This window comes from Lissotriton helveticus, chromosome 6 (genome assembly GCF_964261635.1).
Source record: "Lissotriton helveticus chromosome 6, aLisHel1.1, whole genome shotgun sequence".
Classification (NCBI taxonomy): Eukaryota; Metazoa; Chordata; class Amphibia; order Caudata; family Salamandridae; genus Lissotriton; species Lissotriton helveticus.
In genome coordinates, this window is record NC_136067.1 from 1,921,716,345 (window position 1) to 1,921,860,523 (window position 144,179).

Below are 144,179 nucleotides of genomic sequence, written 5' to 3' on the forward strand. Positions count from 1 at the left end.
GATTTCTTATGTACGATAGCGATTCCTCCTCCTGTGTGGCCAGTACGGTCCTTGCGTATGATCTTATAATCTTCTGGGATGGCAATGGTGATGTCTGGGGCGGAGGAGGCGTTCATCCATGTTTCTGTAAGGAAGGCGACGTCCGGGGAGATGGTGTCTAGTAGATTCCATAGGTCAATGGCGTGCCTGTGGACCGATCGGGTGTTGAGCAAGATGCATTGTAGGTGGTTGGGGTCGGGAATCTGAGGTGTGAGCGTAGCGGAGTTGTTGACGGTGCCGATGAATTTGCAGGAGTAGCATGAGAAAGGTCCATGGGTGTGTCCAGGAGCGGCTTGGACGCAGTTGGTGGAACGGCCGGGGTTAAGGGCTAGGAGGGTGGTGGCATCGTAGGTAATGCGGGAGGGCTGGGCAATGCGAGGGCCAGGGGGTCTGGCGCTGGGCGCGGTCCAGGCGCGGACGGGCGTAGACGGGCTTACCTTTGGCGCACCTTCGGCGCGACTGGGGCGCGAACGCTGCGCGTGGACGCTGCGCGCAAAAGTAACGGTCATATAGGGATGGTGAAGGGGGGGAGGGCGGCTCAGCTGGGAGGCGGGGCGGGCTCAAGGGAACGGAGCACAACAACAACAATACAAAATGGAGGGGAGGTCAGAGCAGGGCGCCGGGGGATATCGTACAAACAATATGCAGGTCACAATCAAAGCAAGCCAGCAAAGCAGCGACCAAGCAATGTAAGCGCTGGTATATTCCTCAATGCAGCTTCGCAATACGATACCACGTCTCAACGAGGAGACAGGGGAGCGACCACTCGAGGCAGGAGCGAGGAGTGGATCACAGCGCTGCGAGGTCAGGGGGCGCTGTATATTGGTAGTGGGAGGGCGGCTCAGCTGGGAGGCGGGGCGGGCTCAAGGGAACGGAGCACAACAACAACAATACAAAATGGAGGGGAGGTCAGAGCAGGGCGCCGGGGGATATCGTACAAACAATATGCAGGTCACAATCAAAGCAAGCCAGCAAAGCAGCGACCAAGCAATGTAAGCGCTGGTATATTCCTGGCGTAATTAGAACAAACTATGTCACAATCAATGCAGCTTCGCAATACGATACCACGTCTCAACGAGGAGACAGGGGAGCGACCACTCGAGGCAGGAGCGAGGAGTGGATCACAGCGCTGCGAGGTCAGGGGGCGCTGTATATTGGTAGTGGGAGGGCGGCTCAGCTGGGAGGCGGGGCGGGCTCAAGGGAACGGAGCACAACAACAACAATACAAAATGGAGGGGAGGTCAGAGCAGGGCGCCGGGGGATATCGTACAAACAATATGCAGGTCACAATCAAAGCAAGCCAGCAAAGCAGCGACCAAGCAATGTAAGCGCTGGTATATTCCTGGCGTAATTAGAACAAACTATGTCACAATCAATGCAGCTTCGCAATACGATACCACGTCTCAACGAGGAGACAGGGGAGCGACCACTCGAGGCAGGAGCGAGGAGTGGATCAATCTAAGGAGACTTCCAGAGTGACTCATGATGGGCTCTGTGTTGATTTGTGTAATGGTGACCCTGGTGTATTGGAGGACTATTACCTGCCAGACATCACCACTCTTACAGAGAAGAATCAGATTAGGGAGGCTAACTTATTTTATTTTATTGGAAAGCTTTTTATACTTAAAATCACTTATTGACCCAGACTTTGTTTTGAGCCCGCCTCTGGACTGTGTACCTAGCTGTCCATCATTACCGGCTTTGTATAGCAGTACGCCATCTTCAAGGGTTTCTTTAATGGGCTCAATGAACTCTTTGAATTGTGATTTCTGTGTGTCCACAGGGACTCAAGTACCTGCGCAGTCATGTAATCTTGAAGGGGAGGGAGCAGGTGGGGGAAGGGCCCACCCTGATATCTTATTATGTGTTGAGATGGTCCTATCCTCGATTTTGGCTTTGCTGGATAGATCAGTAGCAAATTTTGATCATGTGCTGGATGTGTTGTCCCTAATTGTAATGGGTGTACTGCACCCCACCGACTTTGGCTTGTGTTCAAGGAAGGAAGAAAGGGTTATTGAAATGAAATCTCAAGCCTCCAAGAATAACATAGTGGCAGAAAATGGGGTGGCACAAATTGGAATTCAAGCGGGTGATCATGTTAAACTTGGGGCCACTCTTTATTGGCAGTCTAATGGTGATCCAGAGGCCACTAAGGAGATTGATAATATTGCCCTGTTCTTCCTTTTTAAATAATATTGCCCTGTTCTTCCTTTTTAAATAAGTTATCAGAAGGACAATGTTTATGTAGCCCAAAGTGCAAATGTATCTGTAATTGAGAATCCTCTTTCTATTTTTCCAATATTTCAAAAAAGGCCCTTCCCTTATCTCTGGGGATGTAGTTTAGCAAGATGATCCTTCTAGTGCTAATTTGCCACAGGCTCACCAAGATGGTGTTTCTCCTGTCAAGGCCACCCCACCCCCAACCCCCCAGTCGTAATAGGACAAAACACCAGAAGGGGGAGAAGTAAAGAATTCTGGACACATCATGAAATATAAGTCTAAAAAATGTAGGTTTTCCAATGTTTTAGAAGAGTCCGCTCGAACGCGGATAGCGCGAAGGATGATGCTGGGGATGGGAATGTCAAATTAGTGAGAACAGACAAGGAAGGTCGTGGAGTCTCCTAGGAGGCCGAGTGAGTCCCTAAAAGATCTTCCTCAGCTCCCCCTTGTGAGGAATCTTTTTTACGCATCGCTCACAAAGGACTATTAATGAAGAGGCTCCCCCTTTTTTTCCATCAACACAACCACTTAATATAGGGGCTGGGCCACGGCATAATAATACTCCTGTTGATGGACTTGGTTTTGGCCATCTCTCTAATACCTTGAAATTAGTTTCTTTGTTTGTTTGATAGTGAATTGGGACCTCTGAATAGACATTTTATCTAGCAGCTTGTATTAGAAATTGAGGCCCTGTTCCTGGTGTCAAGTAAAGATATTGATCGGGTGAATTTTGGCCCCCTTGCTCCACTTCCGAGTTCTATGGTTACATTTAGCTCTAGTATTGTTGTAAGGCTAAGCCTGGCCAATGTGGACCATTTCTGGAAAAATGATTATTATTGTTGTTTTTCCATAGCCCCTAAGCCTGATAGTGTTAGATTGGGCATTGAGGAGTTCACTCAGGATTTATGTAGTAGTAGGGGGTATGCAAACATGAAGGATATCACAGTTTCAATTGGTAGAGTCACTGGGAGGAGAGTGATAAACATTGTGGGTAATGAGGACCAGTGGGCCAGGGAATCTGGGAAGGGAGATGAGTTAGCCCCCTGGACTTGGGTAGCAGGTGAATTGAATGCTTCAAAAACAAACATAAAACTTCCAATGTTGCAGAGGTAGCCCCTTGAGTGAAACTATTTCTTGGAATATGGCGGACCTGTGATAGTCTAATTCCAAGTTAAACTTTTTAATGTGTTTTTTGTCCACTGATAATTTGCTTACAGGAAACCTGAATATATTCTGATTTTAAATATGATAATTATTTAGTATTTTCTTGTGCAGCAAAACCCATGGAAAAAAGTTATGCCAGTGGAGGTATTGCTATCTTACTCAGTGGTAATATACATTGGAATCCTAAGGTGTTTATCCATTCCTCAAAACTTTGCATCTGCTTAAAGTTAGCCCTGTGCAATGTAATAGGAGTACCATATACATCCTTTCTTTTGGTAAATGTTTGTATCCCCCCTGTGAGGACGTCTGACTCTTTAGTTGAGTCTATGTTCTCTTTTGTAAATAATATTGTTTTGTATGAATGCACATTGATAATCATTGTGGGAGATTTCAATGCCAAAATCTCAAATTTTTCTTGTTTGACCATTGGAAACTCAGAGCTGGCTGAGGTATGGAGTATTCGCGAGGCTATTTACCTGGTAATATTAGATCAGATAGGTGGGGTCTATGCTTACTGGACTGCCTGAGATCCAATTACCTCATCATTGCTTTAAATGGCAGATTCCCAGAGGATTCTCCAGCCTCTTTCACTTTTCATTCTTGTCAAGGGCAATCATTAATTGATTATATGGTGGTCTCTTACCAAATGTTTGGTACTTGTTTTCAATTTGAGGTACTGAGGGCGTGATCACAGTATTCTCGCGGTGGCGATTGATTTGGAGCTCAAAGCACTCGAGTCCTAAAATTACAGAAATAAGAAGATTGTTTGCAATAAAACAAACTGACATGCTTTTTGGTCAAATAATAACAAGATGAATTTGGTCGCTCATGTTAAAACAGCAAGTTTAGGCCCTTCTGCCACTTCACTAAAGAACTCTATTGCCTCCTTTAAAAAGCAGCTGTCCCTGTTTCAATCACGTGGGAGTTAAAATAGAAATACTGGTGTTAAACCGTTGGTGGTTATCCCTTGGGAGGTATAAAATATTGGTCTTTAATAGCTGAATACTGTGATTCCAGAATTAAGGCTGAGGCCATTCCTATATCTGAAGCAGAGTGGACCCACTATATCTCGCAATTATATGCCACCAATTCCAGTTGTAGGATTCTGTTGGAGTCGAATGTTGAGCCTCACTCATTGAACACACGGTTTTATTAAGGGTGCAAGGTACTCCGGGGCGATAGGCCAGGATGATTGTCCGATATCTCTCATCAAGCAAGATGTTTCTGCATGGGCTCTTTTTCTGTGTCCGGTGTTTCAATATTGTTATCTGTATGGGGTTATACTATCATCCTGGTAAGGAAGTGTTGGTGTGCCTTTATGTAAAAAGGGCCCTAAAACCTCTCCTGCTGGTTTCGGGCAGATTGCCTTATTGGACGCAATTGGGGAAATTGTTCGCGAAGAGTATTCTTCTTCATCTTCATGATTGGGCATTTTGTAATAACTTTGTTCCTATTGAGCAGGCTGGTTTTAGTAAGAACTGTGGAACCTTAGAAAATATCATAGTCTTTTAAACACAGATTGAAAAGTATCCTGTTGGTAAGGGCATGGCTTTATATTCTGCCTTTATCGATATCTATACAGCGTTCAATTGGGCTGACCGTGGGATGCTATGGAGAAAATTGGTTGCACTGGGATTGTTGCTCTGCACTCTTCAACTTGGACTCAGGTTTTGATAGGAGGGACCCAGACTCTGTCCCGCAAAGTGAAGACACATAATGGTTTGAAGCGGGGTGCTTACTTGCGCCCCTCCTTTTCTTCCTATACACCCATGACTTACCTCGCAGAGTCTTTCTTAGCTGTGATAATATGCTAATTAACTTTTTTTCAAAGTAAACATCTCTAAGAGTAAAGGTATGGTTTTTCAGGTTCCGGGAGTACAGATTTAGGAAGGATTTGCACTGGTTCCTGGGGGATGATAGGTTGGAATTGGTGAAGTTGTACCCATATCTTGGTAGAATCTTTTCTAGTAATTGCTTAGTTAAGGATCATATCAGTCAGTGTAGAAGTGAGGCATTATCTAAAGCTGCAGCCATTTGCAGAATATGTAAGTGTTGCGGACAAAGGCATTTTGCCCATGTTTTGCCGATTTATACGATTAAAATTATGCTCTCACTGAGCTACACCTGTAATGTAATGGTAGAGTGGTATTGGTCCTTTTTCAAGAAGGTTGAAGGGCATATTCGGTGCCAAATCTGTAAATTGAATTTTGTAGCTGTACCTTCAGTCTTCCTGCTTGAATTTGGGCTCCTCTCTATGAATGTGTTTGACGTGGCAGCTGTTCTAAGGAGGGGGAATAACATACTGAATAGTGACTTTGGTTCTGTTTGGACTGCATTAAAATATGAAATGTTTTATAGCTTGAAGGGAAGAAGTGCCATTTTTTTAAATTATATGGAAGCTCTCGATATGTTCAAAATTGGTCAGAGTGAGGTGGTACCACTTCCAAAGCTTATCTTGAAAAGCTGATTAAAAAATCAATCTAAGAAGTGAGTCTGAAAAGGGACATTATGCTTTGTACTCAGTATGCCCGAAATGAATTAGTAGTGGAGAGTAGCATCTGTAAAAAACCATAACCGTTTGTTCTATGGAACCTTCCCCATGGTGTGCGTAGAACTATTTTGTTATTAAGGTGGAACTTGCTTCTGTTACGAATTATCACTGAATCCTGGGAAGGATTAACTAGAGAGGAGAGGCTTTGTGATCTTTGTTGGAATTATGTCAAAAATTTAAATCATGTGATATTTGTGTGTTCTCTCCTACACTCATTGCATCGTCAATTGTTAGGCCCAATGTTCATAAAGTACAATAGAATTTCAGTAGCGGAGGCCTGGAAATGTCTCTGCTCCTCCATCAGAAATAGTTTGTTAAAAAATGTTTACATTTTAAAAAAATTCTTAAATATTTTTTAGATATGTTTGTACGTTGTAATTCTATATTTACTGTATTATGCTTTGCACTTGTGAAATTGGGCATTTTAGGCCTTAAAGATTTTGCACAGTACAAAGAGAAGTTCCATATATGTATCGTTCTGTAAATCTGAATGTATTGCTCAAATAGAAATACTGTACTCGTTTTACACTGTAAAAAAAAATCACATCATACTTGCTGCATTGTACTAAGCTTATATAGTTTCCTGCATTCCCCAAGAAGTGTATTATAATGCTTAACTGATTCAATTGCCAATTTGCTCTTTTTCTGTTCGTAGGGCCTTTCATCTAAAGTAGAGCATGGTTGTCCGCCGAATGGCGTCTTCTGGTATTTTATGATTCTGTATATTTTATACTGTATGAATTGCCTTTTAGAAAACCTTTTTTGTATTTATGTGGATCTCTTTGAGCTCCAAATTATAAAAAAAAATACTTGAATACTTGCAGGAGGAGGCGGCACAATAGCAAAAAAACACATTATGGTAAATGTCAGCAACTGCCAAGAGGAAGTGCAAAGAACAGTATGTTCAGTGGTACTAAAAAGACTAAAGACATGATTTAAAGGTATTCATCTCTGCTATTGCTGGTATGCAAATGATCACAGATGAAAGCAATCTTGGCAACCTTATTTTTGACAATGTTGACCAACACATATATTTCTCTGTCTAATTTAATAGCTAAACTTTGGGACCTGGATTCCCCCTTCCTTTCAGACTGATGATGCAGCCTTGAGACATTTCAAAGAGATCCTAACATTTCCCCCAATGAAAGTCAATTAAGGGTTACAAGGAGACAGAGAGGCTACCACTTTGGTACTTCTCGCACATCCCTCACCACTCCTAACTTACACGTTCATGAAGGTAGTGGGGGAATAGAAAGTAAGCAAATCTTTGACAGTCTATTTGCTTCTTGTAATTTCCACCCCTTGTCCTGGCACAGCCCCCTTACCATCAAACTGGACACTCTTGAGGGCTAATGGTGCGGCAAGAGTGTTGTTTATTCTACCACCCTGGAATTTTTGTCAATTGACATCCATGACCTGTTAGTGTTCTGACCACTGCTGGCTCTGGGTTTGGGAGGTGCACAGTGGGACTCATTTTGAGGTCATATCCGGCCCGTGTTCTCTTGGGATCCTGGGGTCTCGCTCCACCATTTGTGCATCTTGCACCTAGGAACAACTGCCCATCTGGACACTTGCTTCTTCCCCATTCTCCTTGCATTTCTGGGCCCAGCCATCCCTTCTCAGAGGAACCATGGTCTTTCCATCAACCAACTTTTTAAATTCCGTGGATATCGCAGGCTGTCACAAGTCTTTGCAAGACCTTGGCTGGTACATAAGCCTCAACAGACATTTTGAGGGCATCAGTATACATACTTCACCTTCAACATGAGGCTTTGCTTGACTTCTTGTTTAGTGATCTGGGAACTGTCTTGCCTCTTTGGAAGCCCAGCACCCGCTCTGAGAACTCTCACCAGAAGAAACAGTCAAGATACCTTGAATCAACTCCTCATCCAAGGATTCCAGTGTCATCGTCCTGAGCCTCAGCCCTGAAAAAAAAGAACAAAGTACAAGTAAGATAAAAAACCTTCAACGAGCAAAGTGCTGTGTAGGATCTATCTGCCTACAGCGTAGTGCACTACACCTAGCCAAGATCTTTTAGTGCTTTGTTTAAAGAACATTGAACATTGTTAAAGACTACTGAAATCTGAGTTTCAATACTCAGTTCTAACCAGGAGTTCATGAGCTGATTGAATTATTTGGAATAAAAGCTAGAATGTCCAAGACTGATCAAATCTTTGTCGTAAAAACAATCAACGAGAAAGCTATTTGATTTGTTAAAGACTAAGAGACTGATTACGAGTTTGGTGGTGCGGGGCAGGGTCCGCCCCACCGCCGCACCCACAAATACATGGCTGGGCAGCCCACCAGATAAGGAGTTTCCTCCTTTCTGGATGTTTTTCTTTTAGTGTTCCCACATCTGTGCCTCAATAAATGGGCAACACAATGGGGACGCCAAAACAGTTCCTGCACGGCATGGACTGTTATGTCCATGGCGTGCAAGAACTGGTGTTCATGCACACAGGGGGCACATATTATAGCCCCCTGTGTGCATCCACATCACATGAGGCAACAGAGGGCCCTATTTCCTCTCTACCACGGTTTTCATGGAGGAGGAACCGCCATGAAAACGGTGGCAGGGAGGAAACTTGTAATATGCTTGGCAGGACCGCAGTGATCCCACCAAGCATATTACTGCCCCTACACAGTGACACCACTGGCAGGGAACATGGGTGATGGTGGTCCAACCGCCCTAATTGTAATTGGGCAGTTGGGAGACCGCCACTTCCATGCCCCTGTGAGTCTCGCGGTCCATGGACCACCAGACTCGTAATCAAGCCCTAAGAGAGTATGAAAATAACTGTAATAGATTACCTGAGGTGTCTTTTGAAATTCTGAAATCACTGTGAAAAAACAGTTTGGAGAATAGCCCAGAATGCACAGTAAAGTATATTAGAAAGGATTGCTTGAACAGAAGAGACTAAAAGCTTGCACAGGGCCAAAAGAAGAGGATCAGAAGAACCAGTTCACTTGATTTCTCATCTCTCATCCCAACAACCTTCCCCCTTGCCTTCAGGAACACCTGCCGGCTCACAATGAGTATTCTCTTTGTAGAGAGGTGTTCTTGGGGGAGTGGGCAGAGCCACATTGCCCCATTCAAACCCTTCTGGATTTCAGGTGAGTGGCAAGACTCACAGTTAAGAGTTGTCCGTATTGTCCTAAATGCAACCAGGAATACCTGCTAGGGTTTTCTTTTTTTTCCTCGTGGATGAAATCCCTAGAGATCGGATACCACAATGGATACTTTACCTGCTGGCCGGTCATCAGGCAAATAGGTAATGGTTTCGGAATGGCAGAATTTTCACCAAATACATCGGGCGATGCTAGCAACATGTTGCTGCTCACCACTACATAGTTTTGTTAATATCTCAATGCTGTGTTGGTACACGCAGCAGATGTGGTAGTGAGTATGGATGGAGTAGGGGGACAGACACTTTGACTTCTTATTGGTACTCCATAGAGATTCGCTTCCTCCCCCAACTAAACACAAGGTCACTAAACTTCCCTAGAGGAGGCGGATGGAACTCTCCTCTAAATGGGACAGGGATAATCTCTGTTACAATGGGTATGCTAAAAAAGCCTAGTTCATACCCAGCCTGTAGACATTAGAGGAAGGCATCTAATAGAGTGGAAAACACTACATAATTCCTATATGAGGCCTCCTATTCTCCTGGGCAGTGGGAGAGTAGTCCTTACAGTGATGTGGAATTACTGAAACCATTTTTCCTCTTTCCACAAGACCCCAAACCCTCGTTCTAAATACCTCATAGAAATCTTGATTTAAAAGTAGTAAAGCTTTAGAGAGTACAGTACTCTACGGATATTGATACCACAAGGAGCTCTGACCTGCATCATAACCTTATCTTCCACCCTGATATACACACAAACTCATCTTCAAGATTTAACTCACTGCCTTAACTCTCTGATGCACTAGTTTGGACTCAAGAAACAGCCCACCTAGACAATACTCAGATCATAATGAGGACAGACAGATATCCAGATTTTAGCGCCAGTCATTTTCGTCTGTGAATGGCATCAATCCATCATAGAATGCACTGCAACTGACCTCCCTTAACCCTCACCCTGAGATGAAGGCCTTGGACTCAACCGATATGCTGACTTTCCATCACCTCTTCAAATAACTCTGTAGTCAGTATGAGTTTGATTCAACTCTCCACCTTCAAAAAGATCCTTCCCCACAGAGAGGGACTTTAGTAAATGCACTGATTTTATGAAGACTCACTGTTCCTCAGCAGGGATATCTGGACGTTGATGCTGCTTCTTCTGGCCCAACTTGTACTCTTAGGAGGCTAACAAGCCACTCTTGAGAACACAGGGCCATCCTTCCTGAGCATTGGAGAGTGGTGTCCCCAGCTCTTGACCATAATTCCTCAGTGCAGTACTATCTATATCACCAATAGCACTATTCACCTTCTTATCCCACCGGCTAACAGAGGTCACGTCCCTGCTTGAAAAGATTTTGCAGAGAACGTCCCTACTGTGACTGGAAGGTGCAGACGGTCCTGTAGCAGAGGAATCTGTTGCTTGCCTGGAAGAAAGCTAGTGGTCCAAAAACAATTGAATATTTTCCTTGCTTGCTTCTGTGCAGCTTTCTGCCAGTGGCTCAACGGTGTAGAACAACCCGTGTAATGCTGTTGGGAGTCTGTGCAACAGAAACTGTGGACTAGTGGATGCAGATTTGGAAACTTTTACATCAAAGTAGAAGTGCTACACGACAATTTCAGAAATGCTGAGCCAGAGTTTTCATTTCTGGAAGACTGGATCATAGTGCCAAGCTCACCCAAAAAAGATGCAATTTTGGTCGCTTTCTCTAAGTATAAATAAATAAAAGGGAATCTCTTGAGAGTCCAATCCAATTCTTGATTTACCAATCATATATTATACAAAACAAGCTTTCAAATGTCCATGATGTTGAGGTGAAATTGTCCAACTTTTGATGCTGTGCAACTGGAAACTGGGGACAAGTGGATGAAGATTTGGAGACTTTTTCATCTAGGTAGGAGTGCTACACAAAAATTCCAGGAATGCTGAGGCTGAATTTTCATCTCTGGAATACTGCCCGAGGTGCCAAGCTTACGCAAAAAAGATGCAACTTTGTTAGCTTCATTTGAGTCCAATTCAATTCTTGATTTATCAATCACGTATTCTACAAAACAAGCTCTCAAATGTCCATGATGTTGAGGTGAAATTGTCCTACTTGTGATGCTGAGGGTGTTGCATTAGCAGGGAAATGATGATTGGAATGATATGTATAAATTCCAGGAAACATTAAAAAAATGTATGATAATATTTTGTTATACATGTCATATACAGCCCTGATGAAGTACCTTGTAGGGACGAAACGCATTGGCTGGGCTGCTACTGTCTGTATTAAAAAAGAACTGAACAATAAAGATTGACTAATGTTAATAAATGACATGTGAGTCTCCTTATTGGATGGTAGATGTGTTCTAGCTGCGCCTCAACATTATGGACATTCGAAAGCTTGATTGGTAGATTACCTGATTGATAAATGAAGAACTGGATTGGACTCGCAAGTGCTTCCCCTTTATGTATTTATATTTATGTGAGGATTAGGGAGTTTTAGAGCGGTTTGACCATGAGTTAAGAATTGAATAGAATGAAGTTCCTTATTTTACACTTGTGCCGTGGAGTCTAACCATTTCTGTCAAGGGCTTCAGGTTTCAAGCTTCATCTAAGTAGCTTTACCTGCTCTAAGTTTTTGGTGCAAAGTTTGAGACTACAGTAGGAAGACGGGTCTCATGCAGCCCTTCTTGGATGGATCTTCCAGCCTTGCCCATTGAATACCTAGGATCTCCAGCAAGTTTCTAAGTCCAAAGGCACAGCGTTTGATTGTGAAAAACTATAAACTTTAATCCAGCAATGGTCACTATCACGTCAGCTGCAAAGGGCATCTAGGTTTCAGTCTACTGCACGCTAGTGAACAGCAGTGGTTTTTGATTTCCTATGGTTTTGAAGGATTTTGTTGTATGTTTGCTGTGTTGGTTCATTTTCCTTGTGCATTTATCTCAACAATTGTCTTTCAGGCGAAGGGCCTCATTCAAAGCTGAGTGATAAATTGGTGGTAATTACCATGCTTCATAAATTCTATTACTCCGAAGTGGGTGATTTACCAGGGTGCAGTAAATATGGCGTACTCTGAGTTCTGAAGGTTGGAAAAAGGCATAACTTGGGGTATCAGTATTTGGCATACCAATTACTGCATGATAAGCATATTTTCTGAACAGTTTCACCGAGACAATTTCACCAGGCTTTTTCAGGAAAAATGGTGCCAGGGAAAATTGTGTTTGAGGGGTGTGTACCCTTATGTGTAAATTCTCCTGCGAGGTATTAACTCCATGTGATATGTTCAAGACATGGTACCCACCACAAGCAGATTTTGCCTACAACTTGGAAACTCCTACTTGCACACAAGTTGGACTTTACCTTGCTCCTTGGAATGAAATCCTAATTTGCCCTGGACCTTTTTAGATATAGATATATATATATATATATATATATATATATATATATATATATATATATATATATATATATATATATATATATATATATATATATATATATATATCTTTTTTTTTTTTTTTGGTACTTGGAAATGTACCATGTTCATTTTCCTGAGGAAAGCCTGCTTTCTATGCAAAGGTACCAAAAGTGAGCAGCGAATTTTCCACAGTTTGCCTTTCAGTAACAAAATGGTTGGGCCTTGTGGAAGCTCGCCACGACCAACTTATAGACAGTGGCCTCTCTCCATAACAGTTTCACAATCTTATTCCCTGCATGAAGAAACCAGGGTGACAAAAGAACAAGAAGGGTGCCAAAGTCCATAGGAATACCAAAGCGTGCATCACACAGGAATCTTCAAGACCCTTCCTATTCCTGCAGCAGGGTCAGCACTGGAAATATGGAGAAGTGTGGCTCAGTGGTTAGAAGTGGCAGACCCGGAAGTTGAGATCGGCTGTGGACCAGGGTTCGATTCCCCGCCTCGGCGGGTCTCGGGCTCTAAAATTCCACGGACTCGATAATTCTCACTCCGGTGCCTACTCGACTCACGGGGTCACACCCTGCGACTCTGGGCAATAGCTTGCTTAATCTCCACTACGGCCCCTTGCGGCGGGATGCCTGGCTTTCACCTTGTGGATACCCTGCCGGGGTATCTCACAGGGGAATACCAGGACGGGTTCCCTAAGCAAGCGCTTAGATACCGTGTCGGTGATTTGCGCTATATAAATACATGTACATTTACATAATGGAGATATCATACATTAAAGAAGAGAACTTGGGAAGAATATGAAACAAGAACTACCCCCAACAAAGAGATAACAATAGATGGAACCACATCATAAACCACATCATAAATAAATAGTGCAGGATGGAGTGTTGCATTAGGAGGCCCATTTGCAAATGTTGTAAGTGTTGATAGTGTACTACAACATTTAGTTTAGCGCCCAGAAATCCAGAGCCGTATTTCACGGAGTTGTACATGAGTACCTCAAAATTAGAGGAACAAGGGAAAAAGTCAGTTGAGATAATGCAATCTGTGTATTTTATTCACTGAATAACTATCATTAGTAATAATTGCAAAAGGGGAACTCATTGAAATGCTATTGGTTAATCTGAATCAGTCAACAAAACAGTATAATTTCCAAGGGCAGTAAGCTACATAGATGACTAAGCAAGAGGGTGGCAGGAGGAGGAGTGTACGTCAGTGACGGAAATCTTGTAATCTAAGGAGACTTCCAGAGTGACTCATGATGGACTCTGTGTTGATTCGTGTAATGGTGACCCTGGTGTATCGGAGGACTATTCCCTGCCGGACATCGCCGCTCTTACAGAGAAGAATCAGATTAGGGAGGCTAGCTAATTTTACTTTATTTGAAAGCTTTTTTACTTAAAATCACTTATTGACCCGGACTTGGTTTTAAGCACGCCTCTGGACCGTGTACCTAGCTGTCCATCATCACTGGCTTTGTATAGCAGTACGCCATCTTCAAGGGTTTCTCTAATGGGCTCAATGAACTCCTCGAATTGTGACTTCTGTGTGTCCACAGGGACTCAAGTACCTGGGCAGTCATGTAATCTTGAAGGGGAGGGAGCAGGTGGGGGAAGGGCCCACCCTGATATCTTATTATGTGTTGAGATGGTCCTATCCTCGATTTTGGCTTTGCTGGATAGATCAGTTGCAAATTTTGATCATGTGCTGGATGAGTTGTCTCTAATTGTAATGGGTGTACTGCACCCCACTGACTTTGGCTTATGTTCAAGGAAGGAAGAAAGGGTTATTGAAATGAAATCTCAAGCCTCCAAGAATAACATAGTGGCAGGAAATGGGGTGGCATAAACTGGAATTCAAGCAGGTGATCATGTTAAACTTAGGACCACTCTTTATTGGCAGCCTAATGGTGATCCCGAGGCCACTTAGGAGATTGATAATATTGCCCTGTTCTTCCTTTTTAAATAATTTATCTGAAGGACAATTTTTAAAGACCCTTCCCTTATCTCTGGGGATGTAGGTTTGCAAGATGATCCTTCTAGTGCTAATTTACCACAGGCTCACCAAGATGGTGTTTCTCTTGTGAAGGACGACCCCCCCACCCCCCGGTCGTAATAGAGCAAAACGCCAAAAGAGGGAAAAGAAAAAAAATCGGGACATATCTTGAAATATAAGTCTAAAAAACATAGGTATTCTAATGTTTTAGAAGAGTCCACTCCCATTATTCAGCCTCAAAAATTAGAAGGGGCGAAGAACGCCGTCCTTCATTTAGGTCGGGAGCTCAAGTTCCCAGAAGTAACTAGTATGCCCTGCTTTCCTAATATACTAGAAGTACCAATCCTAGACTGTCATCGGTTGGACAAGGGACTCACGCAAATAGGGGTAACAGTCCATAATAACTGGGGTGGCACAAACGCGGGTATAGCGAAGGATGATGCTGGGGATGGGAATGATGAATTGGTGAGAACCGATGAGAAAGTTCACGGAGTCTCCCAAGAGGCTGAGTGGGTCCCTAAAAGATCTTCCTCTGCTCCCCCTTGTGGGGAATCTTTTGTACGCATTGCTCTCAAATTCGTGAGGACTATTAATGAAGAGGCTCCCCCTTTTTTACATCAGCACAGCCACTTAATATTGGGGCTGGGCCAAGGCATAATAATACTCCTCTTGATGGACTTGGTTTTTGTCATCTCTCTAATACCTTGAATTATGTTTCTTTGTTTGATAGTGAATTGGGCCCTCTGAATAGAAGTTTTATCTAGCAGCTTCTATTAGAAATTGAGGCCCTGTTCCTGGTGTCAAGTAAAGATATTGATCGGGTGTATTTGGGCCCCTTGCTCCACTTCCGAGTTCTATGGTTACATTTAGCTCTAGTATTGTTGTAAGGCTAATCCTGGCCAATGTGGACCATTTCTGGAAAAATGATTATTATTGTTATTTTTCCATTTAAAGAGACCATAGCCCCTAGGCCTGATAACGTTAGATTGGGCATCCAGGATTCCACCCAGGATTTATGTAGTAGTAGGGGGTATGCAAACATGAAGGATATCACAATTTCAATTGGTAGAGTCACTGGGAGGAGAGTGGTAATCATTGTGGGTAATGAGGACCAGTGGGCCAGGGAATCTGGGAAGGGAGATGAGTTAGCCCCCTGGACTTGGGTAGCAGGTGCATTGAATGCTTCAAAGACAAACATAAAACTTCCAATGTTGCAGGTGTAGCTCCTTGAGTAAAATTCTTTCTTGGAATATGGTGGACCTGTGACAGTCTAATTCCAAGTTAAACTTTTTAATGCGTTTTTTGTCCACTGATAATTTGCTTACAGGAAACCTGAATATGTTCTGATTTTAAATATGATAATTATTTAATATTTTCTTGTGCAGCAAAACCCATGGAAAAAGGTTATGGCAGTGGGGATATTGCTATCTTACTCAGTGGTAGTATACATTGGAATCCTAAGGTGTTTATCCATTCCTCAAAACTTTGCATCTGCTTAAAGTTAGCCCTGTGCAATGTAATAGGAGTACCATATACATCCTTTCTTTTGGTAAATGTTTGTATCCCCCCTGTGAGGACATCTGACTCTTTAGTCGAGTCTATGTTCTCTTTTGTAAATAATATTGTCTCGTATGAATGCACATTGATAATCATTGAGGGAGATTTCAATGCCAACATCTCACATTTTTCTTGTTTGACCATTGGAAACTCAGAGCTGGCGGAGGTATGGAGTATTTGCGAGGCTATTTACCTGGTAATATTAGATCAGATAGGTGGGGTCTATGCTTACTGGACTGCCTGAGATCCAATGACCTCATTGCTTTAAATGGCAGATTCCCAGAGGATTCTCCATCCTCTTTCACTTTTCATTCTTGTCAAGGTCAATCATTAATTGATTATATGGTGGTCTCTTACCAAATGTTTGGTACTTGTTTTCAATTTGAGGTACTGAGGGCGTGATCACAGTATTCTCTCGGTGGCGATTGATTTAGAGCTCAATGCACTCGAGTCCTAGAATTCCAGAAATGACAAGATTTTTTGCAATAAAACAAACTGATGTACTTTTTGCTCAAATAATAACAAGATGAATTTGGTCGCTCATGTTAAAACAGCAAATTTAGGCCCTTCTTCCACTTCACTAAAGAACTCTATTCCCTGGTTTAAAAAGCAGCTGTCCCTGTTTCAATCACGTGGGAGTTAAAATAGAAATACTGGTGTTAAACCGTTGGTGGTTATCCCTTGGGAGGTATAAAATATTGGTCTTTAATAGCTGAATACTGTGATTCCAGAATTAAGGCTGAGGCCATTCCTATATCTGAAGCAGAGTGGACCCACTATATCTCGCAATTACATGCCACCAATTCCAGTTGTAGGATTCTGTTGGAGTCGAATGTTGAGCCTCACTCATTGAACATACTGTTTTATTAAGGGGGCAAGGTACTCCAGGGCGATAGGCCAGGATGAATATCCGATATCTCTCATCAAGCAAGATGTTTCTGCATGGGCTCTTTTCTGTGTCCGGTGTTTCAATATTGTTATCTATATGGGGTTATACTATCATCCTGGAAAGGAAGTGTTGGTGTGCCTTTATATAAAAATGGTCCTAAAACCTCTCCCGCTAGTTTCAGGCAGATTGCCTTATTGGATGCAATTGGGAAATTGTTCGCCAAGAGTATTCTTCTTCATCTTCAGGATTGGGCATTTTGTAATAATTTTGTTCCTGTTGAGCAGGCTGGTATTAGTAAGAACTGTGGAACCTTAGAAAATATCACAGCCTTTTAAACACTGATTGAAAAGTATCTGTGGGTAAGGGCATGGCTTTAAATTCTGCCTTTATCGATATCTATACAGCGTTCAATAGGGCTGACCATGGGATGCTATGGAGAAAAGTGGTTGCACTGGGATTGTTGCTCTGCACTCTTCAACTTGGACTCAGGTTTTGATAGGAGGGAACCAGACTCTGTCCAGCAAAGTGAAGACACATAATGGTTTGAAGCAGGGGTGCATTCTTGCGCCCCTCCTTTTCTTCCTTTACACCCATGACTTACCTCACAGAGTCTTTCTGAGCTGTAATAATATGCTAATTAACTTTTTTCAAAGTAAACATCTCTAAGAGTAAAGGTATGGTTTTTCAGGTTCCGGGAGTGCAGATTTAGGAAGGATTTGCACTGGTTCCTGGGGGATGATAGGTCGGAATTGGTGAAGTTGTACCCATATCTTGGTAGAATCTTTTCTAGTAATTGCTTAGTTAAGCATCATATCAGTCAGTGTAGACGTGAGGTATTATCTCAAGCTGCAGCCATTTGCAGAATATATAAGTGATGCGGGCAAAGGCATTTTGCCCATGTTTTGCCAATTTATACGATTAAAATTAAGCTTTCACTGAGCTATACCTGTAATGTAATCGTAGAGTGGTATTGGTCCTTTTTCGAGAAGGTTGAAGGGCATATTTGGAGCCAAATCTGTAAATTGGATTTTTCAGCTGTACCTTCAGTCTTCCAGCTTGAATTTGGGCTCTTCTCTATGAATGTGTTTGACATGGCAGCTGTTCTAAGGAGGGGGAATAACATACTGAATAGTGACTCTGGTTCTATTTGGACTGCATTAAAATATGAAATGTTTTATAGCTTGAAGGGAAGAAGCGGCATTTTTTAAAATTATATGAAAGCTCTGGATATGTTCAAAATTGGTCAGAGTGAGGTGGCAGCACTTCCAAAGTTTATCTTGAAAAGCTGATACAAAATCAATCTAAGAAGTGAGTCCGAAAAGGGACATTATGCTTTATACACAGTATGCCCGGAATTAAATAGTAGTGGAGAGTAGCATCTGTAAAAAACCATAACCGTTTGTTCTATGGAACCTTCCCCATGGTGTGCGTAGAACTATTTTGTTATTAAGGTGGAACTTGCTTCTGTTACGAATTATCACTGAATCCAGGGAAGGATTAACTAGGGAGGAGAGGCTTTGTGATCTTTGTTGGAATTATGTCCAAAATTTAAATCATGTGATATTTGTGTGTTCTCTCCTACACTCATTGCGTCGTCAATTGTTAAGACCAATGTTCATAAAGTACAACAGAATTTCAGTAGCGGAGGCCTGGAAATGTCTCTGCTCCTCCATCAGAAATAGTTTGTTAAAAAATGTTTACATTTTTATAAAATTCTTAAATATTTTTTAGATATGTTTGTACGTTGTAATTCTATATTTACTGTATCGGGCTTTGCACTTGTGACATTGGGCATTTTAGGCTTTAAAGATTTTGTACAGTACAAATAGAAGTTCCATATATGTATTGTTCTGTAAATCTGAATGTATTGCTCAAATAGAAATACTGTATTCGTTTTACACTGTAAAACATTTTTCACATCATACTTGTTGCATTGTATTAAGCTTATATAGTTTCCTGCATTCCCCAAGAAGTGTATTATAATGCTTAACTGATTCAATTGCTAATTTGCTCTTTTTCTGTTCGTAGGGCCTTTCATCTAAAGTAGAGCATGGTTGTCCGCCGAATGGCATCTTCTGGTATTTTATAATTCTGTATATTTTATACTGTATGAATTGCCTTTTTAGAAAACCTTTTTTGTATTTATGTGGATCTCTTTGAGCTCCAAATTATAAAAAAAAAATACATGAATACTTGCAGGAGGATGCGGCACAATAGCAAAAAAAACACATTATGGTAAATGTCAGCAACTGCCAAGAGGAAGTGCAAAGAACAGTATGTTCAGTGGTACTAAAAAGACTAAAGACATGATTTAAAGGTATTCATCTCTGCTATTGCTGGTATGCAAATTATCACAGATGAAAGCAATCTTGGCAATCTTATTTTTGACACTGTTGACCAACACATATATTTCTATGTCTAATTTAATAGCTACATTTTGGGACTTGGATTCCCCCTTCCTTTCAGACTGATGATGCAGCTTTGAGACATTTCAAAGAGATCTTAACATTTCCCCCAATGAAAGTCAATTAAGGGTTACAAGGAGACAGAGAGGCTACCACTTTGGTACTTCTCGCACATCCCTCACCACTCCTAACTTACACGTTCATGAAGGTAGTGGGGGAATAGAAAGTAAGCAAATCTTTGACAGTCTACTTGCTTCTTGTAATTTCCACCCCTTGTCCTGGCACAGGCCCCTCACCATCAAACTGGACACTCTTGAGGGCTAATGGTGCGACAAGAGTGTTGTTTATTCTACCACCATGAAATTTTTGTCAATTGACATCCATGCCCTGTTAGTGTTCTGACCACTGCTGGCTCCGGGTTTGGGAGGTGCACAGTGGGACTCATTTTGAGGTCATATCCGGCCCGTGTTCTCTTGGGATCCAGGGGTCTCGCTCCACCATTTGTGCATCTTGCACCTAGGAACAACTGCCCATCTGGACACTTGCTTCTTCCCCATTCTCCTTGCATTTCTGGCCCAGCCATCCCTTCTCAGAGGAACCATGGTCTTTCCATCGACCAACTTTTTAAATTCCGTGGATATCGCATGCTGTCACAAGTCTTTGCAAGACATTGACTGGTACATAAGCCTCAACAGACATTTTGAGGGCATCAGTATGCATACTTCACCTTCAACATGAGACTTTGCTTGACTTTTTGTTTAGTGATCTGGGAACTGTCTTGCCTTTTTGGAAGCCCAGCACCCGCTGTGAGAACTCCCACCAGAAGAAACAGTCAAGTTACCTTGAATAAACTCCTCATCCAAGGATTCCAGTGTCATCGTCCTGAGCCTCAGCCCTGAAAAAAAAGAACAAAGTACAAGTAAGATAAAAAACCTTCAACGAGCAAAGTGCTGTGTAGGATCTATCTGCCTACAGCGTAGTGCACTACACCTAGCCAAGATCTTTTAGTGGTTTGTTTAAAGAACATTTGAACATTGTTAAAGACTACTGAAATCATCTGAGTTTCAAAACTCAGTTCTAACCAGGAGTTCATGAGTTGATTGAATTATTTGGAATAAAAGCTAGAATGTCCAAGACTGATCAAATCCTTGTCGAAAAAACAATCAACGAGAAAGCTATTTGATTTGTTAAAGACTAAGAGACAGATTACGAGTTTGGTGGTGTGGCGCAGGGTCCGCCCCGCCGCCGCACCCACAAATCCATGGTTGGGCCGCTCACCAGATAAGGAGTTTCCTCCTTTCTGGCTGTTTTTCTTTTGGTTTTCCCACATCGGTGCCTCAATAAATGGGCACCACAATGGGGACGCCAAAAACAGTTCCTGCACGGCATGGACTGTTATGTCCATGGCGTGCAAGAAGTGGTGTTCATGCACACAGGGGGGCACGTATTATAGCCCCCTGTGAGCATCCACATGACGTGAGGCAACACCTTTGTTTCCTCTCTACCACGGTTTTCATGGAGGAGGAACCGCCATGAAAACGGTGGCAGAGAGGAAACTTGTAATATGCTTGGCAGGACCGCAGTGATCCCACCAAGCATATTACTGCCTCTACACAGTGACACCACTGGCAGGGAACGGCAGTGATGGGGGTCCAACCGCCCTAATTGTAATTGGGCAGTTGGGAGACCGCCACTTCCACGCCCCTGTGAGTCTCGCGGTCCATGGACCACCAGACTCGTAATCAAGCCCTAAGAGAGTATGAAGATAACATTAATAGATTACCTGAGGTGTCTTTTGAAATTCTGAAATAACTGTGAAAATATATTTTGGAGAATAGCCCAGAATGCACAGTAAAGTATATTAGAAAGGATTGCTTGAACAGAAGAGGAGACTAAAAGCTTGCATGGGGCCAAAAGAAGAGGATCAGAAGAACCAGTTCACTTGATTTCTCATCTCTCATCCCAACACCCTTCCCCCTTCCCTTCAGGAACACCTGCCGGCTCACAATGAGTATTCTCTTTGTAGAGAGGTGTTCTTGGGGGAGTGGGCAGAGCCACATTGCCCCATTCGAACCCTTCTGGATTTCAGGTGAGTGGCAAGACTCACAGTTAAGAGTTGTCCATATTGTCCTAAATGCAACCAGGAATACCTGCTAGGGTTTTCTTTTTTTTCCTCGTGGATGAAATCCCTACAGATCGGATACCACAATGGATACTTTACCTGCTGGCCTGTCACCAGGCAAATAGATAATGGTTTCGGAATGGCAGAATTTTCACCAAATACATCGGGAGATGCTAGCAACCTGTTGCTGCTCACCACTACATAGTTTTGTTAATATCTCAATGCTGTGTTGGTACTCGCAGCTGATGTGGTAGTGAGTATGAATGGAGTAGGGGGACAGACACTTTGACTGCTTATTGGTACTCCATAGAGATTCGTTTCCTCAGCCAACTAAACACAATGTCACTAAACTTCCCTAGAGAAGGCGGATGGAACTCTCCTTTAAATGGGACAGGGGTACTCTCTGTTACAATGATATTGCTAAAAAAGGCCTAGTTCATACCCAGCCTGTAGATATTAGAGGAAGGTATCTTATACAGTGGAAAACACTACATAATTCCAATATGAGGCCTCCTATTCTCCTGGGCAGTGGGAGAGTAGTCCTTACAGTGATGTGGAATTACTGAAGCCATTTTTCCTCTTTCCACAAGACCCCGAACCCTCGTTCTAAATACCTCATAGAAATCTTGGTTTACAAGTAGTAAAGCTTTAGAGAGGACAGTACTCTACGGACATTGATACCACAAGGAGCTTTGATCTTCATCATAACCTTATCTTCCACCCTGATATACACACAAACTCATCTTCAAGATTTAACTCACTGCCTTAACTCTCTGATGCACTAGTTTGGACATCCATATTTTAGCGCCAATAATTTTCTTCTGTGAATGGCATCAATCCATCATAGAATGCACCGCAACTGACCTCCCTTAACCCTCACCCTGAGACGAAGGTCTTGGACTCAACCGATATGCTGACTTTCCATTACCTCCTCAAATAACTCTGTAGTCAGTATGAGTTTGATTCAACTCTCCACCTTCAAAAAGATCCTTCCCCACAGAGAGGGACTTTAGTAAATGCACTGATCTCATGAAGACTCACAGTTCCTCAACAGGGATATCTGGACTTTGATGCTGCTTTGTCTGGCTCAACTTGTACTCTTAGGAGGCTAACAAGGCACTCTTGAGAACACATGGGAAAGGGGAATTAAGAAAGACATATGTCACTACTTGGCACCCTGTCCTGGACCTGGTATTGATTAGTCTCATGTATTCAAGTGCTCAAGAGAATAAACAAACAGCATTTACTATATAGTCTTCTGAACTTAACTATCTTCCATCTTAGAAGTATAGAGTGTTACTTAAATCTGTGTGCAAAGGCATCCTTGTTTGCTCCACTGAGAAAATTCACACCGTCCTTCCTGAGCATTGGAGAGTGGTGTCTCCAGCTCTTGACCAGAATTCCGCAGTACAGTACTATCTATATCACCAATGACACTATTCACCTTCTTATCCCACTGGCTAACGGAGGTCATGTCCCTGCTTGAAAAGATTTTGCAGAGAACGTCCCTACTGTGACTGGAAGGTGCAGACGGTCCTGTAGCAGAGGAATCTGTTGTGTGCCTGGAAGAAAGCTAGTGGTTCAAAAACAATTGAACATATTTCTTGTTTGCTTCTGCGCAGCTTTCTGCCTGTGGCTCAATGGTGTAGAACAACCCGTGTAAAGCTGTGGGGAGTCTTTGCAACAGAAACTGTGGACTAGTGGATGCAGATTTGGAGACTTTTATATCAAGATAGGAGTGCTACATGACAATTTCAGAAATGCTGAGACAGGGTTTTCATTTCTGGAAGAATGGATCATAGTGCCAAGCTTACCCAAAAAAGATGCAATTTTGGTGACTTTCTCTAAGTATAAATACATAAAGGGGAAGCTCTTGAGAATCCAATCCAATTCTTGATTTACCAGTCACGTATTATACAAAACACGCTTTCAAATGTCCATGATGTTAAGGTACAATTGTTCAATTTTTGATGATGTGCAACTGGAAACTGTGGACAAGAGGATGAAGTTTTGGAGACTTTTTCATCAAGATAGGAGTGTTACACAACAATTCCAGAAATGCTGAGACATAGTTTTCATCTCTAGAATACTGCCCATGGTGCCAAGCGTACCCCAAAAAGATGCAACTTTGGTGGCTTCATCAGTCTTCCAGAAATGGAACAAAAAAATAAAGGGAAGCACTTGAGAGTCCCATTTAATTTTTAATTTATCAGTCATGTATACTACAAAACAAGCTCTCAAATGTCCACGATGTTTAGGTGAAATTGTCCTTTTGTTGATGCTGAGGGTGTTGCATTAGCAGTGAAATGATGATTGGAATGATATGTATAAATACCAGGAAACATTAAAAAAGTATGATAATATTTTGTTATACATGTCATATACAGCCCTGATGAAGTACCTTGTTGGGACGAAACATATTGGCTGGGCTGCTACTGTCTGTATTAAAAAAAGAACTGAACTATAAAGATTGACTAATGTTAATAAATGACATCTGAGTCTCCTTATTGGATGGTAGATATTTCCTAGCTGCGCCTCGAAATTATGGACATTTGAAAGCTTGCTTGGTAGAATATCTGATTGGTAAATGAAGAACTGGATTGGACTCTCAAGTGCTTCCCCTTTATGTATTTGTTTTTATTTGAGGATTAGGGAGTTTTAGCGCTGTTTGACCATGAGTTAAGAATTGAATAGAATGAAGTTCCTTATTTTACACTTGTGCCGTGGAGTCTAACCACTTCTGCCAAGGGCTTCAGGTTTCAAACTTCTTCTAAGTAGCTTTACCTGCTCTAAGGTTTGGTGCAAAGTTTGAGACTACAATAGGAAGAAGGGTCTCATGCAGCCCTTCTAGGATAGATCCTCCAGCCTTGCCCATTGAATACCTAGGATCTCCAGCAAGTTTCTAAGTCCAAAGGTAAAATGTTTGATTGTGAAAAACTATAAACTTTAAACCAGCAATGGTCACTATCACGTCAGCTGCAAAGGGCATCTAGGTTTCAGTCTACTGCATGCAAGTGAACAGCAGTGGGTTTTTGACTTTCTATGGTTTTGATGGATTTTGTTGTATGTTTGCTGTGTTGGTTCATTTTCCTTGTGCAATTTTCTCAATTATTGTCTTTCAGGCGAAGGGCCTCATTCAAAGCTGAGTGATAAATTGGTGGTAATTGCCATGCTTTGTAAATACTATTACTGAAGTGGGCGATTTACCCAGTGCAGTAAACATGGCGTATTCTGAGTTTCTGAAGGTTGGAAAAAGGCATAACTTGGGGTATCAGTATTTGGCATACCAATTACTGCATGTTTAGCATATTTTCTGAACAGTTTCACCCAGACAATTTCACCAGGCGTTTTCAGGGAAAATGGTGCAAGGGAAAATTGTGTTTGAGGGGTAATTACCCTTATGTGTAAATTTCATTACAAGGCCGGAGGATACATTATGCATGCTTTATCTTTTAATGCAGTTACAAGCAGCCGCACTACATCACAAAGTAAAACAGTTGTAGAATGGAATAGTCAGACAGTATAAGAGGCATGAGCACCAAACAGACAGCCTCTTTTAAATACGGCTCACAAGCAGATAAGTTCCTTATTTTACTTCATTGTGATTCTCTCTTAATAACTGTTGCCTCGACTTTGCCTTGCTAGTGCCTTGAAAGGGATTCCCCCTCCACCCCCTACCCTGCCACCTTCTCAATGCCTTGATTCCAATTTACGGTCTCTTTTGGCATTCTCCCGCCCTCATTTCCACTTCTCCTCAACGGAGTTCACGTATACTTGTACTTTGGGCGAGCGCACGTGCTTTGAGCGCTTCGATCTCTCCTTTCCCCCAATCTTTTGTTGTTCATGGCGGTGCTTGTTTTCTGAGGAATCCGCCGCCTACTCTGCTCATGGAACGTGCAGGCAACACGCTTTCTTGCCGCCTGGTAATGCGCTTCCTTCTCGTCTTGTTTTCTGCCTTCATTTGGACCGTGTTGCCTCTCTCAAAACCCGGCTTTCTCAGCCTCTCGCTCGAGAGCGACCCTCCTTCAAGGAGCGGACCTTGGCAGTGGGAGTGCTGCATGCTCCTGCTGCCAAGGTCCTTTCCTCTGCACCTTCCAGCAGCAGCTGAGCTCAAGCAACCTCTGACAGTTGCTCTCTTCAATCAGCTGCTGCCGGTCACTCGTTGCCTCTACATTAGCGTTTTTTTCTTGCCTTTTGGACAGCCTTTACCCCGTTTTTTAAAATAGACCTAAAAAAAATTATTAGGTTAGTCCCTTATTAATTTATATAATTTTATATATATATAAAAAAAAGAGGGGAGCATTTACCTTTTCCCTTCTAGATTCCCTTGTAGATTAGGATATTCCTCCTTCTGAGCCTAAATGTCGGACATAGATTCTGATGATGCTCTAGCCATCTCCCCCAATTTTACTGATGATTCCTTTAAAAAATGTATTCAAAGTGAAATGAAGTCCTGTATGCTGGACACTCTTAAGGAGTTCATGTTCACTAAAAGACTGTTTCCTTCTGGACAGGACTACTGTAATGAAGGATCTACTATCATTCATAATGAAAATATGCCCACTAATAAGGGGAAAAGAGCCAGAAAATCTAAGAATATTGAGCCTAACCAGAGCACTGTGGGAGGACTTAGCACCTCAATTAATTTGGGAGGTCCCAGACCCTCAAACCTTATGGGAGGTCCTCGCACCTCGAATATTTTGGATATCCATAGTGGCACAAACTATTCAGGTGTCCCTTGCGGCACAACTAACATGGCCTACCGACTAATTAAGGAGATAATGTAACGCCACAAGCAAGCAATCCAGCCTGGATGGGTCGTCCGAAAAGGAGACAAGGCGGTAACAAAGTAGCCTCATTTTCAATCGGAAGCCAGCTTTTGGCATAAATGATGATGCCAGCCAATCAAAATGATGGGCAGGGCTTCAACTCCACTTCTGAAATCTCATCGATTACAATAAGCCCCGCAGAGCGAGCAGCGCAGGCGCGCTGCAACGCAGGTCTGCGAGACCTAAATAGGGCCACAATACAGGTAGTTCTCTATTTTGAAAGCCTAATCTGAATCCATCTGCACAAAAACTGGTGATATCAGCAAAAAGTCTTATTTCAACTCGTCTCTATGCACAGACAACATAGTGAATGTCAGCATAGTGGGTCTGGGCACCTTTTTATCATTGCATGGCATATGCAAGCCACAGGCTAACAAAACCTGAATCTGCCTCCTCAGAAGCTGTAAAGGAAAGTGTGGAGTTGTATGGGGCTAAGAGAATTTTTTTATCTGTTTTTGCAAAAGGCGTGAAATTCACTGTTTGGTCCACATTTTTCCAACATCCTGCCTGGGCACGTATGTTAATTGAAAGAAGCTTACTTATTGACAGAGTACAAACTTTAAAAAAGTGCTTTGATTTGTTTGTCCTTCCTTATCGAGAAATAAGTCTGTCTTTCACATCACCTACAGCTATTACATACCATGGGGGTATTTCTGACAACAGGTTTTATATCTGAGGCCAGTCTTCCAATGTTCTTACCAGTGCAATGTGAAGCTTAAAACTTCTCTTTCATTGGCAGAATAACTCTGGTTGGAATTTGGTGCTACTGAGGAGCTGTAACTCATTGTCATACACTGCTTCTGCATGGTGATCATCCTCTCCAGTTCCTCCCTCTTCCGTCTTCCTCAGGCCATCCCTTCTTCTTGCCCCTCCTTGCTCAGTCTTTCTCCCCTCCCTCAATCCTTCCCTCCTCTCCGGTCCCCCCCTCTATTTTCTTCCGGTACATCCGCTGCTCATGATGCTGCGTGCCTCTCAGTCCGGTGTCAGACACCCGCCCCCCCTACATTGCTTCCTGCCCTAGGTTCCCTTCCTCCAATACACCTGCAGCTCTGTCTTGGCATGTCCTCTCCAGTCTGCTCACACAGCTTAGAGCACAGCCTGCCCCTGTGATTAGGGCTCGCCTAGGCAGAGGTTGCGCTGTCTCTGCTAGACATGCTGTATTTAGGATATGGACTTTAAAAGCTCCGCACATTTTCAAGGATTGCCACTGTCACATGTGTTGTTACGCAGAGCTTGTGAGCACTATTTCTTTCTTTAAGCTAGAGCAGTTGAGACCAGTGCTCGTGGTTTACAGAGATCTGTTGTAAACAGGGCAGTAAATCTTGATTTTATCTTGCTACATTTGCTATGCATTCAAAGACTGAGGTCTGTTTTGGCTGCAGCTGCCTCATTCTCCCTCCTGCTTTTGAAACACATGGCCTGGCATCATGGTCCCTGCCTTCCTATGGTTGAGGCCACCTCAGTCTCAGAGCTCAACAAGCATTTGCAATGCAATAGGTCTCGCATTTGCGAGAGTTTGAGCTATTGGCATTGCAAATGACAATGCCTTTTATTTGTGTGTTTTGAAAACCTGCAAGCGGTGCATAAACATGCACATTGTACTTCAGTTCATTGCTTACAAGAAGCAAGGCTGGCAGTAACAGAGCCTCTTTTACTGCCAGCCTTTCTTCTCGTTGCATGGGCTATAAGTACTGTGTGTGTCTCGTTTATTGCCTCTGTGAGTACAACAAATGTTTGCCACTACTCTTTGATAAGCCTAACTGCTCGCCGACACTGCCACAAAAGAGAGCATTAGTATTATCTACTTCAGCCTCTGTAAAGCCTCTGGGGATCCACTGGACTCTCGGGACACCTCTTTTTGAAATAGTGTATAGAGAGCCAGCTTCCTACATACAGGAACACAATTGGGCAAGCACAGGTATATAAAGAGGCAACTGCTATACAAATGCTACAATACAGTTGAACACACCCAAACATAGACACCTAGTAAAGTAAAGTAAAGTCCACATTTGTAAAGCGCACAATCACCCGTAAGGGTCTCTAGGCGCTGGGGGGCCGTCGGGAAGATTAAGCGAGCTATTGCCCAGAGTCACATGGTGCTGGGCTAACCTGCCGCCGGAGCCGGGGATCGAACCCTGATCCCCAGATTCCAGCGTCAGTCGCCCTGGCCGCGGCGCCACACCTCTTCCACCTACACACTGATTAATACATAGAGGCCAATGCACAGTCATAAAGACACATACACTCACACTTAAACACATGCACAATCTGGGTATCACTAAAATCTATATTTTGGAAGCACCATTTTACCTTAAACATGTCTGTGCATTTTGTAACAGTCTATATTATACAGTGTGTGATACAAATTTTAAATAATAACTTACATATTCACACAGGCTCTGACCTCATAACACTAGAAATACACAAGTCACTATTCTCTACTGCACCGCCCAAGAGTTAATTCTGTTTCCTAAGGCGAACATGTAGTCCTGAATCAGACTGCATGATCCCGTGTGTAGTAATTGTATAGCTCTTCGTTCCCTAACAGCACAGCATCCATGGTAATATGCATCATGGCTGCAAACTTATACGCAGGGTACTATGCTGCATGGCTAAACACTTATATGCAGGGTAATATGCTGCATGGCTAAACACTTATATGCAGGGTAATATGCTGCATGGCTAAACATGGATATGCATGGTAATATGCTGCATGGCTAAACATGTATACACATTGTAATATGCTGCATGGCTAAACATGTTTACGCAGGGTAATATGCTTCATGGCTAAACATGCATACACATGGTAATATGCTGCATGGCTAAACATGAATACGCATGGTAATATGCTGCATGGCTAAACATGTATATGCATGGTAATATGCTGCATGGCTAAACATGTATATGCATGGTAATATGCTGCATGGCTAAACATGTATACGCATGGTAATATGCTGCATGGCTAAACATGTATATGCATGGTAATATGCTGCATGGCTAAACATGTATACGCATGGTAATATGCTGCATGGCTAAACATGTATACGCATGGTAATATGCTGCATGGCTAAACATGTATATGCATGGTAATATGCTGCATGGCTAAACATGTATAAGCAGGGTTATATGCTGCATGGCTAAACATGTATACGCATGGTAATATGCTGCATGGCTAAACATGTATATGCATGGTAATATGCTGCATGGCTAAACATGTATACGCATGGTAATATGCTGCACGGCTAAACATGTATACGCATGGTAATATGCTGCATGGCTAAACATGTATATGCATGGTAATATGCTGCATGGCTAAACATGTATAAGCAGGGTTATATGCTGCATGGCTAAACATGTATACGCATGGTAATATGCTGCATGGCTAAACATCTATACGCAGGGTAATATGCTTCATGGCTAAACATGTATATGCATGGTAATATGCTGCATGGCTAAACACGTATACGCAGGGTAATATGCTGCATGGCTAAACACGTATACGCAGGGTAATATGCTGCACGGCTAAACATGTATATGCATGGTAATATGCTGCATGTCTAAACATGTATATGCAGGGTAATATACTGGATGGCTAAACACGTATACGCAGGGTAATCTGCTGCATGGCTAAACATGTATATACAGGGTAATATGCTGCATGGCTAAACACTTATATGCAGGGTAATATGCTGCATGGCTAAACACTTATATGCAGGGTAATATGCTGCATGGCTAAACACTTATATGCAGGGTACTATGCTGCATGGCTAAACACTTATATGCAGGGTAATATGCTGCATGACTAAACATGTATACGCATGGTAATATGCTGCATGGCTAAACAAGTATACACATTGTAATATGCTGCATGGCTAAACATGTTTACGTAGGGTAAAATGCTACATGGCTAAACATGCATACACATGGTAATATGCTGCATGGCTAAACATGTATATGCATGGTAATATGCTGCATGGCTAAACATGTATATGCATGGTAATATGCTGCATGGGTAAACATGTATAAGCAGGGTAATATGCTGCATGGCTAAACATGTATACACATGGTAATATGCTGCATGGCTAACCATCTATACGCCGAGTAATATGCTTCATGGCTAAACATGTATATGCATGGGAATATGCTGCATGGCTAAACATGTATACGCAGGGTAATATGCTGCATGGCTAAACATGTATATGCATGGTAATATGCTGCATGTCTAAACATGTATAAGCAGGGTAATATGCTGCATGGCTAAACACGTATACGCATGGTAATATGCTGCATGGATAAACATGTATATACAGGGTAATATGCTGCATGGCTAAACACTTATATGTAGGGTAATATGCTGCATGGCTAAACACATATATACGCATGGTAATATGCTGCATGGCTAAACATGTATATGTATGGTAATATGCTGAATGGCTAAATACATATACGCTGGGTAATATGCTTCATGGGTAAACACTTATTAGATCCCAAAAGCAAGACCTTTTGGCTATGCCAATGATTGTAATGCCCTGAGGGTCAGAGCTCTCCTCTGATGTGTCACACATGATTCACAGGGGCGCGTGCCTGAAGTTTACGAACTAAGAGACACATATGAAAGTGTCTGGTATTTTTGTTACCTGAAAAGTGGAATTTTAAGAAATGAGACGTGCATGTGTTTTTAGAGAATCAGCATTGCACTGAAAATAACATGTAAGCTAAATTGTGTACTTTCATAGTTGTATCCATTGATACAGCCAAGTCAGACATACTTTCATTAATGATACAAGACTTACACCGGGGCCTCTGTGTCCTCTCAGTCTGGTGTAGCTGGTATACGTGGTACCTCGTGAAGGGTTTGCTCGATGAGAACATTGCTTTCTGTTGTTGAAATCAAGCATTGTTATGCTTACATTCAGCACCACTCCTCATTGACCTTGGCGATTCAGCCTTGCTAGGTCAGATCAATAATGTTCAGCAAGGATCATAATGTGTGATCGACATAAGCATCTTAAAATTCAACCATTGTTCTCTGAAGGCCAACATAATGTATATCTAGTTTGTGCTACATCTTCTGTACTTGAACTGCTGTTGCATAGCTCAACAGTGGTGTTTGGTTTATACATTTATTCTTATAGTCAGTCAAATACTTTATTGCGATAACTTAATATCATACAAAGACAATGGCAAATATATGAAACAAAAACAACACATACGTTAAAAACAGTTAAAAACTGTTTAAGAATAGCAGGTTAAAAAGACCAACAACGAATTAAAAAGACCAACATACACAGTATTACATTTTAACATCAGCCTATCTAGTACAAAGTGCAAGGTGCTAAAGTGCAAAAGGGCTAAAGTGCAGTCAAAACTTAAGAAATATTAAAAAATATGCTAAGGGGGTCCCCGGAAAAATAATTAGGACTGGCAACTACTAACCCTGTTACGTTGCTTCAAAGAATGCTGACCCAAAAGGTCAACATTCTAGCTAGGATGTTAATCTATACTACAAAGGCAAGTAGACGCATTTTTAAGTCTGATATTCCTGCTTCTAATAGCTCTCACCAGGAAACTAGCCACGTAAAACATAATCCTGGGAGTTTGTAGCATTTGGAGATAAATAAGAGCAGGTCTAACTAAAATAAATCCTGCTTCCTTGAGTATAGGTACAAGAAACAATTTCCGGGATTCATTATAATGGCTACAAAACATTATAAAGTGCATGGTACTTTGCTCAGAAAAATGATCGCAAGAACAGGGTGGTGCCTTTTCTGGACTACTCCAGGCGGGATAAAACCCCAAGCTAAAATGTATCAAATTAAATCGAAAACGAGTTAAAATGAACCTGTGGTAGGGATGGGTCACCATGTTAAGATAACTGTCAGGACCGTTGGGTATAGCCAGCAGTATACTGGCCCTGACACAGGGTTTCTTCAACTCAATTTCTTCCCTCTCCAAGGTTAGGAGCTCCTTCATTCCAGCTTTGATGTAAACTATATCTTTTGGCGTTAGAGAATCAGTAGCAGTATAAAGTTCAGGCCTCCCCAGCTTCAAGAAATTTTCCTTAATGTACATCAACCACCTAATCCTATGTACATTATCTAGGTTCAAACAGTCCCTCATTATGGTGTGATTAAGAGGAATTTCTGTGTTTAGCCACATCCTCAGCCAAGCAACTAAAGGTGCTATTCTAATCAGGTCTGAGATGTAGCCTTCCCCCAATTCCATGTGAACTGTATAGGCCGGGGTTGACTGGGGGACGCCCAAGACAGATCTAAAAAATTTGTTTTCCATTGTCTGTATGGGTTCCACTCCCCTATATCCCCACAATGAGCCACCATATGATGCAACTGAAATACATTTAGCCTTGTATATTTTACTGATAGCTGCAAATGGCCTACCCCCCAGTTTTTTAGAAAACCCATGGAGGGCAGCAGATGTCCTGGCCAACATGGATGCTCTGCTTGTAACATGAGGACACCAGCTACCTTTGTCATCAAAGGTGAGCCCAAGGTAGGGAAAGGAGGAGACACGTGCGAGCTTTTCCTGCCCACAAAGAAAAGTTTTATGGAAGGGTCTCCTAGAGGCCCTGCCCATGAGCATAACCTGCGATTTTTTTGCATTTATTTTCAGGTCAAGTGAGCCCATAAAAGCTTCAAAGGCATCCAGGAGTCGTTGAAGCCCCACCCCAGTGCGCGCAAGAAGAACAGCGTCATCCGCATAAAGGAGAACTGGTATCCCCTGCTCTCCTGCACGTGGAATGTCGCTAGTAACGCCCCTAAGGGCTGGCTCCAGCGCGTTCACATAAAGTGAAAATAACAGTGGTGCCAGAATACATCCCTGTCTTACTCCCTTTTCAGACGCAAAAACATCTGTACACCTTCCATTCGTAGATACTCTAATTTTAGTAGTAAGGCCAGAGTGTAGGTCAGCTAGTAAATTAACTATGGATCTATCCAGACCCATATCGAGTAACTTTAACCAGAGCTTGGATCTATTGACCATATCAAACGCCGAGGAGAGGTCCATGAACCCAAGGTACATGGACCCGTCCTTGGCCCTGGTATATTTCTCGATCAAGAGGTGGAGATTAAGGCACTGATCCAGGGTACTTCTTTTGGATCTGAACCCATATTGCACATTACTTAAGATGTTGTTCTCGATGGCCCATTCATTCAATTTCACTAATATGACTCTCCCGAAGATCTTAACTGAAGAATCAATCAGTGAAATTGGTCTGTAACATGCAGGATCCTGCCTATTTCCTTTTTTAAAAACAGGAATAATTATTGATGTTTTCCATGACTTGGGAATATTATCACGGTTTAAGGCATTAAAGACCCTGCAGAGCAATCTTGACCAGAAGTTAGGGAAGCATTTAAAGGCATCAGCGGGGACGCCATCTGGTCCTGGTGCCTTTTTTTTTAAAGTACTATCTATTGCAGATAATACTTCACCGACTTCAAAGTGCAAATGGTTCCCTAATGGAATAGTATTAACTTCCTGTTCCCTGGTATCAGCGTTATTATGAGCTGAATAGATGTCTCTAAAGTGCTTAATCCAACCCTCATCAGGGATATTAGTTTCTAAAGGGGAGTTGTCCTCCCCTGTGAGTAAGGGTTGGTTGACAATCCTCCAGAATTCTCCACTATTTTTTTAAATGGCTGGATCAGTAAGTTGTGTCCAGGCTTCATCTTTAAGCTGTTTTTTCCTTATTGCAATGGCCTTTTTGTACAGTGCTCTACTATTGCTGATGAGGTCACGATCTTTTGGGACAGTTTTCAAAGCTTTAAGCAATGCAGAGTGTGCTTTTGAGCAACTGTGATCAAACCATCTTTTAAGAGGTTTCGGCTTAGGATTACTAGTCACAGAAAGCCTGCCATTTATCTTATTACAAATACTGCTAAATGCAAAGATCACTTCCCCATCATTAGAGTCGCTAGATAAACACACTCCTACCTCCTCCTCAGCCTCTAAAAGAACTTCTTGAATGAAGGGTTCTGGGATTATACTATCCCATTTTAGTTTCCTTCCCTGATCCTTAACTTTAAGCTTTTTTTCTCCATAACAAGGACCATGGTTTCGCCCTAAAAAATCAGACACTACGAGGTCCATGGAGACTGGGTTATGGTCACTAAAAGTGGAAACCACAGTTCTATACATTAAAACCTTGGATAAAAAACATGCTGAAATAAAAATATAATCAATAACAGAGTCATTGTCTGAGCCCTTAAAGGTAGGGGCTCTAATCCCCCCCTCCCCACAGCTGGATTCATATAGGTTCCATCTTGCGAGGAAGTTCTCTAAACAGCCCCCCTGTCTGTTGTGTTCAAGATGGACCAGTGCACAATTTGGAGGGGATTCTGAGTCATCGCAAACACACGTAAGTGAGCAAGGGTGTATATTAAAATCCCCCAAAAAAATTATTTCAAATGCATTAACATCTTCACTATAGACTGACAAAAAGTAATCCAATCTACCTAGACTATATATTGTACAGTCGGCAGCGTTGGAATTATAAAAATTAATAAACAAAATATTAGGAGATTCCACACGAGACAATTCAACAATTAGACATTGCTCAGATCCTGAGTCACATTTCTTAAGGCTACCTTTAATGTCTAGTTTGAAGAGGCTTAACAGTCCTCCCCTCGCTCTTCCTGCTGTGCTAGCCACAGCAGGGATACAAAAGTAACTGTAGCCATCAGGAGAGAAACGAGAATTTGTGTCCCAAGTTTCCTGCAGAGCAATGATATCATACCTAGTTATAAAAGCCAACCAGGTTGCATTACCTACTTTGGACTTTATACCGGCTATATTCCAAGTAAGCATACTGAATACTGACACACTATTCTCTATCTGACTAGAATGTTCTGACAAGAGTCAGTCATTATGATCCAAAAAGGATAAGGGTGCAAATCGATTAGACAATAAGAGGGGTTGAGCAAAAGGATTCTGATGTGCTAGGGGAGCGGATTGATTTACAGTATTCCGCTGTTGTTCCCAGCCCCTTCTGTAGTTTGAATCAGAATTAATATCCCATCCGAAGGCTGGTGTTTTAGGGTAGGTGACATTCTGTTGCTCACCATAAAAGAACTTCAATGTTAATGGTACAACAGAGCCCTGCCTGCGTTGGGGTGGGAGTAAGTTGATAAGGATGTTAGGCAACACGCCTGGGTGTAAGAAGCTTACTGCTACGCAATCCCCCTTAAATTTTTTGGGGCGATTACCTAGCCATGAGACCCTTTTAGCAGTTTTAATCTCTTGAGCCAGCAGTTGACCCCCCCCTGGAGCTAACCTCATATTAGTAGTAAGCCACTGCAAGGCTTTGTTAGACAGAGAGGATGGGGATTCTTCAGCACCGGCTTCTAAGGGTGGAACATTTGCCAATACTAAAACGACTGGGGAAGCTTCAACTATAAATTGAAGAGGGTCAGTTAACTGAGCATGAGCAGGGGGTATCTCGACCGTTAGCAGACCATCCCCTCTATTAGTATTGGGAGCAATAGGTTTTGGATCAGGGGGCTGAGATGGTGGATTATTTAATACATCATCTGTGTTCTCCCCCTCCTGATCATCAACTTCTCTACTATTTTTGTCCAGGTTTGATACCAACATCGTAACGTTAACAACTCCCTCTGTTAATTTATTCAACTGCCCTCCCAACTTTTTGACTTCAGATTGTAATTTATCAATTTTAGAGAGTAACGGTTTAACAATGGATTTGATTTTACTATCTATTAAGTCAGCGATTCTTACAAACAAGTCCTCATCATGGCTGACATTGATCTCAACACTTCCCCCTTCAACTTCCTTTGGGTTTGCCTTTGGGATGTTTACCCTCTTCCTCCTAGCCCCAGATCTTAGTCCCCCCCGTCTCGGCGGGTTTTTGTTTTTCACAGAGGCTAATCGTGAAGTTTGTTCAGTGGTAGAGATATCTTCATCTGTGAGGTCAACACGATTTTCCTGGTCCACATCACTATCAGAATTATTTCCATGCTCCACGATAAAGACCACGGGACCAGAAAACATATTGTCATTTAGGGGGCCGGATTCCTGTATAGTAGGACAGTTTGAAGAGGCTTCAGAAAAAGTCTGGAGGGACACTAAGTCCTCAGGTGAGGGGGATGAAGATGGGGACAAACAATGTAAGTCAGGTGACAGACTCAAACCCAGCGATTCTCTCCTCTGTAGATTGATTTTTTTCACTGTTTGCACCAAATAGTTTTCCATTGTGTTGGCAAGTGGTGCAGGTGGTGCTGGTCCCTTTTTAGGCATACTGATGGTAAATAACAAGGAGCCAGTACCCCTCAAACCACAAGAAAATATGTATTACAAACAATACAGTCTTACTTGGACAGTAGAATGCCTCGCGAACCTTGCGCAGGGTTTCTGGCCCTGCCCTGCCTCCTCGTGCCGATGAGGGCCGTAGAGGGCCCGCCCTTTGCCCGGGCTTCGCCCCGGGCGTCCCGCTCGCGTCCCGCGACGCGGGGGCTCCCGAGCTTTATGGTCCTCCTTTCGCGCTCTGGGCGCGAGCCGCGTCACTCAGACGCGCCGCCGCGATGCCTGCCGGGATTTGTGGTCTCCCGGAGCGGCGGCGCGGAGTCCGGTGCCTCTGGACTCTTGGCGGTGGCGGCGGTGTTCCCAGGATCAATTCCTGCCCTCAGGTATTCAATGTCAGCCTGCAACTGACTCTCGGCGGTGGCGGCAAGGTCAGTGGTCTCCCCCTGCTCTGCCGGGGCTCCCGAGCTTTATGGTCCTCCTTTCGCGCTCTGGGCGCGAGCCGCGTCACTCAGACGCGCCGCCGCGATGCCTGCCGGGATTTGTGGTCTCCCGGAGCGGCGGCGCGGAGTCCGGTGCCTCTGGACTCTTGGCGGTGGCGGCGGTGTTCCCAGGATCAATTCCTGCCCTCAGGTATTCAATGTCAGCCTGCAACTGACTCTCGGCGGTGGCGGCAAGGTCAGTGGTCTCCCCCCGCTCTGCCGGGGCTCCCGAGCTTTATGGTCCTCCTTTCGCGCTCTGGGCGCGAGCCGCGTCACTCAGACGCGCCGCCGCGATGCCTGCCGGGATTTGTGGTCTCCCGGAGCGGCGGCGCGGAGTCCGGTGCCTCTGGACTCTTGGCGGTGGCGGCGGTGTTCCCAGGATCAATTCCTGCCCTCAGGTATTCAATGTCAGCCTGCAACTGACTCTCGGCGGTGGCGGCAAGGTCAGTGGTCTCCCCCCGCTCTGCCGGGGCTCCCGAGCTTTATGGTCCTCCTTTCGCGCTCTGGGCGCGAGCCGCGTCACTCAGACGCGCCGCCGCGATGCCTGCCGGGATTTGTGGTCTCCCGGAGCGGCGGCGCGGAGTCCAGTGCCTCTGGACTCTTGGCGGTGGCGGCGGTGTTCCCAGGATCAATTCCTGCCCTCAGGTATTCAATGTCAGCCTGCAACTGACTCTCGGCGGTGGCGGCAAGGTCAGTGGTCTCTCTATTCTATTTATTCTTATAGTCAGAGATAAAGCTTCCAAGGCAGCAGACATGCATTTTGTTGCTGCATTGAATGGTTCTAAATGTGTGTGTGTTTGTGTGTACGTGCATGCATGTGTGTGTGTTTGTGTGTAAGTGTATGCATGTCTGTGTGTGTACATATGTGTGTACGTGCATTGATGTGTGTGTGTGATTGTGTGTGCGTATTTGTATGTACATGTATCCATGTGTTTGCGCGTGTGTGCATTTGTGTTTACACGCATGCATGTGTGTGTGAGAGTGTGAGTGTGTGTGTGCATGTGTTTGTGTGTATGTGCATGCATATTTGTATGGGAGTGTGTGTGCATGTGTGTTTGTGTGTAAGTGTATGCATGCATGTGTGTGTGTCTGTCTGTCTGTGTGTATATATATATATATATATATATTCATTGAAAAAACCATAGGTTATAGACCATATATAGTTAGGAATTAGCATTTACAAAACCTTGAAAATTCACTGAAAAAACCATAGGTTATAGACCATATATAGTTAGGAATTAGCATTTAAAAAAACTTATTTTACTCACACAAAACCATTGAAATTCCATATATAGTTAGTTGCACTAACTATATATCGCGCACCCGCAATCCACTGCTGATGATGTCACATATTACATCATTCATGACATGGTCAGTGACATCACTGATGACATCACTGATGACATCTCAAATGACATCACTGATGACATCACTGATGACATCATCCAGTGACTGTGTGTTTCTGTAAAGTTTAAATATGTTTGATATATTGAAGAATGAGTGGATGTATAAGTGTCTGGATGAAGGATTTAGTAGGTGCGTGACTGACTGTATGAGTGAGTGAATAAATGTGTCGTACTAAATGCATGGTTTAGTGACTAAACTGTCTGAATGTGTGCTTCAGTATGTCTGTTGTGATGTAAACTGCTGCATGTGTGGATCATTAGCTATACGAGAGGCTATATATGTTATTGATTGGTTGCCCAAGTATTTGTATGGGAGATTGAGTTTGTGTGGGGGTGGCTGGGAGGTGTGTGACTCTGTGCATAGATGTGTGAGCAGTTGATTCACTAGGTGTATGAGTTCAAGAGTGCATCTGGAAACAGCTACATGGGCGGTTGACTGTGTGCATGAGTGTATTGATGAGTGAATGGATATCTCAATGCTACATGTCATAGTAAGTACATATGTAAAACACAGTACATGTGAGAGTTGGCATATATAAATAACTGTGCATGAGAGCCACTGAATGTGTGAGTGGCTGTATGGATCATTGTGAACTTGTATCAGGGATTGTATAAGAGAGTAAATATGTGTTAGTATATGTTTGAATAAGTAAGGTGTGTATAACTGTATAGTTGAGGAAATGGAGGTGTGATTGATTCTTTGCATGACTGACTAGGTGTGTGAGTAACTCCATGGATGAGTGACAGTGTGTGAGTGTCTGTATACACTGAGTGTATCTAAGGTTATATTAGAGTCTGAAGAGGTTTATCGTATTAGCACAAGAATGATGTCAAATGAGATGTCATCAGTGATGTCATCAGTGATGTCATTTGAGATGTCATCAGTGATGTCATCAGTGATGTCACTGACCATGTCATGAATGATGTAATATGTGACATCATCAGCAGTGGATTGCGGGTGCGCGATATATAGTTAGTGCAACTAACTATATATGGAATTTCAATGGTTTTGTGTGAGTAAAATAAGTTTTTTTAAATGCTAATTCCTAACTATATATGGTCTATAACCTATGGTTTTTTCAGTGAATTTTCAAGGTTTTGTAAATGCTAATTCCTAACTATATATGGTCTATAACCTATGGTTTTTTCAATGAATTTCATTGGTTTTTTAAAAGCTAATATCTATAGCTGTAAAATGTATTCTTCTTTAAATCCAAAAATATATTTTATATGTTTATTAATAATTTTTTTTAATATTTTTTTTGTTTCGCTCCCGGTCCGCGAACCGGGAAGCTTCCCGTTAGCTCAATCTGATTCCGCGATCCGGTCCGCGAACCGGTAAGAAATCAACATAGTGACGGTATCGCGTTGCCGCGTAATGCGTCTTATGACGTACTGCGTTAGCGCACCCGGAAGTGCCCCGGGGCGCGGACCGAGGCGCGAAACGCAACTCCCCGGAAGCGATCCGCGGCGCGAAAGCGCGACGTATCGCGTTGCCGCGAAATGCGTCTTGTGACGTATCGCGTTAGCGCACCCGGAAGTGTCCCGGGGCGCGGACCGAGGCGCAAAGCGCAGCGAACCGGAAGCTAACCGGGGAGCGTTCCGCAGCGCGTAACATGAGCGTTAGAGGTCATGTGACTTGTTAATAAAACTTTTCATTGGTTCATTTCACTTTTAGTTTCATAATTATGGAAGGCTAGGTCATGTGACCTAAAAATAACACTTTTCATTGGTTGAGAAGTATTGTTTTTTCCAAATGATGAAAACCACTCCTTCTTTCCTCACTCTGACTTTCATTATTGTGAGAGGAAGACCTATTTTGCTTCTTGGAAGACCTATTTTGATTGTATGAAAATGGCTTCACTGATTGCTTCAGCTGGTGCACCCCCACCACCACCTCCACCTCCTCATGGGAAGAGAGGACCACCTCCCCAGGTGGTTACCAACACTGAGGAGGAAGATGAAGAGATGGATGAGGAGGGAGAACAACCACAATTCCTGGAAGAGTTGCCCCGGGTTTCAAGAAAGAAACCCAGTTTCATCTGGCAGTTTTTTTCCATCCCTCGTGGCCAAAAAAAGGTCAATGCCAGGTACGCAACATGCCTCATATGCAAGGAACAATTGTCCAGAGGGACGGACAAAAAATACAGCTATGGTAATCATACCATGCATAGGCACATGACGAGGAAACATCCCCTAAATTACAGCCGGGCGGAATTAAGGGATATGATGGACAATCCTCGACCAACTCCTGTGGCGAGACCAACAACATCGGTTTCTTTATCACCAGAGGAGGCACGGGAAACTGTGCCAAATATCCAACCAAATTTTGGGCACATGATTCACTTATGTATGCACTGTCGTGCATTAATAGCTTGTGGCAACATGAGCATCAATGCACTGAACCTGGCGTATGAACACCATGATTGCCCTAACCGCCCCCAGTAATTTTTTTTTGCTCCTGTTGAGCCCTTTTCAACGCCTGTTTTTTGTTGTTTCCCCCCCCCACAAAAAAAACAAAAAAAATTATAAAATCGTTCAAAAAATACAAAAAAAACAAAAAAAATTCAAAAAATAAAAAAAATATATAAAACAACAAAAATATTAAAAAAAAAGTTCTTTTCAGAACTACCTTCCCTTTAAAAAAAAATTGCTACAATGTTTAGCACTCTGGCAAGCTCTATTTCTTTTGGTTCGCTCCCGGGTTAGCTTCCCGGTACGCGGACCGGGAGCTAACCAAAAATTTTTTTTTTTGAAAAAAAAGTGTAAGTATAAGGAAAGTAAACAGAGAGTGATGTTAAAAGAAAGACAGCTATAGGGAGTAAATGTGGGAACTTATGTTCACTCAACAAGAGGACATATCGGACAGTCAAATGCTAGACGTACTAATAAATTTTGAAAAACAATCCGAAAAATAAAATTGTATGTAATATTAAAAAATTGTTTGAGTCTTTAATCATTTTTATATGTAATTAATAAACTAGTTAAATGTTAGAAATGTTATTACATTTTCAACCACAATCACAATAATAAATAATTGCTTAAAAAAGTTAAAAAAATAAAAAATAATCAACAAAACCAACAATCAATTAACATACTGCATTTGAAAAGTCTCTCATTCATTTTTCATTGCAGTACGCTGCCCAGAACGCTTCCCGGTTCGCGGACCGGGCGCTACCCACGAAAAAAAACAAATTTTTTTTTATTTTTTTTGCCCCGCGGGGCCCTTTTAAAGCCCCCACATTAAACCTAGGGGGTCACGGAGGATCTACTATGCCCCCTTATGGTTATTTCCCCCTTTGTTTTGGCCTCCTCTTGTCTCTCAATCCTACCAAGAGACAAGATGGCGGCCGCTCCGGACTGTTTAGAATGTTGACAGACACCGGAAAGCCAATCAGCTTCGCTACGCGAAGTTCTGGTACGCTCCCCGGTCCGCGAACCGGGGAGCTGCCCGGTCCGCTGTTACAGATATATATCTTTTTTTAAACTGTAATTTCTCAAAATCCACTGGAGCACATATATTGAGACCTACAAAAGGCACATCGGGCTACCAGTCCCTACAATTTTGCCAAGTTTCGTGCAAATCCATTCAGCCGTTCGGGCTAAAAATGAGGCTAACCGCCCTATGGAAAAATCAATGTTAAAAACACGTTTTGGGACCCCCCTTTTTTCTCGGCCCCCCCTGGACGAACCCCCCCCAAATTTTCAGGGGCTGCTCAGAAACAAAATGTTCCATTTTCCAGAAAATTTCAGCCAATTCCGTCCACAAACGCCAAAGTTATTAGACATAGAATTTTCAAAAATCCCATAGGGAAAAAATCCTAACTATATATACCTACTGGCGACCGCCAGTAGGTAATATATATATATATATATATTCACTGAAAAAACCATAGGTTATAGACCATATATAGTTAGGAATTTGCATTTACAAAACCTTGAAAATTCACTGAAAAAACCATAGGTTAGAGACCATATATAGTTAGCTGGACATTTTATTGACATAAAACCAATGAAATTCCATATATAGTTAGTTGCACTAACTATATATCGCGCACCCGCAATCCACTGCTGATGATGTCACATATTACATCATTCATGACATGGTACCCGGTACGCGAACCGGACGCTCCAAAAACACAAGATGGCGGACTCCCGTTACGCTGCCGGTTAGCTGCCCGGTTCGCGTACCGGGAAGCGCCTCTACCGCGAAAAATCGCGGGGGACTTTAATATCCCCCTCATCAATCCTAGGGGGTCAGGAGGGGTTTACCTTGCCCCCTTTCCTTCATTTCCCCCTTCTTTTTTCACCACATCTTGTCTCTCGAACCTACCGAGAGACAAGATGGCGGCCGCTCCGGACTGTTTACAATGTTGACAGCTACGCTGCCGGTTAGCTGCCCGGTTAGCTGCCCGGTGAGCTGCGCGGTTCGCGTACCGGGACGCGCCTCTATGGCGGGGCACTTTAATATCCCCCTCATCAATCCTAGGGGGTCAGGAGGGGTCTACCTTGCCCCCTTTCCTTCATTTCCCCCTTTGTTTTTCACCACATCTTGTCTCTCGATCCTACCAAAAGACAAGATGGCGGCCGCTCCGGACTGTTTAGAATGTTGACAGACACCGGAGAGCCAATCAGCTTCGCTTCGCGAAGTTCCGTTACGCGTCAGGTACGCGAACCGGGGCGCTAACCGGAGCGCTGTCACAGATATATATATTTTTTTAAACGTTCATTTCTCAAAATCCACTAGAGCACATATATTGAGACATAGCAAAGGCACGTCGGGCAAACCATATCTACAATTTTGCCAAGTTTCATGTAAATCTATTCAGCCGTTCGAGCTAAAAGTGAGTCCAACCGCCCTATGGAAAAATGAATGGGAAAAACGTGTTTTGGGACCCCCCTTTTTTCTCGGCCCCCCCTTGACGAAACCCCCCCAAATTTTCAGGAAACAAAATGTGCCATTTTCCTGAAAATTTCAGCCAATTCCGTCCACAAACGCCAAAGTTAATAGACATAGAATTTTCAGAAATCCCATAGAGAAAAAATCCTAACTATATATACCCACTGGCTATCGCCAGTAGGTAATATACATATATAAACATATATAATCTGCATATCTATATAAATATAAATGCATGCATACATATACATATATGCATACATATGCATGTTATTTACATGAAAGTTTTAAAAACACTAATAAAAGCAAAGCTAAAAAGCCACCTCATTACAAACAGAATGGCTTTAACTTAAACGAGGGCGAGATCTATTGCATTTTCAATGCTTGTTTACTTTGGTTCTATCAAGAAGGCATTCAGATGTGTCACACATTTGCCATAAATTCTGAATGTTAGCACTCTAGTTGCTCATTAGATCACTGTAGTAAAGCTAGTGCTCACCAGGGAAGTCTGCTGCTAATCATGGTTTGCAGCCATTTTCCCGCATTTTTTATGCCGCAGACTTTCAGTCCGCATACCATTATCCCGCAAGGTCATTGACCTCGCATACCATTATCCCGCATTTTTTCAAAACGCATGTGCATTTATCGCGCATGCCTTTACAAAGAATTACGTTTTAAAGGCATGTATGGTAAATGCATTTGCGTTGTGAAAACCACGATGACGAGAGAGGTAAGTGGGTTTGTGTTAATTTTTTCGTGGGTTAGTGATTGTGTAGTGTAGTGTTGTGTAGTGTAGTGTTGTGTTAGAGTAGTGTAGAGTTGTGGTGGTTGTTTAGTGTAGGGTCATGCTGGGGGTAGTGTTTTAGGGTTTAGGGTTGTGTTGTAGTGTTTGCGTAGTGTAGGGTCATGCTGGGGCTAGTGTTTTAGGGTTTAGGGTAGTGTTGTAGTGTTTGCGTAGTGTAGGGTCATGCTGGGGGTAGTGTTTTAGGGTGTAGGGTAGTGTTGTAGTGTTTGCGTAGTGTAGGGTCATGCTGGGGGTAGTGTTTTAGGGTTTTGGGTAGTGTTGTAGTGTTTGCGTAGTGTAGGGTCATGCTGGGGGTAGTGTTTTAGGGTTTAGGGTAGTGTTGTAGTGTTTGCGTAGTGTAGGGTCATGCTGGGGTGTAGTGTTTTAGGGTTTAGGGTAGTGTTGTAGTGTTTGCGTAGTGTAGGGTCATGCTGGGTGTAGTGTTTTAGGGTTTAGGTTAGTGTTGTAGTGTTTGCGTGGTGTAGGGTCATGCTGGGGGTAGTGTTTTAGGGTTTAGGGTAGTGTTGTAGTGTTTGCGTAGTGTAGGGTCATGCTGGGGTGTAGTGTTTTAGGGTTTAGGGTAGTGTTGTAGTGTTTGCGTAGTGTAGGGTCATGCTGGGGGTAGTGTTTTAGGGTTTAGGGTAGTGTTGTAGTGTTTGCGTAGTGTAGGGTCATGCTGGGGGTAGTGTTTTAGGGTTTAGGGTAGTGTTGTAGTGTTTGCGTAGTGTAGGGTCATGCTGGGGGTTGTGTTTTAGGGTTTAGGGTAGTGTTGTAGTGTTTGCGTAGTGTAGGGTCATGCTGGGGGTAGTGTTTTAGGGTTTAGGGTAGTGTTGAAGTGTTTGCGTAGTGTAGGGTCATGCTGGGGGGAGTGTTTTAGGGTTTAGGGTAGTGTTGTAGTGTTTGCGTAGTGTAGGGTCATGCTGGGGTGTAGTGTTTTAGGGTTTTGGGTAGTGTTGTAGTGTTTGCGTAGTGTAGGCTCATGCTGGGGGTAGTGTTTTAGGGTTTAGGGTAGTGTTGCAGTGTTTGCGTAGTGTAGGGTCATGCTGGGGGTAGTGTTTTAGGGTTTAGGGTAGTGTTGTAGTGTTTGCGTAGTGTAGGGTCATGCTGGGGTGTAGTGTTTTAGGGTTTTGGGTAGTGTTGTAGTGTTTGCGTAGTGTAGGGTCATGCTGGGGGTAGTGTTTTAGGGTTTAGGGTAGTGTTGTAATGTTTGCGTAGTGTAGGGTCATGCTGGGGGTAGTGTTTTAGGGTTTATGGTAGTGTTGTAGTGTTTGCGTAGTGTAGGGTCATGCTGGGGTGTAGTGTTTTAGGGTTTTGGGTAGTGTTGTAGTGTTTGCGTAGTGTAGGGTCATGCTGGGGGTAGTGTTTTAGGGTTTAGGGTAGTGTTGTAGTGTTTGCGTAGTGTAGGGTCATGCTGGGGGTAGTGTTTTAGGGTTTAGGGTAGTGTTGTAGTGTTTGTGTAGTGTTGGGTCATGCTGGGGTGTAGTGTTTTAGGGTTTTGCGTAGTGTTGTAGTGTTTGCGTAGTGTAGGGTCATGCTGGGGTGTAGTGTTTTAGGGTTTTGCGTAGTGTTGTAGTGTTTGCGTAGTGTAGGGTCATGCTGGGGGTAGTGTTTTAGGGTTTAGGGTAGTGTTGTAGTGCTTGCGTAGTGTAGGGTCATGCTGGGGTGTAGTGTTTTAGGGTTTAGGGTTGTGTTGTAGTGTTTGTGTAGTGTAGGGTCATGCTGGGGGTAGTGTTTTAGGGTTTAGGGTAGTGTTGTAGTGTTTGTGTAGTGTAGGGTCATGCTGGGGGTAGTGTTTTAGGGTTGTGTTGTAGTGTTTGTGTAGTGTAGGGTCATGCTGGGGGTAGTGTTTTAGGGTTTAGGGTAGTGTTGTAGTGTTTGCGTAGTGTAGGGTCATGCTGGGGTGTAGTGTTTTAGGGTTTTGCATAGTGTTGTAGTGTTTGCGTAGTGTAGGGTCATGCTGGGGGTAGTGTTTTAGGGTTTAGGGTAGTGTTGTAGTGTTTGCATAGTGTAGGGTCATGCTGGGGTGTAGTGTTTTAGGGTTTAGGGTTGTGTTGTAGTGTTTGTGTAGTGTAGGGTCATGCTGGGGGTAGTGTTTTAGGGTTTAGGGTAGTGTTGTAGTGTTTGTGTAGTGTAGGGTCATGCTGGGGGTAGTGTTTTAGGGTTTAGGGTTGTGTTGTAGTGTTTGTGTAGTGTAGGGTCATGCTGGGGGTAGTGTTTTAGGGTTTAGGGTAGTGTTGTAGTGTTTGCGTAGTGTAGGGTCATGCTGGGGTGTAGTGTTTTAGGGTTTTGGGTAGTGTTGTAGTGTTTGCGTAGTGTAGGGTCATGCTGGGGGTAGTGTTTTAGGGTTTAGGGTAGTGTTGTAGTGTTTGTGTAGTGTAGGGTCATGCTGGGGGTAGTGTTCTAGGGTTTAGGGTAGTGTTGTACTGTTTGTGTAGTGTAGGGTCATGCTGGGGGTAGTGTTTTAGGGTTTAGGGTAGTTTAGTTGTTTAGTGTATGCTAAAGGCATATTTGTTCTAAAAGTTTTCGTTATTTTAATTTGCGGCCTAATAGTACATGCAGGATTTTTTTTGCGGACTAATGGTATGCGGGATTTCGTCATATATTCGCTAATCATACTTTCTATGGCAAAATGAACCCCCTCATTTTGTTCCTTTTTAAATTAAATGTTTTAAGAGTTACCACTTTATTCCAATCAAGATGGCTTCAGGTGTGCCATACCTTTGTAATAAGTAGGACTGTTAGCACTCTAGTTGTTCTTTAGAACACACTGGGACATTCTGTCATTGGGCTATAGTTGGGCTACATCTGGCTGATATTTGGGCTACATTTGGTTTTTTTGTCTCTGGTGGCCATCTTTGGGCTACATTGGGCTACATTGGGCTACATTTGGGCTCCAACATATATATAGCCCAATGTAGCCCAATATATATTTTTCAAAGTTAATTTTCGTAAAAACCACTGGAGCCTATATCTTGAGACATAGCAAAGGCACATCGGGCTACCAGTCCCTACAATTTTGCCAAGTTTGGTGTAAATCCATTCAGCCGTTTTGGGACCCCCCTTTTTTCTCGGCCCCCCCTTGACGAAACCCCCCCAACTTTTCAGGGGCTGCTCAGAAACATAATGTTCCATTTTCCTGAAAATTTCAGCCAATTCTGTCCTCAAACGCCAAAGTTATTCGACATAGAATTTTCAAAAATCCCATAGGAAAAAAATCCTAACTATATATACCTAATATATATATATATATCTATATATATATATATATATATATATATATATATATATATATATATATACATATAGATATATATACATATATATATAAATATATATATATATATATGGCAAACCACAGTCCCAAAATCCAAGTCCTTGGAACGAGAACAAGTACAGACCATCATGTGCTTTTCAAATATCGTGCTTTATTGCATTGCAGTCAGCATGGCGCGTTTCAGCCGTGTCTCCACAGCCTTGATCACATAAAATATATATATATATATATATATATATATATATATATATATATATATATACGTTTTAATGTGCTGAGGCCACGCCTTATGACCAAAATTCTCTGCCCCAAGCCACATGGGTTGGGTGCAGGCCATGGGTGGCCCAAGTGGCCATCCTCACAGCCAACTGCTGTGAGACCTCTTGGCCAGTTTCAGCCCTTGGGATTAGTGACATTTTACATTTAACTTATTTAAACTGTTAAAAGTTTTAACAGTTTAGGAGGAGGCTACCATGTGGTAACTAAGGTTCATTCCTTCAATGGCTACCACCAGATGACAAGTTTTAGTACCAATGTTACATTGGAATGCACAAGGTATGGGGAGGTTGCTCTGTGGCCTGGAAACGTGTTTAGGCTTTCTGGGTTCTGGTGGCCTCCTACTGTTAAATTATTTAAACTGTTGGTAGTACAAAGTTTTACTGGCAGATGCATCAACGTAGCCTTTTGCTATTCCTAAATAGCGATTTTAAAGGAATCACTATTTAGGAATAGCAAAAGCCTATGCATGTAGGAATCACTATTAAAATAGCGATTCCTAAACATTCCTTAATTGCTACTCGCAAATTGCTAGTCGCAATTAAGGAATGCTGTCCCATTCATTCGTATGGGCCTACAGGCTCATAGGAATGAATTGGAGATTGCAAATTGCGAGTACCAGTAGGTACTCGCAAATTGCTCATGCAATTTCAAGGGTGCACGGGTGTCAAAAAGACACCCTGTTGCACCCCTGAAATTGATCTCTGCACATATGTTGCACACACACATGTGTGTGTGCAACATGAAACTTTGAAAAATGCACAAAAGTGCTTTTTTCAAAGTTTTAGCAAATTACCATGAAGTTCATCTTCATGGTAATTTGCTACTCCTATTAGCGAATTCGCTATTTTTTTTACTTTCATGCATTGCATCTAAGGAATCTCAATTTGGGAATCGCAATTTAAGGAATCTCAATTTAGAGATTCCTTAAATTGCGATTTTTGCATTTGGGATGATGCATCCCAAATGCAAAAATACCGGTCGCAAAGGGGCAGATTCTGAGAATCTGCCCATTTGCGACCGGTATTTACTTTGATGCATATGCCTGTTAATCGTTTAAGAGCTTTCACCACACATTGTAGTTATTATAGAATAACTATTTGGGGCAGCAGTAGAGGGAGAGGGGTCCAGAAGGTGGTATCTGCAGATACAGACAGAAAGATGTTGGGACAAACAGCAAAAGGTTGGAAAATAGCAACACTTTGTGCTCAAAAATGAGTATCTCCATTGAAAACTAGAGACAGGCCCCTTTACATATATATGATTTCAGTGCTCAATAATGCTGTCTCGGTAGAAAATGTAAACTTATCAGTCATGCCAAGGGAAGCAGGGTGTCTGTGCTCTAATGTATATAATCACTCACACCACTCATCTTCCCTCCAAAGCTTCCTCAGACCGCCCCAGCTCTCCTCATTCTCATTTCCTTCTTCTTTCCGTCTAATGCTCACATATACTCAGTGACTACTTTTGACATGGCTGGTGAGGGCAGACTGTTGGTGGTCCAAGAGATACACCCTACCTTGCCAGCTGATCCGCCTAGTTAGATTAAAACGTCCAAGCCAGACAGTGCTGGTTATGTTATCACACTAAGGGGCCCATTAGGATGTCGGGCGGATTGCAATCCGCCCGACATCCTCTCCTGAATGCCCCCCCGCCATATTAATATGGCGGGGGGACCGCGGCGGACGGAAAGCCCGGCCGCCGCGTTTCCGCCCCGGTCGCCTTGCGGCTGGTGCAGAAAAGGTTTAATATGGTGGCGGTGTCTATTAGACACCGCCAGCCATATTAAGATAGGCCAGGACAGATGCCTTTCCATGGCGGCGATGCCGCCACGGAAAGGCATGCGGTCTTCACTTTGGGGGCCCCCTGTGGGCCCCCAAAGTGAAGGAGGGGTGGGGGGCGCACACGGGGGGTACCTGTGGTACCCCCCTGCATTTGCATAAACAAAGCAGCAGGCACCGTGCAGTGCCTGCTGCTTTGTTTATGCAAATGCGTCACAAGCATGTTTAGCATTGTGGCAGGCGGGGCTGAGTGCACCGCCCGCCACAATGCTAAACATGCAGGATGCGCCCACCACAGTGGCGGGCGCATCCTAATGCCCCCCACTGGACCCCCGCCCTTATGGCGGGCGGTCCCATTCGACCCCCTAAGTTACTTTATGCTATATTGCGTTTGTAGTTCTTATATAGCAAAATGTCCACCATCAACGTAATCTCTTGGTGCTGTGAAGCTACAAAAAATGTCATAGCAAACTCTGGACACATTGAAATTTCTAAACTTGCAGAAGAGTCTTTTAAGGTGATCTTCTTAAGTTCATTATTACAGGACCGCTCTTTTCAGGGCTACACTATCTGCTTTCTTCTGGAGTACCGCAGAGTTCTACACTTAGTCCAACCCTGTTCAAAATGTATGTTTGGCCATTGGCGGATACCATGGAGAGTCGTGGTCTCAGGTTTTTCTCATATGCCGACGACACCCAGATTGTTGTCTCGTTGTCATCCAAGGAGAATCACAGTGCTGAAGCTTTAAATATCTGCCTCATGAAGGTGGCCGCCTGGATGAACAACAACTCTCAAACTGAATGGGGACAAGACTGAGATTCTCCTGGTGGGCAACCAACCTCACCTCTGGGAGCCTCATCTGTGGCCGGAGGTGCTCAGTGCATCTCCAAACCCGGTCCCCGTAGTCAAGAATATTGGTTTCTGGCTTGATAATAAGCTCTCAATGAACCATCAGATCACTAAAGTAGCGTCCACCTGTTTTGGAGTTCTAGGATGGCTAAAGGAAATCCTCAGCTCCCTCCTGTCCCTGCCCAGAGAACAGTGATTCAGGCACTGATTTTTTCCAAGCTGGATTATGGCAATATTCTTTATCTAGGGTTCCCCAAGGCCTCACTTAAGCAGCCTCAGGTAGTTCAGAATGCGGCAGCAAAATTACTACTCCGGTCTCCAGAGATATACTTCTAGCACCAGGCTGCTTCAAGATCTCCATTGGTTTCCAATCAACAAGTAAATCCACTTTAAAGCCCTGTGCTACATACATAAACTTATGTCAAATTCAGGTCCTTGATATTTTAGATCTGTACCATCCTCTGCGTTCCTGCAATACAGATCTTTCCACAGTTCCCAGAGTGAGGGGAACCAGTCAAGGGGGGCCGGTCCTTCTCCTATCTGGGTCCCAAGCTGTGAAACACTTTACCCGGCTTTCAGAAAGTATTTAAAGACCTGACTTTTACAAATTTGTGTGTGGTGCTAGTCCGGGTCTATTTACCATGAAGTGCTCAGCGCTTGGAAACCCTGTTTGGGTAGCTATGCACTCTACAAATATCAAATAATAATTTTAATAAAGGAGCTTTTATATTGAACTCGCTGTTCAATTTCTTCCAAAGCAGTGCTGCAAAAACAGAGAAGGCACATCCACCCTAGTCCTATACTTATATTTTGGTGTATACATGGTGCTTTATCAGCTGATCTTGGAGTTCATAGCAACTGGTATTTTTTTTTTTTTTAAATAGCTGCTTCAAGGTTGGTACTCGCTGTGCATCATGCAGAGGGCCTTTAGGTGGATGTATATCAACTTAGGGAGTCAGTGGACATACTGTTTGGCTGCAGTGACCGGATCTTTCCAATTTCAGCCTGGTTGAAAGACCTCAAGAAGAGTTTCTTGAATTGTCTCAAGCAGTAGAAGCCTGTACTGACTGCATTGTTATGTTATGCTATGTTATGTTATGTCAGTTTGTTTGGCGCAACTTATCACCCGTAAGAGTATCTAGGCGCTGGAGTAGGAACATAGGCCAGGTGGAGCTCCTAGTGGAACTGACAGGTCTTCAGTTTCTGGTGGAAGTTCAGAAGTGAAGGGGCTGTTCTGATGTGCTGAAGAAGTTCATTCCAGCAGTTGGTGGAGATGAAGGAGAAGGCGCACCCTCCTGACTTGCGTATGAGGGGCAGCGTAGCTGTCTGGGTGGTTGGTAGAGTTGAAGTCGGTCATTGAGGTATGCTGGTCTGGTGTTGTGGAGGGATTTCTAGGCCTTGATGAGCAGTTTGAATTGGCAGCTTTTCTGGATGGGTAGCCAGTGTAGGTCAGTGAGATAGCGAGTGATGCTTCTGGCGATGTCTAGGATGAATCTGGCAGCGGTGTTATGGCTGGTCTGGAGTCTGTGCATGAGCTGGTTGGTGGTGTCGTTAAGTCTGCTGGCTATGAAGGCCTGGGTGACTGTGCTACTGTGCGTAAGGAGCCATTTGAAGATCTTGCAAAGCATTCTGAGAATGAGGCAGCAGGATGTGGTCTCAGAGTTAACCTGTTTGTTCATCGTGAATTTGTCTAGGATGATGCCGATGTTTCTGGCATGGTCTGTGGAGGTTGGCGTGGGACCAAGATCAGAAGGCCACCAGGCGGTGTCCCATGGGGAAATCTTGTTTCTGAAGATCAGGATCTCAGTTTTGTCCATGTTGAGTTTAAGGCAGTTCTCTCTCATCCACTTGGCCACTTGGTCATGCAGGAGAGGAAGTTAGTCCTGATGGTGTAGTTTGTGTCGGTGAGGAGAAGATGAGCTGTGTGTCATCGGTATAGGAGACAATGTTGATGCTGTGGGTTCTTATAATGCAGGCCAGTGGTGCCATGTAAATGTTGAACATGGTTTGGTTGAGGGAGGAATGCTGGGAGAGTCGCAAATGAGCTTCTTGGGTTCTGAGATGTATGGGGGGAGTCTGACTCATTGAGTTCTGTTGGAGAGGAAGGAGTCAATCCATCTCAGGACGGGCCCTTGAATTCCTGCGTCCCAGATTCTAGTGATGAGGGTGCCATGGGAGGCAGTGTTCAAGGCCGCCGACAGTTCGAGCAGGATGAGAGCAGCCCTTTCACCTCTGTTCATGATGGACCGGCTGTCGTCTGTTGCTCCCAGGACGGTGGTTTCCATATTGTGGTTGCTGCTGAACCCTGAATGGGTGGAGTCCAAGCGGTGGTGATGTTCTAGATGGTCAGAGAGTTGTCTGTTGCTCTCTTACTATTGGACTTTGGACAGGAAAAGAAGGAGTGAGATGGGTCTATAGTTGCTGAGTTTTTTTGAGTTTGTTGATGGTGTTTTCAGGAGAGCTGTGAATGTTTTTCAATTGTGAATTGTTTAGTTTTGTTCACCATCCATTCAGATTCCAAGATGTCTCACTTTTTCAGCTGTCAAAGGGCAGAAGCCAAGCAAAGGGGGCAAAAAATATTTTTCATGCATTTAAAATGCAGCATTGTACCTTCTTAATCTGAGAATTTGTGGAATTTAGATTCAAGTATTTCATGCCCATCCATGAATTGATATCAAAAAGGAGGTCTGCGAACTCACTGCTTTCTTCCAGTGAGTTATGTGTGACCTTAATAATCATCTGGGAATCATCAGCAAAGGTATCATTCAAGATGTTTCATGTATTCAGCAGTTTCATCAACAGTCTCTAATAGATGCTAGAAAAGTGAAAATAGTGCCACCCCTTGCAACTCCATGTGGGACATATAGGTTTCAACATCTATTGCATTAGAGCTATGTGATAAGAACAAAGAGTTGCATTGTTACAGGGAAGAGTTCCTGAGTCTGCCATCACATCTTCGGGATCTTATGATGGACAGGGATGAATGCAACTGGGAGAGTAAAATTAGTGATATGACATTCTCATCTTCAACCAACATCTAGAGTTGCTGTTCTCGGGAAGGGACAAAATCCTGCTTGGTCGTCATGAAGACAATTGCTGATCTCAACAAAGGTCTGTACTTGCTCTCCTATTGCTTGTTCCAAGAGTTTTGACAACAATGGGAAGTTAGAATTAGGCCAATAATTAGACAGATCAGCGGGGCCAGTTTGTGACTTCTCCAAGAGGGAGTTTTTAGTGGATTTCTTCATGTAGGTGGACAACGCCTCTAAGGGTAACTAGGTATTAAGACTAGTAGAAGTAAAAGCAGGATACAGAGTTGTTTAAGCAATAGGAATGGCCTACTACAAAAGGGGGACAAGACATTTTACATGTATTTAGTAGTTTAGGGCCATATGTAGGTGGGGCATTACCGGTCGGTAACTGTGAAATTTGGTAAATTTCACCGTTACCGACCGGTATTTAGGGATTTGAGATGTAGGAGGCAGGTTTCAAGGATAATTTAAAGAATCGGTAAATTACCGAATTCTTAAAATACCGGATCGGTAAATTACCGAATCCTTATTGTAGGGAGCACTCAAGTGAGTGCATTTTTCATTTAAGGATTCGTTATTTACCACCAACTACAAGTTGGTGGTAAATATCGAAAACCTTTAAAAAAAGCAATTTTGTGCTTTTTTAAAAGTGCCATGTGGCAGACATACATGCCCTTACCTCAGATTTAGCCCCAAACCTTTTTGGATAATGCCACCCTCTCCTTGCTAAATCCATAAGGTTTTCGAGGGTTTCACAGAACTCTGCTGATGTCAAAGCTGCCCCTTGACTATCAAGACCACTGAAAGCTGAGTGTCTGTGGGTGTCTATCTGGGAAAAAAGAGTAAGGGATCAAATAGAACACATCTTGGTATAGAGCATCAGCTAAGTCAATTTCCTTCATCGACTATTTGAGTAAGGACCTCTTTACAGCACCGTCTGCTTCCCTTCTTGTGGCAGGGAAGTAATGCTGTAGGCCTCCAATTCATGAAATAGCAGTAGTGGCATTACTGAGGCATGTGCATAGGGAGTTGTATGCGAGGGCATTGCATTTGAACCACGCCTGGTCCTAGCGATGCTGAGTGGAGCTGCCCCTAGCTGACCAATGAGCTCCCCGGTGACATCCCCCGCGCAAGTGTGGTGTGGGGGAGGATTTGCAAGCGTCCCACTGCTACCGGACTATGGACTTTGCTTTGCAGCTCTTGCCCCCCCACCCCACCATGAACTTAAGGTGGCTTTAGCGTAGACTATATCTGCGCTGGCACACTACGTGTAGGAACAAAGTACGCGCTCCCCGGCCGCTTCAGGGAACAGAGGTTTGAGGCGTGTTGGAGCAGGATCGGCGATCTGGGGTTGCGGGTTGGTGGCGTTGAGGCCTGTGAAGCAGCCATCTTTCACATTCTGACGGGGCCTACAGCTGCTGCTGCGTAAGCGCTAAACGTACTGTCCTGACTGGGAGCACCGGGTATATCTACGCGGCAGATTGCAAGCTGAGGTGCAGTGGGGAACATCTCTCTTGTCAGCTCCTTCACACCTCGTTCTAATGGGGAAGCCAGACAAAACACTGTCTAAACTGCAATTTGATCAACGAAAGTCGTCTAGGCTGAGAGATGACGATGCCGATTCGGATTCAGGCAATCAGGGCACGGCGGGGTTGGAGATGGGTGGTGACCTGGGAAAAAAATTATGATAGCCATGCAACAAAGCCTGCCCACCAGAGACAGAAAGATTGACGCTCTTTCATACCGCTTGGACCGCATGTCTGAGCAGGTGGATAAGCATGGGGAGAGACTTGACCAGCACAGAGACGAATTTCAGACATTGAGGATCGGGATACAGAGTTCACAGACAGACACAAAAAGATGGAAAAACTCATGGACAGTCTGCAAGCCAAGGACGAAGACATGGAGGTACATTCCTGATGCAACTACTTACTTATTGTGGGGCTGCCGGAGTCCACTCCGACCGGGAACATGGAACTCTTTGTCGAGACCCTTCTGGCCACTCTCTTTGGCCGTGACTACTTTTCCTCTGTGTTAGTGGTGGAGAGGGTCCACCGCTCATTGGCGCCTTGGCCTCCGCCTGGGGCCCCGCCGCGCCCCATCACAGCTCGTGTCCTGAACTACTGCGATAGGTACTCTGCTTTGCGACGTGCCCGCGAGGTCAAGGCACTCAACTATGAAGGCTCTGTCCTGTCCCTATATCCGGATTTCAAGCAGCAGGTCCAGGAGGCAAGGAAGTGGTTCGTCCCGGTCAAGCACATGCTGAAAGAACTTAATATAGACTATGCTATGCTGTACTCGGCCCATTTGAAGGTGACTCTGAATCGCAAGGTGCAGATTTACGCCGTTCCTGGGAATGTCCAGCAGGCGTTGAAAGAAAACAACAAAGTGCAGGCCAACAAGCAAATAGCAGCTGAAGATTCAACCAGTGTTGGCAGCTCCTGGGACTAGAACTGGCTGTCTTCTGGCTTCAGTACAAAGTAACAATATGACTCCTCACTGCAAGTGTTCTCTATGTAACTGAACTTATAAAGCGCCTGGTTACACTAACCAGTGTGTCCCCGCGCTGAAGTAACAGCCCCCCACAGTCTCCCACGCCATCCTAACACCCACTTCCCAATGCAAACCCCTCAAACCTATCCCCTAGGGAATAGGTGGGTTTCAGCTCTTTGCGAAAAACCAACTCTGAGGTTTCCAGACGAAGCTTGAGGGGTAATCCATTCCATAGTTGGGCTACCAGAAAGCGGAACGAGTGCCCTCCCATTCTCGTTCTTCTGACCTTAGGAACCTTCACTAATCCCGCCCCACTAGATCTTAATTGCCGGGTCGGATTGTGAGGGGTTAACAAATTCAGAAGGTACCGAGGTCCTTTCCCCTGGTGATCCGGTGACTGACACACAGGGCTTTAAACTGCACTTGTTCTTTGACTGGCAGCCAGTGAAGCGTCTCCAGCGCTTTCCTAGAGGGAGCTCTCTTAGGCAGCATCAACACCAGCCGGGCTGCCGCATTCTGAATGCGCTGAAGCCTCTGGAGGCACCTCACATTTGCTCCTAAATAGAGGGCATTACCATAGTCCAGTCTCGAAGTAACCAAGGCATGGACTAAGGATTTCCTATGTGTTATAGGTAGAAAGTCCAGAGTCTTTCTGAGGCCTCGAAGAATGCCAAAGTAAGTGCCCGCAACACGTCTAGTGTGATACTCGAGTGAGATTTTAGAGTCAATCCAGATCCCCAGGTTCCTAACTTGTTCACTGGGTGAGGGAACGGTCCAAGCGTCTGAGGCCACCATGCTGAAGTCCAGACTGACAGCGCCTTTCCAACAATCAGCACCTCAGTTTTATCACTGTTCAGTCTGAGACAGTTGCTGGCCATCCAGACCTCTAGGTCTTGTAAACAGGAGGTGAAATTGCTGGCTGCACTCTCAGCTGGCTATGCCAAGGCCACAACCAGCTGAGTGTCGTCAGCATATGACACAACTTCCACCCCCGGTTATCTCAGCCACAGGAGCCACATAAAGGTTGAAAAGGGTCAGGTTGAGGCTGGACCCTTGAGGGACCCCTTGTTTCAGGCTTATGGATTTAGACCTATAAGGTCCATGTGCTACTTGGAAACTACGATCATGGAGAAAAGATTCCAGCCATCCCCACGCCTTACCCACCACTCCTCACCTTCTTAGACACTGCAGCAGAGTGTGATGCGCCACAGTGTTGAATGCAGCACTTAGATCAAGAAGAATAAGTGCCGCCGGTTGACCCTCATCCACGTATCTACGAAGAGTCTCCGTGGAGAAAAGTAAAGCTGACTCCGTCGAATGGAGTGCGCGGAAGCCAGATTGTGTGGGATGATGCAGCTTATGAGTGTCAATATGGGCAGTTAGTTGTTGATTGAGCACCTTGGCGAAGTAGGGCAGGAGCGAAATAGGGCGCAGGTTATTTAGCTGCTCCATACTTACATTCAGCTTTTTTTTCAAAGGGAGCACCACAGCCTCCTTCCAAGTTTTCGGCACTCTGCCTGAACTGAAGGAGAGTTCTAGCAGATGTCTAATAAATGGCTCTAAGGTCTCATTACTCCCTCTTAAGATTTTAGCAGGAGCAGGGTCTTTGGGTGAGCCAGATTTGATGCTATTCGCTATCTTGCTCAACGTATCCCAAGCTGGGACCTTAAACGCGATCAGACAATCTGTCTCAATTAAGCTACTGGGTGTCCCATCTATCCCATGCCCATCCCTGGCTTCCACAGGGAAGGTTGAATAGATCCTCTCCACCTTATTAGCAAAAAAAACTCTGCCACCTGATTACAGGATACCACGGATCATGTCATAGGTGCCTCTATGCTCGAAAGCGAGGATATTTCTTTGCAGACCAAGAACAGCTCCTTAACTGAGCTGTCTGCCTTTTCTATCCTCTCAGTGTAGTAGGGTGTTTGTGCTTTCCTAATTAGGGCATGATACCCCTTAAGGCTGGTGTTATCTTCAATTCCATATGTTGTCAAGTAGCATCTTCTCCAGCGTCTCTCAAGGTGCTTGCATGCTGTCTTCGCCTCCCTCAACTCCACACCAAACCATGGGGCAGATTTCATCCGTCTCTCAGGCCCGTTACTAGACCAGGGAGCTGTGCTGTCAAGAGCCTCCAGGATGCGCCTGTCCAGAACCTCACAGGCTGAGTCTATCTCCAGCCCACCCGGAGGTCCTCCACATACCAGGGCTGTGTGGAAATTCTCAGAGGAAAAGCCAGCCCATCTCCTCTGTCTCCCCTTAGCTCCCACCTTCACCGGTATTTTATCTGCTGTTCCAATTACCCTGAAGGGGATCAGGAAATGGTCGGACCATATAACAGATACCGGGGGTTCAATTTCTAGAGTCTCCCAGTTACCAAAAATTGGGTCCAATAAATGGCCCAACTGATGCATGAAGCATGTGTTATTTTTGGCTACGTCACAGCTGACGGCCCAGCTGGTTTGTTCTAGGTACTAAGAGGCATGGTGACGGCCACTCTGTGTCACCTCATAACCTTTATTCTGTGGGACATGTGGAAGGGGGTGATTGCCCTTCGGCCAAAATGCATTATGGGGTGGATGTCCAATAGCCTGGGAAAGAGACTGGGCCAGTTGCCATGCAGGTACAGTCAGGGTCTGATATGTTTTTTTGTTTCTTTTTGTCATAAACTTTGCGGTGATGGATGAGAACTCTACTGTTGGTCGGTACCCATCGCCCTTGAGTGTATTATACATTGTTTATTTGGGTGGGAGTGGGAAAAGGGATTAAGAGGGTAGGGGTATGTTGCCATGTCATTTATTGGGGGACGTGATGTGGGAGGGGGAGGGGGAATATTTTAATTTGTTTTGTATAAAAGCAGCAGCATGATGGTTGACGGTAGTTATTAGTAACACACTTACGAATTTACAATACACTACAATGTAACGTCCAGACATGGGTGACGGATACCGTAGCTTAATCACACACGAGCACCACACCATTAACTTCTTGACTTGGAACGTCAGGGGCCTAAATGACCAGCCTAAAATCCGTAAAGTAGTCTTATACCTGCTTAGACACCATATTTATGTTGCAATATTCCAGGAAAGTCATCTGGTGCCAAAAACAGGCCGTTTGACGCAAAGGAGAATGAAAGGTATGTGCGTGGCAGCAGGCTTTACCACAAATGCCCAAGGGGTCTTAGTCTGGGTTCGGAAAGGGTCCAATGTTAAGATACATGAAGTAGACCGAGACAATGAGGGCAGGTATGTGATAGTACAGTGAGGCAAGGACCACTTGTGCTTGCGAATAGTTGGAGTATATGGTCCAAATTATGATAACGCTTAGTTTTACAGCACCCTACATAATAAGCTCATTACATATCCTAGGATGCATACACTGTGGGGGAGATTTTAATTGCGTGCAGAATCCAGCATTGGATCGCTCGAGGAGCCCGCCTCGTCCACCTTCGTCCGCAGCGAAGGCAATTGCGGAGGCGGATGACCCTGTCGACGTTTGGCGATATTGCTCGCCAGCTGGCAGGGGATATACGCATTACACAACAACACACAACATATACACACGCATAGATTATTGGCTAGTGTCCAAGGGCGTAATCCCTTTTGCATTGCACTGTGACCACCTGCCCCGCACTTATTCGGACCACTCCCCTGTCAAACTGCAGCTACATATAGGAGATGTGCAGCCCAAAGTCCGCACATGGTGCTTCCCGCAGTATTCTCTGCTGGACGAGGCCTTTAAGGCAGAAATCTCAAAAGATATAGATCTGTTTTTTTCCACCAATCTGGATAGTGTGCCCAAGATGGCCGCTGTGTGGGAAACTTTTAAAGTTTTTATCAGAGGGGCAGTCATATCAAAGCATTCCGGGATCCTTTTTTCTATTAGGGGGAGATTGCAGAGGCTTTAGACGGAATTAACAGTCCTAGAGCTACGAGCAACTGTAGACCCTGCTCCAGAAGACTTGGCACAGATTAGAGACAAGCTGGCAGAATATAACGAAGAAGCCCAGGCGGACGTGGTACACCTAGGGAAATACGCAACAGCTAGAGTGTATGGAGAGTGGGAGAGGCCGGGGGCCACTTTAGCAGCTCTAATCTGCCCTATTAGCAGCTCTGGTGAGGTGTTCGAGCTCCAGGACAACAAGGAGGTCATACTAACTGATGCCGCGCAGATAGCTGACAGGTTTTGTTCTTACTATACACAACAATACACGTCACACCTTTCCAAGTCTGACGAGTCGGATGAGGAATATTTATCGCCTATAGCTATGCGCTGCCTCACTAATTGACATAGAGAACATCTGATGGCCCCCTTGCACCCCACTGAGATTGCTGCTGGGCCCAGGGTCGGATGTGCTCTCAGTTGCATTCTACATGGCATATCAGGGCCAACTACTCCCTCATCTGGTTAATCTGTTCGAGGAGGTGGCCACGGACGGTATTATGCCTCCCAGTATGAGAGAGTCCACCTTGATCTCGCTCCTGAAAAAAGATAAACCCCCACAACAGTGCTCTTCCTATGGGCCGCTCTCGTTGTCAAATACTGACACCAAATTGTTTGCTAAGATACTCATGAACCGGTTTGCTCCCGTGCTTCCCTTAGTTGTGGCCCCGGAACAGTCGGGCTTTGTGCCTACACGCTCGCAACCTCGTAATCTGCAGACACTTTTCGGTGCAATTGCTGGCATAGTCCCAGAGATGCGGGCTGCGGCGGACTTTCTCGACGCTGAGAAAGCTTTTGATTCTGTAGAATGGCGCTTTCTGAGGGCAGTATTGAAACGCGTGGGAGTGGGCGAGATATTTATTAAATTGATAGACGTGCTGTATGAACAGCCCACTGCTCGTGTTCGCGTATATGGGCTTCTCTCGGACCGTATAGCTGTTCCTAGAGGCACAAGACAGGGTGCCCTCTGTCCCCGTTGTTATATGCTTTGGTTGTGGAGCCTCTTGCATGTGCGCTTAGGGAATACCATGGGTTCCGAGGCATACCCTACGCGCATTACAACTTAATAATTACAGCTTACGCTGACGACACCCTGCTGTATGTTTGCAAACTGGTGCAGAATTTAACATCAGTTCTACAGGAAGTGGAGCGATTTGGGTAACACTCCGGCCTACGTATTAACTGGAGGGAGAGGTGTGGCGCCGCGGCCAGGGCGACTGACGCTGGAATCTGGGGATCAGGGTTCGATCCCCGGCTCGGGCGGCAGGTTAGCCCAGCACCATGTGACTCTGGGCAATAGCTTGCTTAATCTTCCCGACGGCCCCCAGCGCCTAGAGACCCTAACGGGTGATTGTGCGCTATACAAATGTGGATTATTATTAACTGGAGCAAATCAGTCACGTTCCCATTGACTCCTCAGACGCTCCCTGTAGCAAGCACGTTCCCTATCGAGTGAACGTAAGAGCCCACCAGGTATTTGGGCATACAAATACACACTGACCCGGAGGTTGTGGTTCGCGAAAAGTACGGCAGAGCAGTACAGAAACTCTCGGAGTCTATAGGTAAATGTACTTGGTTACCATTGTCACTGCTTTGGTGAATTTCGCTCATGAAAATTATAGTACTTCCGAGGTTTTTGATTTTATTTGCCAACATTCCGATTCTGTTTCCCAAGTCATTTTTTGGTACATCTCGCTCTCTCCTGATCCGCCTTGCCTGGGCAGGCAAACAAGCATTTGTGTCATGGGACATATTGATTAGACCTTACCCTGAAAGCGGTCTCAGTGCCCCTGATTTTGAACTCTATTACTGTGCTGCACAACAGATGAATGCTCACCTATGGTTGCATGGCCCCTCTGACAGCCCGCAAATACATGTGGAAAGACAGCCTGCGTCCCCTTGACACTCCTGCAGTATCTGTGTAGGCGCTATCACGTCTTAGACCCTGTAGGCAACACGGGTGATTTATTTGAGGAGGGCACAGTTAAAACATGGGAACAGTTGCAGAGTGACTCTCTGGCTGCACCTGCTATAGCAAGATTCCTCTACTTTCGTGCATGACTCGCGCTGAGTGCGACGCTAGGCGAAGGCATGTCAGAACCGCGCGAATACCCCTCCCTGACATATTTGTTAAGAGCTGGATCCTCACAACATCTCACTGTTATATACGCTGTCCAACACGGGCCCAAGCACTGTCCAAGCAAAAGCCTCGCAAGAATGGCGTATGGTACTAGAGATAGAAATCACAGACGAGCACTGGAGGTATCGCTGCGCTAGCATGAAGACCGTTTCACAAAATGGTAGGCATCGATTGACACACTTTGAGTTCTTGCAAAAGGTGTACTACACCGCAGTTTGCTTACACAAATATGGTCTTAGAGAAGATGATAGTTGCGCAAGATGTGGGGTAGATTCAGCTGATTTCACTCATCTTGCTTGGGGTTGCCCTGACATTTATAGGTTTTGGGAAACCATACACGCCACGTTACAGGATATAGAAGGAGTGATGCTCAGGTTATCACCAGTGGAAGCCTTATTGAGCTACGTCCAAAGAGCTTGCGAGGGTTGCTTGCGCTGGTTGTCTTGCTGGCTAAACACAGGGTAGCGATGAGGTGGATGAAGGGACCCGTCCCTACATTAAAGGAATGCTGTGCTGACATGTCATACTGCAATGCATAGTCTGAAAACTTCAACGCCCTTATGCCCAGCAGGTGTCAACCAAAAGATATATGGGACCCATTCAGGGCCTATCTCACCCGCCATACACACTCAGAAGGTTCAGATGTGGAACAGAAAAGGACAGGGATCGGTTGACCTAACTAATATTTAAATAATGGAGAAACAACGTGATGTCATCAACATTGCGAGGTATGGGAGGAGGAGCTACGAGAGTGTCCAAAATGGCCGCTTGAGTCCCGGGCTCCCGAAACCCCCGCCGCCCCGGGGTATATCCTGCATGCCATCCTGTCATCGGACCCTGAAAATCAGTAGCGGAGGAGAAGCGGTGCTGGGCTCTGCAATACGCGTCCTGATCGGCCCCAGGGAAACGGAGAAAAAGGTACTGAAAAGATCGAGGCCTGTAGGCCCAGAAGCCGGGGCCTCAGGTAGTAAGCAGACCCCGGCCACAGTGCGTCAACACCGGGGCCGAAACTGGAAGCCCCCGGTCCGGCCCCGTGAAAGTTCCAGCCACGCTACTGGCGCTTGCTTGACTGCGTCCCCGTCCCCCTCGCTGCACCCGCAGTGCTTTATAGACGGACACACAGGCGGGGACACGCGCGCCGTGGGGGTGTTCTGGATCGGCGCGGCCCGTATCAGAAGCCCAGATGTTATTGCAGCAAGACTGCGGGCTCCATCAATCACGCTGCACTGGGCAGTGAAGCTGGGGTAAAGGCGAAAGCCCAAGACTATAAGTGATGGACCCGGTGGTAATCAAGAGGGTCCTAATATGGAGTATGCGGACCAAATGCAGTAACCGTGGCACAGCAGACGGGGGCTATAGTATGGCTGTGGTCGGTACCAGAAGGGTGGCGAATACCCTACTTTGAAGACCGTGTGTACTCAGTGCGAGGCCATCAAGACGAGAGGAGACCCTGTGGAGTAACCATCACCTTGGACACTACAGATCGATCAGTGTACTAGTGCTTGGTGACTGGTGCGACTGGGTGGATCACCGGCCCTCCCTCCCCTGGAGAACGGGTTTGAGCCGCGGGTGAAGAACTGCGCTGAATGAGCAGGAGTGTAAATAAGGTGGTCGTGTAGCTGTGCAAAGTGTCTAGCGCATTGTCGTGGGAGCTCTACCACTTCTTGTTTTGCTCCCCTATGTCCTCAAAATGGCGACTAAACCTGAAACTGAAAAGCTGCTGTCCAGGACGGCTAGAGGAGCTAGGTACACCCAAACTAACAAATTAGATCGATACACGGAACCCAGAGGGTCGCCAACTGGGTTTGGGAAATCGCAAGATGGACATGTGGGGGACACGGCCACTACAGCAGAGCCTACGCTACAGGATGTGATGGCCGCGATAGACGGGGTGAAAACCTCCCTCGGCAAGAAGATGGAATCCCTAGATCATAAAGCGGTCACAATAGAAGTTAATTTAATCCGAGCGGACTTCACGAAGACCAGTGCAAAAGTTAAATCACTAGACATCAAAACTTCCAGTCTTACAGATGATGTGGCTCTTTTACAGCAGGAAGTCCGCGATCTCAAAACTTCCAGTGACTCGCAAGTTGGATGAATATGAAGGGAGGGCCCGTAGAAACAACGTGCGTATTATTGGAGTGCCTGAAAAGGCAGAGGGACAAGCTGCTGACCTTTTTGTTGAAGACATCATTCTCAATCATTTAAAACCCAAAGGCCTGGGAAATTTCTTTACAGTTAAAAGAGCGCACAGAATACCGGGAGGGAGACCGCGACCTGGGGAATCGCCTCGGCCGATGATTGCAAGGGTGCTCAATTTCAGGGACAGAGACGTTATCCTGCAAACCTCCAGGACCGGGGGCCCTCTGCAGTATGAAAACTCCACCCTGAGTTTCTTTCCGGACTTTACGCAGGCGGTGCAGAAACAACCGCAAACTTTCATGGGTGTCAAAAAGAAACTTCAAGATAAAGGACTGAAGTATGCCATGATGTAACCCGCCAAGTTGAGAGTTGAACATGCGGGCAGGGCGATATTCTTTGACAATCCTGAAATTGCTTCGGACTGGTTGGAGGCCATCTCCTCTCAGAATGATCAGCGGCGAAGGAGTGGAGACGAAGAGGACGGCGCACAAGAGCAGGAATAAGAACTAACATTATTGCAGGTGGTGTTTGACCAAGCAGAGGGGTAGAGACAGTCTGAAAAGATTACGCAGACAAGTCAGTTGTAGACACTGTTTGACCAGGTCTGAAGAAACGTATGGGGACGAGCAGGAAATCGGGGGTCGAACTCCTCCTCAGGGTTACTTTTCAATAGTTTAGTAGTTAGAGTAGGGGGCGACAGGCACACTGCGAGTTGGGGGCGGATGAACACCGTGAGCAGGGGTGCGGAGAGGGGGGTGGTGAGCGGGGTTTATTTGGGGGTGGCATTTTCTGTTATTTTATTGTACTGTTGGTTGTAGGCATTGCATTTCAAGGCTTCGTTCAGAATAGTAGCATGTTTAAGGTGCAGGAACTGGAGAGGAGACTGACCCATTTCATGTTTTATGATGGGGTAAGGGGCTGAAGGTGTTAAGTTGGAATGTAAATGGGCCGGGGGACAAAATTAAATGTAGTGTGGTTCTTCAATTTCTTAGACGTCACGCCCTGGATGTAGTACTGCTTCAGGAGACACATTTAGTGGGGAACTCATGCAGGGCAATGCACAGAATGAGTTACCGATTACTGGCGCACGCGGGATTCACTTCAGGGTTCAGGGGGGTGGGGGTTCTGCTTAGGAAGACGCTCCTGATGGTGATTGACTCTGTTATCGAGGATGATAGGGGCAGATATATAGGGGTGTTGGGTAGTTGGGAGGGGCACACCCTCTCCTTGCTGTCGGTGTACGTCCCCCCGGGTATGCAGGCAACCACATTTGTAGATTTAGGAAAAGTCCTTCTGGACCTCCCGAGTGGTCTTTTGATTTTGGGAGGTGACTTTAATTCTGTGGTCTCCGGCAGTATGGATAGGCATCCCCCTAGAGATACGGGGCGGGTGCAAAGATGGCTTCCTGAGTTCTTAAAATACATTGGGTTTGGTCGATGGTTGGAGATTGCTTCACCCGGACCAACGACAGTTCACCTTCCACTCTGGGGCACATGGTAGTCTCTCACGCATTGATCACTGTTTAGTGCCGGCGGCCCAGGCATATTGCATCACAGAGGCTACACACCTAGCTAGAGGCATATCGGATCATTCGCCACTCTGGGTCAGATTCGATATACCTCGGGATCGGGCGGTAGGATAGCCCCCATTAATCCCTGGTATATGCGCAATCCTAAAATCCGTAAGGACCTGCTGAAGGCGTTGGAACAGTATTTTCATGAGAATGAGAGATCAGTGTCGTCTCCACTTTCGCTGTGGGAGGCTTTTAAGGCAATCATAAGGGGCCAGGCTTTGTCACTGATCGCAGGAGCAAAGAAGGATCGTAATGAAGAAATTGTAAACATAGAATCTGAGATTGCTCGTATTGAGGCAGAATTGGAGCAGGAGGTGACCCGTGCTAAACTGCATGTCCTGAATCTCAAGCAGCTTGAGTATAGAGCGTTAGTCACTGAAAGTGCCAAAGCCCTAAGTAGAGAGCAGCAGGGCCAGTTATACGATGTCGGAGATAAGGCCGGGAAGCTTATCGCCTGGTTAGATAAGAAAGACAGAGATGATCGGGTGGTTCCGGAACTTGAGACGACGGAGGGAGCGCGAATAACAGACCCCCAGGGCATAGTGGATAATTTTGCTGAATATTTTCGTATAGTGTATACCTCGGTCGCGGGGCGGCCAGAGGAGGACTCTCACTTGTTATTACGTGATATCCAACTCCCAGGCCTGACTAAGGAAGACCGTGATTTTATGGATAGTGCCCTCACTACAGATGAAGTGGCCCTGGCAATGCGCTCTTTGAACTCTGGTAAGGCACTAGGCCCTAACGGACTCCCAATTGAGTTGTATGAGCTTAGGCCCGATAGGATTGCCCCTTATCTTAGAGATATGTTTGTTGCAGCACGAGAACAGGGAGTATTACCGTATGATCAGAGAGTGGCGTCTATCGTAGTTATCCATAAGAAAGGGAAAACAAAGACCAAATGTGCCTCTTATAGGCCTATCTCTTTATTGAATGAGGAACCTAAGATTCTTGCTAAATTATTGTCCAACAGGCTTGTTAAGGTTATTAGCAGTCTGATACATGCTGATCAATCGGGTTTTATTCCCCATAGAAACACTGCTTTAAATCTTCGCAGGTTACACGGGGTGTTGGCCAGAGCTCATACCCTGAAGGAACAGGCTATAATAGCGTCACTGGACGCAACAAGTGCCTTCGACACGGTAGAATGGCCGTATCTGTGGGCAGTCTTGGCTAAGTTTGGATTTGGACCAGAGTTTATTAGTTGGGTGCGTCTGTTATATACTGAACCTCTTGCGCAGGTGGTAGTGAATAACCGAGTTTTGGCAATATTTTGTCTAGGGCGAGGCACCCGACGGGGGTGTCCGCTCTCTCCCCTTTTATTCTCACTGGCACTTGAGCCTTTGGCGGCCTGGATCCGGTGGGAGCCTTCAATTCGTGGTATTCAATGGTCCCCTCAGGTAGAGGACCGGATCTCTTTATACGCGGACGACATTCTGCTCTATTTAACCTCACCCAGAAAGTCCTTAATTGTCGTCTGTGATGTTTTGGCCTCCTACGGTAGGAATTCGGGGCTCACTATAAATTGGGGGAAATCCTATTTGTATGTTCTGAGTGGTGACACCCCTATTTCCCCACAAAATTGCCCGATTCAAATCGCTCCTAATGGGTTTAAGTATCTGGGGATCTTTATTTCAATGGATCCCACAGTTCGATACGAGAAAAACCTCCTTCCCCCTTTACTTAGATTAAAATGCAACGCAAACAGTTGGAGTAAGCTGCCTCTTTCCCTGTTGGGAAGGGCGGCCCTCTTTAAGATGATGTCTCTACCTCGTTTTCTTTACGCCCTCCAGAATACATTAGATATAGTTCCAGTCAGTTATTTCCGTGAGCTGGAGGGGGTGCAGCGTAATCTATTATGGGAGGGTAGACCTCGTATTGCTTTGGCTAAATTGACGTTACCGTGGTATGACTGTGGTGTCGCCCTCCCTGACATCAGAAGATATTATTGGGCTTCTCAATTGGCAGCCATAAACCAGGGTACTTATGGGCCTGGTTCAGACCCTGGATATGCAATGGATAGATGGCTACTTCCGGGTGGAAATTATAGTAGAGCTTTATATGCCTAGTCGGCAGGGAAAAGTTTGACGGGACCGACGAAGGTAGCAGTTCGGATATGGCACGATACCACTAGCTCTTTGGGGTGGAGAGGCCGCCTTACGCTGGCCACCCCACTATTTGACTCCGACAGACTGGGGAAGCTTTGGAACACAAAGGGTTTCGATAAGTGGGACTTGATAGGGATTGCTAAGATTGGCGATATTTGGGTCAAGGGCAAGATTAAGACATTTGCTGAATTACAAACCGAATTTGAGTTGAATGGAGCAGAGTATTTCCGCTATGCGCGAATTCGGCATGCGCTACAATCGGTGATACCGGCGGAGGAGGAGATACCCGTGGCCCCGCCATTGGAGGATAGAATATTGGATGGGCATCTGCCGGATATGACTATTTCCCTCATTTATAGGAAGTTGATCAACCACAGGGCAGACCTCCTTGTAGAGTTGAGGGATAAATGGATGAGGGACGGTATTGAACTAGATGATGAAGACTGGCAATCGGCCGTGTCCTCCCCGAAGGAGGTTGCGATTCCAGCGCGATTGAGGCTAGTCCAGTTGAAAATACTACATAGGGTGTATGTCACAGGTCCACGATTGGTCCGGATGGGGCTATCTGAAGAAGGTTTGTGCAGGGGAGGGTGTGGGCAGGTGGGCACATTCCTCCATATCCTCTGGGAATGTCGCTATATGGTGGATTACTGGAGTTCGATACATGATGTTATGCGAGAGGTATTGGGGGTGACAGTGTTACCAGAGGCAAGGAGATGTCTCCTTAATATCTGGGAACCTACAGATCTAAACACAGCACAGACCAGGTGGGCCACTCTAGGGACAATGATAGCGAAACGAAATATAGCACAGCAGTGTGGATCCAAGAGACCACCCACACTTGAGGAATGGAAAGAGAGCACGGAGTGGTGTATGTTTCGGGAGAAGACCGTCTATCTGGCTAGAGGCCGACCTCGTAAATGGGTGACTGTTTGGGGATTGTTGAATCGATACAGGGGGGAGATTTGTGTACCACCGGTTGACTCTATTTTGGATATACTTGCATCCCCGTGACCCTTGTATGTAAAAGTATTTTGCCCCCCCCTCCTTTCTTTTCACATCCCCCCAAGTATTATTGATATTTTGTAATGATGTGTGGGAATGTTTAACCTCTGTTCTATGCACTCATTTGAATGCCTTGTATTAATAAAAAGAAATATTTAAAAAAACATTGTGAGGTATGGGTGACTGGGCAGCTAGCCACTTAGCAGGAGTCAAATGTGCTGTAATGTCTAAAACATAGCGTAAATGTAACTAGGTGTGTGTGTGTAAAGGCTTTCTAATGTATCGAACGAAATGGTTGTAACCGGAAGTTACCTGACCCCAGGCCACCCCCCACGCCGCACGGCTCCTCCGCTGTGACCGCGTTTCTGCCCCCGGCGCCGAAGGTTCGCCCTTGACCTCGGTGTCGCCCTGCTGCTGCCTTCTCCTTTCCTACTGCTGTTTGCCTACACTGTAATTTGTTATTTGTGCATTTATTTTAATTTTTGTACTGTAGATGCTGATTTGTATCCCTGCCCGTTGTGTGTGCCCCCCGTTCCCCGCTTCCCGTCGCTGCTCCCCCGCGGCATTGCCCCCTTTCCTTCTGTACCCCCTGCCCATTGGCGGCCCCGCTCCCGCCTCCCAGCTGCTCCTCCCTCCCACTTGGCCTCATATGGAGGCCGCCCGGCGGCTGCGCAGCGGACACGCGCAGCGGGTGCACCGCTGGCGTGCCGAAGGCAAGCCCGTCTGCGCCCGTCCGCACCTGGACCGCGCCCAGTGCCAGGACCCCTGGCCCTCGACGATGCCAGCCCACACGACGGACTTACGACGCCTCCACCCTCCACGCACTCAACGCCGGCCGAAACCCCGCCTGCTACCGAGCCAGCCCGAAATGCACCCACGGACCCTTCACCTGCCAAGCCTGCAAATTCACCTGCCTCCGAACCTGCACCGCTCCCGCCAAGCACCAGCAACAATCACCTCAGGTGCATCCTGCTCAACACTTGCTCCGTCCACAGGCACGCCGTCGAACTCTGGAACCTCCTCAACACAACATCACCAGACGTCACCTTCCTCACAGAAACCTGGATGAACGCCTCCTCAGCCCCCGACATCGCCATAGCCATCCCGGATGGCTACAAGATCGCCTGGAGTGACCGCATCAACCAAACTGGAGGAGGCATCGCCATCGTCCACAGAAACACCATCCAAATCACGACCAACTCCGACGACACCCTCACTGCCGCTGAGCACCTTCAATTCCAGATACACACCGACCCCAAGACCACCCTCAGAGGCACTCTCATCTACAGACCCCCGGGACCACGCACACAATTCAGCGAAGCCATCGCAGACTTCATCAGCCCGCACGCCCTCGCCTCCTCAGACTACATCCTCCTAGGGGACCTCAACTTCCACCTGGAGAACAACAATCACAGCAACACCACCACCCTGCTGGATAACCTCGCCAACCTCGAACTCAAGCAACTGGTGGACACCCCCACCCACTACGCCGGCCACACGCTAGACCCCATCTTCTCCTCCAGCAAGCACATCTCCTTCAGCCACTCCACCGGACTACACTGGACAGATCACAGCTGCGTCCACTTCAACTTCAGGAGAACCACCACCCGCAACAGGTTCCCCGCAGAAACTGGAGCAAGATCCCCGCCGACCAACTCACCACCTCCCTCAGCCAGCACCCTCCCACCAACACGAAGGACCCCAACGAAGCAGCCCGCAACCTCACACAGTGGCTGACCAACTGCGCCGATGAACTCGCACCACTGAAGAACCCCCCCAGCAGACCCGGCAGCAAGAAAGCCTCGTGGTTCACCAACGACCTCAAAAACTCCAAGAAAACCTGCCGTACCCTCGAGAAAGCTGGCGCCACGACCAGACAACAGAAAACATGACAGCCCTCAAGAACGCCACCCGCAAACACCACCAGCTGATCCGCACCACCAAAAGGACAACATTCAAAGAACGACTGGACAATAACACCCACAACAGCAAGGAACTCTTCAGCATCGTTAAAGAGCTCTCCAACTCCAGCGCCTGCAACAACGACATCACACCCTCGCAAGACCTCTGCGACTCACTCGCCTCGTTCTCTCACCGCAAGATCGCTGACATACACAACAGCTTCGGCGCACAGACCACGCACCCAACCTCCGACCCAGCGCCCCCCACCACCACCCTCTGCACCTGGACCCCGGTCAGCATCAAAGACACCACCCGCACGATGAACACCATCCACTCCGGCTCCCGAACCAACCCCTGTCCACACCAGATCTTCAACAAAGCCGACTCCATCATCGCACCCCAACTCCGGGACATCATCAGCTCGTTTGCATCCGCCACCTTCCCGGAGAGCTGGAAACATGCCGAACTCAACGCCCTCCTGAAGAAACTCACCGCGGACCCCACGGACCTCAAGAACTTCCGCCCCATCTCTCTCCTCCCTTTTCCTGCGAAAGTCATCGAGAAGACGGTCAACAAACAACTCTCCGCCTTCCTCGAGACAAACGGATCCCTCGACCCCTCGCAGTCCGGTTTCCGAGCAAACCACAGCACCGAGACCGCCCTCATCGCAGCCACCGACGACATCAGGTCCCTGCTCGACAATGGGGAAACAGCTGCCCTCATACTCCTGGACCTCTCAGCAGCCTTCGACACCGTATGCCACCGCACCCTGATACAGCGCCTCAGCAACACAGGAATCCAAGGAACGGCCTTGGAGTGGATCATCTCGTTCCTCGCTGGAAGAACCCAGAGAGTCCGCCTCCCCCCGTTCCGATCCGCGGCCACCGAAGTCATCTGCGGCGTTCCGCAAGGATCCTCGCTCAGCCCCACCTTCTTCAATGTCTACATGAGCCCCCTGGCAGCCATCGCACGCCAACACAACCTAAACACCATTTGCTACGCTGACGACACCCAGCTGATCCTCTCCCTCACCAACGACCCCGCCACCGCCAGAGCCAGCCTCCAGGAAGGAATGAAAGACGTCGCGGAATGGATGAGGCTCAGCCGTCTGAAACTGAACTCAGACAAGACGGAAGTCCTCATCCTGGGACCATCCCCCTCTGCCTGGGACGACTCCTGGTGGCCCCCTGCCCTGGGCACCGCCCCCAAGCCAACGGACCAGGCACGCAACCTAGGCTTCATCCTGGACTCCTCCCTCATGATGACCAAGCAAGTCAACGCCGTCTCGTCATCCTGTTTCAACACCCTGTGCATGCTCCGAAAGATCTTCCGGTGGATCCCCACCGAAACCAGGAAGACGGTCACCCAGGCCATCCTCATCAGCCGACTGGACTACGGGAACACCCTCTACGCTGGTACCACAGCCAAACTCCAGAAAAGACTCCAACGGATACAGAACACCTCTGCACGTCTCATCCTGGACATCCCCAGTCACGGCCACATCTCTGCCCATCTGAGAGACCTGCACTGGCTCCCCGTCAGCAAGAGGATCACGTTCAGACTCCTCACCCACGCACACAAGGCTCTCCACGACATGGGCCCCAAATACCTCAACAGCCGCCTCACATTCTACACACCCACCCGCCAGCTCCGATCCACCAGCCTCGCCCTCGCCACCGTCCCACGAATTCGCAGAACCACCGCCGGAGGAAGATCCTTCTCCTACCTGGCGGCCAAGACATGGAACTCCCTCCCCACCCACCTACGGCTGACCCAGGACCATCTCTCCTTCAGGAAACAACTCAAGACCTGGCTGTTCGAGCAGTAGCGACTCCCCCTCCCCCCAGCGCCTTGAGACCCTAGCGGGTGAGTAGCGCGCTATACAAATTCGCTGATTGATTGATTGATACCGTTACCAGATCGCTAGGTTTGCTGCTGCATTAAATGTGGTGATTGTTTGGATCTCAGATTATATGGAAAATGAAAACGAAAGTTTAAAAAAAAAGTGTATTTTCTTGTTTTGTGTATGGTTTAATTTTTTTATTTTTTTTAGTTTAAGAGAGCTTTATTGAAGAATAAGAAGAACCAAGGTACAACTTTCAACATACATTATAAAATAAACAACGAAGAAATAAAAAAAACAGTATGCAATGATACAGTGGTACTATTAGATAACAGGTATGTAACAATATTCAAAAAAGGTAGCTTCATGAAACAGCATTTTTTGTTTTATATAATAAAAGAAAAAGAAAGAAGGGAAAAAGGAAATAACATAAGAAAGAAAGATCAGCACTAGATCAGTGATAATCCATATTGAATTCAGATAGTACCACAATAAAGGTGCAAATAATGCAATGATGACAATGAAATAACCTAATATATACAAACTAATGGAGATGATGTGGTTTTGATTTTCACTGCAAACCACCTTCTGGTTTCAATTATCCACCATTTTCTTTATGGTTGAATTTGTTTCTGTGTGATTACTCACTGATGTGGGCGATCAAGCATGTTCAAACATGTTCCCCAGGCGAGGAGGCAGCTGGGTAGGCCACCAAAGCGCATTGTAGGCTGTGCAAGGCTCTGAAGCAGAGTGGGCGCAGGGCATAGCCTAGTGGGGCAGCGGTCGGCTGCAGTGCAGTCCAGAAGCCGGAACACAGTGTGGTATGAGGCTCGGGGCTGAAAGCAGGTGGTGGGTGTGCTGCGCCGACCAGCGGGGTTCTGAGCAGCAAGACTGGCATTTTCCAACCACAGAAGAGCGATGTGGCATGAGGGGAATGCCGTTTCTTTGCACCACGCTAACTGGGCACGTCGTAGCAGGGAGGGCAGGTACTTAACAGCAAGAGGAAATGCACTAGCACAAGGGGGAGCCAGGGTACCAAACCGAAATGTTTTGTAGGCTGCTGCGCTCACTCAGGGGCGGCTCTAGGCTCATGGCGGTCCTGGGCAGGGAGCGTAGGTAGGGGGCCCCGGAAGAGGGGATCCGGGCGGGGAAGAGCCCCCCGGACGGGGGGGGGTCAGGGTGTTTGGAAGTGGAACAGAGCCGGAGGCCGCCAAATCCCTGCTAGGGGCCACCAAGCAAGTATGTATCCATCCTCAGAGGATTATTATATTAAGGATATATATTGGCGTGGTGACCCGTGGGGTTTGGTGGCCCTGTGCAGGTGCACAGCTTGCACATGCCCAAAGCCGCACCTGGCTCACTCACCGGGCAGGTCAGCGCCAGACCGCATGTGCATCCTTCCTTTGCAGGGAGTGACCGTTTACAGCGAGCAGCCGGTCGAGATGTATGGGACCCGCACAACCATGCGAAGGTTTCTGGCAGGTGTGGACAGTCTGGGCAGAGTTGCGCTGACCTCCTGGGCAGAGTAAAGTGTGTAGCACACTGGCAAAGCTCAGTATAGGCCGCAAAGTACACCAGAACACCATAAAATGTCACTCACTCTGTCGCCAGGTGGATGAAGAACAGCTGCCTACAACTGAACACAGTCAAAACCGAAGTACTCATCATAGGCCCACATCCGATGCCTGGAATGACACCCAGTGGCCCCCCGCCCTAGGGAACCCACGCAACCTCAGAATCATCCTGGACTCCAAACTCAAAATGGACCGCCAGAACAATGCCGTCACCTCTTCCTGTTTTCACACGCTCTGTCTCCTACATAAAGCTTTCAACTGGATGCCCCTCGAACACAGGAAAACCATCACCCAAGCCCTCATCAGCAGCAGACTGGACTATGGCAACGCACTCTACACCGGGATCAACAAGAACCTCACTCACAAACTCCAGAACATCCAGAACGACGACGCCAGACTAGTCCTTAACCTACCGCGTAACTGCCACATCACCCAATACATGTGGGACCTACACTGGTTCCTCGTCAAGAAGAGAATCACTTCCAAGCTTCTCACCCATGCCCACAAAGCCCTCCACATCACCGGCCCCGCTTACATGAACCATCGCCTCTCGTTCCACGCACCCCAAAGATCCCTCCGATTAGCCCAGCTTTCCCTCGCCACAGTACCGCGCATCAAGTAGACCACAACAAGAGGCCGTTCCTTCTCCTTCCTCGCGGCCAAGGCATGGAACCCACTCCCCCTCCACCTATGCCAGATACCAACTCTCTCCAAGTTCCTGAAGGACCTCAAGACCTGGCTGTTCGACAAATCACTATGAGCGTCCAGTACCGTGCGTACCCTGATGTGCCACGGAAGACCTTTGAACCCACTTGGCTTTCAACGATACTCCGCGAGTGCCTAAGAGCTGCGACCTCCCTCCCCCCAGTGCTTTGAGTCCCTTCCAGGTGAGAAGCTGCGCTTAACAAACCCCGGATTGATGGATTAATTGATTGATTGAATGTGTTGGCAATGACCTCGAGCAACCATCTACACGTTTATTTATCTCCATGGACCACGCCCAACCCTCTAAGTGAAAAATTGATACTTTGTCTGGTAGAGGCCGGGTGGCACTCTACACTCCTGTCCTAATTTTCTCCTCTCTCTCCCTGTCTTATCCTGAACTCTCTCTTTCCACCTTCCTCCAGCGACTAGACTCTAACATCAACTTTGAACATAACTTCTTGCCTGGCCTCTTGCTCCCAATGCCTTGGGATGAAGGGGATAATTAAATCCCACTGCGCAATGGTTCCTATGTCGGCCCCTCCCCGCATCCCAATGTGGAGAGGGTGTCATCTCCCATCTAGGCAAGTACTCATCGTCAGGGTTGGACTGGGATAGAAAATGGGTCCGGGCAACAAAATAAAAGTGGCCCCCATTAGTGAAGGAGATAGCTAAAAAAAAGTGGTTATATCAGGGAAATCAATGTAAAAACCGACCCACCTGGCCATAAAACCATCCCACAAATGCTGGAAAAAAAACAGGCCACACACTGATCTCGGGAAATGCCTGATTGCCCAACAGGCAAGTCTGATCCTGCTCATCGTCCTTGCCTGGCCCAGACGCCCGCCTGAGCGACTGCACTCCTCTTCCCTTCAGGCTCTGCTATGCCCCCCTCCCCAGCTCTACCCTCCTCCTCTCATTTACCCACTGCACTTATCTCCCCACTTCTTAGCACTGTGCTGCTCTCCACCCCAACCTCTGCTCTCGCGGGCCACACCCATATTGTCTCCCATCCCCAACTTCTCCTCCCAGCCTTCGCAATCTGCCCCCACTTGCATAGGCTTGATGTCAGCAGTGGTCAAATTGTTCCTCTGGGACAACTAATGCAAAGGTCTGGGCTCAGCACGTTCAGGGCTAATGTATGCAAGTATGTAAGTAATACTGGTTAATCCTAGACTAACACAACGTATGGTGCCTACAAATCATTCTGAGCCCATCCCAATTGAAACTAGGCTGGGGTTTGTAATTTGGGAGTCATCAGCAAATCTATCCTTTTGCACTCATCCTGTTCCCACAGGATCTCCACTGCCAAATCATTTGCACTGCTTCCCATAGACTTTCCACTGCTGTCCATTCAACCCTGCTTTCTCTGAATCCTCAGCGGTGCTCTTCTCGCAGCCGTACACTGTCTGAACAGACGACTCAGCTTCTACACCCCCACCCGCCAGCTCCGCTCCGCCGACCTCGCTACAATCCCCCGCTTCCGAAGAGTGACCTCAGGCGGCAGATCGTTCTCCCACCTCGCTGCCAAGACCTGGAACACCCTCCCCATCCACCTACGGCAGACCCAAGACCTGCTGACCTTCAGAAAACTCCTCAAGACCTGGCTTTTCGAGCAGTAACAGCATTCCCCACCGCAGCGCCTTGAGACCCACTGGAGAACCCGGCCTTAAGGGCCAGGCGGCGCAGGGCACGCCTAAGATCTCCGAGTTCAACTGCCTCGACCGACAGAGACACGAGACACTCTGTTAGGTGTAGAAAAGTAGTTTTATTAGCTGCAGCTAAGCACAGTTATCTAAGAAGTACCACACAGGTAGGTTCTCAAGAGACTGCCACTTCAATCTGTGGCGCACAGTCTATTATACAACACATGTTTACAATGACAACTCCCAATATACACAAAACTGACAAATAGGAATAGTTCAAAAACACGCTATCAGATGTCTAAAACACACCCTCCTTTCAGACCCCATGTGCTCTCCTCTCATCAGGTTAATCAACACTAGTGCCCGTAATTCAATTTGCAGGTGGCAAAACATGTGTAGAATGCTTCAAAAGAAGAGCTATGTAACAAAAGAACACACGAAGAGAATAGTGAAGGCCAGTTAAATAAGATAAGGTAGAGAAGAATGGTGGGACCCAAACAGTGGAGTAAGTCATGGATTAATCAGTCTAGACTTGGCTTTGCGAACTCGGCCAGACCCTGACATCAGTATCGCACACAAGGACAAAGGTTGTTCTTCAACGAGAAAAACATCGAGCAGCTGAAAGTGGCAGAAAGACCATTTCTCAGCGTTAGCCGTGCTGCCTGAGTGAGGCAACATAAAATGGCGACTAAACGCAAAATGGCGGCTGTAGCGAAGCGGGGCCGAAAACCACGTAACCTCAGACCCTCCTTTTGCCATACTCAGGCAATGCACAAAGGAACCCATGTTAGTCTGAGTCAATATCGATGGTCATGAGGTCACTGAGATGTTGTTGCACCATCATCTTAATGTGTTCTGCCTGCTGTGCTACTGGTTTGGAGACACAGATTGTGGCACAGAGTCCACAAATGGCTGGACCACACTGTAGACAAAGACAACAAGAAAAGACGAGTGCTAAAATCATTCCAAGGAAAGTTAGCACTTTCCATCCCCAAGTGGACAGTAGTCCCCAAAACCATCCCATCACAGACCAATCTCCAGTATCTTGATGAATAGACTCAGAGATGACATGTAGCTTAGAGATGGCTTGGTATACTGTAGGGGCGTTGTCAGGAATATAAATGCAACAACTAGACCCAATCAGTTTACAAACTCCTCCTTTATCTGCAAGTATTATTTCTAAAACCATTCTATTCTGTAAAGTCATAAGTCGATCCGCCTGAAGCTCAGCAGTCAAATTCTTTAATGCTCCAGAAGTTACATTGATTGTGGCATCAACCACACGGATCAACTGTCTGATATTTTTGCTATTGGCCATCGGACCCTCAAAAGGGAAGAAACCCTTTCAGAAAATCCCCTCCTTCTTGCCCTGCTGTATCTTTCGAATCTACTACTCCTCTAGCAACCCTCTTTCTGTGATAATCAGCAGGAGCAGTGTATGTAGGAGGGAGGAGAAAAGCTATATAACACGTTCCCGAGAAGTGTGTGGGAAGCCATGTATAAGCTTTGTCATGACAGATGAAATATGTACCTTGTGATGCCACTAATGGTGCGGGTGTAGAAGGAGTATAGGCATAAGTGTGGGAGCAGTTGCTCCTCTCTTGCTTAGTTTTGGTATTCTGGCCATTTATTTGCAAGCACAAACGACCTCTTTGGGGTAATACCCAAATCGGCGTAGAACTCTGTTGCTTGAGCTTGTCAGTGAGACTGAGAGTATAACGAGTTATATTCCACCCATCATACGCTTTCTTTTCGTCTTTGGGAATTTTGATAATGTCAGCAATCTTTGCCATCGTTACAATGCCCTTTATCAAAGAACTGTGACTGAAATCCACTCCACCATTATAGGATCCACCAGAAGGGTATCGAAGTAAATTCTGGTATGCATTGGAAAACATAGCCAGATAGGCCCAAGCAAAACCTTCATATGAGAAGGGGAGGACTAGATACGGCATCCCTCTTTGTGTATTATGTGGTATGAGACCACATACCCAACAATCAGTAACATTTACTATCAATTGATGCTGGTGTAACAGTTGAATGAACGAATTGTTAAGATATTCCATTCTTCTCATTTGCTCATGCTCTGGGAGTGAGTAAAATGTATGCGGTGAAACAGCAGTAGAGGGAGTTAGAGGGACAGAAACGGGAACAGGTACTAACTGCAGGACGTGAATAAGCCATCCTATGCATGCTAATAAACTACATAAACACACTAAAACACATAGTGCTACGCCTCAACGACCAAATAATAATTTCTTATAATGAGCTCTCTTCATCATTTTAATATCACTTCCTTTCCCTGTACTATCCATTACTCTAAAGGCGTTGCTCACGATAATCTTCCTTAATCACTTGGCTGTGATTGTTAACCGTCCTATGACACTGCAAGTCCTGTTGACCTAGTCACTATTCAGGTCACAGCTCAAGACTCCTACCGTGACCCTGCAACTTGATGGATAAGAGAAGGAAAAACTTTTCTTTATTAACAGAATTAAAGAAAATCAAAATTAATTGTCTGTAGGGGATCTTTTCCTCAAATTATATCGTCTCTTTCCAGGCGTTGTCTGGTCCTGGAACAAATGTTCGGGATCTGTACTGTTGAGCCTCAAATGAACGGGTACAGCTTCCTGTAAGACATCATCGTCCTCTTTCTCTGAGCTAGTCCAATCCAGGTGTGCACTGCTGAACGGTATAAAGCGGAGTACCTTCTCACATTCACTATCAACAACACCTTCTCTGACCCATTGGTCATAAGGTAAAGGCAATGGTACCCTTTTGCAGTGCACACCGTGGATCCAGTTCTTCTTTCCCAGGACCTTGACAGCTGTACGAGTCGTGAGTAGGACTTGTCTCGGAGGCCCCCAGCGAGGTTCCAAGTTCTTTTTCCTCTGGAAGTTTTTCAGGCACACCCAGTCCCCAGGCTGGATGGAGTGTCCGGGATCTGAAGAGGCCTCTGGTAAAGCGTTTTGGACCTGTTGACGAATAACATGCAATTTAGTGGTGAGATCATGCAAATAGTCAACCAACAGCGGGTATGGAATATCAGAGTACTTTTTGGGTTTGGGGACTCCCCAGACATTAGCTGGGCGTCCAAACACAATCTCGTATGGGCTAAGCCCCAAACGAGAACGAACAGTAGTTCTAGTAGAAAGGAGTGCTAGAGACAAAGCATCGGGCCAAGAAAGGCCCGTGCTGGCCTGAATCTTTGCTAACTTTAGTTTGAGAGTGCCATTATAGCTTTCTACCAGACCTGCTGACTGAGGATGGTTTGCCGCATGGAATTTCTGTCTAATGCCTAGACCTACACACACCTTTTGCATAATTTGACCTACAAATTCACTCCCATTGTCACTCCAGACAATGCGCGGCAAACCAAATCTCGGGAAGAATTCTTTCAAAAGTATTTTTGCAGTGGACAAGGCAGTGTTGTCCTTTAGGGGGTAGGCCTCTATCCATCTGTAAAAGGCACAAACCACCACCAGGACGTACTTGAGATTATTAAAGCGTTCCATATGGATATAGTCTATTTGCAGTACCTCGAATGGGTACGTAGGGGGTGCAAAATGACCTGCAGGAGTTGGAGTTCCCTTTCCTGGATTGTGCATCAAACAAACAATGCAATGTTTCACCACATTTTCTGCACATTTAGGGATACCATCATTCTGCCATACTGGAGCTAGAAGCTTACATATACCCCGTGCATTAATATGGGCTGGTCCATGGGCCATAGTAACTACAGGCAGTACATACGCATCTGGTAACAAGCATCGTTGATGCTCTGACAAGTCCGTCCAACATCCCGTACTATCCAACATTCCCATACTTTCTCTCCACGTACTTAATTCATTCTCAGTGGCCTCCTTCTGGATTGCTTTCACACTTTCCACTGTGTCTTCACACATACCAGCTTCTGCAACCCATCTAGCAGGGCCCGCAACATACATGCGACTTTCAACATTCTTCGCTGTTTCCTTCGCTATCTCATCTGCAAATGCATTTCCTCGACCCACATCATCAGTAATCTTTTTGTGTGCGCTGCACTTCACAATCGCTATTTGAGTAGGAAGGGCAAGTGATTCAAGAAGGTCAGTTACCAACTGACCATGCTGAATCTTGGTGCCGTGGGAGGTAAAGAATCCTCTTTCCCTCCACAAACGACCAAAACTATGGGCGACGCCACATGCATACTGGCTGTCAGTATAGACCGTCACTCTTTTCCCTTTCGCCAACACACATGCTCTTGTCAACGCAATCAATTCTGCAGCTTGCGCTGAGTTATGCGGAATGCGTGCAGTTTCTGCCACTGTGTACAAAGTCGTTATTGCATAAGCAGCTGTGGTTTCGCCATTTGAAAGCCTGAAACAAGACCCATCTACCCATAGGATCCCATCCGGATCCACAAGTGGTGTATCCTTGAGGTCTATTCGACCCTTCGTTTCTTCTTCAGTGCGAAGAAAACAATCATGCTGATCTTGTACCTGGTTAACATCCAAAGTAGGCAACAATGTTGCTGGATTCAGAACATTACATCTTTTTATGTGTATGTGACTAGCTAGAAGTGTCAACTCATATCCAGACAAGCGAGCACTCGTTAAGTGCTGAGTTTTCGTCCTGTTAAGAAGAGTATCTACTGCATGTGGCACCATAACATTAAGAGTATGATCTAGCACTAGTCCAGCAGATTGACGAATAGAAATAGCCGCTGCTGCTGTTGCTCTAAGGCAACTAGGTAATGCCTTAGCTACCGGATCTAATGTTGCAGAAAAATAGGCACATAGCCTTTTTTTGTCGCCGAATTGTTGCGTCAGTACTGATAATGCGCAAACTTCCCTTTCATGGACATAGAGTGTGAAAGGTTTACTGTAATTTGGAGTACCCAAAACAGGAACAGAACATAAGGCACTACGTAAATCTGTAAAACTCTTTTGACATTCATCAGTCCAGGGCAGAGGCTGGGGCGTATCTTTAAGTGTAAGTGCCAACAGAGGTTTAGCAAGAAGGGAAACATTTGGAATCCACTGTCTACAGTAAGAGGTAATGCCTAAGAAAGCACGCACTTCTCTTTGTGTGGACGGTACAGGCATTCGTGCAATTGCATGAATGCATTCTGGAGTCAATCGCCTTCCCTCCTTCGACAAGAGATGACCTAATTAGGTAACATCTTGTCGGCAATATTGTAACTTGGGAGACGATACTTTATGATGTAAATCAGACAAATGTCGTAAGAGCGATACAGTTGCTGCTTTACAAACATTTTCTGAATCAGCAGCTATCAATAAATCATCCACATATTGGATAAGAGTGGCACCTGAGGGCAAAGAAAAGGTGTCAAGTTGAGATTTCAAAGCTTGACTGTATATTGAAGGACTTTCACAATAGCCTTGGGGTGCACGCTTAAACCGGAAGCTTCGGCCTCCGAGAGAGAAGCCAAAGAGATCCCTACTTTCTTCAGCAATAGGAATGCTAAAGAAAGCATTCTTAAGATCGATCACCGAGAACCAAACTGCTGAAGCAGGAATCATAGTAAGCAAAGCTGTTATATCTGGCACAACAGGGAATTGAGGGACAACAATTTTGTTGACCTCTCGAAGATCAATTACAAAACGGTACACAGGTGGCTGAGAGGGATCAGTACGTTTAAGAATAGGCAAAACAGGACTATTGCAAACATTTCCTCTAGTCTCTTCAACCACACCCTTTTGAACCAAATCATGAACATTGGCCAACAAGGCTCTCTCACCATCACTGGATATTTTATATTGGGGAACACGTGGCATCTTAACATTGTCTTTAACAGTAATCACATATGGTGGAATTTGCAATAAGCCAACATCATTTGGACCCACAGCCCAAAGTGTAGCAGGAAGTGAACGCAACTCGGGTGGTAGCTGTTCTTTAGATACATACATTGGAGAAGTCAACTTATCACCTAAAGTGAGGTGCACACCAGAGGGTGAACAATACAGTGTAGCATGTAAACGTTTCAGTAGGTCCAAACCCAATACATTTTCTCTGCATCCTGTTGTTAAAAGGAGTGGAGCTTCCAAATCGTATGGACCAACAGAGATGGGCAAAGGGCAAGAGATAGGATTTGAAACTGGGGCGCCAGAGAATCCCACAGAAACATTTGTTAAGCCAGACAAAGGTGCCCCAGGGAGTTTAGAATGCATTATGGAACTTCTCATAGCACCAGTATCCAAGAGAAATCGTTCTGTAACACCTAATGCCATAACATTAACATAAGGTCCTTCCTGATCTACTGGAACTGATACGACTCCCTTACTTTGCCTATGGCTGTCCTAGCTAGTATGAAAAGCAACATCCTCATTATCGAAACAATAGTCATCATTGTAGTATTGTGCAGATTGAGAATTCTGCTGATCAAAATATTTTGTAGAGTCCTGAGGGGGAGAGGGACGTCGTTCCTGAGTCGACGCACCACGACCCCTACCTCTGGATATGGATCGAGAATCACCACGACCCCGTGGCGCTAAAGATCCACCATACCGCTGTAATAAAATTGGACAAGTATTCTTAAAATGACCATCTTCCTTACAGTAAGAACGCTGGTTAGGGCCCAATGGAACTCGTGGAACTGAGGGTACTGGCTTCTGCAACAACCTCTGAAACTGTGGAGGCTGTGGAAATGGGGGTTGAGCAGAACGAGGGGGATAAGCTTGTTGTAGAAGGACCTTCGTTTTTAAGTCTTTAGTCTTTTTCTCCGCTTTTTCCTTATCTTCCTTATCTCTATTCTCATAATATTGAGCAGTAGCCAATATCTGAGCAGTGGAAGAAACAGCCAAAGTACTCTCCGATTGTTTTAATTTATGTGATAATTCTGGAAGTAAATTAAAAACAAATTTGTCTACGAACAATCGCTGGCCACCTTCAGTACTCATATCTTGCCCACTATGGTCGATGAAAGTCTCCTCGAACCGAGTAAAGAAGTCGGAGACACTTTCATCCATCTTTTGCTTACACGCCGCTAACTTATCCCAGTTAACGCGCACCGCAGGCATCAAAGTTTTCATCAAATCTATTATTTTTCCAGGTAATTCCGTAATCAGGACATCCGGTGTGGCACCACCTACTTGTCCTGCATCCGCAGCTGTAATGGCAGCCCAATCACCACCTAAAGCTGCCGCATGATCCTGCCTACGAATCTTGGTCCATATTGCTTGTGGGACTATATTCCCCATAAGCAAGTCAATATCTGCCAAATTCATAATACAAGCGTCAACAGTCTGAGACAGCTCTTTATAATATCCCGCAGGATTCTTACGAGGGTCCGGTAAAGACTGTTTGAGTGCTAATACTTCTGACCTTTTCCAAGGGTCATGTACCCATATACGCTGAAAATGAGCAGGAACACCGGGAACATTACCTGCTGGTGGAACCGCATCTCTCCATATTGGAGGGACTTCTCGCATTGGATATTGCGCCGTCTTACGACGAACCGCGGGATCGGGCTCAAGAGAACTTTGAGAGAAAAGGGTAGATCGAAAAGCAACAAGTTTATGAACAGCATGCTCTACAGCAGGACCCACAATAAGTCCCTTATCAAATTGATCCTGTATTTCGAATAAATCCTGAGGAGGCGAGTCTAGATCTACGTCTCCCCATTCATTAATGAGAGTATTGCACATAATATTAAATACGTATCTCTGTGTGGGCGCGTTCCATTGCAGAAAAGTATCTAAAATATCACGTATACTATATGGTACACGACTCATAATCCAATTATAAGCAAGGGAATCTAATTTAGTCTGTTCTTCCAAATCCGGAAACTGACTACGAGATTGCCTCCTAGACGAGGCAGGAGAGAAGAAAAGAGGTCCAAGAAAAGGCGACAAAAGACCTGAAACAGTGTCGACTAAACGCCGTCGAGCTGCAGGGGAATCTGACACTAAAACGGGGGACAATGTATTCTGTAAAAAAGAAGAAGAATCTGTAGCAAAGGAAACAGCAGATGGAGAAGGCTGAGGCACAGGAGATTGGGGTACCAATGTTGCTGGCAAAGGGGGTGGAGGTGGAATCACAAGGACAGGTAACTGTGCGGGAATTACAGCAGCTGGATTAACAACAGGCTGCAATGGCGGTGCATTAGCACCTAACACATAAGGCGGAGGTAATGTCAACAAATGGGACATAAAAGAATCATCATCAGGAGTTTTACTCTTTGATACGGCAGGTAATACAGGATAGCATCTATCTATTGCCATACGATGTTGTCTTTCTGACACCTCAATCACCTGATCAGCTTCGTCGTTTTTAAATTGTTGGGCAGCCTGTAGAATCGACATACTCTGCTTTTTCTTATCTTTCTTCATTTGCTTAATTTCTTTCTGTTTGGCTTCCTTGCGCCATAGGCGAAAGGAGTCAAACATTGCCGGCCGGGCTTTTCTCTTGAATAAAATTGTTTCCAAATTATCTAATATATCTGGCTCAAAGGACCCATTTTGTGGCCACTGCAAAACACCGTCTTTCTTAGTGTATCGGATCCATGTTTCCTTAAAAACTATAGGACCCAGACCGTGCTTTGAGTAAAGTTCGTAAGTAGGAGTTCCAACTGGAGGAATCGGACAAGAATCCTCTATTCGGGAATCCCTAGAACAACCAAAACAACAACATTTCTTAAACTTACTAAATCCAGGCATTTCGTAACAAACTGGACTTCCTTACAAACGTCAAGGGATTTTCGGACAATAAAGTCACAGCACAAACGTACTTACCCCTTGGCTTCAGTTAGCGCGCTAATCGAATAACAAAATACAAAAACAAAGAGAGTGGGCGCTACCCACAAATACTTAACTAAATGCTTTTCTCGCGCCAACAGATGTCCGTCTATCGTCTCGCGATACCAATCATCACCAAAGGGCAAAGGCAGGGCGACAGTCAGGGCAGCAGTCGTCAGCAGCCGTCGGGAAGGAGTAGCCACGCTTCAAAAGACCTTCGGTCCACTTCGACATGCAGGGGTCGCTCACGTGGTTCACGAAATCCTCCGGAATTTTCTTGCGAAGCTCCTCACGACTCTCGGGCAAAACTACTACCGCTGAAGTCGCCCACATGTTGGGCCGCCAATTGGAGAACCCGGCCTTATGGGCCAGGCGGCGCAGGGCACGCCTAAGATCTCCGAGTTCACGTGCCTCGACCGACAGAGACACGAGACACTCTGTTAGGCGTAGAAAAGTAGTTTTATTAGCTGCAGCTAAGCACAGTTATCTAAGAAGTACCACACAGGTAGGTTCTCAAGAGACTGCCACTTCAATCTGTGGCGCACAGTCTATTATACAACACAAGTTTACAATGACAACTCCCAATATACACAAAACTGACAAATAGGAATAGTTCGAAAACACGCTATCAGATGTCTAAAACACACCCACCTTTCAGACCCCGTGTGCTCTCCTCCCATCAGGTTAATCAACACTAGTGGCCGTAATTCAATTTGCAGGTGGCAAAACATGTGTAGAATGCTTCAAAAAAAGAGCTATGTAACAAGAGAACACACGAAGAGAATAGTGAAGGCCAGTTAAATAAGATAAGGTAGAGAAGAATGGTGGGACCCAAACAGTGGAGTAAGTCATGGATTAATCAGTCTAGACGTGGCTTTGCGAACTCGGCCAGACCCTGACATCAGTATCGCACACAAGGACAAAGGTTGTTCTTCAACGAGAAAAGCATCGAGCAGCTGAAAGTGGCAGAAAGACAATTTTTCCGCGTTAGCCGTGCTGCCTGAGTGAGGCAACATAAAATGGCGACTAAACGCAAAATGGCGGCTGTAGCGAAGCGGGGCCGAAAAATACGTAACCTCACCACACGGGTGAGTAGTGCGCTTTACAAATGATATGATTGATTGATTGATTGAATGGTCTAGCACATGAGAGCCACGTCTACTGGCTTTGTCAATGCGTGTTTATTAGTCTTCCTCTGTATTGGGCATGCCAAAGGCCTGCTACCTAAAGAAGCTGGCTTCTGTTCCAGCCCTGGTGCTTCGCACTGTATCACAGTGCCTTAAAATGATAACAAATGGGGCCGTTTCAGGTTTTTACTTTCACAAAATTAAAGCTGAGGAGTATGTAGTGCATATTCCACCTCTCAGGGCTCAATGTTTATTCCTCAAATGAATTTAAACTGTAAGATCTGCGCAAAAATATTAAATAAACACCATGCAGTAGTTCATAAAACCTAGCTTCGAATGTAATTCAGATATCTACTATTAAACCCACGCAAACCCCTGAAAAGGAGTCTCTTCCATTAGTAGAGAGAAAAGTAACAGTTAAGGGAGAGATAATTGGGCCTCAGTATTCTGTGCAGTCCATCAATTATTCCCCTTTCTGCCCGCTGCACAAATAGCAATATTATTGAAAGAGAGTGCTTTAAAAAGCTTTCACCTTCATGTCCCCCATCTGTGCCTTCCCATGTATTGTTGCTCCAGCCATTCTTTTGTCTTCGAATATATGCGAGTTTGGTGATGAATTCACACTTTAAAAAAATAGCCTTTCAATCAACACACATTTGTCAGAAGAGTGTTTATTTTTATCCGGGTTACCTTTGATCCACAATGAAAGCCTCCTGCCCTTGAAGCAGAGGAGATGTAAAAAGTGGCAGGGTGTGCAGTTGTGGAAGCGGGCTAATGAGGGAGGCATTGGAGGGGCACAGTGTGTGCCCAGGGCCGGCCAGGTGGCTGCCACTGGCAGGGTGTAGAAGCAGAGACTTTAAAAGTTGACGCTTAATGAAGAATGTGAACCGGACCGTTACAATTCAATTCAATTTATTTATTTTGTTTTGGAACGCCTACAAAGGTCCACAAAAACACACCAACAATTAAAAGTACAAACTTTACATACAATACAAAATTCTTCCTTATACATTACTATAAAAATTATATCAAACATACTGAGAGATGTGCAAATAATGCTGTAAATACATAAGACAATCAAATAACCGATCAATAAAAATGTGTATATCAAACATAATATAAAACGTGCTAATAGTGCTATGAATACATAAAACAACCAAATAACCAACCAGTTGCAAAGGGGATAAAGAGGGGGCGTGAGGGCCAGAGAGAGGGTTATGCCTTTCCCCACCTACTTTCCAGGCTATTCCCCCCCTCTCCCCCACCCCTCCTTTAGGAAGATTATTTGAACATTTTAAATGAATTGAAAGCAAGACTGCATTGTTTACCATAGTTGGGCTGCTTACATGCCTGAAACACTAGGTGGCGCCAGAGGCCATGTTTTCCTGTAAGAAGGAATATCTTGGAATACATTGTTTTTAATACTTTGAAACAGGTGCTCAACAAAAATGAAGAAGTGTAGCGAAGGCCACGCATTAAGTTTTGGCCCCATGCCTGCAAGAACGTCAATGTGAATCTAAACAAACGGAAGTGGCCACAAGATGTAAGGTCTCTACATGGGGTGCACGTGCTGATATTATTGCCTTGGCCAATCAGAATGGTTTGTTGCTATCAAAAAATGACTATACTTTTCATGATTTCTTGTATAGGTAAAATTACAAAGAAGGCAGAGACATGGGGCTTTGTTGTCTAACTGCAAGTGGGAGAATGGGCGACGAGTCCAAATAGACTTTTCAACATATGCATTTATACCAGCAACAGATACACGTTCTGGACTTGTGACCGGTAAGGCTGGAAATGTATGACGAAAAATACACTTAGAAATAAGGATGCTGGGGGTGAGTATGGCGAGAGACAAACTTTGCTGGCCATGAAAGAACCAGGACCAGAGTGGTTCCCACGAATAACACAGTGTTAGACACAGCGAGAGCCTCTGCAGTTCTGCCTTCGCTCACATGAAGAATGACGTCACAACTGGCAACGAAAGCAGTGGACGAAATCTGCGTGTTCACAAGAAAGTGACAAGTGATTGGTGGGAGGTGCTTACTGGCTGGTGCTGTCACTCCTCGCTCCAGAGCGAGGGTGAAGCTGTTGTGGCCTGGTCTGGCAATAGATGGAATCACCTTCTATGGCAATAGATGGAAGCACTTGCTATGGCAATTGGTGGTAGCACCTGCTATGGCAATAGATGGAAGCACCTGGTGTGGCAGGCAATAGATGGAAGCACTTGGTGTGGCAATAGATGGAAGCACCTGGTATGGCAATACATTGAAGCAACCAGTATGGCACCTGGTGGAAGCACCTGGTATGGCAGTAGAATGAAGCACCTGGTATGGCAATAAATGGGACCTCCTAGTATGGCAGTAGGTGGAAGAACCGGTAATGGCAATTGATGGAGGTACCTATTATGGCAGGCAATAGATTGAAGCACCTGCTGGAAGCAACTGGTATGGCAATACAATGAAGCACCTGGTATGGCAATAGATGGAATCACCTGGTATGGCAATAGACTTAAGCACCTGGTATGGGAATTGATTGAAGCAGCTGGTATGGCAAGTAATAGATAGAAGCATCTGCTATGGCATTAGAATAAAGCCACTGGTATGGCAATAGATGGAAGCACCTGCTATGGCAATAGATAGAAGCACCTGCTATGGCAATAGATGGAATCACCTGCTATGGCAATAGAATAATGCCCCTGGTATTCCAATAAAATAAAGCCCCTGCTATGGCAATAGATGGAAGCACCCAGTATGGCAATACATGGGAGCTTCTATTATGGCAATTGATGGAACCTGGTATGGCAATTGAATAAAACCCCTGGTATGGCAATAGATGGAAGCATCTGGTATGGCAATAGATTGAAGCACCTGCTGTGGCAATAGATGGAAGCATCAGCTATGGCAATAGATAAAAGCACCTGGTAGTCCAATAGAATAAAGCCCTTGGTATGGCAATATATGGACACACTGGTATGGCAATAGATGGAAGCATCTGGTATGGCAATAGATTGAAGCACCTGCTGTGGCAATAGATGGAAGCACCAGCTATGGCAATAGATAAAAGCACCTGATAGTCCAATAGACTAAAGCCCTTGGTATGGCAATATATGGAAACACTGGTATGGCAATAGATGGAAGCAGATGCTATGGCAATAGATGGAAGCACCTGCAATGGCAATAGATGGAAGCACCTGCAATGGCAATAGACGGAAACACCTGGTATGGCAATAGCTAGAAGCACCTGGTATGGTAAGAGATGGAAGCACCTGCTATGGCAATAGATAGAAGCACCTGGTATGGCAATAGATGGAAACACCTGCTATTGCAATAGATGGAAGCACTTGCTATGGCAATTGGTGGAAGCACCTGCTATGGCAATAGATGGAAGCACCTAGTGTGGCAATAGATGGGAGCACCTGGTATGGCAATACATTGAAGCACCCGGTATGGCAAATGGTGGAAGCACCTGATATGGCAATAAATGGGACCTCCTAGTATGGTAGTAGGTAGAAGAACCTGTAATGGCAATTGATGGAGGCACCTATTATGGCAGGCAATAGATTGAAGCACCTGCTGGAAGCAACTGATATGGCAATAGAATGAATCACCTGGTATGGCAATAGATGGAAGCACCTGGTAGGGCAATAGATTTAAGCACCTGTTATGGCAATTGATGGACGTACTTAGTATGGCAAGCAATAGAAGGAAGCACCTGGTGGAAGCACCTGCTATGGCACTAGAATAAAGCCCGTGGTATGGCAATATATGGAAACACCGGTATGGCAATAGATGGAAGCAGCTGCTATGGCCATAGACGGAAACACCTGCTATGACAATAGATGGAAGCACCTGCAATGGCAATAGATAGAAGCACCTGGTATGGCAATAGATAGAGCACCTGCTGTGCAATAGATGGAAACACCTGCTATGGCAATAGATGGAAACACCTGCTATGGCAATAGATGGAAGCACTTGCCATGGCAATTGGTGGTAGCACCTGCTATGGCAATAGATGGATGCACCTGCTATGGCCATAGACGGAAACACCTGCTATGGCAATAGATGGAAGCACCTGCAATGGCAATAGATAGTAGCACCTGGTATGGCAATAGATAGAAGCACCTGCTATGGCAATAGATGGAAGCACCCGCTATGGCAATAGACGGAAACACCTGGTATGGCACTAGATGGAAACACCTGGTATGGCAATAGATGGAAACACCTGCTATGGCAATAGACGGCAACACCTGGTATGGCAATAGATGGAAACACCTGGTATGGCAATAGATGGCAGCACTTGCTATGGCAATTGGTGGTAGCACCTGCTATGGCAATAGATGGTAGCACCTGGTATGGCAGTAGAATGAAGCACCTGGTATGGCAATAGATGGGACCTCCTAGTATGGCAGTAGGTGGAAGAACCGGTAATGGCAATTGACGGAGGCACCTATTATGGCAGGCAATAGATTGAAGCACCTGCTGGAAGCAACTGATATGGCAATACAATGAAGCACCTGGTATGGCAAAAGATGAAAGCACCTGGTATGGGAATTGATGGAAGCAGCTGGTATGGCAAGTAATAGATGGAAGCACCTGCTATGGCATTAGAATAAAGCCACTGGTATGGCAATAGAATAAAGTCCCTGGTATGGCAATAGATGGAAGCACCTGCTATGGCAATATATTGAAGCACCTGCTATGGCAATAGATGAAAGCACCTGCTATGGCAATAGATAGAAGCACCTGCTATGACATTAGAATAATGCCCCTGGTATTCCAATTGAATAAAACCCCTGCTATGGCAAGAGATAGAAGCACCTAGTATGGCAATACATGGGAGCTTCTAGTGTGGCAATTGATGGAACCTGGTATGGCAATAGAATAAAGCCCTTGGTATGGCAATAGATGGAAGCATCTGGTATGGCAATAGATTGAAGCACCTGCTGTGGCAATAGATGGAAGCAACAACTATGGCAATAGATAAAAGCATCTGGTAGTCCAATAGAATAAAGCCCCTGGTATGGCAATATATGGAAACACTAGTATGGCAATAGATGGAAGCAGATGCTAAGGCAATAGATGGACGCACCTGCTATGGCAATAGATAGAAATACATGGTATTGCAATAGCTGGAAGCACCCGGCATGGCAATAGATGGAAGCATCTGGTATGGCAATAGATGGAAGCACCTGCTATGGCAATAGATGGAAGCACCTGGTCTGGCAAAAGATGGAAGCACCTGGTATGGCAATACATTGAAGCACCCGGTATGGCAAATGGTGGAAGCACCTGGTATGGCAATAGGTGGAAGCACCTGGTATGGCAATACATTGAAGCACCCGGTATGGCAAATGGTGGAAGCACCTGATATGGCAATAGGTGGAAGCACCTGGTATGGCAATTGATGGAAGCCCCTCCTATGGGAATTGATGGAAGCACTTATTATGGCAGGCAATAGGTGGAAGCAGCTGGTACGGTAATAGGTGGAAGCACAAGGTATGGCAATAGAATGAAGCACCTCCTATGGCATTTGATGGACGTACCTAGTATGGCAGGCAATAGATTGAAGCACCTGCTGGGAGCAACTGATATGGCAATGCAATGAAGCACCTGGTATGGCAATAGATGGAAGCACCTGGTATGGCAATAGATTTAAGCACCTGGTATGGCAATTGATGAAAGCAGCTGGTATGGCAATAGATGGAAGCACCTAGTATGGCAACAGGTGGAAGCACCTGGTATGGTAATAGAAAAAAGCTCCTGCTATGGCAATTGATGGACGTACTTAGTATGGCAAGCAATAGAAGGAAGCACCTGGTGGAAGCACCTGGTATGGCAATAGACTGAAGCATCTGGTATCGCAATAGAATAAAGCACCTGGTATGGCAATAGACTGAAGCATCTGGTATCGCAATAGAATAAAGCACCTGGTATGGCAATAGATGGAAGCAGCTGGTACGGCAGGTAATAGATGGAAGCATCGGGTACGGCAATAGATGGAAGAACCTGGTATGGCAATAGCTGGAAGCACCTGGTTTGGCAATAGATTAAAGCCCCTGGTATGGCAATAGGTGGAAACACCGGGCGTGGCAATAGATGGAATCACCTGCAATAGGTGAAAGCACCTGGTATGGCAATAGATTAACACATTGAAGCACCCGGTTGGCAAATGATGGAAGCATCTGGTGGAAGCACTAGGTATGGCAATAGAATGAAGCACCCTGGTATGGCAATACATGGGAGCACCTAGTACGGCAGTAGGTGTAAGCACCCGGTGTAGCAATTGATGGAAGCACCTAGTATGGCAGGCAATAGCTGGAAGCACCTGATATGGTAATAGGTGGAAGCACCTGGCATGGCAATAGATTGAAGCACCTCCAATGGCAATTGATGGAAGCTCTCTCTTCTCCTTTCCATACTCGAGCACCGACCTATAGCATGCTTGCAAAGGGACAGAATGTGTTTTTATATATAGTACCATGCATTCTATTCAGTTCAGACTATAGTGATACTCAAGCAGTGTCTGTGGCTGTTGATCGTTTTTTAAGGCATTCATAGTAAGAAGAATGTGATATTGATTCAACCTCTAGTGCCTGTTGTATTTTTATCGTGGCATGCAAGGCATACTGAGCGCTTGGTGAGTTGAAACGCAGGTGTGTAATGCGACGTCATGACACACACAGGCCGGTTAGTTACCGATATTACTAACGTTTACCTCGCGCATTATTTGTGCACACTTCCTTCAGCCGGTAGAGATTTTGGAGCGGGCTAGAGGGGAGGTAAAGTGAGGGATTATTAGGACGGCTGTTTTATACTTGCGGTTTTGTGGACGTGATCAAATCTGTCTCCTCGCTACCTATTGCGCCTCGTCCTCAGCCCGCTGATGTGCGCGCTGCTCTGCTCGTACCGAACCGGAAGTGGTTCGTGTTCTTTCCGGGTTACTTTTGAAGAACTGTCTGTGAGGCGGGGCTTACGTCCTCGTCACTATCCTGTTGGACTATTGGTGTTGTCTAGGGGATAGTAAACATTAAATTTCTTGGCAATGCGTTTTCAATTTGGATGTTCTCTTTATTATAACGCTCGCTTTTGTATATGCAGAACGGACAGGTGTTGATAGGGTCTTTCTATTCAGGGCGCAGTGTCCGTCTTGTCATATCTAGACATTTGTGGATGTCTTAATAAACACAGTATGATTATGCATCCAATTTGGTGCAAATATTAACTGATAGGTTCATATTAGTAATAACTCTATAAGGTGGTTTCCTCATTCACTAGTGTGGATAGTACTGCTGTATGTTATGTCCAATGCATCTTTCTGGAATTAAATTTCGAAACTGGACTGTGTTGTAGGAGGTATAACAGTGTCATTTTTGCTTTTATTGTGTTTATTTAAGGGCACTGTTACTTTCAGGGGCATTGGTTATTTGTTATAAAAGGCCCCAGTTATTAGTTTCCATCTCTCATTGATCTGTAATGGGGTCTCATATCTATGATTTGGGACTGGGAATGCCTTGTCTGCTCACAGAATGCTCCTTGGATATTCATTTTCTTGCCAACGTGAGCCAGGGTATATTATCATTCAGCCCTTCGGTATCCGTCTTGAGTCTGTGTACCCATCTTTGCTCTTTTTCAAAGAGAATTTTTTCGGCATTATGGTCTTTATAGGGTAACGTTTCTAGAATTACCCATTGTAAGTCAGATACTGTGTGGCCCTTCTCTAAGTAGTGGGTAGCCATCTTCGTGGTACTCTTTTTGCATTTTACATTGCTCTTGTGTTCGCATAGTCTTTGTTTCGCTCTTCTGCATGTCATTCCAATGTAGTTCATTTTACATGGACACGTAATCATATAGACCACGTGGGTGGTATTACAATTTGTGTGGCTGTTCAGAGTCCATTTGAAATTTAAATTCTCTCTTGGTTTTTTCAGCCAAAATTGGCGGATACTCACATCAGGCAACCTCACCTGGTCGAAACCAAGATTCGCAAATAAGAGGAGCAGAAACCTAAAGGATATCCTGGTCCATACGAGGCCAGCTCCGAAAAAACGAAGAGAGAATTTAAATCCATGGGGCAATCCACAAGTGACAGGTCACTACCCATGTGGCTCATGTTCTGTCTGTAACCTCACAAAACCAACCAAAGAACTACAACTCTTACCAAATTTCAAATGGACTCTGAACAGCCACACAAATTGTAATACCACCCACGTGGTCTATATGATTACGTGTCCATGTAAAATGAACTACATTGGAATGACATGCAGAAGAGCGAAACAAAGACTATGCGAACACAAGAGCAATGTAAAATGCAAAAAGAGTACCACGAAGATGGCTACCCACTACTTAGAGAAGGGCCACACAGTATCTGACTTACAATGGGTAATTCTAGAAACGTTACCCTATAAAGACCATAATGCCGAAAAAATTTTCTTTGAAAAAGAGCAAAGATGGGTACACAGACTCAAGACGGATACCGAAGGGCTGAATGATAATATACCCTGGCTCACGTTGGCAAGAAAATGAATATCCAAGGAGCATTCTGTGAGCAGACAAGGCATACCCAGTCCCAAATCATAGATATGAGACCCCATTACAGATCAATGAGAGATGGAAACTAATAACTGGGGCCTTTTATAACAAATAACCAATGCCCCTGAAAGTAACAGTGCCCTTAAATAAACACAATAAAAGCAAAAATGACACTGTTATACCTCCTACAACACAGTCCAGTTTCGAAATTTAATTCCAGAAAGATGCATTGGACATAACATACAGCAGTACTATCCACACTAGTGAATGAGGAAACCACCTTATAGAGTTATTACTAATATGAACCTATCAGTTAATATTTGCACCAAATTGGATGCATAATCATACTGTGTTTATTAAGACATCCACAAATGTCTAGATATGACAAGACGCACACTGCGCCCTGAATAGAAAGACCCTATCAACACCTGCCCGTTCTGCATATACAAAAGCGAGCGTTATAATAAAGAGAACATCCAAATTGAAAACGCATTGCCAAGAAATTTAATGTTTACTATCCCCTAGACAACACCAATAGTCCAACAGGATAGTGACGAGGACGTAAGCCCCGCCTCACAGACAGTTCTTCAAAAGTAACCCGGAAAGAACACGAACCACTTCCGGTTCGGTACGAGCAGAGCAGCGGGCTGAGGACGAGGCGCAATAGGTAGCGAGGAGACAGATTTGATCACGTCCACAAAACCGCAAGTATAAAACAGCCGTCCTAATAATCCCTCACTTTACCTCCCCTCTAGCCCGCTCCAAAATCTCTACCGGCTGAAGGAAGTGTGCACAAATAATGCGCGAGGTAAACGTTAGTAATATCGGTAACTAACCGGCCTGTGTGTGTCATGACGTCGCATTACACACCTGCGTTTCAACTCACCAAGCGCTCAGTATGCCTTGCATGCCACGATAAAAATACAACAGGCACTAGAGGTTGAATCAATATCACATTCTTCTTACTATGAATGCCTTAAAAAACGATCAACAGCCACAGACACTGCTTGAGTATCACTATAGTCTGAACTGAATAGAATGCATGGTACTATATATAAAAACACATTCTGTCCCTTTGCAAGCATGCTATAGGTCGGTGCTCGAGTATGGAAAGGAGAAGAGAGAGTTGACATTTTAATGAATGAAAACGGTCTACTAAAGTATTGCCATTTTTAGTTGTTTATTTTAGTCAATATATACAGCAGAACTCTGCTGTAGGTGTGTGTCTCTCCCCCATCCCCCACCCCGTGTGTGTGTGTTTGAAATCATGTGTTTACTCATTACAGGTACCATAAGACCTCCAAGACATAGGAACAGGTCAATAACCTTTTTCCTTTTCACTTCTTAACACTATATTTAATGATTCATTGCACGTTATTTCACGGTCCTGATGAATGCCCGTAAGTCCTAGAACAAAGGCTATTGAGGCAGAAACATGTCGACCAATTTTTAACTTCCTGTCACGATTTTTCGATACTCAAAGTGCAACTATAACTCATTATCCAGTTAACCAGATGCACTACAATTGAGTCTACAAGACCCAAAACCAGACCTAATAAAAAAAAATTTCTCCCTGGTTTTTCGGTCTTTTTATCTCTGGCTCACTACTGCACCAACCTTGGGTAATAACCTCCTGGTGGAGGCTGCATAACCTAAATAGACCTAATGATTATGCACACACGTGAATTATAAGCGGAGAATCAAGATATACCGCTTAAGACACCACCATACCCATCACGTGCCTGAGGGTCTTAATATTGGGACAAAAACCCCCCACCATCCTGCAGACCTAAGGTTGATCAGGACAAGTGATCCTTTCTCCTGTGATTAGACTATATCCTTTGGAAAATGAATGGATCAATATTCCATCTCCCCTACTTCTGATTAGAAAATTGATGGAAGCACCTGGTATGGCAGTAGATGGAAGCACCTGGTATGGGGAACATCCTTTACAATGCAACTTTTACCCCGCACTACCATTACAACGCAACCATTACAACGGCTTGCGCTGGAGGGCGCTGGAGGATAGGGAATAGCTTCATTTTCTATCCAACACCTTCCCTACTATCCACGGGGACTGGAGTTGGAATAGAAAATTAAACTATTCCACTCTCCAACGCCCCCCAACGCAAGTCATTGTAACGACTTGCGTTGTAAAAACTGCGTTGTAATGGCATTCGTGGTAAAAGTATGTGTTGCGATGTCATACAACCCCTGGTATGGCACTGCTTCCCTGATGCCTAAGATGCCCAGCTCTTCCTACAAATACAAGTGCTACAAATGCAGGCCATGGGGAAACAGAGAAGAAGATGCAAAAAGTATCATAAGTAGGCGTCTGGCAAAGATTGGTTCCTCTAATCTCTAACATGAATGCAATGCAACGTGAGTGAGTTTATACAAGCATTGCCTAACACAAACAATATGACTCAAATTCACTTCAAGCTGGGGACTGCATGAATTTCAAAGTGTTCCAAGATGCATGTATGTCTTGATAAAGAGACTGTGCTAACCTAAATGAAATACTATATGAAATACAAAGATTCAGCAGCAAACAATACAAGGAAACACTAAAATGGAGAGAGAAGGACTTCAAGAGTGGTGAACCCGAGAGAGATGCGAGAAAACAAGAATGCCACAAGGAGCAAGACAGGGTTTGTACTAGAATATTAGCTAGAGTCGTACTAATTATGCAGATATCAGGTACTGGTTCCTCGTTAATATATGAGTTATATGCGGTCTTGACCACCTGATGCTTGGAAGCAAAATAAGAGTGGCCGCCTGTTAGAAAAGGGGATCTCTAGTTGGCAGCAGCTGGCGCCGAGGTCCAAATAGGGATCCTTCTTCCTAAATCAGAGTAAGGGGGCTACGCCCTTTGATAACCCCAGCTCAACCCTGTGGTAAGTTAGCACGAGCAGACAGGCCTATCTCAGAGGCAGGGTGTGAAGCATTTATGACCATACACAATAACACAGGGACGACGCTACAAACGGACACCACAAGCAGTTATAGAAAAATAGTTATCTTTATATAGACTGAACACAAGGCTTAAAAGCGCTCAAGGAGCCACAATGCACATAATTACAGATGCACTTCAAAAGTAATAAAGGCACTCGAAAAGCGTGTGGAACGGACTTAGTTCGAGGCCCGGGTCCACAAGGCCCGGGTCCACGTGACCCGGTGATGCACAATGTACCTGAGATTTAAAGGGGCACGGCACGCAGCCTCACAAGGAAGCCACGGTGATGACAGGCAGACTCGCAGCGGCTATAGCTCCCAGCTGCAGCAGTCCGCAGTGTGCACTCATGATAATCCTGGAACGGGGCTTAAGGCGGGCACCCAGCGGCACAAGCAGGTGATAACAAGATCCTCGATGTGGTGACTGGAGCGGGCACTCTGTAGCACAGCTCCTCAGCTGCAGTGGTCCACAATAGCGATTGCGATGATTCTCGTAGGATGGCAAATGCGGGCACTCAGTGGCAAAGCTCCTCAGCTGCAGCGGCCCACAATAGCGATAGCGATGATTATCGTAGGACGGCAAATGCGGGCACTCAGCGACACAGCTCCTCAGCTTCAGCGGCCTGCAATAGCGATAGCGATGATTTTGGTAACACAGGCAAATGCGGGCTCTCAGCGGCAACAGCTCCTCTGCAGCGGCGGCCCACAATAGTGATAACGATGACTTTGGTAACACAGGCAAATGCGGGCTCTCAGCGGCAACAGCTGCTCAGCTGCGGCGGCCCACAATAGAGATTCGATGACTTTAGTAACACAGGCAAATGCGGGTTCTCAGTGTCAACAGCTCCTCAGCTACGGCGGCCCACAATAGCGATGCGATGACTTTCAGCCCACGTTCCCCGAAGTAGAATCAGAGGCTCCTGAATTCTCAACAGAGGCCTCACCTGTGAGTAGAATCACCCTCAAACAGGAATCCAGACGGCTGATGGGTGAAGTCTAATGTCCCTGAGACTTTGGCAGGAGGCAAGCTCAAATCAGGCCCTTAGGTAGTTGCTTCAGCAAGATGGATGAAAGTTTCAGAGTCCTTTCCCTCTAGTTACAGGGACAGAGGTTTGTCTTGACATCCAGAAGTAACACACCGTGTAGGGGTTTCAGCACAGATCTTTATACCCCAAAAGTCTTTGTTCTCAAAAAGTCACAAATCACTGAACCCAGCCAGAACCAGTTTGGTGTCGTCCTGGAGCACTTTGTTTTCAAGGCAGCATCCTGCCTTTCAGGAAGAGGGGGTCTGCCATCAGATGCACAGTGGGAGGTGGAGCCATCATTCACCTTGCCAGGCCCAGGCCTGCTCCAATCAAAGGGTCACCACTCCCCATACTTCAACTGCATATCTCTCTGTTCAATCTAGGTTGGTCTCAGCGTGCCCTGTCCCTCAAACACCAGACAGCCAATACTCATAACGGCAGAGCCCACTTGAAGGCTTGGGCAAGAAAATACACACTTTCTAAAAGTGGTATTTTCAGCCACTGAATATAGAAATAATCTTCACTACCAGTTGCACTATAATATTCTAAGTTCGGGCATGCTAAATTTGGCTTTCCTATCAGGTTCCTTGGGTCAATTAGGATTATGGAAGGTAATACAGTCAATTTACAATAGGGAGCATTCGCGCTGTGGCACTGAATGGCAGTGGCCCAGAGCCCAGAGCACCTAACACCAGCAAACACAGAGGAGACAAAAGCGAAAAATGGAAGGGAGGCGCACGCCAATAGTGCCAGGTCTAACACTAAAACCCACAAGATGATGGACGGAATGTTGCACAATGGCAAAACACTCACCCCCAGTCACAGAACTGGGTTTAATCCATTGTTATTTTGCTCACCAAGCCACCCCAGTTCAGACATGGCCATATGCATATCAATCTTGACCCTGTGCCTCATGGGAACAGTCCAGCCCGAACTGCCAAGCCATGTCTTCCCTGGACCGGAATCAAGCATCCTAGGACCGGTTTCTGGCTATCAGCCGTCTTCAGCCAGGATAGCTTGACTCCAGTGCCTTAGTGAGAAGAGGACCCACGTCTGGGCATTCCCTTCCCACATAGGGTGAACAGCAAAACACACAAGATGATGGACGGAATGTTGCACAATGGCAAAACACTCACCCCCAGTCACAGAAATGGGTTTAATCCATCGTTATTTTGCTCACCAAGTCACCCCAATTCAGACATGGCCATATGCAAATCAATCTTGACCCTGTGCCTCAAGGGAACAGTCCAGTCCGAACTGCCAAGCCATGTCTTCCCTGGACCGGAATCAAGCATCCTAGGACCGGTTTCTGGCTATCAGCCGTCTTCAGTCAGGATAGCTTGACTCCAGTGGCTTAGTGAGCAGGGGACCCACGTCTGGGCATACCCTTCCCACATAGGCTGAACAGCAAAACACACAAGATGATGGACGGAATGTTGCACAATGGCAAAACAGTCACTCCCAGTCACAGATCTGGATTTAGGCCCAGATCTCTGTACTGGGGTGAATGTATGACATTGTTCTGCATTCTGTCCATCACCTGGTATTTTTGCATTTGTCACCCCGAGTGGGACGGGTATACTCAGACTTGAGTCCCGTGCTCTCCATGCCACTGGAATCAAGCTATCCAGGCTGATGAGGGCTGAAAGCCCGAAATCGGTCCTTGGATGCTTGTTTCCAGTCCAGGGAGGAACTGGCTTAGCAGTTCGGGCTGGACTGTTCCCATGGGGCACAGGGTCAAGACTGATTTGCATATGGCTGGGTTCAAACTGGAATGGCATGGTGAGCAAAAAAACGATGGATTTAGGCCCAGATCTCTGTACTGGGGTGAATGTATGACATTGTTCTGCATTTTGTCCATCACCAGTTGTTTTTGCATTTGTCACCCCGAGTGGGACGGGTATGCTCAGAAGTGAGTCCCGTGCTCTCCATGCCACTGGAATCAAGCTATCCAGGCTGATGAGGGCTGAAAACATTTCAAAGTGTCGTTTTAATTCTATTTATTTATTCGAGTGCTTGTGGATACACGATTTTTTGTTTTTCCATCTGGTGCGTACATCAGTATTCGAAAGATTATGAGGGCCCTGGGGGGCCGATATTTAAAAAATGTTATGCCAGAAACCTTCGCGGGAGTGTACTCAACAACTTCCCAAAGTTTCATGGCGATCGGATGAATGCTGTTTTAATTCTATTTATTTATTCGAGTGCTTGTGGATACACGATTTTTGTTTTTCCGTCTTGTGCGTACATCAATATTCGAAAGATTATGAGGGCCCTGGATGGCCGATATTTAAAAAAATGTAATGCCAGAAACCTTCACGGGAGTGTACTCAGCAACTTCCCAAAGTTTCCTGGCGATCGGATGAATGCTGTTTTAATTCTATTTATTTATTCGAGTGCTTGTGGATACACAATTTTTTGTTTTTCCGTCTTTTGCGTACATCAGTATTCGAAAGATCAACTTCCCAAAGTTTCATGGCGATCGGATGAATGCTGTTTTAATTCTATTTATTTATTTGAGTGCTTGTGGATACACGATTTTTTTTTTCCGTCTGGTGCGTACATCAGTATTCGAAAGTTATGAGGGCCCTGGGGGGCCGATATTTTAAAAAAATGTTATGCCAGAAACCTTCGCAGGAGTGTACAGACACATTCGTTTTTATATATATAGATAATAATAATATTATAATTCAAATTAAGGTTTAGTTTAAATACATTTCATTTGATATAAATCAATACCATTCACAATTAGGGATAGGGCTAGTCTTGGCTCTCATTCTGACTGGGTCAGTAATCTCACCAACTAGATTTACGAAAACATGGTGGTTTAGCTCACACAAACTTCACCAGGTAAGAAATGAATATGTGACGTTACAACACCACATATTTCATCGCGGTAGGTAACAACACGGATGTAACATCGTCCACGTGGTTACCACGAATGGCATTACAACGCAAGTCATTTCTACGACTTGCACTAGATGCGCGCTGGACTTAGGGATAGTATAAATTACTATTCTTACTCCAGTTAGCACAACAACAGGGAATGTGTTGGACTTAAAATCCAACACATTTCCTGGTGTTGCGCGCCATCTAGCGCAAGTCATAGAAACGACTTGCGATGTAATGCCATGCGGGGTAACAAAGCGGACGATGTAACGTCCGCATTGTTACCAACGCAAGTGAAGTGCTGTCTCCCATAAGAAATAATGTATATTCTGAATTTTACAGTTCAGGACAGGTGCAAACATGCAATTTTACTGCATTATGACCCATTCTTTGGTGCAGACCATAGGTGCATGTTGTAATATCATACCCCTTAAATATTGCACCCCACGGTATTGCTAATTACTGAGCGTGTATTACCACACCAAGTAACAGGGTAACCTTTATGAGGCCCTCAGTATGACAATAACTGAATAACATTAAATAAAATTCAATATATGTATTAACATATAAGGTTGAGGTTATAATAATGATTAACATAAGATCTGTAATTATTCCAATGTAATTTAAATTAATTGGAATATTTAAATTGTAATAAGGTTACCTTTGTTTATTTAAATAGATGAAGAAGCACTTTTAATTCAGTAAAATAAAAAAGTAATTACATTTATGGACGGGACAGAGTTAGAGTTAGAATAAAGTAATTGAATATTTACCTAATTAAAAAGCACTTTAATTCAATTTAGAGTTAGGTTATAGATTAATACTAATGAAATGTAATGTGAACAACTAAAAATAAGAGTAAGGAAACAGCATTATGATAAAGTTTAGGGGGTATGTGACAAAATGAAAGTAGAAAGGGAGAAGTCAAAGGTAAGTTATTGGTATGTGTGCAAGTAAAGGAAGTTTAAGTAAAGGTATTGGAAAGTAAGGGTAGAAGAAGAAAAGACATACAACCAACCCAAATGTTTGCACCTCAATGCACCGAGTTCTACTATTGCTGCAAACGCTGGTTCATTCAAAGTGGCGCATTGTTCCAAGCACCTGCGTGGAGGTGAGGGCTCTGCTTAAGAAAAGTGTAGGAAATGTTCTGATTATTGGTGTCCAACAGGGTGTCTCGTTAGCAGCCTCCTATTTGACCCTGCAAGCATCAAACATGACATGTATACAATATAGACCACAGTATATTAGTTATTTATTTATATAAAAGAACAGTTTCAAATAGCGCTCAGTCACTGGAGAAGTGTGTGGATACTTTACCTTACAGCAACTGGTACAGCAGTGATGACCAAAAACCCTAGAAAGGAGACAAGATATATTGAACGTTGAGGGGCTCTGGGCTGAAAGGGAGCATTCAGAATGCGCCAATAGAAATTAGGGTACAGTTAAGCATATTAAGTGATCAGAATACATTGTTGCAAATGGTAGACACAGAGAGATGCTCAACAGAGGAGAGGGAAGAGACCAAGGGCAGTGCATGCAGCAACATAATGATCTAGCAAGTCGGAGCACTGAGTTCAGAAGAGAAGAGTTGAAGGATCCCACCATATTATTGAGGGACAGAGGGTAGGGAATTGAAAGGGTGCAGTGCAAGAAGGTTGTTGGGTTAGATATAGGCTGAAAATCTGGGCCTTCAGTTGATGGTGGAAGGGTAGTAGTTAGCGCTGGATCCTTCGCTCTGGCTGCAGCGAGTTCCAGTGGACAATGGCGGCTCTAGAGGATGACTTTGTCTGTGCATGCGCTATCTTGTATCTTGGGCTTACCGTAGTAGGGTGTTCTCGCTTTTGAGCCATATTTCGCTCTTTTGCATTAGACATTGTGATGGAGTGCAAGCCTTTGTTTATTTAGCAATCCAATCTCAACTTTATTCCAGCCGCCACATCACTCCGAGAGGAGTGAGGTGATCTCATATCCTACTGGACAACAGAAGCCTTGCTGTAGAATGGAGACTCACTTTGAGAGGATGGAGTCCACCCTCTGGTTCCTGAATTGGCACACCAAACCTTATATGGCCTGAATCCCATCGCAAGGCTCCATTTACTTGCTCCAATCGATAAAGAGAAATTCGAATCTATCCTAATTAATGTAAATACAGAATGGTGTTGTGAAGCTTATTCTGGAATTGCTTCTCTTCGCCCACTCCAACTCCCCATCTGCAGCGTTGGACCAGCACGGTGCAGTGTGTGACTATTATAAGAGATCCAATTCTGCAGCAGATCATGGAAAATATTTACAATATCACATAGTTCACTGAGGGCCTGTTCACAAAACCAGTAGGGATTCTGCACTCGTACTCAGCGGCAGCTGCTGTGGCCTTTAAGTGGTGGGGCAGTGTGGGGATGGGGGAACCACGGGGGGGAAATAATTTTAAAATGCTTACCTGCATTATGCAGCATTGTTGTTCTTCTGACCTCTGCTCCTCGACCTCGAATCCTGGCATGCCGCAGGGTCCCCTACGCCAATCCAGACGCTGCTCTTATGCTGGTATTACCCAGCATGAGAGCAGCACAGTGATTGGTGTGAGCGCCATAGTTAAGCACTCACTAAGGCCCTACGGTCAGGCGCACTTGAAGTAGTGCAACAATTCTATGTCAGTCCATGGAGGCTCAAATTATGCTTCTCAATCTTTACTGAACAAACAGCAGCAAAGGGTTAAACTTTAAACAGCATACCCCGGAAGCACAACCCCCTCCAGATCTGCACCAATCAGTACACAGTATCAGCAATAAATGTCTATGAAGTTGTCGTCACTTCCTATAGAGATAAGTGAATTTTCATTTCTTGCGCATATATTTGCGTATGTTGCTTATTTATGGTATTTTCGTGATGTTTTGCTGCTTTGCTGATAATTTCTGTATGGAGTATAGTGCGCTGCGCTGCCTTTCACATGCGCGAGCTTGCGCGGTTGTTTCTGTCAGGAGTAGCGGCTTGCTTCTTCCCGTTATGCGATATACGCATTTCATTATTTATTTGGTATTGCTTTCGGGCACACTACACTGTTCTATTCTGTTTCTTGTCCTACCGTGGAAGTTGAGGCTTTGGTTCCCCTCCGTCGTGGTATTTTCTTTGGGGCTGTGGCGAGGGAGCAGAGCTATGCACTTCGGTGCGCGTGGGGAGCAGGCAGTGTTTCAGCCCCGCCTTCTTTGTGCGCATGCGTGGAGAGCCAGTGACAGAAAACGAAGCTCCGGCTCTTCGCGCATGTTGCTATTTTCGCCTGTCAAATCCCCAGCTCACAGTGAACGCTGACTGGAGCGCTTTCCAGATGAGTGCTTGGCATTAGGGGAGTTTATAAGGGCATGCTCCTGCCACCTTTATACTATTACCTTTGCATTCTTTTTCCATTCTTTTTCCTGTACATTACTGGGACTCAAGTATTTTTCTGTAGTCAGTAATACTTTTTAGGGGTCTTTTGCCCTTGGGTTACTCCCCCACTAGAAACTCCTTCAGACCTCCTATACTATATTATGTCGTATTATGCCGAGGAGGATGACAAGTGGGTTGAGTACAATGAATATGAAGAATATCAGGAGCCTTATGAAGAGGAATTGGAGGAGCAACCTGTGGAAGCCCAGGATACCCACGTCCGGGGTTTAATGAATAAGGCGCTTATCAAGGCCTTGACGCCCTTAACGAAGACCCTAAAATCTTCTGGCAAAAGAAAGTCTAGGTCCTCTGGTAAGAACACTTCTACCTCACAGGCTTCGGCTGAAGTCCTGTTAAATGTGGCAAAGAGTGTTCTCATGGAGCATGGCTCCTTGGCAGGCAGGGATACGCAAGGAGAGTCTTCTCCAGCTACCCTGGATACATCAGATTCCGACGATGAATCAGTGCAGCCCAGGAAGAAGGTCAAGAAGACTAAACATATGTTTTACGATGCACAGGAGGAAGTGCAACCAAAGAATCTGCTTTTTAATCCTCAGAACTTAATTCACCCTAGGTCTACTGAATGGGGTCCCTGTGTGGAAGTGGCGCATTATGTGCAAAATAATTTGCGACAAGGTTTTGAGAACCAGGTCAGGGCCACCTTGCGTTCCGAATGTCCCCGACCGTCTTTGTTGGGTAAGGTGGCAGATACGCCGGATTTAGACCCTAATATGGCGACATTCATGCGTAAATTCGCCAACGATCCTAAAAAAGGTTTGGATAGGGCCTGGAAAGGGTGCCAGGACAAGCTGTTAGATATATCTGGTCCTCTGACAAACATTTTAGATGCCGCTGTCACGCCAAAGGACAAAGGTGTCCCTCTGGATTCCTCAGACATTATGGAATGGGCGCAACGCGCCATGTGTTTTCTAGGCAATGCCAATGTGGCGTTATCCACAGAGAGAAGAAGATCCTTTCTCATGCGAATAGACCCCCAGCTGGCTGAGATGGCTACTACGGAACCGGGTTCCATGACAATGGCATGTTCTTTGGCGATGACTTTGTCAAAAAGATGGGCAAATATGTGGCAACTTTTTCTGCCTTGGATAAGGCACAGGCCAACATCAAGCGTGTTTTTCATTCCGGTGTTTTTAATAGGGCTGGCCGTTTCAGAGGTCAAGGGTCCGGCCGAGGTGGTAATCAGACCTCTAGAGGTGCAGAACAACGGGGCAGAGGAGGTTCCCAAAGATCTAAGTTCTATCCGACCCGAAACAGAGGCGACAGGGGTCATGGACAACATGGAGGCTACAGAGGCCAGCAGTTCCAGTCTGGAGATTCCTCCTATGCAGTTACCCATTTTACATTGCGGGGATCATATGGTGGGAGGTCGTCTTGCGCAGTTCCTTCCCAGGTGGGAGGCCCTGTCTCCCGACCCATGGATACGTCAGACGGTTCGGGGTTTTCATATCGAGTTTTATACGACCCCCATGCAATTGGTGACTCCCATACCCCTAAGTTTTTCCCCTGTAGAGATGAGCTTCATCGACAAGGAAGTTCAGTCGTTACTGAACAAAGGGGCTATAGTGCAGACGGATCCTCATCCGCACGGTTTTGTGAGTACGATCTTCGTGGTGCCCAAGAAAAATCTCGGTTTTCGTCTGGTTCTGAACTTGAAGGAGTTCAATGTGGGAGTAGTGTACCGTCATTTCAAAATGGAGGGTATTCATCTCTTGCAAGACATGTTGTTAAGCCAGGATTGGATGGTTCGGTTGGATCTAAAAGATGCATATCTAGCGGTCGCCATTTTTCCGCCTCAGCGACGCTTCCTATAATTTCAATGGCGCAGTCAGTGGTTCGAGTTTTCGGCTATGGCCTTCGGTCTCTCGTCCGCTCCATGGTGTTTCTCGAAACTCATGAGACCGGTTGCTCAGTGGTTAAGGGAGAGAGGAGTCAGACTCATAATCTATCTGGACAATATTCTGATCATGGGTCAGTCAGTCGAGGTGGTGCAACTCCATCTGTCTTGGACTATCCATCTCCTCCAGGAGTTAGGATTTCTCCTCAATGTTCCCAAATCCCTTCTGGTACCGTCGCAAGTAATCGACTTTTTAGGTTTTCAGGTAAATTCCTTTACCTCTCAGCGGCTTTTGGAATCGCAAGGCTATCTTTGCAGCGTCTCCAAATGCCATCATAGAGTCCAACGCCAGCTGGTGGGGCTGGGGTGCTTGTTGTGAGACACTGGAGAACGGGGGTCGGTGGTCCCAAGAGGAGTTGCAACTCCATATCAACTACCTGGAACTATTGGCAGGGTAATTTGCGATTCGAACTCTGTCTCCTCAGCGAGCGAGTTGTTGTATTCTTCTGTGTCTGGACAATGTGTCCGCAGTACGTTATATCAATCGCCTGGGCGGTACCAGATCCCGACTTCTAGCGGAAATTGCCAAGGATTTTTGGCACTATTGCCTGGATCACCACATTTCAGTGACGGCGGAATGCATTTTAGGTTAGTCGAATGTGGTGGCAGATTGGAATTCCAGATTTCGGAGGGACTCCAGCGATTGGAGACTTCATCCCAGTGTGTTTCAAGCATTGAACTCCAAATGGGGACCGTGTGCACTAGATCTGTTTGTGTCCCGACTCAACAGACAACTTCCCCTGTTTTACATTTGGCGTCTGGATCCGTTAGCGATCAGCTCGGACGCATTCTTTCAATCGTGGACGACGGGCATTCTATATGCTTTTCCACCCTTCGTCGTGATTCCGAGGTTGTTAGCTCAGACACGCAGGCAGGGGGCCTAGTATCCCCATGTTGGAAAGCCCAAGCGTGGTTTTCGGTGGCAATGAGCTTATTGTGTGCCCCTCCGGTTCGGATCAGGTCATTCCAAGAGTTGTTGATGGATCCAGTGGGTCTTCGTCATCCCTTAGTCCTGCAAGGTCAATTACCTCTCATTGCATGGAGACTTTCCGCTGGCAAGTGCCGGGAGTTTCGCAAGACACTCTCTTTTTTCTCTCCCAGTCTTGGGCACCTTCCACGCACAAACGATACGAGTCCGCTTGGCGTCGATGGGTGCGTTGGTGTGGTGAACGGTAGAGTGATCCATTGGGATCAGGTATCTCTGTGATTGTGAATTTTTTGTCCGAATTGGCAAAATCTGGCATGGCCTATAGGACGGTAAACTTTTTTAGATCGGCCATTTCAGCGGGACATCCTCACGTGGAGGGTAGACCTGTAGGGGAACACCCCCTGGTCTGTAAGGTATTGCGCGGTATCAGGTTGGTAATCCACCTCAACCTAGATATCAGACGTTATGGGATGTTTCCATAGTTCTGAGATATTTGAAAACATGGCCAGCTAATGAAGGACTGTCGCGCAAACAATTGTCTGCCAAATTGACACTTTTATTATGCCTTATTTCATAGAGACGTGTGTCGGACATACGTGCTCTGGATTTAGCAGGTAGAGTGTTTACTCCGTATGGAGTTTCTTTCACACTTTCCCGTCGTACTAAGACTAATTCTAAATGCATTACTTATCCTGCCTTTCCTCACCATAGCAAACTGTGTGTTGTGCAATGCTTGAAGGTCCATGAGGATTGTACCAGAGAGTTCAGAAATGATGTGGCAGGTCAACTGTTGATATCGCTTCAGAGACCTTTCCGCCCAGTCTATTCCTCTACTCTGGCCAGGTGGATTACCTGGTTGTTGACGCAAGTGGGAATTGATTCCTCCATTTTTGGTGCTCTTTCTGTGAGAGGGTCCATGGCCTCGACAGCCCTTGTCATGGGGTCTATGTTACAAGATATTATGACTGGGGCGGACTGGTCCTCTGAGTCCACTTTTAAGACCTTTTACCACAAACCTATTGTGGATATTGCGTCTGTTATAGTGGAGCAACTTTAAACTAGCATAATTTGAGCCTCCGTGGACTGACATAGAATGAACACGACAAAGAATTTTCAATTCTATTAAGGACACTGAGGCGAGAATTATCCCACCCAGGATGAATTATTTTATATATTACATGTTTTTGTAATTGTTATGCTGATATTTGATTGCATATTTCGATGCTAATGTTTGACTTCTTATTTTTCCCACCCGATTTCTCTACTTGTGACTGTTACTTTCAGTCTGACATGGGTGTTATGGCTGTGTTTCTTGTTTCAGGCGACCAAGGAAAACAATCCTGAAGTGTGAGCTGTTCTGCCGAGGCTTTGGACCAGCCTTCTACGTTTCGAAGAGGATGGTCGTGATGCGGTTCGACGTCAAGTTTGGGTTCCGTCCTGTTACAGTTTATAGACATTGCAAAGAAAGAGGAAGTGATGACAACTTCATAGACATTTATTGCTGATACTGTGTACTGATTGGTGCAGACCTGGAGGGGGTTGTCCTTCCGGGGTATGCTGTTTAAAGTTTAACCCTTTGCTGCTGTTTGTTCAGTAAAGATTGAAAAGCATAATTCTCGCCTCTGTGTCCTTAATAGAATTGAAAATTCTTTGTCGCGTTAGCTAGAAAATGTTTCACTCCTCCTCCTTCCTGCTGATGTGTCGACATGTGGGAATGGATGGCCCCGCCCTCGGCTCCGCTGCAGGAAGTAAGTGAAGAAAATAAAATGATAATAATCTTAGTTATTATCATTTTATTTTTCACTGCTTAAAATGACGCTCCTCCGCCTTGTAATAGTGCTCCCACAAGGGGTTGCAGATTTACAACTTTTTGCACAGGTGCATCACTAAAAACGGTATTTAAGGGAGGCTCTTAAGATAGCACAGACAAAATGATGGGACCACCAATAATAAGCAGTTTTGAAGAGTGACGGCATAAGGGTGCATATTTGTATATTGAGTATTAGCAGCACAGTACTGTTTTCAACTAATGTTACACACTTGGGACCTGTTTCACAAAGGGTTTACCATATCTATACATGAAGTACATCTGGCTTACTCTTGAATTCAAGAAGTAAGGCAGGAGTAAGCATGTTTCCTCCATGAATTCAGGCATAAGTCTACAGTGCTACAAGAGTAACACCGTGTGATAGTTGGTGTTTGTATAAACTGATTACATCTCTTATTTCAGGTTGCCTTTTCTCTTTAATATTGAGCCATTGTAGCTAGTTCTATGTTTGATACTGTTTAGAAGGTAGTCTCTTTTCTTTTCTTCTCTCTTCTGTTTCTCAATCAACAGCCCTTATTTCCTTCCAGAACCTTCTCTCTTGTGCTGGGAACTGGAGACCCTTGGAAAAGAGACTAGTTGAGGTTTCATCTGTCTTTCTTTCCTGTATCTTCTCCTGTTCTTCCCTTACAAGCCTTGTGGGATATCCTTTCCTTTTCTGTTCTTAATTCCTTAATGGAAGTGGTACTCATAACAATTGAGACAAGTAGAATAAATCATTACTTTCCAGGGAGTCCTACTCTTCTGACTTATACATCTATTCTCTTTACTACTTTTAGCAATACTAAGTATGTGGTTAGACTTTCTTTTTTTTTTTTATAAAGACCTTTATTTAGCATATCACAGCAAACATTCCTCGCCTACAACCCAACGGGCCGGCCAACCGTGAAGACCCAATCAGTGTACACAAATTTGAAAACACAGCCCAGGCCGACAACCCGGGGGTACGGCGGCGTTGCAGAGTATACCACTGTGGGATCTAGAAGGATAATGAGGGATGAGGAAGGTCACATTTTCAAGTTTAACACATATAAAAGAAGGTCAACGTGTGGAAGTTCCCCCGAGAGGAAAACAAACAGAAAATACCCCCCCTTTAACTTGGTCGATACGTTACATGACTATCAGGCGCAGAGCATGTCAGGTGCATAAATGGTACCCACATGAGAACGAGTGCTAGGAGTCTGGCTGCAATGGGCTGCCCTACATTTCCAGTGAGCTAGGCTGTGTGGTCAGCGGGGGCTCACAGATGTTTCCCCTGTATTCGTTCCACCTGGACCATATCTCCACCCATTTGCGAGGACAGCCTCGTGAGACATACACCGTCTTCTCCTGCAGCATACACCAGTCCATGTCACTTTTCCAGTCTCTCAGTTTCGGCGGGTTAGGATCACCCCACAGCCTAGCAATATTGCGTTTAGCCACCATCAGCCCAAGCGTGACCCAAAGCCTCCCTTTACGTGACAGGTCGGTTGGTCCCCAAATGTTAAGCAGACATAATTTGGCCTCTAGCCGTATCTCTACCTCCCACACCTCTTGCATGCAGCGAACCACTCTCCCCCAATACAGTTGCACTTTTTGACACCCCCAGAGGATATGAAAGAAAGTACTCCCCACACCACAATTCCTTCTGCAGAGTCCGTCCCCTTCTCCTCCCATTCTCTGCAACCTTGCACCTGAAATATAAATTCTGTGAAGAATCTTCAGTTGAATTAGGCGCAATCGGGCTGATATTGCCACCTCACGGGGAGATGCCAGAGCATAGGTCCATTCCTCCTCATCAATATCTAGTCCATCTGCCATCCACTTCTCTTTTAAGGGAAGGAGTAGGTCGGGGGAGTTATTAAGTAATTTCTTGTATGTGAGGGATATAGCATGTTCTGGAATGAGGCCATCCAACAGCCTGTCTTCAAGAGGTGAGCACAAAGGCAGTGTAGTGTCTGGCGGAATGTTTGACTGAAGTGAGTGCCGCAACTGTAAGTATCGAAAGTATTCGGTGTGTGCCAGTTCGTACGTTGCCTGCATGTGATCAAATGTGTGGACACCTCTAGGGCCCCAAACGTCTTTAATTTGGGAGATCCCAATCAAGTCCCAATTCCGGAACCCCTTGGAACGACCCAGGTTGCCTAACGTGCCAGAAGCCCAGAGCGGCGTAGCCATGGTGAGGACCCCAGACCAGCCAAGTTTTTTCAGGGCTATGTGCCATATTTGTACCGAATGCTGTGTAGGTCCAGTGAGTTGATGTTTACCCATTTTGGAGTAGAGTGCGATTTCATAGTTCCCCCCCGGGAGCTGCCATCTGTCCATCCCATAGGCTGGATCATTGCCGTCCCCGTAGGTCCCCCGGTTAATCGCAGAGAGATGGGCCGCCCAGTAGTACTTACGGATGTCAGGTAGGGCTATGCCTCCGTCATACCACCCCAGTGTGAGTTTTTGCAAGGCAATACGGGGGGTGCCCGCCCAGAGGAGGGTGCGCTGAGCGGTTTCAACCGCCGTGAAGTAATCGTTGGGCACCAGGTCAGGGTAGTTCTGGAGGGCGTATAGGAAACTAGGCAGCGCCATCATTTTGAATAGGGCAGCCCGGCCCAGCAGCGACAATGGCAGACCCTGCCAGGACTTGGCTTCTCGTTGGAGACGCCGAAGGGGAGGTAGTAGGTTACGCTCATAGGATAGGGCTTTGTCCGTGGAGATGAACACTCCCAAGTACTTGAAGCCGTCTTCAACAACCGTGATGGGACAGGTGTCAGGAAGCTTCGGGGGCCCCCCTCTGAGGACATAAAGATAGGATTTGCTCCAATTGACTTTGAAGCCGGAATTGCGCCCAAAGCTAGCAAAGATGTCGAGTGCAGCCATGATCGATCGTCGTGGCTTGGAGAGGTATAAAAGAATGTCGTCAGCGTAGAGGGATATTTTATCTATCCATCCCTCCGCCCACTCTATGCCGCGAAGGTAAACGTCCTGTCTAATCCAGGCAGCCAACGGTTCGAGGGAGAGGGCGAACAGGAGAGGAGAAAGGGGGCAGCCCTGCCTAGTACCCCGTTCTAAAGTGAAGATCTCCGATACCTTATTATTCACTAGGACCTGTGCCAGCGGTTCCGAATAAAGGAGACGAACCCACGACGTGAATCGGGGTCCGAAGCCCAGCTTACGCAGAACAGCGAACATGTACGGCCATTCTAGGGTGTCAAACGCCATAGTGGCATCCAGAGAGACCACCACCGCGTCCTCCGTCAGTCTATGGCGCTGGCCAAGCACCCCGTGTAAGCGTCGGATATTGAGGGCCGTATTCCGGTGCGGCATAAAGCCGTACTGGTCAGGATGCACCAGTGTACTCAGAACTGGTTTGAGTCTATTGGCAAGTGCCTTTGCCAGTATCTTGGGCTCAGCGTTGAGGAGTGATATCGGCCTGTATGAGGCACAGTGCTCAACCGGTTTTCCCTCCTTCGGAATAGCCACAATAGTGGCAATTCGCTGGTCCCGCGGCAGTAGTCCCTCCTCTCTGCTTGTCTCAAACATGGCCTTAAGGTGCTTACTGATAGTATCCGGGTTAATCTTGTACAATTCTATCGGGAGGCCGTTAGGACCCAATGCTTTCCCAGGCCGGAGTTCCGTTATCGCGCGCCGTATTTCGGCCTCTGTGAGTGGGCTATCAATGGTCTCACGATCATCATCAGAAAGACACGGCATGTGGATATCAGCAAGGAGGGCAATGGAATCTTCCTCCGGACGGTCAGATACCCTCGTATAAACCTGCTTATAGTGTCTAGCAAACTCATCCACTATATCTCGAGGCTCTGTGAGAATCGTCCCGGATTGCGTATGAATTAATGGGACGACCTTCTTGGCTAGCTGTTTTTTATCCAACCAGGCGATGAGCTTTCCAGCTTTGTCGCCCTGATCGTACAACCTACCCATTCTGTGTCTAGCCACCGCCTGGGCTTCCAGGGAGACCAGCTCTCTGTATTCTGCCAATTTGATCTGCCACTTATGCCTAACCATCCTAGCCCCTTTTTCGAGTGCCTCAGCCTCCAGTATAGCAAGGTCCGCCTCAACTGTAGTGACCTGACAGCGCCGTTCCCGCCTTTTACCTGCGATGACTGAAAGCGCCTCCCCTCTTACCACCGTTTTAAATGCTTCCCATACCGTGACAGGGGAGTCTACCGATCCCAAATTCTCTTCAAAGTAGTGTGAGATGGAGGTGTCAAGTTTCCCCCGCGTGTCCTCGTCTTTGAGGTGCCAGGGGTTTATCGGCGCTACACACCCCTCCCTCCTGGTTCCGAACGTTATGTGTGTGGTAACTGGCGAATGGTCCGAAATGCCCCTGGTCAAGAGTGTGGCCTCCCGTATAGTAGTGTGGTGCTGCAGGACGGTGAGAATGTAGTCAAGTCGTGAGAAGGTATGATGTGGCCCTGAGAAGAAGGTGAATTGGCTCTCTGTGGGATGAAGGTGACGCCAAACGTCGGTGAGTCCAAAGGCCTCAAGAAAGTCAGCTAACCACCGTTGCCCTTGGGGAAGGTCCCTGGGGGGCTGTCTATCCAGGAGTCCTGACACCACTGAGTTGAAGTCCCCGCCCAGGACTAACTGACCGTCGGGGAGGGAGAGCAGTAATTTGCCCAAGTCTGCAAAGGCTTGAGCCTGCAGGCCCGGCGGGATGTAGGTCGAAAGCAGGTTAAGCGTGAACCCCTCCCATCGCCCTGTGACCACCGTGAAGCGGCCTTGTGGGTCTACTTTAGTACTATCAATGTGGAAGGGCAGCGAGCGGCGCAATAGTATCCCCACCCCCCGTGAACCTGAGGTGAAGCCAGAATGCGAGGCTAGAGTATAGCCCCACCTGTTAAGGGCGTGACATGTGTTTCCCAGTAGGTGAGTTTCTTGCAACATTACAATGTCTGGTTGGTGTCGTTTTATGAGTTGAAGGACTATAGTGCGCTTGAGCCTGTCCCCAAGTCCATTCACATTCCAGCTCATGATTCTCAAGCTCTTTTCCCAATGCCTAGCCATAACCATTGCTTTGTAAACCATGTCCACTTTGCACCACTGAACCATGAATGATCTCACAGATAAGCACTTCGTACGACCATAACAAACCCCCAACTCCCCGTCCCTCCCCGGATCCCCCCCGAGGGCACCACCCCTCCCGGAACCCCCCGATATGCTCTAACAGTGCAGACAGTAACATGCATATCCGACAGTTCCCTCAATCCCCTCCCTGCCTGGACCCCAACCATCCCGCCCACCTCTGTAAAAACAAGACCCCCCCCTCCCTGCCCCCTGCTCCGTGGGTTTCAAACTACCCACCACCCCAATTAGCAGAGCGCCTGTCGCCCAACCCTACCCCGGTGAAAACCGAGGAACTTCTAACTCGGGTTACACGTGGCCAGCTCCGTCCCGGCCGCCCCCCCGGCAGTGTCCCAGGTCCTTCAGTCCCTCAGGCCTTGGGTGTGTAAGTACAAAGAGGGAGCCCGGCCCCAGATCCCTGGGCAGGCCCCAGTCCGCCCCCTCAGAGCGCCCAGGCATACGAACAAGCACACTTTATACATTACTGTCCGGCTTCTTCCAAGTCCTGTGTGCGCCGCTTCATCGCGCTGTGTTTTCTCCGGGTGAGTCCCAACGGGGACTGTTAGACCTCGAGCGCCAGGATCGTTGACTTTGCCCCCCCGCCTCAGCTCCTCCGGTCGCCGATCCCGGAGACGGTTGTCCATTATCTCTCCACTGTCCGCCATTTTGGGGAGGGTGAGTCACAGTCAACTTTGCGTCGATCCAGTCCTGTACTGCTGCTGGCGAGGTAAAGAAATGGGACCGGCCGTCGTGCAGAACTTTCAATTTTGCTGGAAAGAACATCATGTACCGCACACCATGGTCTCGGAGCGCCGCCTTGACCCCCTGAAAGGACCGTCGTTCTTGTTGCACTTGCAGCGTGAAGTCAGGGAAAAACCGTACCGTGGACCCCTCATATTGCAGATCACCGTGTTGTCTGGCAGCCTGTAGTATCGCATCCCGATCACGGTAGTTGAGGATTTTGGCGATAATTGTTCGAGGTGGGGCTCCAGGCTTAGGCTTGGGAATCGGAGCCCGGTGGGCTCTCTCTATAGTGAAAATCTTGGAAAGTCTCTTAGGTTTAAGGTGATGGAGTATAAGGTCCTCGAGGAAAAGCTCCATACTGTCACCCTCCAGGTCTTCCTCCACGCCCACCACGCGTATGTTGCTCCTCCGAGCCCTACCTTCCTGATCATCGAGCCGCAGTGCCATCTGTCGGTGCTGGTGGACCAGCTCGTCGACCCTGCTCGTGAGCTTCTTCTCCGAGTCCTGGAGGGCCCTAATGTCCACCTCGTTGGCCTTCGAGCGGTCCGCGGTCTTTCCCAAGTCGGTACGGAGCAGATTCACCTCGATTGTGATCTTGTCCATCTTTGTTTCTAGGGTAGTGCCAAGAGTCTGGATCGCAGCCATGATGGACGTCAGAGAGGGTTCCGCCTTCCCCCCGACATCTCTCGTCTCTCCCCCAGTCTGTGTCTGGTGCTTAGGCACAGTATACTGGTCCAGTTTATTCGTCTGGGGCACTGCACCCCCTCTAGGCTTCATGCTCGATCTAGTGCCTCTGGGGTCCGATGGTACGCCGCCCACCTTCTTCCTGGCAGCCGCCAGTTCTGGTCCGCTCCCCACTCCGGCCGATCTCAGGCAGTGACAGGTACTCTGCCTCACAGCAGCCGCCGTCCAGGCGCTCCAATAGTGCGGGGCCCACTTCCAGTGGGGTATCAGGGATGCTGCGTCGCGGTCCGGTGGTTAGACTTTCTAAGACATACTTTTGGGAGTTTCCTTCACTCCAGTGCCCCAAATAAATAACGGAAAACCCAAAGAAAAATCTACTCAAAAGAAAACATAAATGAGCTGACCATTAAACGACCTTCTTCCCCGCCTCCCGATGTTAGTAGATGTTGGAAATGGCCCTTTCTGCAGGGTTGTCCTCAAACTTTTTGCCTTCCTCCTCCTACCTTTTGTTGTATTTGTTTTCATTGCTTTATGAGTCTGAGCACTTTACTACAGCTAACCAGTGCTAAAGTGCTTGTGCTCTTGTCTTACAACATGGTAATATTGGCTTATCCCCAATTGGCAATTTTTCATTTCTTGTAAGGCTCTAGTAAAGTGGTACCACATGTACCAATAGCCTGTAAATTAAATGCTACTAGTGGGCCTGCAGCACTGATTGTTCAACCCACTTAAGTAGTCCTCTGAACATGTCTCAGGCCTGCCATATGCAGAGCCTGTGTGTGCAATTTGAAGCTGCCATTTCAACTTGGCAAAATAAAACCATTCGCCAGACCCAGACCTTTCTTTTTAATACAAGTAAGTCACTCCTAGGGTAGGCCCTGGACAGCCCTGAGGGCAGAGTGCAATGCATTTAATAAGTACAGCATGTACTTTTAAGTTTTAAATGTCCTGGTAGTGAAAAACACTTACATTCATTTTTCACTACTACAAAGCCTCTCTCTCCCATATGATAACATTGCAGTAGCCTTACTACATTTTATATGTGTAATTTCCAAATGGGAAGAGATAACGGTTCATGTTTAATGTCTCTGGGATCCTAATTTAAAATCCTAACTCATGGTGAGGTTGGATTTTAAATTACAGTTCTGAAAATGCCACTTTTACAAGGTTAACAAAAAAACAGCTGTGAGCCCTGGAGTACTTGTGAAAGCATCATAGACACGCGTCTTTGCCAGTGGATCATTTCAGCGCAGTAAAAGTATAGAGTCCGCCTAGCAGCAGCTGTAGCTTCGCATTAAGATTCTCTTTATCGTTTGGCACACTGCGGTGCAGTATAATCACTGCACAGCCTTGACTGTCTGTGTTATATCTCGATCTGTGAGGTACCAGAACCTGGGGGTAGTCGAGTTTGGAGCACTTGGACGCATACTGTTAGAGACCATTCTGGTCTGCTGTAGATACGTGGAGATTTCCTCTGACGAAGGGTGTCTGATACACCCGAAATGCATTGAGAATGGCATAGCTCACGTTCATCAGGAATTTGTGGATTATTGTTGAAGTTGCACATAATTTTGAACTTTGCTTCAGGAATAAAAAGAAGCACCATGGAAAATGATGGATGAAGTCATTGTTTCCACTTTTTTGTAAAAACATTGAATGAATTGTCTGTTTAAATTGAGTGTATTGGTACAAAGTTGTTCTTGAATTGTATCACAATCGATCAGAAATTTGATAACACACTCATTCTGAGTGCATTCAGTAGTGCACACACTGTCTAGGACTGTTTTGCCCTAGTAATTTTCTTCCCTTTTACAAGGTTGGCATTTTCTTGTCTTAGCCATTTTGTGCCTGCAGCCTGTCTCTGGTCACTTGAATGGGTGTAGTTGGCAGTTGTGCGTTGTGTATTCCTCCTAGACAGTCACACACATTGGAAGTTTAGGTGTGACTGGATGGGCCATCACTGACAGAATGGGAGAGGAGGAGCTGGGTTCAGCCTTACTTACACCTGTATAGGCTGTGTCCTAGCTCCCCACAAAGAGCTGAATACTCCTTGTAGTTAGTCTGGAGCCACGGCCAAGAAGGCAGGGCATCTGTGCACTTCAAAGACACTGTCTAGAAGCTTCTCCCACTTTCCAGAACCAGGGCACCAGTGTATAAAAGAAGGACCTCAGACACCACCAATTCAGTACACTTCTAGATCTGCGAATACTCTGCCTCAAAGAAGGACAGCTGTGCTGCTGAAAGGACTGTCACTCTGCTGAACTGCTACTCTGAAGGAGCTGCTGCGTTGCTGTGCTCTTGCCTGGAGAGGAAAAACTGGACCTGGAGCCCATCTTGAACTCATGACCCCACAATGACTCAAAGGGCTAGTCTGCTGGCCTCCTGATCTGAGCCTTAGGGACATACTGGGCGCCCCACAGCTCCTGTATCCATCTTCAATGAGTTCCTGAACCCCAAGAGGTGCCCCTCTGGTCCTAGATCTTTGGTGTGACTCAGCAGGCTCTTAATTCAAGTTTTTGGGATCTTCGCAAATGGGCCCATTCGCCCTGGAACAGTGCCACTCACACTGAAAATCAACAAGAGCCCCCACAATTCTGTCGGTTTACATGGCAAGCATCGATCATCATGGAGGACCGCCAGCGCAAAGTACCACCCCATGATGCCGGGCCTGCTCCTCGGGCCATGTCGACCAGTGATGCTCTCCTTGCTCCCAGCAACTTTTTTCACCATGAACGGGACTCTTGGCACAAAACTTGAGAAGGTAAACCTTCCGGCGGGCTAATCAGAAACTGTATGGTGGTGGTCGTAATCTTTTGATTTTGATCCGTCCAATGCTACCAGATAGCCGCGGTTGGCGCTTTATGCTTTTAGGCACTTCATAGCAGTTTCTTTAAAAATTCATAGCTCCGGTTCTAGTGATTGGATTTTTGTCAATTTGGTCTTGTTTTATTTATAAAAATGTGCTCTTATTCGTCTAACCAGGATTGGGGTTTCTTTTGTGCGATGGTGTCACTGTTTTACTGTCTGAAATGTTGCACAAATACTTTACAAATTGCCTCTAAGTTAAGCTTAAGTGCTCTGTGCCAAGCTAGCAGCCGGTTAAGCACAGATTAATTTGGGGTTTGCTTGTGCCTTATCCTGACTAGGATTGTGGTTTCTGCTTGTCTAGGGCTCACACCCCAGTCGACCCGTAACCCAATTTCTAACAGTAGAACTCCTCCATTTTAGAATACGGCTGCTCACCTGAATAAGCCACACTCCCAAGTGAGCGTGGATGGAGCTGAGTGCCTCTCCGAGGTACTGCAGACTTGGATACAGCAGCTTATTAGCAGGCCTCCTGGCGTCTCCTTTGCTTCGTCGTATTCACCTTCTCCCTCAGTGATCCCCTTGACACCGCCAGTACTCTGGAATTCCTGCCTCCGGTCCAGCATGCCTGCTCCTCCTGTTTGCTTCTTTTTCTGTCTCTTCTCCTCCATTGTCTGACTTCCGTCTTTATACTTCCTCTTTTTCATCTCGTGGAGCAGAGGGAGTCTTTTTTATATTTCTCCTGTCTCTTGTCTGTTATTCCTTTCTAATTTTACTTTGGTTTCTTTTTCTACAGGTAGAGCCGTTGTGGAGTGGAGTTGTGGTATCTCGAGAGCTACAGGTACGTGCCCTCGTACAGGTATCCTCCTCGTTCTCGTCACACACCTACTCATAGAAAATTGTTTTAAGTAGATCCTTAATGTTTCAATTAAATTTGGGTATGGAGGATCGTAAGATCTGCTTTATGTGCTTTACAAATACCTGCCTTCACAATCTATTAGCTTCCCGCTCTGTCTCTGTCCACACTATTATTGTATTACACAGTGACAAACATAGATATTGCCGGTACAGGTCGACTCTCAGATTCTTCAGATCTGACCATCTTCCTTCCTCTTGTAGCCTCAGAGACCATATTTAGCCAAAGCTTTATCTACTCTTGGGTCCTTTACTGCTGCTACTGTGTCTATGTATCTAAATCTGCTTTTGTGCTTGTGAATTGATGGCACATGTACATGTATGTAGATAAATATAGATCAATTAAAGATAGGAACCACCATGGGCACCTATTTTGCACATATGTCTAGCTGCGATAACTTAATCGACACCCATCTCTGACTTAGCCATGTCACTGTTTTTCCTGATACAATAGTTATACTTTATAAACAAAGGAGTGTGTTTTGGTGTGTGTAGCCACGTAGTCTGTACATTTTTCTGGTATCTGCAGTCTTTGTCCTGACACTGTATTTGCACCTTAAATCTTTGGTCTCCAACACGTAGCTCTGGGGCTATTGGTAGCTCTCTAGACCCTGAAAGTAGCTCTTGCACATTATGAAAATCAGAGAGTCTAGCCACATTGAAGATGGCAGCACAACACATCGCCGGACCCAGGGAGTGTGTTATATACTGTTATACATGCATTGTTTCTTATGCAATGATCCTCTAACCCTGCCATGGAATTTCACATGCAATTGAAATTCCACCCATTGTTTGTAGTTATGATTCAGTGTGTGTCAGTTTCTCTGGCCAGCATGGGAGGTGGTCACGACTGCTGCCAGCTGCAAAAAACTACGAGGAAAGCTTTCCAGATGGACGTTTCGCCCTGTTATGTATGACAATTTTTGGCATGGGAGTATTCAGCAGTCGGGTGATGACACAGAACCCACAGAGTGGTCCATCTTCAGTTCATGACAAAACTCATGGAAGTGACAGCGCCGTAAGGAGGCGTTGGAATGGCTACCACCTTTGCAAAGATTTGGAACAATTGTTGAGCCGGAGTGTTTCCTGACCGCGCTCAAGCTTCCGCACCCTCTTCTTCTGACATGGGGCAAGGACCTCAGAGGCAGCTTCAGCCAACTACTGACAGAAGCATCATCAGTGTCAATAGTACCTGTGAAGACAGGAACAGTTTTAACCAGCTCCTTTGCCCCTATTTTATTCCAAGCATGGAAGACCTGTCTAGCCACATGCCTGGTCGGTTGGAGATCTTCTTCAAACCTCCAACCAAACGGGATAAGAAAATGGTCAGACCAGACCACCTCCTGGGGTTCTTTAACCAAGATCATATAATTAGAGAAAATAAAAATTGTGTGTCTTGCTTGGTGAGTGGGGGTAGTCACAACCTGGGACAGATTAAGAGAGGTCAGCTTGTATACCAAGGCAGCCGCTGATCTGTCTGTTGCCCTGTCTATCTGGGAAGGACATTGAAAATTCAACAATGGCAGAGACACTTGAAGCCCGCTTTACATGCTCATTAGTGAGCAGGCTCCGTAATCTATCAAGAGTCGGTGCTCCTGAATTGGGAGGGATCTGGCACGCAGGCATATGGAGGAGGAAGAATGATGGTATGTAGGAAGGAGAGGGAGGAAAGACTGGATGACCCAGCTTGAAACTGAGGACTCCGTTTTCTATTACTCAATCAGGTTAGCTAGCTGAGACGGAAAGCACCTCTTTCCTTTATGCAAAGCTGGAGGCCTAAAGGGGCTGGAAGATTTAGTCACTTAAAATGCACTCCATGTTTTTTTTAATGCAGTTTAATGTGTTTGGTTGTTTTCACATTGTCTTTGTAGTTAATAACTTTATAGCGGGGGGAATGGAATTCTGAGGATCGACTGCCTAGCTCGTTATAGACACCAGCCAAGACACTGAAGTTAAATATCTTGATATATCTCTCTCATGACCGTTTAACTACATTAGCAAATCCACCCATGGCACTTACGTTAATACCCTTAAATATCAAGGTACTTAGCTAACCCAATAAAAGGACCAAGATATGTCAGCATCTTTGGGATAGCCAATATGATATCACTGCTCTCCAGGAAACACCTTAGAAGCAAGGTGAATATAACATAATTTACAAATCCTATCACTTGGGATTTAAACCCTCGGCCAAGACTAAACTTAATGAAGTGGCACTAATCTTCCAAGATACACTAAGCTTTAAACCTCTTTCTCATAAATCTGAAACAGAGGGTAGGTATATCATAGTAACAGATCTGCCAAAGGGAAGGAAACTCACTTTGGTCACAATTTATGCCCCAAATTCGAATCAAGCTGTTTTTTTGTCATTTCTAGATAAAATAGGATGTCTAGCAGTCAGGGACCGAATAGTATGGGCAACTTTAATTCGGTGTAGAACCCAACCAGGGTAGGCCTGAAGGCTTTGCTGGTAGTTCAGGAGCGCTCTGTAAAAAAGAGATATGGGTCTGACAGACCCATGGAGAGAGCAACATATTGTGCACGAATCGACTATGCACTAGGTAACAATGCTCTAATGCTCGTGGTATGTGATACTACAATACATCCGATAATGAGCTAAGACTATGCCCAAATAGCAATAACGCTGACAAAATATATGGCCCTAAAAGTGGCTGGATATTCCACCCAGTAGTGCGGTTTTGAAAGTGGAGCTATATCAACACAATGTCAAGTAGTTTCAAAATAAGCTGTTGAGTGACACTAGCACTGCTTTGACTTGAACATCTTCAATGTGGTCATAAGAGGTAGATGCATAGGTGCCCTAATCAGTATTAACAAAGCACAATGGGTGCTACTAGAGGAATCTCTAGGACAAGCAGTAAAAGAACACAAATAAAACCCAACGAGACACTCCACCACAAAGTGATGACCCTAAGGGCCAATATAAACACAATAGCCGCTAATAAAGCAGAACTCACGCTCCTTGGACTCAAAGCACATAATACCACAATGGCTATAAAATGGTAACACAACTGGTGAGAAATCTTAGACATAAGCTACAAAAGTTATTTTTAGGTCGAGCATTCGACACCTCTTGTATATACTTTAGTATATACTTATTATTATATACTTATGTCTATGCACTATGTGGGCTCTGGAGATCAGCCCTAGAACTTGTCTGCTTCCGCTTAGGGACTTTTTTTTCTGTTCAACAGCCTCTATTTAACTGTCTTGATAGAAAAAGACCAGCAGAGGTCAGTAAAATACCAGAACTGATTTCTGCAGAGAGACTTTATTTTTGTATTTCTTTTGGCAACTGCCTCTATTTAACTTTCGTGATAGAAAACGATCAGAAGAGGTCAGTAAGATACAAGAATTATTTTAGCATTCTCTAGATTCCAGTCCATTGAAATTTTCTTCCACGAGCACCTGTAGACAATAATATTTTTCAGTGATACGACCACAGAAGGCCCTGATTTTCTATTAAAAACAGAGCTTTGAACTATACCATTTCCCGCTAAAAGGCAATATTTCTCTCCATGTGATCCCATACGTGGGGTGTCACGCAGTTTGGTGCTTACTTTCCCTCCACGTTAAAGAACAGTAGATGTTTCAGCACCCAGGTTAATGTGCTGCATAGCTAAATACATATAAGGTCCCAAAGGCAAGACCGATGGCATTGCAAAAGCTTGTTAATCTACTGACCACACTGGACCCTCAAAAATCACTACAGGAAGCCAGGGATCCTTGCCTAAGCAATTTTATAATTTGAACCTCAAAAAACCGTACAAAAATGCAAAAAAGCAAGCATCAAATACACAAATTATAAAATATTTCACATAACTCAAAAACATATGCAAAAATCAAAATTCTAATTTTTATCTGAAGGTTTAGTTTTACTTCTAAAATGCATGCTCTCTTTTTTGTCAGTATTTACTGGTGCTAATTGGGGCTACCAACTGTCCATACCAGATTCATTTTGCCATACTTCCGCTCCTCCTACAAATCAAGATGAGGATGTCAACCTAATGTTTAGCCTCCAATTTTAAATTTCTTCACACAGACCATTTTCCAAATTTCAATTTTGCTTTTTTATGCATATAGGTTTTCCTAATCTGTTACTAACATGTAATTTTCTAAATAGTTAAGGCCCCCCTGAGTAGGTATTGAGAGCCCCCAGGAATCCGCGAACAACAGGTTAAGAATCTTTGAGCTAGAGCAAAGCTACCTTGGGGACAGAAATCTCTGAGGCGGAGAAAATAGAGACCTTTAGCAATTTCTATGTATATCTGAATTCTCACAAGAGACAAAACAGTCCCAAAACCTGCAAGAAGTCACCCTCGAGTGGTTAACAGAAAAACAGCAAGAGAATTTGGACGAACCATGATACTACCAATTCTTTGGCGCGGACAACGAGGCGAGATTATGCTGCAAACAGTTGAGACTGCCAGAGCTGCCAACTCACGCTGTGCCACCATGTGTCACACGATATCTGCTCCCATTACACTGTCACCAGGCAAGAAGCCGATATCACACAGTGGGACAAAAGACGAGCTGAAAACACTATGGTTTTCCTGCTCGGTTTTTGGAGGCTCAGGGCAGTCGATATCCATTAAGGAGTGTAAAAACACCCCAGGACAATGGCGGCAGCCTTTGCAGGCTTCTTTTTTTTTTTTAGAAGGGGTGATTGGCAGGGGTGGGGGCAAAGTGCCTCTCAGGTAGCTCTCTGCAATAGGCCCCGCCCCTCCAGGGCTCCGATATCTTCTCACACCATGAAGTATTTTTGTAAGCTAGCAGGTCTGGACTACCTACAATGCTTTGTAGTGTCTTCCTCTCAAGAACTTGCTGACAATGGAGAGGATGAGCAATGCCCTTATGGAAAAACACAAAGACCTTGAAGTGATTCGGGTTCTTTAGTTGATTTTCTGTTTGCAGGGTATCCCTAAAACAAGCTGGCCCACATGGATGTAAAATTTTGTTTGTTTCACTAATGGATATTGATAGGAGACGCTGTTGATGCCGTCTCTCAAGTGGATGCTGAAAACAGGAGCTAAATATTCTCTTACGTCCTTGCCATGCAATTCTTATTACATCAAATATTACATCACTCATGACATGTTCTATGACATCATTGATAACATCAATGTAACATCTGAAATGACATCATTTATGACAAAATTGTCCATGGCGACGGCATCAGCATTAGTTACTTCAGTAACCTTCATTTCAGTGTTTTGTGGGTTAAATGTAACATTTTTTTTTTTAAATATGTTTATTCATTTTAACAAAAATGACAAACATTACAGTCATCATGTGCTGAAAATCCCATTACATCACATATTATTGCTGACACATAGAAATCATTACAGGCAACAATAGTTTTACATAGATTATGCTTCAGTTCTAGTCCTCCTCAGTTCTAATTCTACCAATGGTGACACACAAATATCTCCTTTGTATAGATTCCATTTTGACCATTTCCTGTCCCATTTTTTCGGGCACCCCCTAGCTATAAATACTTCCTTCTCGGCTATCATGCATTTATCCATTTCCCTATTCCAAACTGTGACTGCCGGTGGTGTGACCCCACCCCACCCCCTGGCAATTTCTCGCTTAAACAATGTGAAACCCAACGTCACCAATTGCTGTTCCGTTTCAGTTAGATCTGTCTAAATGTAACATTTTAACTGACATTTTCAATTAACTATAACATTACTTTAACCTTTGTTTTTTTCAGTCAATTTCTCCGTTTGAATTTTTTTAAGGAAAATACTAAAACCATACCTAACTATAAAGTCACTTTAACTTTAGATTTTTTCAGTGAACATATATATGTCTGATTCCATAACACTGTTTTGCAGTTACATCAATGTTTTGATGCTTTAAATCCTGACGATCCAATTCTGTTTTTCATAACCGACATTAATAAAAACATAAGCGAAGTGTGAAATTCCCTGATGCCAGCATGATTAAAACTCCCAAACGCCCTAGGTACAATACTATTTAATAACTAGAAGATGTCAATCCAATTTAGTGTGTTGGTCACCATTTGGTAAATTGAATCTACATTTAACATTCTGTGGGCACAGGAAAGAAGGGGAAATGCTCAACTCTTACAAATTTGTTTAGTGACATATTGCACACATGTATATAAATGCTCACCGATTATTAGGCATCTAATCTATTAGTTGCAAAGGACCTTATAGCAGGATTGCATTTGTTTTAAACGTTTTTTTTCTACAAACAAAAAGCAGAGTTTCAGAGCAAGCCATAAATACAATTCAAAAAGCACAGTAGTTAATATTTCGCAGATCTTAGAGTACAATGTATACAAAACACAAACGTAATCAGTGGGATGCAAAGATATCGCGCGAGGTCAATTATTACACACTTACTTTCATCCTCAGAGGTTCTGATGATGAAACTCACAATATTCAGTACAGGGCGATTAAACCTCAGTCGTCCTCTTGACCCTTGAATACTTATCTAAAAAAACATTTTAAAAAGATACCTCCCCCTATAGCAGAAAGATATGTCTGGTCATTTCAGACTCATGCTACTGAAAGGTATTGTATGTGCAAACCTCTGCAGCAGGCACATTAACCTAACAAACCTTTTTTTTACCATGGTTGGAACTTGACTTCTGTAAAAACAAACAAAGATTTCTGTAACAGATATATCTTCTCACCAAGCTTAATTTTCCAGCAGGCGAGTGCCATTGGAAAGGCTGTAGGCTGCAGCAGTGTTAGTCAAATGAACTCATACAGACTCTGCCCCAGCCCTACTGCATAACCAGTTGCCTATCACATATGTGCAGATTTCCCCATTGGAAATTGCTTTTGAAAATGATAACAGCTCAACTTGGAGGTACAGGTAGACTCCCCCACCCCCCGCCCCCTTATAAATAAAAAGCAGCCGTGCAGAGCAGAGCTGTCAGCTCCCCCCATTGCCAGGAGTGTGATTAAACCTGTTCAGAACTGTACAGAAGAGGTGGGGTAGAGATACCATCGCCATACAATCCTTGGCCTCTCTGGGATGGCTTACAAGCAATAAAAAAGTACAATTGCCTATGTAGCGCTTCATACCAGTGTGTCTTAAACACCTCACTGCACTTATTCTGAAAGTCACTTTCGCATGTAAGTTCAAATTGTATGTGCAACTGGCTTCCTATACGTGTAAAAGGTATTTACATAAGGTGATTCAGAATGGGAGTCTGAAAAATTACTGGTTAGGCTCAAATGAAGGAATCGAAGGCACCCCTGCCCTGAGAAGTCTGCCTTGGTTGCTTGTGGCCTTGCTTCATGCAGACAATCCTTCAAATAACGTTTGGTTTTTAACAGACAGAAATCGTCCCTTGATAACCTGGCCGAAACATTAAAGTCAATAAAAACTGGACTGCTAGTGAATAATGTGTGAAAATGTGGAAGAACTTTATGAATATTATTAAAACTTGCTTTCATACATTGCGCTCCACAATGCATGTCTGTTGATTCCAGGCCTGTAAATATCATCTGTTACTACTACCCAATTTAATGGTGCTCTTTTGAACAACTTCGGAACTATGGCAGGCTTAGCTTGCATTGCATTGGAATTTGTGACCTGCCGAAAACCGCAGATGTCAGTGGCGAGCGTTACATCAATGAGTTATATTCCCGGCTAAATAGGCAAGTTTGAATGATATGGGTGCTTGGAAATAAATAAATAACTTAGCTGGATCACTCTTGGCGGGTGGGATGGGGTGGGGTAAATATCAGGTTACAACCGACACTAGAGTTACAAAAGTGCTCATAATTTCTCCAGTCTTGGAAACAAGCAATAGCTAAAACCATTCATAGGTTCATGTGGGTTTCAAGAGAAAGGGGTGAAATAATTTACGCATAAATGAAAAGTAGCGAGAGAAAGCGTGAAGAAGCATTCATTGGAGGTGAGTAATGTCAAACTACATCGAACAACACTTAAGAATACATTGTTGGTGCTTTCAATTAATTCTTTCAAAGCCAATCAACATTCATGCTGTGGCCTTGGGGCAAGGTTCCAATCCAGTGACGTGGAAATCATGTTCATTATCAAACAGCCACCTCTTGGAGTACAATGCATCCCTGCAGATGCCTCAGTGGAGGTCATGCATGTTCAGATCATAAAAGAAACCATCTTTAGTAGTCATACAGCAATGATGCTGAAGGTCAGCCTGTTCCTCAAGTTCCAAGGAGGACCTCTCAATTGTTAAAGGATAGCAGAGTACCTGCTGGGAACAATAAGTGAGGCTGCTAATGGTGTCTGAAGTGGTCCTGTGAATACTCAGAAGCGGATGGGTGAATATGTGCAACGCGGAGCGCGTTGTACCACAAGTGACGCACTGTCTAAGGCTCATTGTCCACCCCAAGGTCTGGTTGAATGTCTTGGACTTCTCTGCTTCCCTTTCATGGCTCATCCGATAAAGTGAAGTTCCCTTTTACTGTCGCTCCAAGCAGCCTTCTTCTCTATGTTTGAGAAATGGTGCAACTGATAAAAGTCAGACTTGCCTAATTGATCATTTTTATTTCTTCCTTTTTATCTATGAGTGTGGGGCATACAGGTCCCACTCAGATAAAGTTTAGCTTGAATGAAATACTTGTATCCTTCACGGACATCTCCATGTGCCGGTCGTGTACGTGCTGTACGTAAGATGACTGGTCGCAGGAGTCCATGGTTATTGTGAGTGTATGACTGCAGAGATAGGTGGGATCCATTTGGGAAGTCCTCGTAAAACATAGTACACGATGGAGGCTGTGGTAGGGCCTCCTGACTGCAATAGAGAATTAGAAGGGTGTAGCATCAGATGCTGCATTGTAGGAAGATGGAAAGATTAGATTAGATTAGATTAAAGCTTATAAAGCGCTTGGTTACTCCAACGGAGTGTCCCCGCTCTAAGACATCCCAGTCTTTACAGAGAAGCCCTATCCAAGAACAACAGAGATTAACACCAGTCCCCCAAAGGTGACTGAAAGAACCATTTTTTAAGTTTTCTATGAAACAGCACTTCCAAGGGTTGCATCCTCAGCTCCAATGGAAACAGGACTGCTTTAGAATTGTGATACCAAAGGGGATGATGGACGGAGCGCTTGAGCAAATCAAACACTCACCCCCAGTCAACTGATCTGGGTTTAATCCATCACCATTCTTTAGCTCTCTCCACCACCCCAGTTCAGACATGGCCATATGCAAATCAGTCTGACCCTGTGCCTCATGGGAACAGTCCAGTGCGAACTGCCAAGCCATGTCTTCCCTGGACCGGAAACAAGCATCCTGGGACCGGTTTTGGGTTCATAACCCTCATCAGCCAGGCTATCTTGAATCCAGTGGCAAAGTGAACAAGGGACCCACGTCTGGGCATACCCTCCAACTCAGGGCGAACAAAGCGATACCAAAGGGGATGATGGACGGAGCGCTTGAGCAAATCAAACACTCACCCCCAGTCAATACCCTTTGGTATCGCTTTGCTTCATAATTGCAGCAGTGACTTTTGTGAGCAAGGGCCTGTACATCATCCTATCCTGCCATTTGCTGATGGTGGACGTGGGTGAGTGAGAAGGGGGTTCTCTTTTGTGCAGAGGGAATCTTCTAGGCAGATTTGCCACTTTGTCTCTCCCCAGAGTGCTACTCCAGAAGGCTCATGTCAGCAGATTTAAAGTCTTCACACGTCATTGCACTTATGATTTGTCTGCTCTAGTTTAGAGAGAGAATTGTCTCTACCTGCTTTAAGAGCTATCACCTTCAACAAAAGCTGTGTCTGCTCATCAGAAGGAGAAAGTACTTTTGTAAGTAAACTGCTTCAAATTGGTTCTTGAACACCAACAGTGGGATCAACAACTCGTGTCTGGAAAAAAAGTTTAAGAGTGGGATCCAAACTATCCCACTTGGTTCATTTCCAGTTTCATCATGACCGACCATTACTGGGATCCAGGCTGGTGTTCATGGCAGTCTACCAGAGGTGAGGGGACAACACCTGAAGTCTGTGCCATCTCGCTGGAGAGAGCTGCTGGATTCTCCGCTGCCTCTGAGCCTGCCTGGCCTTCTGATAGATGGCAGAGCATGCCTGACCCTGCAGGGAGATGACTGCCCAAGCAGCAGGAGCTCAACCGCTGTGCCCAGAATGTGGGAAACCCCAGAAGAGTGGTGTGAATTAAGGAATGCAGATCATGAGTCTAGAAATGGGTCTCTGGCCTCTTCATAAGTATTCTTGCCAAGCGTTGTATGCCTGCCCAGCTGACAGCTTGAGACAGCGGCCATCAGCACTACCACGGCATTGCCCGTTGGCAAGAGCAAACTGACTTGCACTGCCTCTGCCTGGAGCTGACAGTGCAATCAGAGGATATGTGATCAGCAACTGTAGGGGGCTTCTTGTTGTCTTGACGGTGGGACCACCGGGGACTGTGATGCTTCTTTGCACAGCTGCCACATTCCTCAACGCACACTGTCGTAGTGAGCTTGCACCGGTGACAAATTCTCTCCTAGTCGTTCGTTCGTTCCAAAAGCTTTATTCGATTAAAAAATAATCATAAAAGCACATATACATTTTTAACATTTACAAATCATAAAATTATGTTCTAGAACAATTATCAAAGGAGGGAAATACAAGTTTAAAAAACAGACATAAAAAAAAATCAGTGCATATGATGTAGCAACAAACAACCAATGTATGTTAAAAGACTATACTTTTCCTTGCGGCCATTGATTTCAGAATATAAGTGGCCGTAAAAAAACATATATCAGACTCTTCTATAGAGAATAACAAACTCATAGCAGATTTTATAGTTGTTACAGCATTTTTTTTAAACAGTGGTTTAAGATAAGTGATGCGGTAATGCAGGTATAAATCACTAATAAATAAAAAGTGCATAGTGCTCTGTTTCGTGACACCATCGCAGGGGCATGGAGTCATATCCCATGTGACTATAACCCTGTAGCCCCAATCATGTAGAGCCCTATTTCTGATTGATCTTACTATTTGTAGGATCAGGTTTTGGTGTGTAATAAAGGTACTTCTCTTTTTCCATATCATGACAAAAAAAACTGACTGGACAGCATTTATTCCCTCTGGTGCCTAACTGTTTGAGTTCTGAGTCTCCGTCACCCACATTATCTCCACGAGAAGCCTCTGACTGCTGCATTCAGTGCCCTGATAGCCAAGAGCAGAAGGATGTACTTGGCACCCAGTGTGCAGTAAGATAGAGGTCAGGCACCAGCCCAGGTCATCAGTGGTAAAAGGCCCCCGGATCCCACATTTGAGGTCCAGCAAATGATGCTTGCCCCATGGCCTCGAACGGGTTCTGACGTGCTATGATGTATTTCTTTGTTGGAGGAGACAGGTCATTTCTCTCTTCCAGTGTCCAGTGCTTCCCATCAGTGGTTGAGTCCTAGGCTGGTGATGGCAGATACATCTGCTGGCATCTACTACTGTAATACCCACCACTGCCACAGCAGTCACCAGCTGTGTGACACTCTTGGTTCGGCAGCAGCACTTGCCACCAGAGTCTGGCTTGACCTTTGCGGAGGATCCACCCCTGGTGACTACTAGTGAAATGTGTAGTGTTTGTATTTGTGAAGCCAACTCACTTACATGGAGAAATGCAAACAGTACGATGAACCCTGTAATCAGGTCTTTTTGGTCCCAAATGACATAGTTGGTTGTGTGTCTAGGTGTCACTTATATAAACAACAACCTTCATTTACGAATTCAAGTTCAACTTTGTTATTCACAGTACTTCGATTAGCATCCATTCATTTTTCCTTATTTCTTCAGGAGGAAAGTATCCAGCAACACCCCCGTATTCGGACACTGGATAAGGATTTCATCCAGCCCTTTACAGGAGTAAATCTCAGATTCTATCCGTGTTGGAATGTGGCTGCTAAATAATCCATTCACAAGTTTAGTTTGTTGGTATTAAGCAAATATTCCCATACTGCAAGGTTGACAACCCTGCCTTCGCACCAGATTTGCTCACATATTAAATTACTGGTGTAATGCTTTAAATTACTGGTACAATGTTTACATCAACTTGCAAATGTAAATTCAAATTTTTGGATAATAAGTGTGTGTTTTTACTCATAGATGATGATATTGGCACTTGTAAGTTCTGCTTAGTTACATTATTACCTCTGTGAATTGGGCAGAAAGAATTCTAAAACTCTTGGGTAGTTGTGACTGTCGTGGCTTCTCGGGAGCACTCGCACACCTAAACCTTTAAACATCTGAAAAAGTGTTACATGTACATGTCCAAATAAAAAAATGTAATGCATAAGCACATTTACTGTGCTAAATTCGTTTAATTTTTTCCTCCATCGTGTAAACATTTTTCTTGGGTTGAAATCCCTCTGTCCAAACTCCCAGCAATTTCGGTGTGATCCTTGGACTATGTGACCCTATTCATGGTGGGAACTCCAGAGAAACTTTTGTGAATACGAACAACCATGTTTTTGGATGCTCACAAAGTTTGGTAGGTGTCTCCTCTATTCCCTCACCCATCCTGCCAAAATGACAAATCTGTTGTCATTTTATGTGTGAGTGCTCCCGAGAAGCCGCGACAGTCATTCTGGGCACTGCAGTTGAGCTCCTGCTGCTTGGGCAGTCATCACATGTTGCTGCTTTCTATTGCCTCTATTTTCAAAATTAGAAACACACAAGCAATGATACACATGACTGCTATCTTGAGGTTTCACCGTTGCTGATGCTTCAGGGCTACCTAGACCAATCATTTCCCCCAAAAAACGCAGTGACGATCATCTTTCATCTAAATTGCCCCCTCCACGTCGTTCAGAACTGTCGTATATTGCCTCAATGTGATATATTTCTATCACTAGGGCAACTGATTAATTACTAACCACACAACCACTCAATATTGCTTGTTTTCGGTCCCAACACAACGAATGGGCCCAATCCATAAACGCGTACTCATACAGAGGCTACTTTAAGGGCCTGGCTGTTAATGGGATCAGGCAATAAAAGAGAGGGTTTTAACAACCAGCATAGCCCAAGGCAGCAGGACTATAAGGCTATTATACCATATCACTCCTTGAAGGGAGAGGTTTCTTAATTAAACAGCGAGAAACAGAAACCTAACACATTAGAATATTGGAACAGGGGCTAGTCCATTGTCTGCAATGGAGCTCCCAACATCTACATATAATCATAGAAAATTACAGGGCCCAACCGTGGTCTAGACCAATTGTTAAAGACCCGCTCAGCAGTTTATATGCCCAAGTGTCAAATGAGGGCCACTAACGAGGGAGATGGCCTTTAATAATCCGAATTGATATAGGTAGAAAGGCTGTGATGCTCTTATCCACTGAGGGATGGACGTACTGGAGCCTTCAGGCGTGGGACTATAACAGTGGAGAGAAAGCCCTTAGTAAATAGTATAGCCAGAGGGAGAAGGCCTACAATGGTTTTAGTAAATTCCACTCACTTGTGGTAAAATGTTCTAAATTATAAAGGGAAAAAACAGAAAGGTAAGGTCTAATAGGTTCCATATTTGAATAGGTTATCTAATGCAGCTGTACTCCTTTTGGGAACCTTAGAAAGAGGAAAGGGACTTGCCCAGATAAGAGGCTGAAGATTATGTACATATCTCAGTACCCCGGCACCCAGTACGCTGAGTTACATACTAGGCACAACTGTAAAAGCATTTTAAAAACGTGCCTATTCTATATGGTTGGGGGTGGTACTTTCTGCAGGAGCTCCTAGTGATCTAAGGTACAAAGGTCCCTGTTTTCCAATACATGTGCAAACTCTTGTTTGGGTCGGAATTACGAGTTGGGTGTTATTTAACACACCCAGTCATCACTGGGTGCATTAAATATCTCACCCTTCATTAAACTTCAGCAGACAAAACCTGCCTGAATTTGCCATGGGTAAAGCATATGGTATTTACCATACCCTGTGAATTTTGGTGAAGTAAGCACAAACATCAGCATGTTATTCCCCAAAAATGAGTTATAAGTGTTACTTATTGCATCTGATAAATGACAAAATCTCTGTTATGGTTATTTATGAGGTGTAATAAACAGCACCTTGATTCCGATGAACTCAGAATCAGGGCCTATGCAGGTTAATTTTACTGAACATTCAGCGCAATATTATATAATATAAAATAAAACAAAATCCAGAGACTCAAGAATTATATACTAAAACGTTAATAAAGCGCCTCGTTATTTGGGGGTGACCTCGGACCCCCTACGTTCTGAGGTTCCTTCTCATCCAAAAACAGCACCCATTTTCAGCGTGTGCCTCTGTGCCCCAGCTTTGCATTTTCCGCCCTCTTCAGGCCCTGAAACAGAAAACGTGTCCACTGACACCTCTCTCCCCCTCTTTCATCTCACAGCGAATGAAATATCCGTTCACATAAGTAGGCTCTCCACAGCTCTTTCATCTCACAAAGGAATACATAGGGAACAACATTACCACGTCTTTTTCATCTCCCAGAAAAATATATTAGAAAAAAATTACACGAAATTGTAGGATTATTAAATTGAACAGAGCCGGCGACCCTTATTTGATGAGACTCCAATATCCCTCAGTAGCGAAGGATTCATAAGAGTGAACGACCTGCACATGATGCTTTATGGGAAAAGTCATAAAGGGAGAAAGATGACCGCTCATCTTTTTCACGAAGCCGCTAACATCGGCCGAATCAAGGCCTGGTGCTTAAAAATAGGCCCCATAAAATATTCAAGGAGAAAACTCCACTTTCAGGGGGAACAAATGATGTACACTCCAATTACAGAGCTGAATAATCCATAGAGAAATTATCTCCTTCGTTTGCTGCTTGAGAAAGGAGCTGACAGCAAAATCAGAAGGCGCTCAGGCGGAAACAAATGGGTGGAATTTGGAACACTCAATGCCTTGGAGAGGCTATTAAATCTAAGCAGACATGAATCTCGGCCTGGTGGTGGCCTAACATTTTTTAACTAAGACTTTGTGCTAAAAAGAGAGTAATTGTGCTGGAATCATTTGCAATGCGCGTGCATGAGCAGAAGTTTGAGTTCCAGTTTCAAAATGGCCGCCGGTTGGTGTCCGCTCCTTGGCTTGTAAGTCATTAGCACTCCTCACTGTACCTTGTGTGGGGCTCTTGTGATATACTTGAGCAGCCATAGAAGACTGGGTCACCAGAACTCCATCTGGTGCTCAGTTACCCTTGAGTTACACTAAGATAGCTCAACTGCACGCAAGGCTGGGTGCGGGTGGTGGAGTACCGAAGGCACCCAAGCTATCAAGGCAAGACAATTATTTCATCATTGCAAAGCTACCTAAAATATTTGTCTTACCTCTATAAACTCACGTATGCGCCTATATCATGGTGATCACAGACATTCATACTCTTATTAATCAGCATTTATGTTGCACCTTCTGCCATTAGTGATGCACTGTAAAGCTCATTTAATCAGGACACCATTTTCATTTGTTTGTGTGATTTTTATCCTTTGATTTCGGATGTTTTTTTTTGTTACTTATGGCTGTAATGTCCTACCCAGCCCAGGCTCTAGCCAATGACTAAGCCACACACAAAGAGCAGTTATACACTTCTTTATTCTTCAGCGTGTAAGCAAGAACTCAACATTCTAAACCTGCATTCACTTCATTACCCTCCAATGCTTACTCACCGGTTTAAGTAGTCAACATTCTTTATTTACACATCACTACATCTCCCTCTATGTTAAATAAAAAGTGACAACTTTTTACAATAAATATATAAATCGGCGAATAAATAAACACATAAATAATTACAAATGCATATGCACTTATAACTCTTCAAAGAGCCTTCGTGGCGCTTGGATTACAAGTCCTGAGGGGTCATCTGAAATTGGAAGCTGGCGGTCAAAGTGTCAGTGATCTGCATAGGTGAGTCGAAAACAACAGCAGTCGCAAAATCATTAAATGTCTGCCTGGACCAGTCTTTACGGTGACAGTGACTTTTGGTGAGTGACGAGCCACATGTCTAAAGTGAGAAGAATTTCTAGTAGGGGATTTTCTAGGAAGTTGGGCAGCCACCATGCCCCCTTTGGTGGTTGTAACAGTAAAGTGCTCAGCCTCGAAGGGAGCATCAGATTTTTGTTTTCCAGATTGTCGAGCTAGTACTCGATCTCCTCTCTTGAAAGTGATATCTTTCACATGATGTCGCTTGTCAGCATAGATTTTCATTTTTCGTTTCCAACCAGAACCTTCTGTGCAAATGTCGTTTTTGATCTGAGGTTGGTCTATTGAGGTAACTTGGTCGTTATGGTTTGCACAAACATTAAGGTTGCAGGGCTTTCCCATGTGGTCGAGTGAGGGGTCGATCGGTAAGCTTGACGAGTGGTATTCAAAACAAACTTGAGATCAAGATTCTGTAATGCAGCATACTGCACAGCTTTCTTTAGAGTACTCATGAATCATTCTATAAGGCCTTTGGCCTGGGGCCAAAGAGGAGTGCTTTTCTGATGCTTTACATTGACCTGGATGAGAAAGTCTCTGACCTCTTGACTATTGAAGTGCGGGCCATTGTCAGATTTCAACAGTTCAATATCATAGGGACACCCCATGTCGCAAAGATGCCTTCTAATCTTTAAATAACCTTTTCATGAGTGATGGATTAAAGATATACCAATGGAAAACAGAAGTACAAATCAACAATGACCATAGTATATGAAATCCATTCAGGATTAAATAAATCAACAGCAATTCTCTCCCTAGTATGGTTAGGCAATTATGCCATGTTTAAATGGTGCTGAGTAATGTGGGATGAGAGTCAGTTGCATAAACAGGCCTTTAACTCTTTTTCAACCCTTTCATCGAGATGAGGAAACCGGACTCTGTCTCGAAGAGCTCTTTTTTGTGGCAACTATTCCTCAGTGTCCCTCATGGGCCACTTCAATTACTTGTGATCATAGACCCCCCCGAAATTACAATTATTACAGGCTGTTCATCCCTGACATTTCTGAACTTAAATGCTTACTGTCACTGGTGAGCAGGCAAGAGTGCTGGTGCGAATATTGGTACAGAGTAGGGAAGTTCAGGAAATTAGGTGTTTTAACGCTGAGTGTTCCAGAGCCCAAAAGAATCTTAAAAAGGCCCTCCATGCGAACCCACGGCACAAGTGTCAAATTAAAAGCGCCAGACAGGCTTATAAAAACACCATCAGCCTAAGGAAAGAGAAATTGAGGAAGTTAGCCTGGGAAGATCTGAGAGGCCAGTGCTCTCAGAGATACCAAAAGCTTTTGGGAGGTCATATATCGGCCTCTATTCTCGGAGATGTTTAGACGTGTGATTCTTTGATTTTGGGGGAAGCCTGGGAATCCCACATCTCGGCCATATTTAATCCCAATTCAATTTTATCCCAGGAGAAAGGAGGGGATTTGGGATCAGATTTAATCTTAGCCTCCCAATTTAGTGCCTCCTTTAAAGTGGTTGAGGTTGAGGAAGCCCTAGCAAAGTGTATTTGCCTGAAAGACCCAGGCCCTGATGGAGTCCCACTAGATTTGTTTAATAGCAATCCCAACCTTTGGGCACCCCTCCTGACTAATGTTTTCAAAGCAGTGGTGATTGGCCCCATACCAACAACCTGGAAGGAGGCCATTGTGTTAAAAAGGGCAATAGGAATTAACCCAATTTCCCTTATTGACGCAACTGTAATAGTTCTGGGGAGGATCATTCTAGCTCGTCTTGAGACCTGCGCGAGCAATACTGGGATCATGTCAAAAATGCAGTATGGCTTTAGGAGGGGGATGGGTACCACAAAACAGTGCCTCAATTTGTCCCTGATTATGGGCAAGTACATGAAGGCCGGGAGAGGCTCTATCCACCTGGCGTACATGGACTTGTGCAGCGCTTTTGACGCCGTCAATTGGGAGAAATTGTGGGGACTAATGGAGAAAATGGGTATCGCCAAAGCACTTATCTCCCTTTTGCGTAGGCTTCACGCTTCCATCACTGTTGCAATATGATATGGCCCTCTTGGGGAGAAGACTAGGCCTATTGTTTTTACAGAAGGGGTGCGACAGGGGTGCATTTTAGCTCCATTTCTTTTTTTATTGTATACCAATGGCCTAGAGTCACTTGATTTTCCCAGAATAAGAGGCAAGCCGGACCCCCTGTTGTCTTATGCGGACGATACTGTATTAATGGCCTTGACAGCCAACAGTCTCCAAAAATCCCTTCACAGATTTTATGTTAGCATTGGACCTAAAAGTGAACTTTATCAAATCATATATCATGGTATGTGGCCCCAGAGCAACAAAAACAAGAAGAATTGTAGTAAGGGGCAAGACCATTGATAAGCTGTCTAATTTTACAAATTTGGGGAACATTTTTAATAACAAAATGAATTGGGATTCTCTCATTACCTCAAGGGTACAACACACTAGTCGGGTAGTGGAGGGTTTATTCCGCTTTGCCTGTAAGTTAGGCCATACGCCGGTGACAGAGATGATCACCCTGTATAAAGCTAAATGATTATCTGTTGCATCTTACGGAGCAGGAGTGTGGGGTCATCATAAAAGCAGCTGTTTATAAGTTGTGGAAAATAATTTAATCAAAAGGCTATTAATGAACCCAAAGAGTGCCGCCAAACAGTTTTGTCATTCCGAGGTGGGGTTGGATTACCTAGATGATCGAATTGATACTGCCCCTTTATTCCTTTGGGTCAAAATATGGCTGTCGGAGAACTTAACGTTTTCAAGGGAAGTTATCAAGGTCTAGACAAATGTTGATAGCGCCTTGGCGATCCCTTGGCTATGATTTGTCAGAGATAAATTTCATGAGATTGGTTTGGGGCACTACTTTGATGATCCCGCCAGCATCCATATGAATGCGAAAACCATGAAAAAAGAGGCTCATAAGTCTGAGGTGAATAAGCGTTGGCAACAATTGGTGGGGCTAGGTCACCCAAGTTTACCTATCACTCAACAGCAATTGTATCTATATTTTACTACAAACGTACAAATATGATATTTTATGAGTGCATTTCGGCTATGCACTTTGCACTTTCTAGCGGCATTTCCCACATAGTCAGGTTGGGCTGATAAACATCCCCTGAGACAATTTGGCAGCCCAGAGCACCCTGCACTTTATGCTGTTTTGCCCTCTTTATAAAGAGCTAAGGGTACAATTTTTAGCCCCACTTTTGAGGTGACTTCGTCCTTGTACCTACAAAGATGGTTTTAACTTTTTGCACTCTTTGTCTACTGTTTCTATTTGCACTGCTGTTTCCAGTTATATTAAAACTGCAATGTCAATGAGAAAATTATACGAGTCACAATAGATAAACAGGCATTTTATTTTATTTTTGATAATTCTAATATCATAACTGTCTTGTAGTGATGAAATTTGATGATTGACATTACAGCTTGTTGTTCTGGGCATTGGGCATGTGGGATTATAACTTTCTGAAAATGGCAAATTAGATACATTATATGAAATGTGGGGTTTTAACTATATTTATTGCACAATCTTGGAATAGAAAAAAATCTTTTTAAAGTATTATGTACATTTGTTAAGCTTTTATGGTACTTGGAACCAAAAAAAGTTATCTTTGATTGCTTGATTAATTTTCTATTTCAGCATATCACTATCTTGGCTCTTGGCAGGGACAATTTGTTCCAATGACATTGCAGCCGCGGTACTCGATTTTACAGTAAAATTTATATAGGCTTCAGCCACCTTAGAAGCAGTACCAGGGCATTGTAAAGGCACTCTCGAAAAATAAAACGCAGGATTTTGATCCTTCCCTGGACGGTGAAAGATGGTATAGTTGTATTCTTGTAATCTCAAACCCCGATGTTTAATACGAGTAGGCATCTTGGCTTTTGGATTGCCAAATATTGCCACCAGTGCTTGATGATCGGTCACTACTGTGAATTGCTTTCCGTAGAGGAAAACATGGAAATATTCACAAGCCCACACCACTGCCTAACTTTCTTTCTCAGGTTGTAAATAATCACGTTCAGTTTATGAAACGTTTCTTTTCCGTTCCCCACTCCAGTAGGAGTGGTGCACAGGTGCGGTGCATCTCAGATCCTCCTTCCTTCCTTGTGAAGATGCCTAAACTCCAGAAAGGATACTCCTTGGTTAGCAAAATTTGACAGGGAGGGTTTATCCCTTCATCCTCAACCTCTCTACCCTGGAGGGGCCGCAAAGTTCTACGAACCTCCAGACCTCTCTGTTTTGAGTAAGCCACAATATGCCATTCTGCTGTGCAAGGATTGTGCCCATCAACTGCAGTCTCTCTATCAAGCTTGCTATCAAAAAAGGCCATTTTTGTGGCATTCTTGGTGGGTTGTTTGATTCTCTTGAAACTTTCCTCTTACTCACATGACCACTGAAACACAACATTCTTTTTCGTCAATTCTTTCAATGGTGCACTGACTGTGGAAAACTGTTGTATGTATATCTAGAATAGTAACTGGCCGTTCCAAGAAATGAACGTAACACAGAAATGTCGTATGTAGGATTAGCAGCAGATAGCGCTTGCACATTGGCTGAATCAGGTGTCATTCCCCCATCAGAAAAGATGTGACCCAACAATTTCAATTTTGTCTTACGAAATTCACATTTGTCAGCATTTAAAGTCAAACCATACCACAATGGGGTGACCCATTGTCCCTCAGAGCCTGTGTGAGTATATAGCAAGATACAGTGGCTGTCGGGCAGCAACAATTACTTTATTTCTCAAGGATAAATCATGAAGAGTTACTTTATAACAGTATACTCAGTGAGTCAAGTTATACTGTAGATAGACTAAATCAGTGCACACAGAAAGGTAGGTCTAAGAACACCCCAGTACAAATAAAAAGACACAAGTAGACTCAATCACACGAGTGATAAAAGGAACAGCATCGTTGATGCTGGGCAGAAGTCCTGTGGTTTGTATAAAATTCAGGAATATTCCAATCAATTTTTTGGTCAGTGCCCTGGGGCTTGAAAACCAAAATGGGGGTTAATTCCAGCACCGATTAATAAAAAAAATTATTGGAATATTCTTGAATTTTATACAAACCACAGGACTTCTGCCCAGCATCAAAGATGCTGTTCCTTTTATCACTCGTGTGATTAAGCCTACTTGCGTCTTCCCTGACACATGCAGATCCATCTGGCAGCCCCCATTCTTCACAGGACACCTTTCCAAGTCTGCGGCTGTCCCCCTGTCCTGAAGAAGACCCGCTACAACATATTATTTATGCGTTATTAGGGTTGAAAAGTCGACGCTTAACTTTGGTTCAGCCATTACGTATCTCTGGTTTCTATTGCAGAGCAACCTTGCCATCACCAGAGAGACACCTGTCAATCTTTGTTCTGACCATTGCAGGAAATTGTATATACTTGTACATAGTTTCACAATTGTATATATACACCTTGTCACCAGCTGGGAGCACTTATGTCACTATAAAACACGTGTCACTTTTTCACTTGGACAGCCCTGTAATATGTCTATCTGTGATATCTGATGGAACAACTTAAAACAGAAATCCTTGTTGCAAAGTACCTTTGTGTTTTTTATTTGTACTGGGGTGTTCTTAGACTTACTTTTCTGAATGTGCTGATTTAGACTAATTTGTCATCACTATAGCTGAAGGTATTTACAACAGGCTGTATGATACATCGAATGACATCTTGGAAAAAGTCTGCATCAGAGGATACACCAAAACGCAGTCACTTATAGTGAAACAGACCAATGTGTGTTGAGAAAGTTGTAATGTACCTGAAATTCTCTTCAAGTTACAAGTGGTAATATTCCTTGTTTAAATCGAGTCAAGAGAAAAACTTTGCCCCGTTCAATTGAGTTATCATATTAGCAATATGCGTACCTGGATGTCGCCCTCTCTCGATTGCCTTGTTGGCCTAATGCAAGTCAATGCAAATGTGTACACCTCCTTCACTGTCTCTTTTAGGCACTACTATTATGGGAGAAACCCATGGCGGTGCACCAGTGGAGCATTCAATGATATTGCGTCTGAACAACAAATTAAGTACTCTTTCATTAGCTTCTTGCAAGTGAAATGCAATTCTTCTGTGTCTTTGGGCAACATGGCAAACATCCTCATTTTTATGTTACTGTACTTTCATAGTCTTGAGCTTTCCTAACCCATGAACCAGTGAAGGAAATTGTCTTACTATTTCTTGATGAGCATTCATATTATAGTTCACTGATATCAGTCCCATATCAGCAGTGGTGTTGCGACTGAGCAGACGGGCTCTTAAAGCCGTACCTTGAAGTACATGAATAGGTGCTTGTACCACTGTTGTGTTTCTTCGTAACTACAAATGAGCCTTGACTTTTTAAAGATGTCAACGCAGCTCATGTATATAATTTAGTTTTTGATTGCATAAGTTGTGGTAATGGAGACAATGCACAATATTTCTCCTCAGGAATAATGTTTATTCACATACCGCTATCAACAATTAAAGGTATCAAACACCCATTTATCTTCAGGGTAATCTTCGGACAATGATTGTATGTTTTTTGTACTTTTTTCATGGCGACCATTCTTTTGTCTGTGTTTTTTCCTCACATTCGACTAGTCCCGCATGTGCATGCCTCTCTGAAGCAAACTTTGACATTGCACAGTTATCATTGTCACTTTCAATTGAACACAATACTGAGTAACTCTTTCACAATGATTTTGAGGACTATTGCCTTCGTTTGACGTTGATTTGAATCAGCTGGTGTGATCGCTTGGCTTTGTGGGAGCGCGTCAAACATATCTTTGATGCAGTGCTCGGTCGGTCATTTTCTCACACTTACTTTTCCCTTCACCTTGCAAACTGTCACAAAGAGGTTGACTTTGCCACATATGTTGCAAATCTCTCCAATGGCAGGACATCTACCGTTGTGTGGAAATGACAATCCACATCTGAAACGCATTTTCTTTTTCTAAGGAGACATCACTTTACATTCCTCCCTTTAAGTGTTAGGTTACCCTTTATGTTCATGATTGACACACTCTGGGCACCCCCAGCCTCCACTCCATGTCAGCCACTTGTCGATTAGCACGCTCTTCAGCTCGGGCAGCTGTGAGGACCTGCTCTAAGCTCAGAGTTTCCTCTCAGGATTCATCATCAAAAGGAACCTGAAAGACATCCATCATGTCACTTCCTCATCATTAAAGTAATGTAACTTACAGTGCTTTATAAGCAGATCCAGTCTCTCAACAAATTCATTGATGGTTTCACCTACTCTCTAGCATCGTTGACGGAAGATGTATCTGTCTCAATCTACAATTTGGCACTGGATTGAACTTGACATTCAAGGCTGTTTTTTATTTTCATTGCACATCACTTCATCACCTTGTGGTATCTTTTTATGGCTTCTTTTTACACCTTCACCAGCCATGTTCTTCAGATACTTGATAATCTTTTTGTCATCTGTTTCATCTATTGCATCTGCGAAATTCTCAAAAGGTTCTATCCAAGCAGTCCATCCATTGTCAGTATTGTGCTTCTGGCAGTATCAAATGATGATGGCTGTTTTAAGAAAGCAGCAACCACAACAAGATGATGGACGGAGTGCTAAAACTTTTCAACCACTCAACCCCAGTCACAGCTCTCGGTTTAATCCATCATTCTTTTGCTCACTATGCCACCCCAGTTTGGACCCGGACATATGCAAATCAGTCTTAACCCTGTTCCTCATGGGAACAGTCCAGCCCGAACTGCCAGGCCAGGGCCTCCCTGGACCGTAAACAAGCAACCTAGGACCGGTTTCGGGGTTTTATCCCATATCATCCAGGCTATTACCCCCAGTCACCAGATCTGTGACTGTGGGTGAGTGGTTGAAAAGTTTCAAAACTCCGTCTATCATCTTGTTGTGTTTGCTAGGTTTTAGGAAAGCAGCAACAGTGTAACCATTGGTGCACAGCAGTGGTCTCTCTAGCCCTTTTCGTTGAACTTGTTCAAGCAAACCATCTCTAGATCATTGTGACATGCTGGTTTTAAGTCAATCTTGACAGTTGAAGGAGCTGTGGCCTCACCCTTGCTCTACGTGGGAGTTATTTATTGTGATGGAGATCTGTGGAGTTGTTCAGAGACACCTTTGATGTCGGGCTGCTTTTTTATGGACAGCTCTGCAAGCACAACCCTGGCCCTCCCTCTGGAGCAACTTCACAGCAGGTTGTGGTATGATGACTCCCTTTACTTGTTTCGGTAAGTAGACAAGTCTTTTCATGTTCAATTGATTTGA

The 144,179-nt window shown here is 45.0% G+C and overlaps 1 long non-coding RNA gene across 1 annotated transcript; it reads left to right on the top strand.

Moving 5' to 3' along the window:
• The first annotated feature begins 18,974 nt into the window (after nucleotides 1–18,974).
• Nucleotides 18,975–109,566, top strand: LOC144761957 (uncharacterized). The gene is made up of 3 exons (XR_013595976.1): nucleotides 18,975–19,025; nucleotides 20,115–20,271; nucleotides 109,285–109,566. It is a non-coding gene; the product is annotated as an uncharacterized LOC144761957 (long non-coding RNA).
• Nucleotides 109,567–144,179: the final 34,613 nt, after the last annotated feature.